The sequence below is a fragment of the Lepisma saccharinum genome, chromosome 13 (assembly GCF_977018435.1).
Source record: "Lepisma saccharinum chromosome 13, izLepSacc3.1, whole genome shotgun sequence".
NCBI classification, from domain to species: Eukaryota; Metazoa; Arthropoda; class Insecta; order Zygentoma; family Lepismatidae; genus Lepisma; species Lepisma saccharinum.
This window is the reverse complement of record NC_139241.1, coordinates 24,403,083-24,534,298: the sequence shown is the minus strand read 5'-3', so window position 1 is coordinate 24,534,298 and position 131,216 is coordinate 24,403,083. Positions and strand designations below refer to the sequence as shown.

At 37.0% G+C, this 131,216-nt stretch overlaps 2 protein-coding genes across 2 annotated transcripts in view; one reads left to right on the top strand and one right to left on the bottom strand.

The window, feature by feature from the left end:
* RpL7 (ribosomal protein L7) overlaps positions 1–21,609 on the top strand; it is a 52,659-nt gene extending 31,050 nt beyond the window's left edge. Inside the window, exons 5-7 of the mRNA XM_083133469.1 lie at positions 1,403–1,559; positions 6,235–6,332; positions 21,427–21,609. Of these exons, the coding sequence (XP_082989595.1) occupies positions 1,403–1,559; positions 6,235–6,332; positions 21,427–21,537 (366 nt within the window). The 3' untranslated portion in view covers positions 21,538–21,609. The remainder of the gene's footprint in view (positions 1–1,402; positions 1,560–6,234; positions 6,333–21,426) is intronic.
* Positions 21,610–41,145: 19,536 nt separating this feature from the next.
* LOC145996903 (phospholipid scramblase 2-like) lies at positions 41,146–121,456 on the bottom strand. The gene is made up of 10 exons (XM_083133468.1): positions 121,315–121,456; positions 113,656–113,736; positions 93,379–93,423; positions 88,265–88,303; positions 80,528–80,566; positions 68,897–69,007; positions 64,289–64,506; positions 58,840–59,007; positions 44,135–44,299; positions 41,146–41,272 (listed from the first exon to the last, which is right to left on the bottom strand). Exons 2-10 carry the CDS (start codon positions 113,726–113,728, stop codon positions 41,231–41,233), a joined length of 900 nt encoding a protein of 299 aa, XP_082989594.1. The 5' UTR covers positions 113,729–113,736; positions 121,315–121,456; the 3' UTR covers positions 41,146–41,230.
* Positions 121,457–131,216: the final 9,760 nt, after the last annotated feature.

The window sequence follows — 131,216 nt, the reverse complement described above, 5'->3', positions numbered from 1 at the left end:
GATATTCTACCAATCCAATTTAAATTAGGAATGCTCCTTGGAGAACCTGAAAGGTCTTTGACGTCCTTAATAAATGTGTGGTTCAAGGTGACTGCTAGGGATGTGCCAAAGCCGATTACAGATGTATGAAAATTGGCAGAAATTGACATATCGGCATTGGCAAAAATCCGATATTTAAACCGGTACAGATTATACTAGAGTTTTACCTTCTAATAAGTTTTATATTCTAGTTTTTGTAAGATTTATTGAAAATTAGGTTCTGATTCTTCGTCATTCTAGAGTTTTTGTAATAAAATTATTGCAAACTCTCATTCAGAGGATCAACCTAACTCAAAATCAGAAATAAAACAGTACATTGCTGAACCAACTAGTCCACGTGAACAGGATCTGCTGTTGTATTGGAAATTCAAAAATGAGTATCCAAACCTGAAGCAAGTGCTCAGAAAATACGTGGGCATACCTGCTGCATCAGTATTCAGTGAATGAGTGTTTGGTGTTGCTGAACAGATTTGCGAAAAGAGAAGAAGTAGGTTACTTCCTGAAGTGCTTCCAAAACTTGTGTTTCTGAAGTTGAATCTTAGAGCAGTAAATTTCCAACATTGAGAACAGGTATTCATTTTGCATTTCAAAGAACTGCTTGTGTACTAATGTTAAATCTCTTGAGAATCTATGTTCTTCTTTAAAGCTCACATAACCACTTTTTGTAGATGCAAATGTACATAGCAAATTTATTTTGGTCATGCTGAAAATAGCATTCCATTTCTGTTTAATAATCTTATGTATCGGAATCAGTTAAATATCGGCATCGGTTCCAAAAATTATCAGTGAGTACATCAGCATCGGTAAAGTTTCAGCTTCGTCACATCCCTAGTGACTGCAGTGCAAAAGAAATTGCATATTTAGTAGGGATGGGCCAATATGAAATTTTGGCCGATACCGATAAAGTACCAATATAAAATTTACCGATAACAGATATTCTACCAATCCGATATAAAATTAGAAATGGTCCTTGGAGAACCTGAAAGGTTCATTGGCCTCAATAAATGTGTGGTTCAAGGTGACTGCAGTGCAAAAGAAATTGCATATTTAGACATTTACTTTTTTAGAAATTAGGGCATGGAGATTATCCATAAAAATTTCAACAAAATGGCAGTATTTTGCACTGAATTATCAGATATTTATCGATATATCGGATTAGTAAAATAATCAGTAATTTTACTGATAAACCGATATGCCTATATCGGCCGATACCGATAGAGTCCATATTAATCGGTCCCATCCCTAATTTAAAAATGTCACTTTTTTTAAACTGACTCTATTGCTTTCATATTCCTATCCCAATATGTATACTGTTGACACTTGAGGTTACAATGCAATTATCTGGAAATGTATTTCATTGCAGGCAACCGCAAGCATGTTGAGACTCTGCGATCCATATATTGCCTGGGGTTATCCAAACCTGAAGACTGTGAGAGATTTGATATACAAGAGAGGACACGCCAAGATCAATAGATGTCGTGTTCCCATCACTTCCAATACCCTTATTGAGAAAAGCCTGGGTAAGTAAAGAATTACTTTATTTCTTTTGTCAACATGAAAGCTGAATTTGCCCAAGTTCATAAACTTGCACGTTGTACATTTTGCGTTGCATCCATATTTTTAAAGATATTTAGGAATGAAATTAGACTGATATCAATATACTACAGTAAAACCTCGTTAATCCGGATCAGAGTAGAATGCAAGGTTTTGAATGTGGCTAGAAGTCAACAAAAGAACTTCCCCCCAAAGAAAAGGCAGTCAACCACTGATGAAATTCTGTTTCCCGCAGACTATGTACTGTACTGTATAGTGTATTTAGACCTATGACCTTTAAATACACCATAATAAACGTGTTTTATAACACTAAAATCACACACAAACAGCACAATAAAAAACACTTCGGAGTTCCTCCAAGCTTTCGACTCCTTCACGGAGTCATCTTCGGGGCTGGTCGAGGACAGGCAGAGTGGTCTTGTTGTGTTTGGAATGTTGGTTGGAGGTTTCCGGCTTTTTTGTGGTTTTTTCTTTTTCTTTCACTTTTAGCAGGTTCTGGTCAATTACATTGGGGCTGTAGCCATTAAGGGAGGCCTGTTGTCTTAGGATGTCCAATTCTTCTTGCAGCACTTGGTTGTTAGAACTTAAGTGCACGGCTCATCTAACAAAGTTGTTCCATATGTTGGCTACAGCCCCAGTGTAATTGACCAGAACCTGCTAAAAGTGAAAGAAGAAAAACAAAAACCACCTTCCCAAAAACGAAGAAGAGGATCCACGACTATGGTTAGAGATACCATTTATATTAGGCCTTTCCACCAAACTCGTACGCATCTTGGAAAAATGTAACTACAGAATAGCACTGACGCGGTACCATCTCTGCTTCAAACGCCGTACCCTTTTGTGAATGAAGACAGTGGATCTTCGAAATTAATATCATGTTTTGTTTGCTATTAGCAGTTTTAATGCACTTTCTACTGTTCTTGTATTTCAGTTAATCTGGACTTTTGTTAAACCAGTCAACTTATCCCTACCATTACTCCGCATTAAAGGTTTTACTGTGGCAATGTGGTTTGTGGCCAGCGTGCTCGTTGGCCACTGCAAAAGGGAAGTGATTGTCCTTTTGCACTAATTTCTTTTATTAAAAAAGTAAAGTAAAGTGTTCCCCTGTGCATAGCACCACGCCATGAAGGCGTATAGGGGGTGTGGGGGTAACGCCCCACACTTTCTTGATCCGGTCATGAGTGGGGGTGATGTGATCAGCATCACGCCCCTGACCGCCTTTACCCCCCAGGGTTTCCCCCAGGTACCCATGTTATTCGACGCTGGGTGGGCGCCGGGGCCGCTTCCACCGATAGAAAAGTTCCCGGATTTGAACCGGTCGGGGATCGAACCCGGGACCTTGAGCATGGTAGTCAGACGCGTTACCGACTGAGCCACCGCGGCCAGATTTCTTTTATTGCTGACATAAATACAAACATGATGTACAGTGTGTAGTTTTTTTATTAAATGAATGGTATTTTGTGCCGTTTTAGTGAAGAAAATGACACTTACTCACATGTAATGTATCTCCATAGACAAATATTAGACCAACTCAAACTGTCGCTTCCCCACAGATGTAATAACTATGTCTACATTTAAGTTCACTAAGAATTGCACAGGAGACTTCACCTCTAGTATATAAAAGCACAATTACATTAGGAACAAAAAAAATATCTGAAATTTCATACAGTGTTGCCAACCTGTAGTAATTTCCTATCTTGGTGCAAATTTCCTCTTAGTTTTAATCACCCTGTGTAAAATGAAAATTAGAGCTAATTTGCAACTTTTCAATATTCACTATCAGTGTCGCTGACAAGAATTGACTACCTTCATTTAATTTAAGTTTTTACTTTTTAACAGTGATATTTATACGTGCATCGGTAAAATTACAATTTACTCTGGTGCGCCTAAAGAGACTCCTTCCAATAGAGTACAGATGAATCTGTCCCATTCCTATAAAATATATAAAGGGCAGTTTCGGAATTGTAGATGCATTATTGTATGTGCTATATATTTATCTTTAGTTTTTTCTTGTAAGTGACTTGTATTAGGTCACGTGCCGGCAACATATTTGTTAAATATCCTTCACGGAGCGGAAAGTTCATCGTGCTGTTTGCTTGTTCAAATAAGTGATTTGTATTTGAATGTGTTCCCTAAAATTTTCGCTACTAGAAGGTGCATTATAACTTCTGAATAAAAGTAAAAGTAGAATCTTGAATAATATTTTTTCACCACTTCTTTCTTGGATGTTTGTTTTCTATTGGTTATTTGCAGAACAACCACTAGCAGTGGCATTTTTCTCTTTATGTTTTGACATGAATCTAATTCTAATCAATAAAGCCTTTTTATTATTATAATTATTTTTTAGGGATTGGCCAAAGTAAAATTTTGACTGATACCTAGAGGCACATATTTTTTGGTGATTAAAAAAGCAAAATTTAGGTACAAAAACAGTCAATTTCGGATTCAAAAGTGGTAAATAAAATGAAATTTCGCTATTATAGCGGTGAAAAAGCAGCATATAAAATAACATTTTGGTTTTAAAAAATCCGGGAACTTTTCTAAGGATGGAAACGACCCCGGCACCCACCCCAGCGTCGAATAACATGGGTACCTGGGGGAAACCCTGGGGGGTAAAGGCAGTCAGGGGCATGGTGCTGATCACATCACCCCCACTCACGACGGGATCAAGAAAGTGTGGGGCGTTACCCCCACACCCCTATACGCCTTCATGGCGTGGTGCTATGCATAGGGGAGCACTTTTTACTTTTTTAAAAAAAATGTGAATATAATCCCGAATTTGATTTTAAAACTGCACTATTACACAAAATAAACATATCCCTTCTAATAGCACATTGAATCATTACTGGAAAATTAAGTTTATTCCTGTATAAAGGAGTCCATTTTTGCTTCTCAAATATTTACAGCAGAATTAATCAATTGCATAACTTACAGTAGACTTCAGACTTCAGAAATTGTCGCGTCAGTATATAAACAGTAAATTTTGTGTTTGAGTCTATTTCACATTTTGCAGTTCTTTTCGCATCATTTCGTTACACAACAGAGTAGGAAAATGCACCTCACACCTTTCAGAATCATGAAAAATTAACATTAGAATGTGTTATTGCACATTTTGTGTTTTCGTCAAAAACTAAACATGCATGCCTCTACCGATACCGATAAAGTACTGATATAAAATTTACAGATAACCGATATTCTACTGATCAGTAGGGGCATGCATACTTAGTTTTTGACGAATAAACGAAATGTCAAAAAACACATTGTAGTGGTAATGTTTCATGTTTTTGAAAGGTGCGAGATGCATTTTGTTACCATGTTTTGTCACAAAATAATGCGAAATTAACTTTTAAACATGAAATTTATGGTTTATTTACCGATGCGACACCTTCTGAGGTCTGAAATTTAGGATTTAAATACCGATGCGACACCTTCTGAGGTCTGAATTATCCTGCGAGTTTTACAATTCACAGAAAATTGATTAATTCTGTTGCTAATAATGGAGAAGCAAAAGTAGACTCCTTTACACAGAAATAAACTTACTAGTCTGATAACTATATAAATGTGCTATTAGAAGGGATAAGTTTATTTTGTGTAATAAGTGCAGTTTTTAAATGAAATTTAGGATTATATTCACAATTTTAAAACCAAAATGTCATCTTATATAGAACTTTTGATGTGATTATTCACCGCTATAACATCGAAATTTCATTTTATTTGCCGCTTTTGAACCCGAAATCGACTTTGTTTTTGTACCGAAATTTTGCTTTATGTTTACCAAAAATATGTGCCTCAACCGATATGCCTATATTGGCCAATACTGATATAGAGTACCGATTAATCGGTCCCATCCCTATTATTTTTATTATCCAACAGTGCAACTCTTATTTTAGGTTTCACTCTATTAGACATTTAATTTTCTTGGTCAAAATGCAAGAGAATTTTATAATTTTTCCCCAGGTTTTACTTCTTGACATCAGATATCCACGTAGCTGCAGGTCCCTAGAAAACATAGTCAAGGTTTCACTGAAATTCGTTGTGCTAAAACTGTTGAGAAGCTTCAGGTGAAATGTCTTATATTTAATTACTGGTACTTCAAGTATGTTTTTCTACTATTTTCAAAATTTTGTCGAGCACTAAATTGTGTCTGTTTGGTCAATGTGGAATTTATTGAAGCCCCTCAATCAGTAGACCTAGAAAAGTGCAATGGTAACAGTGTTAATAAAATACTGACCAAGGCAAAATTTATTGTATAAAATATATATACACTAAAAACTTGTGTCGTTTATTGTGAAGTTTTGTCTGAAGAAGACCCTGTTAGAGGGTGGAAATGTTAAGGTTTTTAGTGTGTATATTTTTTATATATAAGTTATACAATAAGTTTTGCATTGGTCAGCATTTTAATGTTTTAGAAAAGTGTGTGTATATCTGGCAATAATTTCTTGTTGTCATGAGTTTTAGTCCTCTGATTGACAAGGGCAAACGGTTGTCTTGCAGCACATTACTAGTATTATTCACTGTCAAGCTTGACATTTTTGCGCAATTATCAACATGTTGTTTTCACAATAAATTTGACTCCTTGGAGGCACAACATGTCATTAACTTTGTGTGACAATAAAACTGACTACATTTTTTTATTTTTAGGTAAATATGGAATTATCTGCATGGAAGACTTGGTACACGAGATCTACACAGTTGGACACAACTTTACCCGTGCTGCCAATTTCTTATGGCCTTTCAAGGTAAGTGTGAAATACCATATTTACGCGTGTATAATGCGCGTGCGTGTATAATACGCACCCTCGTTTTTGATGGGGAAAAGCAACAAAAAATATATCTCCTATATAATGCGCAGTACAATTCATGTTCCAGAAATGGCTTTCTTAGCGTCGGACTAACATTTACGTATTACATTTAAAATTAATCAGTAGATCATAAAAACGATCTTTTCCTTGCTTTCGTAGCTGATGCATTCACCACGCGACCTTGAACTTCCAGATGTTGGGCTTTTCATAGGAGAGGCGGGAGCAAAGTTATCAACCACCTGTTCAAGGTCGCAGTGCGTGATGCTTACAATAGATGGATGACATCAAGGCAGCATGAACTCGCAACAAGCGGAAGGGTGAAACGTGCGTCGCTGCCGATTGTTTGTGAATGGGTTCGTGAGGCATGGAACTCCATCTCCCTTGAAATGATGATCAAAAGTTTTAAGGTAACGGGAATATCGAACGAGATGGATGGAAGTGAGGACATTTCAGACTACTTGTATTAGTAACTGGGAGTGAATGACGAAATTAAGTGTAAACATTATTTATTTATTTACGTGAGTCAAGCCGCAATAGCGCAGTAAATATACAGGAATTATTTCTATTTGGTAAGTGTTGACGTAATTATTTTAACTTCATATTTGTTACAGTCAACACTCGATACAACGACCTTTCATAGTTCCCAGGAAAAAGGTAGTTATTTCGAAGGGGTTGTTATTGGAATTTGCTCCAAAAACGATTATTAGGAGATAATCGGGCAGAATGAATGTTGGATTTAATACGGGTCTACTAGAGCATTGTCTGTTACAAGATGAACCGGTAAAATAAGATCTCTCGGAAGATCTCAACTTTCTAGGCACAAAAAAAATGGCTGTAAATTTCGTTTTGGTTCGGCTGTGTAAAATACGTCGTAAAAATGTCATTTTCCTTCCTTCGACCAACTTCTAATTCACCCCCTCCCCCATTCCAGGGAGCAGTCCTTCCTCTTCCTCGACTTGCATTGTAAGCCAGCCTGAAAAAGGAAACGGGCAACTTGCGATCTATTTGCACCCAATGCGTATTCTAAGACACATTGAACAGTGTCGCACTCGATAATCATTTTGGTTTGGAATTAGATTTCACTAAAGTGAAACTGTATATTTAGTCCCGATTAGCCCAAAAGCATAAAATGAACTCAAAACAAGCTTTATGAAACCTGCGCATTTTCAGATATCAAAATGTGAGATCTTTATTTACTCTCACGTTAATCGAGGGAGGGTAATCGGTGTCAGCTTATACATTGACCATTTTTTAAATCGTTCGCAGCTTACACATTCAGGTTCTGAAGATAAAGGTGCAGAACATGAAGTTGTTTTAACTCTACTTTTTCTTTCTGAAGATCGAATTTAGTTATCGTCAAATCAAAACAGCTTTGCGAGATACAAAACAATGACTTGCCTTCGCGCTGGATGAGTCATTGCTGTTATCCACAAGCGACAACTTCGCAGACGCTAGACAAAACACTGGCGCCAGTTGCAGCGTAAAAACAATGCGACCGGCTGGAAGTTCGAGCAACAGGTGGTCAGGGAAAATCCTCCGTATTTCAAAGATAACGCAACTGTCGAAGGCTGAACTTTTATCAGCTGTGTGAAGAAGAAAGAATAAACCCTTTCTTTACGTTTTACCTTGCAACAGACAATAATACGGGCAATATTTTAATACAATAGCATTAAAAAAATAAAAAAATAGGACCTGAATTCTGCAATTATTACATTGCCGTGCAGACCAGTGGCGGAGAAAGCTGGGTAGGGAGGCATTTTTTTATATTTTTTTTATACTTGTCCTATGGTTTTTGTTCGTTTTCAAGAATGCATCCAGAACTGGTTGACCATTTTAGAAGTCAAAGGAAAGAAAGAGCGGTCCACTTCCACCCTTGCCTGTAATCAGCTTGTGTGTGCACACACGAGCAAGAAGACAATCGGCATTACCCCCCCCCCCCCCTAAACGTTTGCTGAGAAGAAAAGAGGGAGAAGTCACTCTGCCAACGGAACACTTTTGGCAAATATTAGGACATCGGCACAGTCATGAAAATGTAGAAAGTGGTAAACGGGAGTTATGATGCAAGTAAGATCGAAGTGAACTTTTGCGGAAACCTGGATAAAATGCATTAAGAGTGTTGACGATCTTTAGTTGGTCTATGTGGCTTTGATTATCTATAACAGTTTCACTTCTTTATGAAGTGTTACAGGGAACAAAGAATACGTTTTCAATGAAAGCGATTACCGGAAGTTGTACGCTACAAAGTCGATTTAAAATAACATCCAAGCATATTCGATCTCTTCTCATGTATAAAAGAGCAAACGAAATCACAAAGGCAAAACAAGCCTAGCATGTTGCATAGCAGCCGTCGGCTGCGGGTAACATTGGTACGCTTGGGGGAGGGGAGGGCAGAGGTCAAGTGCTATTGGATATAACTGAAGCGTGGTCTGGTGTTTATTTTTAGATCAGACCCACTTGCGAGCGGTAGAGTGCTTCTGAAGGGAATGAGTGCAAAAAACGTATTTTTCGCCCGATCTCTGATCATGGCCATGTCAAAGGCAAAAACAATTTTTGTGGAAGTTATTTCTCCCGCGAAAAATACCGCTTGATACGTCTCCTGTGTGACGGTAGGCACGTGCTTGAATGCCGCCAGAACGGGTGCTGCTTTTCTCGATGTCGCAAAACTTTCCATTACTAAGTGACAACTCGTGGAAAACTGCCATTTCGCATTTAAAAGTTATTTTTTAAAATTATTATTGCTAAAGAAAGGCAATCTGTAGATATATACATGTTATACGCAGTGACATAGTGTAAAAAAAAAATGCGTGATTTCATTTTGGCTGTCCGAATTATTCCGTGCATAATACGCACCACAGTTTTGAAGGGCAAAAATTTTGGAAAAAAGTGCACATTATACACGCGTAAATACGGTAGTCTTTATTTATTTTGCAAATGAAATGTGAGAAGTTGGGATTATTGCAATAGAAATTAGAATTTATTTATTTTTTATATTAGGATTTTCTGATTGCTGTGGGCAAAAGTTATCCCAGCACTGACACTGTTACAGAAGTTGGCTGTTGTGTGTGTGTTTTTTAAGATGTAGATCATTCAAAATTCCATGATTTAGGGGAAAATAGAAATTCTTAATTTGAAATCATAAATTTCATGTTCATCTACTTGCATGATCACATTAAAGCGTTATTTTGTGTTGGTAGTAGTGTTGCTGTGGATTGAATTTTTTTTTCAGAATGGCTAAAAACTGTATAGTTAATGGAACATGGGAATTTGACCGAGCTAGTAATAATTATTGCCTAGAAAGAGATTTATCACCATGTTGCCATTTGCCACAAATGCAAGTAAAGCAACAGTAAACTAACAAAATAAAATTAGTCAGGAAGGGTTGCAGTGATTTGTAATTTTTACAGTGCACACTTTGTTTTTAACAAAATATTAGATGGTTTACATTGAAATTATTTTTTGTACATTATCTCATTTTTTATACCGTGCGTTCATTTCGATCTTCGGCCGAGAGATCGGGAGAAGCGTGGCGGGCGGCGCTGACGGAGATGCCGACATTTGCGGCCTGTAATGCCCGCTTATTTTTATGGACATATGCAGACATTTATATAAATATTGCAAAACAAGCACTAACCTTTGTTATAAGAGTACGGTTTTAATTTTTGTACCTTAATGGCTGTATGTGCTGATGATTTTGACACGCCCATCTCCTGTGAAACACGGCGTAGAGGTTTGTTTGGAGAACGTTCTAACGCTGCACCAATTTCATCGAGTTTTGCTTCGGTTAGAATCACTCGTTTTTGCTTAGGTGTTTTAAAATTTAACGATCCAGTTTATCGTAATTTAAGGACAAGATGTCTAACCGTATCTCTATGTGGAGGTGAAACGCTTGGCAATTTATGTACAAATTGCCTACACACTTCCCAACACGAGTCTGTTTTCACGTAAGTGTCATACATAAAAATTCTTTGTTCTAAAGTGAAACTTGAGCTGGCATTCCAATCGTCTCACTGACACAACACACACACACACTGCAATAACACAAGTAACGACAAGTAACCAAGAATAACACTCTTACGCACAGTACGAAATTAACACGCTCTTGGTATACATCTGCTCGCCACTATATTCACAGCTGTCTTAATCTAGTCGTGAAGGAACAAAAACTCGAGCTCGGAGATTTCGGATTGCAAGGAAGCTCACGAAAACCATTGACTTTTGACGGTTTCGTCTGCAGCGTAATCTTGATACAGTGTTGCACATTCGAAACCTCCAAACGATCCCCATCGATACAAAACTTTTTCAAGGATATAAACTTAAGCAGGACGTTACTGGTCAAAACTATGATTAAAATGTTTTATTATCTGTGGCTCTTAACATCGTTTCTAAAGCGTATTTATTTGTGTGATGAATTACAGAAGAACTTTTGCGTGTTATAACACAGGTTAGTGCTCGTTTTGCAATATTTATATAAATGTCTGCATTAGTCCATAAAAATAAGCGGGCATTACAGGCTGCAAATATCGGCATCTCCGTGAGCGCCGCCCGCCACGCTTCTCCCGATCTCTCGGCTGCAGATCGAAATGAACGCACGGTATTTACTTGATATATATAAGAATTTCAACTAAAGGTTAAAATATTAAAATCAGTAACTTACGTGTGTGAGCATGATATTGCTGAAACAACGTTTCGGAGGTTATACTACCTCCTCCTTCAGGTCAATGCGATGTTTTCAGACACCTGCCATGGTACCTCGTCGAGAAAGTGTTGGTTGAGGATTTAGGTCAAAAGGTATAGGAAAAAACACTTATTAAAAAGATGATGCAAAATATACATACTTAAAACCATGCAGTACTCTATTAAAACAAAAGAACGTTCAAAGTTGCTGAAGGCAAACTGTTTTTTCCTCATCTTTTTAGTAAGTGTTTTTTTCCTATACCATTTGACCTAAATCCTCAACCAACAATTTCTCGATGAGGCACCATGGCAGGTGTCTGAAAACATCGCTTTGACCTGAAGAAGGAGATAGTATAACCTCCGAAACGTCGTTTGAGCAATCTCATGCTCACACACGTAAGTTACTGATTTTAATCTTTTAACCTTTAGTTGATATTCGATGGTGAGCAATTCGCACATTATCAATATGTTATATATAAGAATTGTTGGCTTTGAAGTATTGGGGGACAACAATTCAGATACGCCAATACCTTTCCTAGATTACAATGAGAGGCCAATCCCTCTCTACTAATGCCACCTGTCAGTGGAGGATGATATTGATGGCAATAAACAATTTTTTAGGCAGAATTAAGTGTATATCTTGAGTGTTAGCAAAAATCCTTCAAGGTGTTTACCAGTCACAAAAGTCAAGGAAAAGTAAAGGAATGAATAGGTAGGTCAAGTAGTGAAGAGAAAGTCAAATTATTATACGTGTGGTCAATAATTTTTGCTGTCACAATGACAGATATTTTACTTCATTTTCCTGCTCCTTGGCTAATCGTGAAGATGAGGATGGATGTTGGTAAGATAAGGGAAGACAGCACAAGCCTCGCACGAGATTACAACAGCAGCGAGTCCAGACGACAGAGCCTCGCTAGTCTGCCAAATGCAGTCCAGTATGTGCTAATAGATGACAGGGTGGCGACAGACCTGGAAAACCTGGAAAACCGGGAAAAGTCAGGGAATTTGAGGTGTCAGAAAAAGTCAGGGAAATGTCAGGGAATTTTGTCTTCTTTGATTTTTTTTATTTTATATTTTTTTTATGTAAAGATATTGTTATGGAACTCTGCACGGGAACAGGAAATCTCGTTCGCAAGTTTCGGCCTCAACTTTTAGGCCCCTTTTATGCGCAACACAACCACGGCGCCAGAAACCAGAGATGGCAGGAGGAGAGAGAGAGAGAAAAAATTCTCTCGCCCGGGCTTCTCGGCGGGAATTTTAAATTCGAACACACTTTGGAGGAAAATTGTTATAACTCTGGCACTATGGGAGCAATCTACTTCGGATAACTTTTGTTTTGCAGCTAAAACATCAGCGCATGTAACCGTGTACAATTCAGAACGCCGGACCGAGGAAGGGGGCTTGGGGGCATGACCCCCGAATTTCAATTTTAAAAAAAAACGTAAAAATCTGTAGTTTGCCCCTTCTTGCCTCGCTATTTTGGGGAGAGGTCGCGAACTTTAGTATTCTTTTCAAAGAATGAACATTTCTCAAGAGAATGAAACATATTTCATGTTCTTGTGTGCAATAGAAGTTGAATAATAAGCCAAAATGTGATTTTTTTTAAAAAAAAAAATGGTAATTTGCATTTTTGGAGGAAAATTGTTATAACTCGGGCACTATGGGAGCAATCTACTTCGGATAAGTTTTGTTTTTCAGCTAAAACATCAGAGCATGCAACCGTGCACAATTTAGAACGCCGGACCGAGGAAGGGGGCTTGGGGGCACGTCCCCGAATTTCAATGAACAAAAATAAAATTTGAATTTGCCCCCTCTTCTCACATTATTTTGGGGATAAGGCGCAAATTTTAGTATTCTTTTCAAAGAATGGACATTTCTCAAGAGAATGAAACATATTTTATGTCCATGGGTGCCATACAAGTCGAATAATCCAAAATGTGATTATTTTTTTTTACGAAAAATAGGTAATTTGCATTTTTGGAGGAAAATTGTTATAACTCGGCCACTATGTGAGCAATCTACTTCGGATAAGTTTTGTCTTGCAGCTAAAACATCATAGCATGGAACCGTGTACAACTCAGAATGCCGAACCGAGGAAGGGGGGTTTGGGGGTGGCGACCTCCAAATTTCAATGGAAAAAAATAAGAATCTGGACTTTGCCCCCTCTTCCCCCACTATTTTGGGGATAAGGCGCGAACTTTGTATTCTTTTCAAAGAATGAACATTTCTCAAGAGAATGAAAGAATGAAACATATTTCATGTTCTCGTGTGCCATACAAGTTCAATAATAAGCCAAAATGTGATTATTATTATTTTTTTTTACGAAAAATAGATAATTTGCATTTTTGGAGGTAAATTGTTATAACTCGGGCACTATGGGAGCAATCTACTTCGGATAAGTTTTGTTTTTCAGCTCAAACATCAGAGCATGCAACCGTGCACAATTCAGAATGCCGGACCGAGGAAGGGGGCTTGTGGGCACTTCCCCCGAATTTCAATGAAAAAAAATAAAATCTGGAATTTGCCCCCTCTTCTCCCACTATTTTGGGGATAAGGTGCAAATTTTAGTATTCTTTTCAAAGAATGGACATTTCTCAAGAGAATGAAATATATTTTATGTTCTTGGGTGCCATACAAGTCGAATAATAAGCCAAAATGTGATTTTTTAAATTATTATTTTTTTACGAAAAATAGGTAATTTGCATTTTTGGAGGAAAATTGTTATAACTCGGCCACTATGTGAGCAATCTACTTCGGATAAGTTTTGTCTTGCAGCTAAAACATCATAGCATGGAACCGTGTACAACTCAGAATGCCGAACCGAGGAAGGGGGGTTTGGGGGTGGCGACCTCCAAATTTCAATGGAAAAAAATAAGAATCTGGACTTTGCCCCCTCTTCCCCCACTATTTTGGGGATAAGGTGCGAACTTTGTATTCTTTTCAAAGAATGAACATTTCTCAAGAGAATGAAAGAATGAAACATATTTCATGTTCTCGTGTGCCATACAAGTTCAATAATAAGCCAAAATGTGATTATTATTATTTTTTTTTACGAAAAATAGATAATTTGCATTTTTGGAGGTAAATTGTTATAACTCGGGCACTATGGGAGCAATCTACTTCGGATAAGTTTTGTTTTTCAGCTCAAACATCAGAGCATGCAACCGTGCACAATTCAGAATGCCGGACCGAGGAAGGGGGCTTGTGGGCACTTCCCCCGAATTTCAATGAAAAAAAATAAAATCTGGAATTTGCCCCCTCTTCTCCCACTATTTTGGGGATAAGGTGCAAATTTTAGTATTCTTTTCAAAGAATGGACATTTCTCAAGAGAATGAAATATATTTTATGTTCTTGGGTGCCATACAAGTCGAATAATAAGCCAAAATGTGATTTTTTAAATTATTATTTTTTTACGAAAAATAGGTAATTTGCATTTTTGGAGGAAAATTGTTACAACTTGGGCACTATCGGAGCAATTTACTTCGGATAAGTTTTGTTTTTCAGCTAAAACATCAGAGCATGTAACCGTGTAAAATTCAGAACGCCGAATCGAGGAAGGGTTTGGGGTGCGCGACCAAAGAATTTCAATGAAAAAAAAAATCTGAAGTTTGCCCCTCTTCTCCCGCTATTTTGGGAGAAGGTGCAAACCTTAGTATTCTCTTCAAGGAATGGACGTTTCCAAAGAGATTGTTTGAAACATGTTTCATGTTCCTGGGTGCCATACAAGTTGAATAATGAGCCAAAATGTTCGGAAATGTGGCATTGATATGTTGCGGAGAGGGGGAGAGGTTGGTCATCAATATGAATTTCCCAGGCTTGCTTCAGACCTGTGTCAGAGTTCGACTCAAATATAAGAGTATTAAGGTCCAAAAAGCCACGATGATACCATATGGTATCATCGGGACAGTACGACCTTACTCTGATGATACCATATGGTATCATTGGGGGAGTAAAGGTTTAGTTTAGCCTCTAAATATTATGTGGAAAATGCATTAAATTATCATTTTTTCTTTTCCGTATGGGAGTAGTAAGGGGACTTGTCAACAGATGGAGGGGATAAGAGCGGGTGGCGTCGTCTGATAGTAAGGCATTTTGTTGGGCAAACTGAAGGAACATGGAGAAAAATAGGTTTTATTGATACATACTATTTTTGTCGAATATCGCCACCCGACAAAGTATCTCACTACAACATGCGACAGAAATTGCATGGACTGCAACATCCAACAAAAAATCGCATGCATAAACAAGAAGAGCTTTAGACTGAAAATATGCTGCTGGAATTTTATTACTCTTCTGGCTCACTTCACCATATTTAATGTAGCAGTGCTTACGAAGGTTTTCTTTCATCATCTTGACGTTACTGGTTTCGCACAAGTTAACATACGTTTACAATGACATTGCACTATTTTTAGATATCAAGAAGAATCCAACCAAACGGGATATATATTGAATACTATCACGAAAAAGTGAAACATAAACCTGTATTGGTGAACGTTATAAAAATTGGCAAGTGCATGCTCCCAACCTCAAATTTACTGCAACACTAGTATTGCAATGAAATTAACACCACTCTCTGTCCTGTCTGTTTGAACTCGTGAGAGATGGTCATTAAATCTCTCACTGAGTGAAGTTAATGTCCAATATTATGAAATAAAATACTAATAATAAATACGTAAATATTTTAATATCATATTTACTCAAATCATTCAATCATAAAAGCAAATCACTTTCTTCAAGAATTGACTTTTGTTTGCCAGCCCTGCTAAATTTTCACTTTCCATCTACTGATTTATACAAGGGGTGGCCAGAAAGTAATTTCCGATTAGTAGGGAACCGTAAACGCCAAAACCGTGAAAACTGGTAATTGTTGCGCAGTTATGTTGAGGAATGTGCAGTGATGTCTGGACACATTTTTCGCCCGTTCGAAATAATGCGAATTTGGCATAAAATGCGAATTGTTGGTGTTTTTGAGCGATTTTTTAAAAATAAATGTCCTAAAACAACGAAAAATTCCATGAAATTCAACATTCTTGATTTTTTCTAGGCGATGTTTGTGTACATAGAACATGCAAGTTTTCCAACATTTTACTCAAGAGTAAACTATAAAGTTATACTTATATGTGCATGAAATAATTCCGACAGCCACATTAAATCATGTATTTCCCACGATTTTTTCAACTTCTATCAAAAACCATTTGCATCACAGAGCAAAGTGGCAGGGTTCTAACAGGAGATCGAGTGCGTATCTACCGTCACACGAGAGCCACATCTTCGTATTTGTCGCACGAGATATGTTTTGAATTACCAAGCTAAGTGCGCACCATCGGCATTTGTCGAGTGAGTAATAATGGAGCTCAGTCGTTAGGGCATCTGACTACTATGCGAGAGACCCGGGGTCGATCCCCTGCAGGGGAGAACCGGTATGTTTTCCACCTATTCAAACTGCTCCGGAACCACCCAGCATCATATGAAGCTAGTACCTTGAGGAAACTTTGAGGGATAAATGTAGCCAGGAGCGTGGTGCTGATCACATCACCCCCACCTTCGACCATGATCAAGAAAGTGTGGGACCCTAACTCCACACCCCTATACTCCTTCATGGAAAAGTGCAAGGGAGCACTTTACTTTTACTTCCTCAAAAATCTGTTCCAACATATCAAACTGTCAAGAAAGTATGTAGACCATGTGACCTACAATTTAAAATAATAGTTTAAAAGCACAATGGAGTATTAAGTTTCGGTATATCTGGCAGATTAATGTTCTAAAACAAAAATGCGAATTTTGGGAAACGTAACACTAACAAGTCAAAAAGATAATGCCAATTTTTGGTGCCATAATATATCGGTATCTGTCACGCGAGAATGATTGATTTTAATTTTTTGGGTGCGTCGCCACTTATGGTCATTATGCACCCTTCAGTATATACGGGGAAAATTCCATTATCCAAAATTCTTACCTTGAAATTAAAAAAGGGGTATGGAAAATAACCTTCCCAAAATAATTTTCAAGATATCAAACTCTCACGAAGAGGCGTAAGCCATGTGACTTACAATTTCAAACAGTAGTTTTAAAACACCATGAAGGTATAATTTTAGATATTTGCCAGAAAATGCGCTAAAATGAAAATTTGACTTTTGGGAAAAATAACACCGTATAGTAAAAAGTAAAAAAAATAAGAAAATACACCAATTTGAAAAGAAAAAAAAATAACAAAATATCAGAGTCTGCCGATTAGGTATAAATAAAACAAGAATATCAGTTGTAATTTATTGCATTAGTAACAGTGAGTCCTAACCTAATTTTCAGCATAATCACCACCGTTGTTCTGGCATTTGTCGTAGCATGGCACTAAATTTTGTATGTCCATGGTATATGTGTCTGACAGCAAAGACTGGAATTATCTCTACCGCAGTGTAGCTGTCAATTCCTTGCCCTGCCAGAAACCTCTTCAGTTAAGCAGAGAGATGAAAGTCAGTACATTCAAGGCCAGGGCTGTTCAGGGAGTGGTCTGAGATCTCTCACCTGAAGTGATGCAAAGGGCCCGTGTGTATTCAGCTGTATGTGGTTGTGCACATTCGATTGGCCTTTCGTGAATTGTCTGCACCATCGTCTGGCCATACTATCACTCACGACGTCTGGTCTGCACACCTCACACGATTGCTGGTGGCTCTGTGCCAAATTCGGAGCGTGCAATGTAGGTTACATCGCAGTCAGTGGGAGACTGTGTGAGAGCTGCAGTCTTTAACCTAGAACTGTCCTAAAACGGCTGCATTGCAACTGTACCAGATTACAGCTACATGCCACTTCTCCTGCCTGCATGTGTGTGTGTGTCGCTCTCCGACCACTAGTGCTGTGTATAGGCACCATTGGAGCTTTTTTCAGGATGCCCCTCGTATATGGACTTTCATAATCTTTTATTATTAGTGTTTTCCTGTTTTAATGTGTGGTTAGCTAAATCAGGTATCTATACAATGCAATTCTATAAATCCCTTACATTTCTAATACCTACATACCCTTTTCGTCAGCATTAATGGTGTAACTGCATGTTGTCAGTTTCACAGTACTTCACTTGGATATACTGTACTCAAGCAGAAATCCCATTGATAATGTAAGGTAATATGACACTTTATTTTGATCGATTCAATTGTTTCACTTATATGCAAGAGTTAGGCTAAATTGTTTGCTTTACAGAGAAAAGAGAAGTAGCTTTATTCATTGAAAAATGAGTCCGCACTCATGGTTTTTGCAACCAGAGGGTTCCAAACCTCAGTGAAAATATCAATATACTATAATACCGAGAATGTATAAGGAGACTGATAAATTACAAATTGTATTTCTTAATCAATCTCTCTTCACTCGTATCTCATTTAGTCGTAACTTTAAAAATAATCAAGTATTTTATTTTAAACTTACTGCGCATGACAAAATACGTAATCCTTCCGTAGCTTCTGAATTGTTTTCCCAAATTCACTATTTTGCAGTTTGAATTCAAATCATAGGGAATAGAGAAATTAAGTCAATTTCATAGAAGATAATATTGGTACTTAACAAAACCATACGTGGATCTGTATGAGTATTATTTCCATTTGCAAAAACATCGATTTTGTTTAGTTTGTAATTGTCAGGGAAAAATGTAAATTTTGTCCTGGAAAACCTGGAAAAGTCAGGGAATTTCATTTCTGCTTGTTTGTAGCCACCCTGATGAAGCAAGTGTAATTCTCTTGTTTAAATACAGCTTCAGTTTTCTTCTTAACTGGCATTTTGGTAGGGGTTTTTCATTAAATAAATATTTATTTTCTTAATTGTTAATTTGCAACTTTACCTAAGTATGGGTAGAATAGATAAAGGTAAGGAAAAATTCATGACAAAGTTAAGAATTTTGGATTTATTATTTTGGTATACACCGTATTCTTCAAATTCTACTCTGAACTTGGCTAGATAAAACTGAAAATATCTCAAACAACCAGTGAGTCTCAATAGTGCCATAGTAACTTGTCACTTTGTATTCAAGGGACCACAGTTTGATCCCTGGTTATCTTGTCTAAAAATAACCCAGAAATTGAGGAATTGCTCTTTCTGGTATTGTGTAATAATCACATGAATAGCATGCACTTGTTGCAACAGTCCAAAACAAAAAATAAATGAATAAGAATAACAGCAGTTGTGCTGCTAACAACCAGACCAAATATGAACTCAAGGAACAACTGTTTACAGCAAAACAAACAGTAAACAATGTACAGTGTACAAGTAAATGAACATTTCTATCAAACCTAGATTTGAAAAGAAAATATACCAATTGTTGGCTTTGAGCCACTACCCTTCTTGTTCCATTTTTTTTTCCTATAGAGTTTCCTAATTTTATTCAGCTTTTGTATTTTTAAATCAAAATCATTACAAGTTAGTAATGTAGATGATTATTTTTTTATTTGTTAAAAATACCACCAAATCAAATTTACATGGGTGTCACAAAAGATGTGGCATTTAAAGGGTGGTGCAGACAATGGCCATCTTTAGTCCGAGGGAGGCTGGAGTCTTCTATTTGGCAACCCTGTAAACCGTGACATCAGCTAGCCAATTACTTGATGAACATTAAGAGAATTGACTTACAGACGTAAAAAAGTAATAATTTTATGTAGCCTATTCATCCAGTTATCACTTCATTCGCTCAAATTGTATTCGCTACTGTATTCAACGTTTTTTTTTTTCATAAGTAAAGCAGTATGTTATTAAGTTGTTAAAAATATAAATTACATTTTTTGAGCCGCATACTAGCATTTCACAGAGCATTCCATACATTTCACATGTGGTGAATCATCAAATATAATAAATATCCAATAATGATGTCATTAATATTCTTAATTATCATGTGCAAAATAAATTAGGGATGTCGAAGAGCTATAACAAAGACCTTAAAACATGTTCACGCAAAAAGCAAATTCCATGCTGAGAAAAGTTGTGTGCATGAGGCACCACACGCTAAGCTTTTACTTTACACTGGTTAAACTACAACACTCAAACAAGAATTTGGGAAACGATAGAAACTCAAACAAACCTCTAGACCATAAAACTGTCTAACCTAACAAATAGTAGAACACAAACACTAATTCCTTCAGGATAACGTATCTCCGCAAGAGAAAAACAATGGAAATGTAACACCTTCTAATTTCTAAACCATCCAAAATTATCCACTTTCTCGCACCAGCACTCGGCATTACTTTAGCCTTGTACATGCAGGGCTTATGTTTATCACATCCACAACTACTATGTAGGTCTTACTTTTAGAACTTTAAGGCCAGTGTGTTATGTCATTTAAATATTTAGTTCTTAAAAAGGTTCGAATGTCATTCCGAAATGCTAGCAAATAAAATAAGGGCAAACTACACATTATTGGAAAGTTCCATACTGTGTATGGAATGCAAAGTTGGCCTTGCGTTTTCTGCTTACTTTCAGTTATTTAACAGCAAATTTCTGTTTTTATTGTTAATGTATGTTTTCCACTTACATCTTAATTTCAATGTGCTGTACAGATTTGGATAAAGAAAAACATTTTACACAGATTCTCTTGTTTTTTAAGTCAACATCAGTTTCGCTATTCACGCCCATGCTATGTAGCTTGATGTTTAGGCTGGCGAGACAGCATTGCCAAATTTCATGATTCCGGCCTGTAATGAAGCAGACACAAAATGTTTGGGAATTCATGGGTCAGGCGAAAAGGAATTTTAAAGAAATCCTCATGAGTCGTTGCTTTCCTTGCTAGTAGGATGTTGTAGACATTTTTTTACAATCAGGCTTCAGCAGGAAGGTGTATGCCAAATAAGCATTTTATTTGTGGCTTGTCACACGAAGGTTTTTTTTTAACTTCCAAGCAAAGACAAATATGTAACAATCGAAACCCTCATGTGCTAGTGTGAGCCGTGGTAGCTCTTTCGTTACGGCATCTGACTACATTTTATCCCCGGTGGGGCAGAGCCGGGATTTTTTCCACCTGCTCAAGTGACTCCGCACCCACCCAGTGTCATATAAAGTGGGTACCTGGAGTAAATTCTGGGGCGTACATCACCCCCACCTTCAGCTGTGATCAAGAAAGTGTGGGGCCCGAACTTCACACCCGCTACATGCCTCCATGGCATGGTGCAAAGCACAGGGGACCACTTTACTTTTTTTACATGTGCTAGTTGTGCTAGTGTTGAAAATAATAATTTCATTTTCAGCGAAAGCTCCTGGTGGCAAGAAAATTGCATTTCGGGAATTTTTTTCTATTGAATCTGTGAATGTTTAACATCTTACATTAATATTTTCATGTTCAGGAGCAGTTTTTGAATTTAGAGTTAACGTTCTGTACTTTTTTTATTCCAGCTGAATACGCCAACAGGTGGTTTCCGTAAGAAGACAAACCATTTTGTGGAGGGAGGTGATTTTGGCAACCGTGAAGACCGAATTAACAAAATGCTAAGGGCAATGATATAAACGCATTTCCAGTGGAACATCTGAGCTGTTTGGAAATTGTTTGTAAATAAAGGTCTTCTGGAAAGGAGAGAATGTGTTGTTTACTTTTCCCTGAAATATTAACAATAGTACCAACATCATACTGTCATCAAAGACCTGTATTTTGGAGATTAATTCTACTACTTGTTTTCTGTATATACAGGGTGGCTACTCACCGTTAATTATGTGCGAATTCTATTAGAATTTTTCTCCCTAAACACGAAAAATTGCAACTTTTTAAAATCCAAATCCCATTGAATTTATACATATTAATTAATGCCCTGCGGCAAATTTTTCACATTTGAGCTTTTATTTTTATACAGGAAGAAAAAGAAAGCTGTGTGAAAATAAAACAGAATTATCTCAATCCGCTTACTTTGTTAGTTGTCCTTAGATAAAAGAATATTGCAAGATATCTGGATCTGGAAGTTACTTAGGTAAATTAGAGTTTGAAATTCTTTTACAATTAACAATTTTTCGTAGATTAATATATTCCATAACATTTGTGACTTGTGTTTGTAGATGTATTTCGAGTCTGAATATGTGAAATGGCAAGTGTAAACCCCGCACCTTAAATTAAATATTATATATATATATATATACAGTTTTAATTGAATTAGAATTGGTGCCAGTGGAAATGGTTGCACATTCTTTTATACTGCTGGCCAAGATTGAAGGCAGATACCAACAATTGAATTCTCTTACAATTGATGTATTTACTCACATGAACATTATGATCCACTAATACAATCAATATTAAAGATTCAATATGCAGTGAAACTTCGATTTTACATTTCTCAGGGGACCAAGCTGAAAAAAACTTAAAATCTGGAAATTTTATAACATTTTGCTGTGTGGGAACATCAAGGTTCAATGTGTATTGCGGGAAAGTGTAAAATTGGGGTTTCACTGTATCTGGTAAAAAGAAAGTTATGGTTGCCTACACTACATAAAATATATCATGGTGACAGATTTATTTCTGCCAATATTGTTTGTTTGTTCATACTGCAACTTAAATTTATATAGAACTTTTTGATACCAGTTTTGTGGTCAATTTTTCCATGTGGAAAATTATAAATATCATATTTACGTTTGTATAATGCACACACTGGTTTTTGATGGGGAAAAGCAACCATTTTTTCTCATATATAATGCGCAGTGCAATTCAGGCTCAATAAATGGCTTTCTTAGCTCTAGGTTGTAAAGCTGTTGCTAGGATGACCAAGAGAATATAGTCTTGTGTATGCAATGAATCCCCAACCCACATCACTTTTCTCTCTGTCTGCCATGTTTATCATTCCAAAGGTTTCACTTCTGTAACCACATTGTTTATTCTGTAGTAGAAGAAAGCGATATCAAAATTACATTATGGATTTGCAATGGTTGGAGGTTATTTTGTATTATTTCTCACCTGACAAATACCGCTGATATGCATCCCATATTGGAGGTGCATGCTCAAATTCAGCCAGAACAACACTGCTTTTCTCGGTGTTGCAAAATGGTCTGTTAAGCACTGAAAAATTGTGGGTTAAGCACTGAAAAATTGTGGGTTGAACCCCTTAATTTTTTTTTTTTTTAAATTATCGTTGCTCAAGAAACCCAACCTGATAATTTACTTTTGCACATGTTAATACTGTGGTACATAGTGAAAATTTATGTGGTTTCATTTTGTCTGTCCGAATCATTCCCACATTTTTGGGGTACAAGAATTTTGGAAAACAGATCATTCAATATTAACTTAACTTATTTGTTCAGTGTTACATTACTTCACTAATTTAATGCATTTTCCCAGTTATTTTCTCTTAAATTATGCCCCAAGTTGTAGCATTGTACGTTTCAATGTTTTTTTGTGGCATTAGACATAACCAAACTGTTTGCATGCACATACTAGACAATTTGCCAAATTTGGATTTTTCTATTGCTTCTAAACACCTACAGTCATTTTCAGTTGATTTGTAAAGATCGATGACTGTTATATAGTGAAATAGAGTATGTTTCCAATATTTTTAAAAATTATATCTGAGCCAGCTTATATTTTATTCTGTATTCTAGCACAATTGATGTTGTCCAGCTAGGGGGGAATCTAGCAAAGGAATTGTATTACACACATTGTAACCAATAAAGTGAATTCGGTTTTCATTTTTAACCACCCAGTAACTTGATGGCCTACTAGCTTTACTTCAATGGAAGCCATGAACTGGCTTCTATACTGACCACACTAAATCCCGGTGCAGGGAATTCCTTTAAGGCAGTTACCTGCTGTTGCAGGGTTTACCTTGGAAGGAACTTGTGGTCAAGCAACAACGGCAACCTTTGAATCCCTCCCCCATGAAGCAGCCACCAGGGAAACAGGATTTTGTCCAAACGTCTCTTCTGCCACAAGGGGGCTGGTTCTTATCACGGCCGTAATATAGGTTTAGGTTTCGATGTAAACATAAGGAGCTATTTAAAAGATCTGAATTTGTAAGTTCATGGGAGAGATCAGATTGTTATTTCATTTTGTGTCAATGTTATAGCTTTTAAATTAAAAGTGAAACTACATAAATCAATTGTTGAAATAATTTGTCATTTCCCAACTTGTCAGGAATGCCAACTGTCAATATGTGAACCTGATTTAAGCCAGTACTCATCCAAATAAATAGCCAACCTCCAGGTAGAGTAATGAGCACAGCAATGTTTACACCAGCTGTCGTGCTTTCAACTTGCAGCTTCAGCATGCAAGCATCTTTGTGAATGTGTCGTCTTCTTTCATATACCATACTGGTTTTATGTTACATAATTATCACTTAAGTTTGTGCATTATAATTCTCATGGACAGCTGTCACAAACTGTATTCCTTGTTTGTTGTTAGTCAATATTAGACATCTTGGAGGATATTTTTATTGACTATTGAAATTTGTTTAATATCCACTTGGTGTACAAATAGGCTAACGGGCAACACACCTACAGTTTAAATTGGTAACTGAACCACAATCTGCTTGCACCGGATATCGAACCCGGGATGGCAGGATGTTTTTAGCTGTTCCTTTCTTTACACATGGCAGGAAGAGTGGGACATGGTCACAGGGAAGAAGTTTCATGCTATTAAGGTTTATGGTGTTCCTCATCCTGTCCCTTGTGTTGAGAAGTCCTAACTCAACTGCGTATTAGACAGCTATCTCACCATGGTCACATGCTATAAGGGCTGGATCCTCCAATGTGTGATGTCATTTAAGTGTTAGGCATATTTTTGTTGACTGTGCCTACTTTGCTTTCTCGTACGTCCGTCCATGCCATGAAATTTCCGTACATGTACAGTCATGACCATATGTTTGGCAACACTGTGCTTTCACCATTCGGCCCCACCTCCTCCTCTGCCACTATGCGGGATCCTGCTCCACAGCTGGGACAGGGTATAAGTGCCAACTTGGGGATGGGGCAGACACACACTACGCCCCAAAATTCCTCAAGTAGTATTCACATTATACATAAAAAAATTGTCTATATCCCCCATCCCCAATATTTACATGAAATTGCTGCCTCGTGATATGTCCGCAGATTATCATATTTAAATAATAATAATAAATTACTGACGAAATCGATATTTAATAAAATTTAATACAAAAGGTAAATTTCTCATATCGGACAAACGGTTGAAATTTGCTAGTTCATTTAATTTGAATATTCGTACTTACGGAAATTTCACGGAAATAAGCTCTATTTGCGACATATTGAATAAGTTTTCTTAGTTTCGTTTTGCCTTCGGTAACATGCAAAATGGCAGTCACAGTTTCACTACCGCGCTCTGCATGCAGTGTTTCCACCCCACTGCACCCAAAAATACCTACGCAGCCCCACGAACCATTTCCAGTTAGGTAGGGTCACATTTAGGTTACAATAGTTAAAAATTGTTTTAGAAAAAATATGTGTAGCCCCACACACCATTCTCGCATATCCCCAGAAACCATTGACACAGCCCCACGGACCATTTGCGGTGACGTACTTCTTCAGTTACAAAAACACATGTTTGGAAACATTGACTGGGATTACATCATCACACACAGGCTACATCCACCTGGAACAAAATGGATGCAAGAGCTTTTGTGCATCAGTCACACATTTATATCGAAAAATAGATGATTTACCGGCAAAATTCAATGAAGGATGCGAGAAAACACTTCCCCGAACTTCCATAAGTATAAAGAAACTACAATCGGTAAGTAATTTCTCCTGTAAATTTGAAGAAATTCGTTCGTCCGATACGAGAAGTTTACACTTGGCAGATGTTCTTCAGGCACTAAGATATAACTGAAATATCCTAACTTTTTTTTTTTAAATCAGAAATGCAAACTAAGAGTCTTTAAATATAAGCTATATTATTGTTAATGAGCTTTTCTTTCTTTTCTAATTTCAAAATTTGAAGGATGTGAATTTCACAAACCATTGCATTGCGTAAGAGGAAAATATGAAAGGACACACACAAAATCTTGGTGCTTGGTAGAGGGGGGGGGGAGGGAGTTGCTAAAACACAATCCTGCCTATTGTGCCAAAATATCTAGCTACTTGCTAGCTCTTCAATACAATCAGTTTCATTATCAACAAATCTTAAAATTGTAGTTATTTGCTATGTGTGTGAAATATTTGGTACAACTATTTTGACTCGTTTAACATAGCAATTTTGACTTTGTTGCACATTAATTGTACAATCACAGACAGTTCTGGGTTATAACAATTCCATTAACTTCCAATGGAATCTTTTCAACCCAGAAGTATCCATGACTGTACCATATAAGTTTAAATTTTATAACTCGCATGATGACTGTGAATCTCATTTTATTTTATACGTCTGAAATGTTGTTGTAGTACCAAATATTTGATGCAGTGGTGTAACAAAATCGTCAGGCACGTGCCCTCAAGAAACAAATTGGGTCCCCTGTGTATAGTCATTTTCTTACAAAAAAAATTAAGTAATTGCTTTGAATGGCTGGTTGGGACTATGTTTACATTAATAATTACACAAATCTAGCCTCTACCTGTAAATTTTCAGAGATTACAACTTATCTTTCTTTGACGTGTGTGTTCAAAAGAAGAAAAGACAATAACTTACTTATCCCCTCCCCCTGTCCCTCTTAACAGAAACCTGACTTCTGGGCTGCGAATGATACTTTTACTTCACATCATCAATACATCTTGCCCTTTCACATGGAACAGTGAGAATACTGACTCCGCTTAGGTTTTAATTAGAGACAGTTCTGTCGTGACTGTTACTGGAAGAGTAAGGAACAAACAGAAGACGGTAGGTACAGAGAACACTGGACACTAGTGTAGAGTTATCCCAGAGAAGAAACTCTTGTCAAAGCACTCATGGATATTGCTGAGGTGATTTCAGATTTAAGCACATTCCTGAAACGAACGTTTTTAGGAAATTCGGAGGATACAATCATCTTCATTCAAAGGGCAATAGTTGCAGGATGGTAGGAAGAACTAATAATATTACCCATACCCCCCTTGAGTTGAAAACAAAGCAAGCATTTAAATACCTTACACCTTGCTCCCTGGTAGTTGGAGGTGCTTTATTGTTAACACATTAAAATCTGTGGGGAAGTGTAGAGTCAATCAAAAAGAAAAGAGAAGACAAATGACTTTGAATTCATGAAAAGAATAAATGGATAAAAATGTCCAGGCAAGTCGTGAATTTTTGCGTGATTGTTTCATATGAGAAATGAAAATATTTTTTACTATTTTTCGGCCCCCCTTGGACTTGGGCCTGTATGTTACAACACTGACTTGACGTATTCATTCTAATTATAACGTTAAACTAGAATTTTAAGCCAGATTAAAAAGAATGTTTTTATTTTATTGTCTACAAAAGTATACCTTTTCCACCTATTTTTCTCTCTTCTGTTTATTACATTTTTCATCTCAACCCCAAGGGATGCAAGGCCCTGGGTGGTCACCCACTTCGCCCACTCTTGCTACGCCACTGATAACAAAGCAACTTGAATAGTGCAGAAACTATTCTTCCCAGAAAAAAAAATGCAATAACTAACTATCCTACAGTGAGACTTTTAATTTTATCAATCAGGTTTCCTACTTTCTTCCCCCTGCAACAATACCCAAATTTAAGCATATTAAAGTATGTTTTTCATAGGGTTACCAGATAACTATGAGGGAAATGTAGGACACAGAGTCAAAATGTAGAACACAAAACATTCACAATAAATAATACACATTACTAGAACATGTTAGCAAATGTAAAATTACACCTTTTCAGTTTAAAGAATAATTAATTTCTAATATCTTAAAAACAAGATTCCAAAACTAAACTGTTAAACAATACACTTCTTACTATATGCGTTTTCAGTCGTATTTCTCTGAGGAGCCAATTTTTCGTAAAATTTCAGGCTTAGTCATAATGTACTTATAAAACTAACAACAATCAAATTCTTTGAAATTATACTGAACATGCACCAACCCCTTCACAGAATCTATAACAAATTGATTCCTCTCATCAGTCCACAAAAATACTCTTTCCTCATTTGCATTATGGCCTGGAATGGCAAACAAATATTCAGCAATTCTGAATGAAATAGCTTATTGCTATTAATATAACTCGCCCACTTTTCATGACTTGCCATTTTTTCAAGACTTGAAAGGTAGTGTCGAATGGTATGATGCAGCCCAAATTTAGCAGAGAAAGGGCAAGATCTAATGTAAAAGTGTCATTCGCTGGCCAGAAGTCAGCTTTCTGTTAAGCAAGGTGGTTTGATTTAAATCAAGATTTAAATTAGGGAATTCTATTTTAAAAAATCACTTATTGAAATCACTATAAATAAAATTACAGAATGATGTACACAAGAAATTTGTAGATATCAGAATCACTTCTTGTTATTTAGATTGATTTGGTGTTTTAAGTCCAGTTTATGCACAGTAAGGCTAATTGGAACTGGACCTACAGTTTAACGTGGAATCCAAACCACTATATGCCTCCACCGAGAATTGAACCAGGGACCCCTTGATTACAAGGCGCTCTCACTTCTCATGAAAGTATATTAATCTCCTAATCATTTAATGGTGTTTATTATGCTCTAAGAAAGGAAACACTATATGTACTGATGGGGTGAAGCTCATATGAAAGTAAATGTAATATGTTTCTCTTGATTTAAAATTCAATAATTTTTATAAGCAAAAATAGCACATTTTTTAAATAGAATAATATACAAAATACTAATCATGTTAAACCGTAAAAAATGTAATTTTCATTAAACTGTAAATAAATATGGCATCTGATATTTAGCTATCATTAAAAACTATAAAATTTGACTACAATGACTGTAAAAATTATTTTAAGTTAAAATTATAAAGTAATCCAGCATTTATTATTTTCACTGTAAGAAAATTTACTGAAATTATAATAGTTTCATTAACACACTCAACAAACATTTTCATATTAGGTTCATTATGTTCAGCTCCAGAAACAGAGAAATGCATATTTACATGTAATTTGTTATTTGCTTTAATCAAACTGTTCAAATATTTTACAGGGCCATTTATCAGAAAAAGCCTTTCTATATAAAAAATATGTCTATTTGAATGGTGCCAAAAAAAGATCAATTTAAATAAAAAATATCAAAAATTATAAATAAAAGTCATTATTTTTATCCACCCAGCTGTTAAGAGGGGCAGGGGAGGGGATAAGTAAGTATTTATATTTTCTTCTTTTGAATACATAAATGTCAAAGAAAGATATGTTGTAATATGTGAAAATTCAGAGGTACAGCATCGATTTGTATAATTATTAATGTAAGTGTAGCCACAACCAGCCATTCTTAAGTAATTACAAAAATTTTCTGGAAGAATCTGACTGTACTTGAGGGACCCAAATTTGTTTCTTGCGGATGCGTACTTTACAATTTTGTTATGCCACTGCGTCAAATATTTAAAATTACAAGAACATTAAGATGTAACAACAAAATGAGATTCATAATTATTATTATCAAATCTAAGTCCTAAAATTCGCAGTTAAGAATATTTCAATTGTCTTACTGCCTAAAGAACATCTTAAAAAATGTACTATTACTACTACTTTGGTTAACGAAAATTCCAGCAGGGTCTTACTGTAGCTCTGACAAGTGTAAATTTCTCTGTCGCGTACTATTAAATATAATTTTCATCATATATTAATTATTATTATTATTAAAGGCTATTATATAAATATGATAATTTGCTGAGGTTTCCTTGATGACTGTGTATCGATTCACATTGATATTTCAAACTTAAAGAATGGATGGGACCTTGCATTCTAATCTCGCGATATGTTGCTACGCCACTGTTCCTAAGATTTTATAACTTCTCATTTTATAACTCATTATTATGTCAAATCAACTACCACATATTTCACAAATTTGTTTCGAAGGTTTGAAATAGGTTTGTGTGTCTTGTTCATGTTATGTCACTTTTCTGGTCTTGAAATCGTAAATCTTCTCTCGGTTTCATTTTTACGTTGTTTGTTTGTTTGTTAAAATGTGAAAGTGTCATTGCCTGCTATTTGCACCCGTATGAAGATACAAGCTAAAAAATATATTTTGCATCGTATTACGAGTTGTGGCGATTGGATTCCAAAACGGGGGGGGGGGGGGCAAGGTGCCAAAACTGGGGGGGGGCATAGACATTATATTTCGCTTTGTAGATAAGGTTTAACATAATGTTGGGGCAAAAGCGGCGAAAAGTGGGGAGGGCAACTGCCCCCCTTCGCCTCCCTTAATTGCTGTCACTGCATATTACTCAATGCGGTCTGTAGAACTAGATAACTAGCAACAACATGAGAGAACGATGATTTGTTGAAAGAGATGACAATATTCAAAAACCTTTTATAATGCAAATTCTGATTTCATGTTCCATTTTATGGAGCATCATGCCTTAGTGTTCAGGGGGCAACTAATTTGGATATTGAATTTGCACAATAAGGCTAATCGGGACTGGACCTATAGTTTAAAGTGGGATCTGAACCACCATGTGCCTCCACCAGGTATCGACCCCAGGACCCCTTGATTACAAGGTGACGACACTACCACTGCACCATAGGGGAGCACCCCCCAAAAAATAATAATAATGTAGAACAACCACCAGTCACACAAATAGCAAAATATTTGTGATGTTACTTTTTGCGAAACTTGGTTCGTATTCCTTTACAGGTGTCAGCAGTGGCGTGGCCGAGAATGTGCAGTCCCCCCCCTCCTTTTTTGCCACTTTTTCACCATCCTAACCTCATGTACCAAGGGAAATTACTCTCCTTGCCCACACCACTTTTGAACCTTGGCCCCCTAGTTTTGGAAGCCAATCGCTGCCACTGGGTGTGAGTGATACAAATGTTTTCTACCAAGGAATAAATGTCTGCAATTTCAAATTGATAGAAGTGATGAACATTTTAAGTGCTCCTTGACCAGTTTAGACTCTAAAAGTTGGCAACGGTGACTGCGTGACTCATGTATCTGGAGTCCGTGCAATACCAGAATGAGAGTTCGCTGAAAATAAGCAAGCTTCGTCTTGCAAGGCCTTCCAGTTACCCGTGGGCTTTCGATGCTTGACAGGTCAAAACTCAGGTCTATAATTTTACTTGCCCACTGGCGGGCCTAGTAAGCGATTCTGGCAGATGTGCAGCTCTCTGTATACATCCTCCAAAATATGTGGCTGCTATGAAAATAGCATTTTCCATGGTCAAAACATTAGTAACCCCCAATTTGGTCCCCAACGCTCCCCAAACATGCACTATATTTCAAAACATTTATTGTCAATTTATAGCTTAAGTGATGCCCTAAAATTATTGAAAGAGTCTCTTTTCTTAATCTCAAAAATGTAGTTTAGGCATTTGAAAGTATCATCAGAATTTGGAATCTACCTCAGCATATGAAAAATCAATTTTTTATCTACAATCTTGAAATGCTTTGAACAAATACATACCGGAGACACCTATCAATGATTTATTTTGCAATTTTTTACATTGCTAACGTACTCTTCTGCATTGCGGAACATTTCTTTAGGTGAAATAATGAATTTATAACGATAATAATTACTATTTCTTACATTAACGAGTACTTACTGTTGTTCCTTATTTCCCACAAACCATCCACGGGTACCCCCAAAAAACATTGACATTAGCCCAAAAATTCCCGATAGCCCCATGAACCATCATGGGGATGAGGTATGCCTACTAGGTTAGGTTAGGCCTGTTAGGTTAGGTTCCATTAGCACTCCTTTCATTAAGTTTAGCATATACGGACAACATCATGGCGGCAGCAGCAATAGTGCATCGGAAATAGATTTTCGTAGAAAACCACAAAATGAATCAAAACTACATTCCCGAACATCAACAACACTACAGAAAATGATTTGCGTAAGTACTTTCTCCTGTAAATTTGAAGAAATCCGTCTCCGGTATAGTAAAGTGTTACCAAACTTAAAGCTCAAGTGATGCCATAACATTGCTGAGACTTGTGTTTCTTAATCTACGAAAATGTAACCTAGTCAAATATGAGCATAATTTAAAGCTCTCAAAAGGCATGTTAAACCAGTCTGTCATCTACTATCTTGAAGCATGATGACTAATTCTTCTCAAATACAATGTGAGACCAATCCTTCATGTTATCTTGCAACTATAAAAATTGTAACTCAATAGCTTTATCGGAAATACAAGGTTTGTGATTTTACCACCACTCCTCTCCTAAGCTATGAAATATTATTTGAAAAGTTTGACTGCAAAATTGCGCACCAATGAAATCTTTAAAATGACTCAGTTTAATTCCGTTTTCTCCGAAAATGTAGGACATAACATAGAGCCTGCAATATGGGGAAAATCAGTTTTCCATCCACCATCTTGAAACACATTGTCCTATTTTGCTCAAGTTTTCTAGCTTCAGAAATAATTTTACCTAAATGATTCTAAATTTACAACAGTTATCATGTCCACTAAATAGATGACTTATTATCGCTCTCTGCCCATCCACCCTAACTTATGTTCCTCCTAAATCATTCATCATATTTTGATAATTTTATTGTCAAATATAGTATAAGTACATAATGCTCCTGTAAGTTGCATGCACAAAGGTCAAAACTATAGCCTATTCAAAGGTTTGAAAACGTCAAAAATTATCAAAATATGTAAGTATACACATACACTGTATTTACTTGAGTACCCTACACCCTGAAAACAAGTAAGAAAAGAACTGGAATTCTGGTAGATCGTAAAGGTGCATGAATTAATGGGTATAAAGCTCCTAACCAGACATAAATCACATTTATCTTGCTTAGGCAAGCAACTCATTATAATGAGAAAAATTATTTAAAGAGTGTTCCCATATAATTATGCCACAATTAACGACATTTTAATAAAATGTACTCAATTCTCCCTTGTAATGTGTAATCATGCAAATTTTTATTGTATAAATTGATCTTCACAGTTGAAACTATGATGTGCCACTATTGTTTCCCCCACATAAGGAAGTGCCTGATAGCCAAGGTGCTACCACATTTCGAAATTATAAGCTTTGTACAATTATGCCGTATCAATCAATGCAAACTTTTATCTGAAAAGTCTGATATTTTTCTTTTTTGTTTCTTGGATACATATTATTTTTATTTCTGTTTAATTTCCATTTCTAGCATGAATTTAGGAAAATAATCTGAAAAAAAAAAAACACTATGACGTGTACTACATCCATTATTTTTAATATTACAAGCTCTGTTAAGCCTTTTCTTTCAAGTTTTCCAAAACATTTTGACAATCGTAGAATCTCACAAGCATTTGAGGCAATAATTTACAACATTTTCAGAAAAAAAGAACACTTTTTGACTACTTTTTTTGGTGGGTTTTCTGAAAAAACCACATGGGGAAAACTGGGCTGGGCCCACCCAGGCCAACCCTTGGCCATGCCCCATTTGAGGATGAAGTCTGAAGCATTAATTTTTACGTCTAAATCTCTTGTTAAAGTACACCTCCAGTTTTCATGGAAACCAGATTTGTGGTAGGAGTTTTCATTTAATAAAAATTGTATTTTCTTAATTTCCAACTATACCTAGTGGGGTCAATTAAATAAAAGTTAAAAAAAAGGAAAGAAGGTCAAGAAAATATTTGTTAGATTCATAGATACCCTGTAAAAAGGGATACAGTATATCAGGGAAAAATCCACACCCTTGTCACATTTTCTGATAATAAAAACTCAACTTCAAGAAGCTCTGTCAAGGATAATATACAGATGGGGGACAGAATAAGACGAACCCCTGTGAAATTAGAGAAAATCTTTATTAATATGGGGTTGGACCACCCTGTGACTGAAGTACACTTTGTATGCGACATGGGATGGATGCATAGAGGGCATGCACAATGTTTAAGGGAATATGGAGCCATTCTTCCTCCAGAGCAGTCTCCAATTCCGAAAGTGTGGCTGGAGGCAGACTTCGAGCATGCAGTTTGGACTCCAAATATCACCCAAATGTTCTATAATGTTCAAGTCAGGAGACTGTGGGGGCCATTCAAGATGTCCTACTTCATCGTCATGTTCTTCGAACCATGTTTGGACAGACCCAGCAGTGTGGATAGAAGCGTTGTCATCTTGAAAAAGCGGCCGCTCCCCAGGAAATAAAGTCTGGACAAGAGGATGGAGATTATCCTCCAGAATACTCCGATAGTGACTGGTGTTGATCTTCCCATGCAGAAAAACAAGTGGTCCCACAACGTGCCAAGATATCGCCCCCATACCATAATGGACTCACCTCCATGCTTCACAGTCGGCAAGAGGCAGTCAGGATGAAACGCATCTCAGGGCGTTCTCCACACAGAAACGTGCCCGGTGGTCTGAAATAACGTGAATGTTGATTCATCAGACCAGATGACTTGTTGCCACTGCTGTGGGGACCAACTTCTGTGAGCTCTGCACTATTGCCGTTGCTTGACAGCATTACGTGATGTCACCAACGGCTTACGAATTGCCACTCTGCCATGAATGTTTGCAGCTTGGAGTTCCCTTTTGACAGTTTTGGTTGAAATGGGGTCCTGGAGATGACTGTTCATTTCAGATGTTATCTCAGATAACGATTGCTTGTGCTTTCAGGCCACTATGCGCTTCAACAGCTTCCTATCCCGAGCAGCAAGCTTTGTCTTTCGTCCACTGTTGTGCTTTGAAGATGCCATCTTACCTTGTATTGTGTACGCTGTCATAACAGCTGATACTGTACTCCTTGTACACCCCACAAAGTTTGCAGTTTCCTTCACCGTAGCTCCACTGAACGTGCTCCAACAATCATGCCTCTTTGGAACTCTGTCAGGTCTGACATTGCAGAGTCTCTTGAGAGCATACGATAGACAAATGCACCACCAATGACTGCTGTTGACAGACTAATACCTTCCCCTTCACGGCCACTAGGTGGCAGACTTCAGTGCCAGGCGGTGCTGCTGTACTGCTGGTGTGAAATGTGGCATACTTTTTCACAGGTGTTCGTATTATTTTGTCTCCCATCTGTATATGAGGATAACCCAGCCCTATAAGCCAAGCCAACAACGGAAATCACTATGCGGATGCGGAACTTGCTATACAACATTTCCGTTGGAGATGGAAGTGCATAGTGCCATCTAACCGATTGGACGAAAACTAACAGCCCTAAAATGATGGACAATTAATGTGATCTGCCCTGTCATGGTTGCCATTAGTCCACGATCAGAGGCTAACTCATAAAACGATCGTATAAATTCAAGCAATGTACATTATAAAGTATATTTGTACGAGGCATATTTTTAAAGTAAGTTCCATTTTGCAATTAGGCCGCTGTAGCGCTGCACTCACCATTTCGCACATGTGTGCTGAGTACCTGCATCTATGCTTGCCACAGACGGCAGTATGCAACTGTTTGCCTGAGTAGACAGTTGTTCAGGTGTGGTTACAATGCCTCAGATGATTGAAAGTCCAGCGGAGTGTGAACTATGCGCTGTCATTCATTTTCTAAGTTCAAGAGACGTGAAAGTGGCCAAAATCCATCGGCAGATTGCAGAAGTGTATGGAGACAATGCTATGAGCGATAGCATAGTTGGTCATAATTTGTTAAATGTTTGTCAATTTTGAGTAAGTCATTATAAAATTTGATTCAATGTTAGCATTTCACGATATATACTTACGGGTTGGAAGTGATTGGTTCATTTAATTGCAAGAATTCACACTAGGTGGCTGGTGACTACGGTTTGGTGCGATCTCCACTCTGAATAGAAGAATGTCATCACTAGATGTCTCTTTAATTATTTTCCAAATTTCAGTTATATAATTTCCTCGATTACTAAATTTTAATCAACTTATTTGATTGTCTAACTCCATATTTACGTTTGTTAATAAGTGTGTTGTAAATCAGTACACTCCTCGTGTTAAATATAGCCTTATTAGCAGATTTCTAATGCTTCTCATTAACGCTCTGGTTCGAGGCTAAGGAAGATTTTGTTTCGCATGCAGCGTGAGTTCAAGATTTTATATGAGAAAAACACACTTTAGGAACATTAGAATTTGCTTAAATCCTTATTGAATAACTATAAGTGGGTAATAGGTTATAGGGTTATTTCAGTAGGTATCACGTGACCAAAATAAAAAAAGAAAGTAAAACACTTATTATAAGGCATGCACGAATGGCATTTAAACTCGTTTACCCAGGGCATGCCAAACCAATGTAAACAAGTCAATTGAATCGTTTCTCAGGGAAATATGTTATACAGAGGTGGTTCGCTTTATATCCGACCATGTTTGACGGTACTCACCTTAAGAGATACCGCATCGCCACCACCGATCATGTTCTATTGGACTCCCAGGAGTGTGGACTATCGTCCGGCATCGCAGTTTCCATTGCAGCAAGCTCCGGTGCAGGACAGGCATGGGAATTCTGTCCCACTCCTCCCTGCAAGCTTTCCATAGACCATCCAGGGTGTCAGGGCTGCGATGTTGAAGACGTCGTTTCAACAGTCCAAATGCGCAAAAATCCATTGGACTGGCATCTTGGCTTTTCACAGCAATGTCTTCAAACTGAATGACACGAATTCCTAATTCACATGCCATTTCCTGATAAAAATGTAGTGATGTTCTGGCTGTATGACTCGAAGCCTTGTCCATATGGATCATCACCTGGTTGGCGTCCATTCCATAGAATTTTGGGATGTCTCTCTGATAGATAGGTGTCAGAATGGAGTCTTGGAAGTATCTGGCATTCACCTTCACGTTTTTGTCCACCTTGCGTATCATCAACTTAGCCTCAGATCCGAATCCTGTCACAACCATAAAGCCACGAGGGAAACTTTCCCTGCACTGACGAACAAAGTTGATGCACCCATTGCCGTCAATGTCACGGTATGTGATCGCCCAAATGTGACCACCAGCAGTGAGATGTACATATGATTCATCCATTGTGACAACTTTCTTCCATTTGGAACCCGCCAGGTACTTTTCAAACAGTTTCACAATGCGTACGTATAAAAACTTAGCATGGAAAATTGCCATTACATAACCCTCCCAATACCAGTTGATTTTCGGTGCCATTTGATAACATTCACTACCAACATTCACGCACCTACAAGGTCAGACACAACACTGCTCCCACCAGCAGACCCATAGTTCCAGCATAATATGCCAGGTGGCAGCACCAAATCGACAATGGTCGGATATAAAGCAAACAACCTCCTGTATATGAAATCCTTCTAATTTTTTGTTTCTGCATATGAGATGCGCGAAATGTTGTGGTGATGGGATGTAAATGAATAAACTGCTGTAATCAGTTTCTGGATACCTCTGTTATTAAAAACAAATCTCTTTAAAAGGTCGTGCCAGAAATAGGAGATTATTCACCTATTTGTTTAAAAATTTTGAGCAGTTCTTGCTTATGACAAAAATATAATTCTGTTTGTTACTTGATATCTTGTTATTTTGAGAACAGAACTGATATAACATGATGTTATTTGTACGATTGAATTATTACTTATTCTGTTGCTTTGAATAAATTTTACATCTTATAAAATATCAACGTGATGCGATTTCACCTGAAACCAAGGTCTCTAGTATATTTAGTGTCAAATATAATTGTATTAATGTGAAGTTCCTTTCCAGCAAGGGGGAAAACTCATGTTCGAGTCAGTTGTTATTAACTGATTGTATATGGGCAGATATTTGCACTTCATCCTGTATAAACTTCTTGGATGAAAGGATATGCAAAGAGAATTGATCTTATGTGGTGATGTCCTATCAATAAGTATCCAAGTGGGCTGTAATTAACCAAATAGTCTATTTGAACTTGTTCGTTTGAATTGACATCAACCAGTATTTATCTTGACATTCAGTGCATCATACATCAGTCAGCTGTTCAGCGTTGGGGAGCATTCATTAAGTGAATATTCAATTGAAAGTCAAATTATTGGTAATTGATAGATATTGGACTTTGATTTATAACTCAACGATCAGTTGCTAGTATCGAGTTGATTGAAATAAATCAGGGTGAATAAATTGGAGAAATGTCAAGACATACACAAGGATTGGTCGAAAAGTAAGCAAACGTCGATAACACAATACTTCAATTGTAATCTTATCTTTGGGTGGTGTTTTTATAGAACTTGATAGTAAGGATTTTATTTCAGTTATCACACTAGTGGGCCGTCAATCCTGCTTCTAGCGCTGTAGGCAAGACACACAAAGACAGTGAAAGTAGAGTGGAAATTAAAGGATTGTATGGGGAAAAGGGGTTTGGCGTTAGAGTTGGTTGTCTTTGTGAAGCGGGTGGTTAGCAGGGTGAACATACCATCAGCTTAACATCTCAAGGGCATTTAAAGATGGCTGTACAAACGTGACCGACGAAGCACGAAGTAGGCAACCGTCCGTCAATAACGATGACCTGGTGCAGCAAGTTGATGAAAAAGTGCACGAAAACAGACACTTTACGATTTCATCTTTATCTACAGAGTTTCCGGAAATGTCATGCAGTGTTCTGTATGATATTGTGACAGTACGCTTAAATTACCGGAAGTTGTGCTCACGGTGGGTTCAACAGTGGTTATCACTAGGGAACGGAACTTTATGTGCTAAAAAACTCAGAAATATTTATTTTCTTATGTGTCATAAATGTTGAAAATATGTGATACAAACAGGAAAACATGTGACAAAAATGAAAAACATTTGGTAACAAAAACAAAATATTACATGCATTTTAACAGCTGAAATCAGTTTCTAAATGCTTACCTCCTAGCGAGCTATTTTTTGGAAGAATTTCATTAAATCACCATAGTTTTTCCAAATTCTCCGCTGTAAATCTGTAATGATTATCTCTAAAAAGCATCTTATATTGTGAGAAAGGCCGCTCCACGTCACAAGAAACAATTCTTGCATATTTGAAGCACGAAATGCCACTAACGCTGAAGTTTTCCAAAGCTTCCTCTTCCTCTACTTCAGCTTCCAAAACACGTGCAATTTGGCACAAAGTTTGAAAACCTTGTTTTTCCCCAAAAAATTTCTGTATATTTTGACATTAGCACTTGTGCGTTAGATCCAGTGGTGGGGGTAATATTTTCCCCCAATAGGATCGTAGGCGAGATGCCAGAAGTCTGCCAGCGAGCGTGTTCAAAGACAAAACAAACCTAGAAATCTTGATATGAAAGAGGTGCGGAGAATAAACATTTTTCCTTCGAGGATTTCGAGGTAGATGAAGCCAATAAGTGATTTTATGTATTTAAAATAAAAATTCGAAAAATATGTATTTACATACGGAAAACTGGAAAATATGTGTTTTTATGTAAAATAAAATTTGCTGTGTTGACATATAAGGCTATGATCAGAATTTTGGCAAAAACGAGGGTCTCTATCTTATCGCAGAAAAAACATTTAATTACCTAAACTTCCGTTCCCTAGTTATCACATCAGGCGGCCGATTTATATGAAGATGGCATTCAGAAGCTGGTCATATGATACGTTAAGTACCTTAATGTACGTGGCAATTATGTTGAAAAGTATATGTAGGCCCAGGCTTTCATGTAAAAATAAAATTATTACAACATGTCTCTTTGTGTTGATGTAATTTCAAAACGGAACTTACTTTAAAAATATGCCTCGTATTACATTTTATGTAGTACTGAGTTACGTTGTATATATTCAAGCACTTGAAATTTTAATAAAGCTGTTGTAAAGATTTTAGACTTTCATGGAAGATTGTGACGCATTTCACTATTCTCAAAGTTTGTTATTGACTAACATGTGGTAACACACCGTGGATCAAGGGCTGATTTTTTTGTTATAAGTACATTGTGATTTAGTGTGGCCATATTTTACTTTCTGAACCAAAATGTAGGTTCATTGTGGATAATTTTAAAGCTTCTGTGATTTCCCTTATGCTATTCCTGGAATGTTTAGGAATTCAGTGGTGATTGGTTTTGTGATTAAGCCTTATGCTGTGAAAGATTTGTTTTATGTCTTATGTCAAGCATAGTATAGACTAGGCTAGGAATTTGGTATTCATGTTTAACGTAGACATCTCATTACAAAACTTTTGCATGCGTCGTGTGTGTGTAATTTAAATTCGTGTAGAATGAAATTTAAATGTAGTTGGAAAATAAATCTTCCTTGTATCCTACAAATGAGTTCTGGCTGCATACGTGAATATTTATTATTTTTAAGGAAAACCTAAACATATTTACAACATTTTGGAACAGTAAATGATTTTTAATGTCAGATAGACAAAGTAAACTTATGATGAATCAAATAAAAAAAAACACGTGTATGGTCAACGTTAAAAATTCTTAGTTTAATATTTTATGGGTATGTTCTTCCTCTGTATTTGCATACGATGAATTTCCATTGTAACTTCACAGTACAATATTTCTTCTGTGATAAATGTACTGCGCTACGGGTAGTTTGTTATTTCATTGCAAGGGGAAGATATTTTGATCCTATTATTGTTAATCTCATTGCATATCACGTGGATTGCAATTAATAAACCCAATGTAATAAACAAATCCAGAATCAATTACAATAATGAAGTATTAAGTAAGATTTTTAGTGTTAGAATTGAAATGTTTCTTGTCTTGAATTTTACGAAAACCAAAAAATGACCCAGTATCATATATATTTAGTAAAAATATAACAAATTAGAATATTTTCCAGGTATTTCCTTTGCACAATCCAAGACAAGATGGAACAATTTTAATTATTCCCTTTTTTAAATTATTACATTCCAATGAAAAAAGTCGATTTGCTTTCCAAGTATCGATCTCAAACATCGATATGCATATTAATTGATAGTTCCTCACTGTTAGAGTTTGTTATCTTCCCCTGCCATATAGATCTGCTTGTACAGGGTATGTATGAACTGAGAAGTTCCACAGGGCTGGACATTCTTCCTTCACTTCAAGAAGCCGGAAATATTTTCTCTTCAATTTTAGGATTGTAGACAAAACTGTTTATTAAATATTGTAGGTGTGGCCAATTCAGTTGCTTATTGTTATATTGGTTAATATTTTAATATTTATGTGGACACATTACCACTTTTCGTAGGTTGAGACAGGAAATAGAGGGATTGTGTGATGTTAAAGAAACATGTGATATATTGATATGGATTATATTTTACATTCTTATTGCTTGTAATACATCAATTACATTGTACTTCTGTTGTTGTTGTACTGAGCTGCCTTAACTGACATTCAAAGTGTTCCTCTCTTAGAAACTTCAAAGAAAGCATATTCCTGAAAATACATTTCTACTGTTAGCAATATTACTCACTACACAAAAAATAGCATGTCCTGGTACAATAACATAATAATTTCCTTGATCATGAAATAAGACTTGAGAAATACACAGTGCCTCCATTTGGTTATTATGCTTCTAGGACATGCCCTATGTAGTGGCTGAAAGTACGGTGCTTGCTGGTGAAATTGGATGTACATAATTCTTCAACTCAAGAACAGAGGTTTATTTTAATTAAGATATTCCACAAGTAAAGTGAATCACATACTTTTGTCTCGGAAGATGTTGGAAATGTTGCCCTTGCACTACCACACATCTTTCAAGAAAAATGTCCATTCACATGCATTAGTTCTTCTGTTGAGTTTGTTTTCATGAAAACAATCATACATAAAAATTCTTTGTTCTGAAGTGTATTTTTGTTGAGACATTATAACAACACTTAACCCGTAACTGGCATGGTCCCTGGAACCCGCAGTCTAGAACAATGCTCTCGTTCTCTGAAGCAAAAATATGTACTTCCCTCTCATTTTCGGTATATTCATATTTTGGAATATCACGTAACGGCGCCACTTTGCTAGCTCCGTTTTAGTTTCAGAGCAAAATACACCTGTGGGTCCCACGTACCACGTGACGCCGCTTGCGTAAGTCTTTCGGCAAGGAACCTTGTTCAAGAATCAGAGTTCACGATATGTTTTTTAGTGAAAATATTCTAGAAGTAAAAAATAAACTTGAATAAGTTACAAGCGGAAGTGATTTATCAGATCTGGAGTCTGATTATAAATGTGATAATGAAGTACTTATCTCCAATGACTATCACTACGATCAATTAGCTTTTGCCCCTCATTTTGACATTGTGCAGAATTTTTCTTGTGAATCTTTTTATGTGATTTTGTTTTCATTGGGTAATTACATGTGTGTTCTGTAATTGAACAACTATGTGATTTTTTGTATCTTACAGTCCCTGAAAATGTATTTAGAGAGCCGTTTACGAAAAGCAAAACAAAAATTGTAATGTTAGAATAATTGAGTAATAAAAGCCGCAATAAAGAAAATAGTGGACAAAATATTATCATAATTCCATAAAGAAGGTCCAAAATAGATGATAAGTTGTGAAAAGTTCTCTACTTTTTCGATAAATTATGGAAATAGTGAATTCTAGTTTGTGGTCCACGGGACTACGCCATGCCACGTCATTTGTGTTACAATCTGGCACAATGCCAGTTACGGGTTAAAAATCATATGAATACTTGACACTTACTGGTTTACCACTTATCACCTTAGCAATCTACACAGAAGTGAACATAATACCATGGACATCTGCAGGATTTTTGCTCAGGTCATGTTTTATCTTCACAATAACCAAATGGAGGCACTATAATGAAATGGTAAAGTCCAATGTGTATTTTAGCAACAAAGTTTTGATTCTTGGATCCATCATTTAGACGACTGTGGAGACTTTATGGGAAATGTAAAAATGCAATTATTTCAGTTGTGCAAGTAGTTTAGTAAAGTTATGGTATGGTATAACTGTCTCCAGTGATACTGGTTGGTACACATTTTACTTTTTAATTTTAAATTGATTAGGGGGCTTCTTATAGTTTTTGTTGTGCTGATTTCAGATTTGTTAACCAAATGAAGGACAAAAACTGTAATGGAGTACTAAACATAAATATAACAATAATACACCAAAAGGAAATACTAGACAGAAAATTCACCAAGATAGTCTGTCCAGACTATGGTTTTTGGTCACTGGGTGTCCCCAGGGATCCATAAGCCCCCCCTACAAATTTTTCATAAAATAAAAATTATGGTCATTCCGGTACTCCCCCTGAAAATGACCTTATCTTTCCAGTTGAAAAATTCTGAATAATCTCCCAAGTTATATTAAAAGCCCTAAAAGAGAAAAACAATTGCAATGCATTTCACATGTAATAATAATAATAATAATAATATATCTTTATTGAGCGGGCGAGGTTCAGCGTATGCTGTTCTCCCACCTAACCCTTGTCAGAATACAGTCTAGAGTTATAAACAGTGTATATATCCAATAAGAAAAGAAAAAAATAATAATAGTAGTAAATAGGTAAGTAAGAAAGATGAAATAAAAACTTATGAACAATTTGAAATAAAATAAGAACTTTAACGATACAATTAATGAGTATATAAACTAAATTTTAAATACACTCATTAAATACAATATTAAGTGTGTGTGTGTGTGTGTGTCTATATATATATAAATCAAAGAAGGTAAAAGAAAACACTCAGCCCTTTTGGCCCTCCTTGCTTTTATCCATTATATATATATATATATATATATATATATATATATATATATATATATATATATATGATAAAAACAAGGAGGGCCAAAAGGGCTCAATAAAAATCAAAGAAGGAGAAAGGAAACACTCACCGGACAGTGGAAAAATTCAGAATTTTCGCTAACTTTGTCGTAGCATCCTTGGTGTGAGAAGAAAGAGATGGAACCAGTGTACATATATATATAGAGGCGTACACGTACAGGTAAATGCATATTTGTGAATGTTGAATGGTGCAAGAAGAAAAATATTTGACATGAAGTAATATCAAGTTCTTACATTGAATAATCCATTGTGGGATGTATTTTTTTATGCATGTGTGCTTCTAGATTCAAACTGTTTACATAGTAGATAGTCCTTTGCTTTGGATTTAAGAACATGCGGTGTTGATTGGTTAGTTATTGTTATGGGCAATTTATTCCAGGTTGAAACTGCATTTACCGAGAATGACGATTTGAAAGAGGCGGTAGCGTAATGATGTGTAAAAAGTTTGTTATGCCCTCGCGTGAAGTACAAACAAGATAAAACAATCATGCTACTTACAATTAGGAAAGCAGCTCCCAAAAGTACACCTTTTAATGTTTCATCTATTTCGGGAGGAAATGTAACACATGCCACGTAAGTTCCTGTTGATGTTCCAGCTACTGTCATTTCATCCCATTGGTGTGAAATAGTTGCCACTTGCATTAGTCCATCTCGACTGAGAACCTAGTCAAGTGAAATAGACCAGTGTTGATATTATCTACAATTTTAAAAAAATAATAAACTAACACACAACTTTCTGTTTTTATGTACAGGGATTGATTCGAGAAATCATTTCCCTGCCTAACCAATATCACTTCAGGAGCTGATTAATAATATGGATAGACAATTTTTAAAAATACATGGATATTTTTACCATGGAAAGAAAGTGATTTAAAAAGGTGTAAGACTTGCAACCATAAACGTGTCTGTGCTTTTAACTCCTTCCCTTGTGAAATAACAATGTTGAGCAAAGATGTTTCGAGAAGTTAATATGAATAATCAGTATTTATTATTTTAATTGTTTGATAATCACAAAAGTTAATTTTATGCAAAAAAAAATGGCCTTATATTATTCACCACATACCACATGAAACGTGAAAACTTTGTATGAAATATTTTATGTTCCTAGGGGACTAATGACAAAAGATCTGGCTCATTTTGACTTGTGTTTTACTATGCCAGCTATATGACAGAAATTCACTGTAATTATTAAAAAAAATCTCAAGTATTAACACAGAGATTTACATATACTGTTACTTGGAGCCATGGTGTTTATTCAGTCCGGCATTAGTTCATCTGACTGCAATGCAGGAGACCTGTTTGATTCCCAGGGTAGGTGTTTACAGGTTGGAATTTTTCTGGTGGTTTGTGTGCATAAAGTGCCTCTGGAGCACACCCAGCCTCTAATCTAAAGGCAGTTGTGGCTGCTTATATATTTTGGAGCAGTGTTGCAGAACAACCAAATAGCTATACATGTTTCTTAAGAGCCCGTATCACCGCTGGTGACGATACCTAAAAAATAGGTTCTTGCGTCGACCTTCTGTGCTCGAACAGTCAAGTGTGTGGCATTTAAATTTTACTGAGTTAAAGATCAAATATGAAATTTGTTATGTCGTTAAGCCTTTTTTTAAATACATTATTTATTACGTAGTTTTCCTTATCTCAATTTCGTAAAATTCACTTGCTCGCCAATTATATGTAATAACTTAAATCAACATTTTAAAGAACAAGAAAGCTTCTACTGTTCTTCTACAGCAAAGAAATGAAACTGATCTTACATAATTTTCTTTAGAATGTCTGTAGTTTGTTGACATACAGAGCAATGTATGTAAATTTTAACTTCGACTTTTCTAAGCTGGTCGTGCTAGCTGTTTCCCCCTCTGTACCGCTCGCACCCCTCATGAACCCCCTTCCTCTCCCGTTCCTTTTTTCTTTCACAATCGGCCAGTCTTCCTCAAGTGGCAAGAAAACCGCATGCTGAGAGCTAGGAAAAGAAAAAAGAAGGCAGGGAAAGGTTTTGGGGGGAGAATCAATGGTTTGGGCGATGCTTGTAAACAGTTCTTCACTACGCGATATCCTCATACTAAATCACGATGGGGTTGTAGTGCAATGACAACAGTGAAGGACGGTGGATTTCCCCAGTATATTGTTCACAAATGGGAAGGGCTGATTGCACAGACTGAAGTACACCTTTACAAAAGATTTGCCCGCGAAAGAAAAATTGTGCCAAATTATAACTTTTTTTTTTGTGAGAACACGAAAGTCCATTACCAAGGGATTTTTTTTTAGGGTGAAGGTGACTTTACCCAAAGTTTTTAGGTAAATATTGTGTAAATTCTATCTGGTGGTGGATTATCATCCAGTCATGCAAATGAATGACTTTTTAGCTGTCGATCATAAATAAGTTCAATGAACGTTCATTGTAAGTTTGAGATATTCCTGAGGGTCAATGGTAAAAAATACTTGATGATCTGTTATGGAAATAGTGCTATTTTTAAAAATTTTGAACGTCCGCTCAATTTAATTTCGAATTTGACTCCTTTCATGATTTGTAAGTAGGGGGATAAAATATATTTACTTAATACTTTACTGCGTTATTTTATCACCAATTACATATATATATTACAGTCAGAAATCACAACATAAGATAGTTCTGTGTCATCATATACAAAAATACTTTTAGGCATAGGTCTTATGTAAAATAAAATACATTAATTATTTGTTGTTTTTTCTTTTCCAAAGACATTATTTAGTGGAATAATATGACAGACTTACTATTGATAATGACCATACAAAACACACCATAAAAATTTCATTCACTTTCAACTTTCTGGGGCCGGCCACCGTGGGGGAGTGGTTAGCACATCGTGCTACGACACCAGGGGTCCCGGGTTCGAATTTCGGCTTGGCCACGGATGTTTGTGAGTGTCCATTCATCAATTTCATCATATCATCACTCATCCCCATCTTCGCAAATTGGCCAAAAGTGGCACAAAAAGCGAAGTAAAATAAAGCAAATCAATCAACTTTCTGGATATACTACAAATAACACTATTTCTGTCTCAGATCCTCCGATTATGGGGAGCAAGGGCCTTGATAAGAGTTCAGCTGACGAAATAAAGCCCTCATTCCATCTCACTGTTTTTATTACATTGGTGGGAACAAAACAGGGTCGTGTGTGTCCCGACCCACCTAAAATCACTTTATTAGATGAATTTCAACTTCAGTGGCACCATTGTTCTCTGCTGGCGCTTTATTTTCCATATCTGTCGTTCAAAGACTAATGTACGTATAAACGTGGTTTAGTACCGCAAATTCAAAAGAACTACACATAATTTATTCATGTGCAATATATGGGCAATTTATTCTGCAGACACATACAGATAATACAACTAAAGAATGAAATATGTGGAGGTGTTAATAAGAAATTTGCTAGTGGGAGAGTCCAATTACATAGAAAGTAATTCACTACCCTTTCCTTACGTAGTTACTTGGAACTTTCGTAGGTTTGAAAATAGTATATACTTTTATTTCTATACAAGCATAATGTTGTTTAAGAACGGTTATTAGATTAATCTGCACTAAATTTCTAAGTGAGACTATTAAGGGGGAACTTCTTCCTTCCCCCACATTTACTCACCGTATGCAAAGAGTGTGAATACTTTTTTGCTGAAATGGGAAAATGAACCACAGCAAGAAACTAATAAAATACGCGTACGTCTGTTTTTATGAACAGCTGCAGAATTATCTACAAACTTGTTGAAATTCACAGTTTTGCTAGCTTGTACTCATTGGACGAAATACATACAGCCAGGGATGGCGCTACAAGGAGGTTAGGGGGGATGAAACCCCAACAACAGATCTAAGCTCCCTGTAGCCCCCAGATTTTTATAGTACGGTAGATGCCTTGCGATCGAAAATTAAAGAAGTAGAAGCTATCTTACGTAATATTTTCCATTATAAAACTTCCCTTAGGGCAAGGCCATTGCAATGTTCAAGTACATTTCCTGCTTTTATAAGATCGCAAGATTATTACAACGTGTTGTACGTAAAATCGTGGTTGGAGGTGGCAGCTGCAGATCTGCATGGATCAACAACGGACCAAAGGCTCCCCTCTACCAACCTACCACACACAAACATAAACACAAACATACCCTCTACGCTCTATTTATAATATGTGTGTGTGTTTGTGTGTCTGTATGTATATTATAATGCATGTGTGTGTGTGTGTGTGAAGTTCTTGATCTCATGTTGACAAAGTCACATCTAAGAGCCTAGAGGGTGATTCAAAAGTCCCTCAACAACTCATATATAAACACATTGGTGTGTTCCAAGTGGACGTCATGGCACGGTGCTATATGCACAGTTAACTTTAACTTTACCTTTACCCAGTGGCGGCGATTGGGTTCCAAAACTGAGGGGGGGGACAGTATATTTCCCATTGTAGATACTGTATGGTTTAGCATAGTGGGGGGACAAAAGTGGCGAAAAGTGGGGGCCGACTGTCCCCCTCGCCGCCACTGCCGTTACATGTATATCTTGTATTCGTTTCTGAACCCCTGAGTAATTAAGTTTAGTTTTTAAATACGCATATACGAACCCTATACTATGTCAATCACTGAGGGCCTTCTAGAGACTTACTTGTCTCTGCCCCCACCCCCACACTGCGGGGTCTTGCGGCTTGTAGATCCGGCAGTGCTCGTTTCTGTGTTCTTCCCCTGTTCTTGTATTCGTGTATTTAAATTATTTTTGTATGAGATCCATATCTCAGTGCCAGTGAGATCCATATCTCAGTGCCAGTGATGATGATGTATTATTGTCCTGTAAACACATTTCCAAATTATCTCATGAAAACTGAAAATTCGGATTTTTTTACCATGCATTTCCATCCGAAGTTAAAAAAAAAGAGCAAATGCTGTCGAAAAGACAACTTTGAGGTTACTAACTCGAGAATTTGTTCTGCACATTTTTCTACCAGAATGTTATGAAGTCTGAATTACTAGGAATTATCGCACTGATAATTCCACTTACACATCAGCAGGTCAGTGTTCGCGCAAGACGTGTGAAGTAGAGATGGCCAAATCCAGATTTTTTTTTTTTACTATTCGGGAATCCGATGGAAAAATAAGAGAATCCGGATTTCGGAGGTAATCTCCCCATTTCGGAGACAATCCGGATTTCGCTACAACCATAACTTACGTAGAATTTTCAGTGAAAAATGCAGGCTCAACGAGGACTCGAACCCAAGGATGAAAGGATGGAGAGAACATCGCTGACAATTATACGATTGCCAGCAGGCAGGGTTTCGGAGCTAGGTCGCGGTGGTATTAAAGGAGCCCTCCGGAGCGGAGTGATTCAGTTCTTTTTCACATGCATGCTCGGATCCGGAGAGATAGTTCGCAACTATGAATAATAGGAGTGAACAGTTAACAGAATCAAGCATATCTGGAAACTAGTAAGCTACGTGAAAACTGACATACATGTATTTCAGGATAACTATGATAGATATGAACAAGAAACTGTATTAGCCTTATCTGTGGATGTTTGAAAAGTCCTGTAGTAAATTCACAAATTCGTCGTTCCGGTTCAATATGAGTAACATAATATGCATTGGCTGTAAATAGTTTTAATTGTATCAAAAATGCTAAAAGTACACATTTTACTAACTACACGACTTTCCCAATGATTCCAAATAACTAACTTGGAGTGATATTCATGTGCATTAGCACTGGCCTCTGTGATGGAGTGGTTAGCACATCCGGGAGTTCGAATCCCGGCATGGATGCTCTTTGTGAGTGTCCGTTCGTCAGTTTCATCATATAATTCATCCTCAGGCGGAGTACAAAGCACGACGCCTTAGGTTGCAAGACACGTTTTTATTACGTTAAGAAAAGAAAGAACATCAAAATCATCTCACCTAGGATAATCCACCAACTGCAGAAAACACAAAAGAATGTCTTCCGCCTGTTCTGCACATGTGTCGCAACAGGCTGAATAGCTATGCACTACTACAAAACATCGTCATTATTTCCCTAGTTTACAACACCATACAGGAGAGATATCCTGCTACTCGATGTTATAAACTATTCCATATATGTTGGTCATAGGCGTGCGCACAGGAGGGGGGAATTGTCCCCTAATCACGGACGTTCGCAGATTTTTCCACAAAGGGACAAGAAAGGTATTTTTTTCATGGGGCATATTACCCCGATACTAGTGCTGTCCCCTTTAAAAACACCACTTGAATTTGAAATTATCGCATTCCTGTGTCCCCATTACATAATAATTAATGTAAATTACTATGACTGAAATATAATTATACTTGTGAAATATATACTTTTAGGTTGACCTTCGTTTTCGAGGTGTGGTCATCCTTGCCCCCCTTCCAGACGTTCCATGCCCCTATATTATTATACTTTCACCTAGAAATTTTGTGGAGAGCAATATTGTCCCTGTTATTAAACAATATTATACTCTAAAAGGAAATGGCGCAACCACAAGGGGACAGGGGGCATTGCCTTTTGCCTTTTTCCAACCTTGGACAGAAATCAATTATACGGGGGGGGGGGGGGGCATACATTGAAGTAAAAAAAAGCAAGACTAGCAGAATCTATACTAGTAGCAGGACAAAAGGATACTCAAGACGGAATTAGTTTTCACGTCCATCTTGCATTATTTCTTCCAGACGGTCAGGATCACTTGCAGGGGGATACAGAGGGACAATTGTCCCCTCGACTTTAAATTTTATACAAATAAAAATATATTTCGTAAAATTTTCTTTCTCGCTTCACTCGCGGTACCTGCTTTTCTTGCAGTCTTGTCAACTTCCGAGCCATAGCTAGGAAGTAGCGGGGGTTGGCCCTGGGCGCCGAACAATCTGATTGAGAAAAATTGTAAAAGAGAATGCCATGCCGTCCCATGAAATTTTTTGCGCCCTATTAAATCAATACTGTTTTCAACTTTCAAAAATTTGGATCGAAAAATTTTCTTGCTCACAGTTTCTTTTCTCCAATACATTGTAAATTACCAGAGAGAAAGTAAGAACAAATAAGTAATGCAGATGATTGCTGCTATAACAGTTTGGTTTGGAGGAAAACGAGTGCTCATATTTCAGAGACAATCTATATAATTTTTGCTGTTGGTTTGTTAAGGGGCGGATGAATAGATTACGTAATGTATTTAAATAATATGTTAATACCTAGGTATATATATATATATATATATATATATATATATAATATACACACGCGCGCGTGAACACACACACATATATATATACATATATCACATCAATGCAAAAAACTAAAACAGTGAGATAAAATGAGGTATTCTTTCCCGATCTGACTGAATTTTCATGGCTTTTGCCCCACCCCCCTTCCCTTATCAGAGAGTCTGCGCACGCCTATGATGTTGGTACCTTCTTCTAATAATAAAAACAAATTAAAATAACTGTAATATTAAATTAATAATTAAAATATTAATTAATATTGTTATTACATGAATGGGAAAAAGACGGCATATGAATAGGAATATAACCGCACATATTCATTATCTAGCTCATGAATAGTTCAGATCGCTTTAATTTGTATAAAAATAACTGCCCTGGCAAGGTGATTGTGAAACAGATAAGGAATTGAATATTGTTTGAATAACGAAAAAGGATGTTAGATCCATTTGATGAAATGAAAAGCTCTTAATTTAATATTTAATCATATTACTTAAGTAGTGGTGTGCATAAATCTTATTTGATACAGTCATCCAAAGTTGTTTGACCCCAATGTAATCCTTCCCTTAGAATATGTTTGACGGAAATACATGTCTCTCGATTATACGACAGATGCTAAACAAAACAAGCATATTTACATTATTTAATTTTAGTACTTTGTAAGTCTCTCGTAGAAGATTCGGACTCCCTGGACACCCCGCGTCCCCTAAACAGTCCTTGGCTCTCAGTTGTATTGCGATGTTCGTCAATGTGTGTTTTTCTCGTCTATGGTTTTTCTTCTTTCAGACACTCGGAAAAAGTTTTGTCTTGTAACAGGAAACCTGTTATGGCCAGACTCTTGAGCGGGGGGAGAGTAGCGGACAGGGAACCTTGTGGTCTGCTTCTTTCGACAGAGCAACCCCTCCCTCCAGCAAAGGTCTCCCATGCAATGGATTTGCCTTCGAAGGGGGAAATGGAATCAATATTGGTAAGACTAGAAAGAATAAATGACATCTGTCCGCTGCTTTTTTCGAGCGACGCTGATACGGGCTCTTAATCCTTTCCTCACATATGCATAAAAACACATTTTGTATTATTTTGTAGATTAGTATTGTGAGAAATCTGATGGAATTATGATCTGCTTAATGAAAGTGAGCAAGATTTTGCAGAATATCAGTGGAGTGGTTGTTGCTATGTCAAGGAACAACTAGTCACATCCAGGCTCAGCTGAGTGTTCTCTATCCCAGTACTACAGGCCACTGGTTGTTTCCAAGCTATTGGTAACAACCACCAGCACAATGTTTTGCCCTGGTTGACTGAAATTTTCTTTAACCCTTAAACAGAAACATCGGTCTGTGAGACCTTTAGTGTTTTGTAGTTCTACAGTGTGCCAACACTGATCGAGCTGTCTCCTCCCTCCACAGTACCTTATTATCAACCACTTGCCTCCACTCTGCACATGTTACTGCTCAGTTTGTGACTGTTTGTTAGGAGACACTTATTGTTTGATAATGTGCAGGTCTAACAGACCGGGTGTTTCGCATTACGTATTCAATGCCAAGGTATGATCAAATGAGTAAAAGTTCCAAATGATTTACATAATACATTTTCTTAGTTTTGTTCCCATGTAATTTTAGTTTTCAATAAGTTTTAGTTATTGATCATGATTTTGCTGTTTTATTGTCTAAAAAAACTTTAAAAATGTAATAACAAATATTAAAAAATTAGGTCTCTCAGACCGACTCTTTCTAATTATGAAGTATCACATGTGCAATATCAAAAGAGAGCTCTTAGAATAATGTACAAACTAGGCTGTAGGGAATCTTGCAAAGAGTTATTCAGGGAAAAACAAATAATGACAATATACTCCCTATACATCTATAAGGCTATAACGTTTGTTTTAAATACTGGAAGCATGACTAAAAATAACCAATTACACAACCACAATACAAGGGGGAAAGATAATTATTACCAGAACCAACACAGACTCAATATCTCATAACAATCACCAATGAATGCCGGAAAAATATTCTACAACCAGCTGCCTCATGACATAAAACATATCTCCAAAAGATAAACAAATACAAACAATAAAAAAATATTTGACAGATAGAGCTCTCTACAATATCGGAGAATTCATGGAACAAGACAATATAAGGCCAATGTACTAAAAAATATGTATTTTAATTGTATTCTTATTTCAATCATGCAACAATGATAATGTGTTTCTTATTTTTATTGTAGTGTAATGAAGTGTATTTTTTTCATTTTTACTTTGGTGTAGTGATGTAATGTACTACACAATGTTTCTTCTTTTTTGTTATGATGTACTTAACTAATTATTATTTCATTATGTATCTTGACGTTTTCCATGCCCTTTTAAACAAGGGTCACCGGAAGAAAAATAAAATTCAAATTCAAATTCAAATGAGTAAAAGTTGGAAGTGATTTACTTAATACATTTTCTTAGTTTTGTTCCCATGTAATTTTAGTTTTCAATAAATTTGAGTTGTTAATCATAATTTTGCTCTTTTATTGTCTAAAAATACTTTAAAAAAATGTAATAACAAATATTAAAAAATAAGGTCTCTCAGACCGGATGTTTCTAATTATGAAGTAAAGACCTATGTTTCTGTTTAAGGGTTAAGATGGCCCCAAAATTCGCTTATGATCCTCATGAGTTGCTGGATAAGTTATTTCAACCTTACCCTCATATGTTTTTTAATCTAAAATGTTTAAATTCAAGTGCACAGCCTTGAAAATTTAACATAGATATACATAAGCAATATTTCAATTTGTAGATTTCCCCATTTCTTGAACATAAGTTTTCCCCCTTTATCCTCAAATTTTTATCCCAAAACTGCACATTCCTTGTAAAGTTGACCTGCCATGGACAATGAAATGCAACTAGAATTCACAGGACCCTCCTCCAATCCCCTTCCCTTATGGACACACTGACAATTCTTTTTTTCATTTTGGATTGGGCAGGAGGAAGGGAGGAACAAACAGCCCTTTTCTTCCTTTAATCGTACTTGTGCTCAAAACCTGTTCCAGCACTTACCAACTTCCGGTTTGGCAGGGACCATTTCATCTCTAAATTGTGCAATTGTGAATGAACTGCAAACTGTATTTTGTAATGTGTTTCGCATTGTGTGTGGATGGTGTTTCTTTCACACAATTAATTAGTGGCGTGCCACTGCAGCCCTAATAGGAGATTTTCTCAACTCTCATATAGATATGCTAAGGTTAAGAAACTTGGGAGGCTAACATTGTCCAGAAAAGATAATTCAGGGCGATTATTAACCTTTCGGGACGTGCACCATTGTAAATTTTACAACAGCATTGTTCTTTGTTAATAACAAAGGCATTTGTTATTGTTGCAGCATTGCACCCATGTCTATTCTTTGCTTTGACTCTCCTCCACCACTTCCATAAGTTCAGTAACTCACCTAACGGTTTGTCAGTGTCAAATAAGGTTTCAAACAATGAGTGTCAGTGAATGTTGTACTTTTTACAACACGTGCCTCCTCGTGTAGTATTTTATTTTTGTTTGCCGTACTGTTTGAGAGTGATTTTTTTATTATTATTAATCAACATGTTACAAGATTAGATACAAGTGAAATAGAACGATTTCTTCAAAAATATTCTTGTAAGGAAGGTGATGTAGGCGTAATTGGTGATTTAGATGAAAGTGACTTGAGTGAAGAAAATGTTGAGCATAATGACCATTCTGATGGGAATGAGAATGAAGGTGATGGTGAAAATTTAGGAGATGGAGGTTGAAAGTTTCAGTAATGTGTTTATACAGAATTTGTGCTAGGTAAGTAATTAGTAACTATTTGGTGCACTACAGAATTTGGTCAGATTTCCAAGACTAGAAAAAAAAAGCATTCTGAAGAAGCAGCATGTCCAGAAACAAAACATTTGTTTACAGTGTGTTGATGGTAAATTCTCTTGTGTTCAAATAATAAAAAAAAATCTTGTCACCAATATAAAATAGTAAAATAATTTGGAATATTAGAATTGGTGTTTTAGATCCACTTTATGCACATATAGTCTAATCGAGACTGGACTTACTGTTCAAAGTGGGAACCGAACCCCTGTGTACTGTGCCTCCAGAATTGATAAAATAATCTCACCCAACAAAAAAAAAAAAAATGAAAACAACTAAAAATTAAAATTGAAATAAAATATGAATGTAAGAACATAAAAAGAAACATAGTCAAGAAGTACAAAATAAATTATACTTTTGAAAACATCTAATTTATATATGTTGTAAAAAGTACAACATGCAACTGCTCACCTAAGTGATATACGTGCATGTCCCGAAAGGTTAAAGGAGACAGTTATAATTAATATTCATTGAAAGAAAGGAGGAGGGGTTTTGTCTTTATGTATGGATGAGTACTGGATTATTGTGTTAGTATTAGGTCTGAGCTGTTATCACTTTGAACCAATATCAGGGTGGCTCTCACCGGGAATTCCTTGCATGAATAATTGGCTGCCGGAATTATGTGTGAATTCTACATGAATTTTTCTCCGTAGATGTGAAAAATTGCAACTTATATTAATCCCAATCCCATTGAATTTATATATATTTATTAATGCCATGTGGCAAGTTTTTCACAGTTGAACCTTTATTTTTATCGAGGAAGGAAAAGAAAATAGCTGGCTGGAAAATAAAACAGAATTCTCTCAATCCGCTTTTTTTGTTAGTGTTCTTTGCAGAACAATCTATGACATGGAATTATTGCAAGATATCTTGAAGTTGATTAGGTAAATTAGAGTGTGAAATTCTTATACAGTGAACAATTTTTCATAGATTAGTACATCCCATTACATTTGTGACTTGTGTTTGTAGATGTATTTCGAGTCTGATTATGTGAAATGACTAATGTAAACTCTGCACCTTAAATTAAATATTTCAAATGCATATACCGTTTTAATTTAATTAAATTAGCCGGTCCCTGTGGCTGAGTGGTTAGCTCATCGTGCTGCGATGCCAAGGGTCCCAGGTTCGAATCCCACTCGGGCTTGGTTGTTTGTGAATATCCATTCATCAATTTCATCATTTCATCACTCATCCCCATCTTCGCAAATTAGCCAAGAGGCACAAAACGCGAAGTAAAATAAACTGAATCAATCAATCAATTGAATTAAATTAGAATTTTTGGATAAATTGGAATCACACAGACCCTTTCATATTGTTAATATATTTGTGTGTGTCTATGTGTGGGTGGTGAGAGGGGGTAATACCTAAAGTTGAAACAGAGAAAATATCTTCTTGTACCATTGAATTTTTGGAAAATTTGCCTTGAAGACCGGGAATTATACTTGAATTTTCTCAAGGTCCTACAGTAGCCATCCTGAATACCTATACTGATACTGATAATGATGCTTGAAAATTGTCATAATTAAAAGTTGTTCAAAATATTGATTAATATTAGTGTGTAAGTATTCCAATCTAATTACATGCATCAATTTGCCAAGAGTTTTGCTCCTCTTGAGACCTGAGACTTTGTTTACAGTAACTAAAAGGTACAAATGTTTTCCCCTCATTGTTTGTAGCTAGTTGAACACAAAAAATTCAATTTTGAATATATTTTTATGTTAGATTAACCAAAAATGGTGCTACACATATATTTCAATTAGTACAAGAAAATAAAAACATTTAAGAGTTGTAAGATTTGTTTATTAACTTATATTCATTTTTATTCTTACAATATTGAGCTGCTGAAGCATTTGTAAAGTTATATTTCTTCATGCACATGGTCGAATGGTTAGTGCTATCATCTCTAGCCTCAAGTGCTCTAGCACAAAGCTAGAACTCCCATGTTCGATCCCAGATGCCAGTACTACAATTTTATTGATCCCGATTTTACAAAAATGTTTGGTGAAATTAGGGGAGAGGTGGTATTTGAAAAATAATATCGGGCACTGGTGCCGAGATCTAGAAATATGATGTTGACTCCATGCCCTTACCACTCACCACTTAGCAGTTGAGAATGTCCAAAATGGCCATACCTAACTGCAGGTTTAGGTTGTTTGTTGACTTTCTTCTGTTTCCTTTTCTGACTTATCTCAATAATAATAGAATCAATTAAGTATAATTTTAGAGGATGATTGTTACGTGATTTGATATTAGAATTAACTGGTTATGTTAGGAATTCGGCCAATTAACATCTTCTGCGCAGCATCATTTTATTATTACTAGTTCAATGAAATCGTTGAACATTGGCACTATTAATTTTTTTATGTGAATGCATTGTTCATCACCATGCGAATGCATTTTTCATCACGTGATGAATTTGGTACTTCACTCATATTGTTCTGATTGATATGGATAATGTCTTCATCAATAAAACCTAGAATGAAGAAGAAGACGATGATTATTATGTTATAAAACACATAAATTGAAGTAGAATGTAACATACAGAGCACGTAATAACTTCTTGCACATTCCTACATTCGGTAATCACGATATTTCAATTATATTAGATTGTGTAGATTTATTTCAAAAGAGTGGATATTAGCCTAGAGAATCAGGAACATGACTTTTTTTATTTTACTAATCTCTTCCAGAATTTTCTATGCATATTTGTTATCCTTATCATCTTTCTGTGTTCCAATTGATAAGAAGTGCTATTTCATGTTCAAGTTGATGAATTCTTATGTACAAGCTAGTGAAGTATATGTGAAACAAGAAATTCCAATATCCGATAAGAATTTCTGGAGGTGGGAGGTTACAAACCACACCATGCTAATTAACATAGGCATACATACACAAATGCGCATCCATTAATAGTTTTCTATTTATGAATACATTTTTATGGCGATTTTTTACGTCAGTATTTACACAGGCAATTCAAAGTTAAACAGTGCATTTGAAAAGATACTTTTTGAACACACTTTAGTACAGTATACCTTAACAATTGAGAACCAAGGTTCAAGTGTGTGTACCTCAAATTCAAATCAATTATTTTATATATATTTATTTTTATTTTGATACGATGCCAATGGGCAATCATCATTGGAGTATTAACCTTGCATTATCACAAAAAACACACAAATAACTCTGTACAAAATGAAATAATATCACTTACCTGCACACAAAGTGTCAGATGATACCATTTTCTTGCAACCATAAAATTGAATCAAACAAACGACGATCAAAATGCAGCTGGAAACTGAAATCTCAGTAGCGGCGTGGAGATTGGAATTGGACGAAACTACAGTACAACTTGGGTCTCAGCTCAAAAAACCGTTACACACAAAAATAAATTGTTCGGAAGGAAGGTACAGATATGTGACTCTGTGAACTGAAGAGGTTAGTTAGTCAAGAATTATATCCAAGTTATATATTTTCACACAAAAGGGGTGCAAAGCAAAAATAAACTTTCAATTTTGCATAGTTCTCAGATAATTGGATTCCATATAAGTGTTGAGTAGCATTTTTGCAGACTCCTTGACAGACCAAAATGCCAGAAAAAGTGTCGGCTGGTATGGGTAAATAATTTGCAACTGGTATCAGATCAGACCTAGTTAGTGTCATTATAAAACTTTAATTTAAATTTTCTTAGTTATTATTTTATTGTTATCGTAGTACCAGTTGGGTTCCAAGTAGGCCTTGGTGCAGATCATACCTCATCCCCTTTGACCCAGCATTCTTAAAACAAAGAGTCAAATGCAGGAAAAGTAAGAAAATTATAGGAGAAACTACAAAAGAAGGGAAAACTTAAAACTACCCCTTAGAAAATTCCCTGCATACCATAGCATCCTTTTAAACTTAGGGTGCTGTAGCCTTTCCTTGTCATGTTTCTTTTAGAAGAATGCAACACCCAAAGTTAAACACCACCACCTGCCACTCCCTGGGAGGAAGGATAAAGGTGGCCAGAGTGTGCTGCTGATTACATCAGCTGAAATTGAGAATATGTTGTGCTCCACCTCTACACCCCCTTATGTACCTTCCAGGTGCAATGCACAGTGGGCAGTTTACCATTTAATTTTACATATTCTTTACCTTAAATTCTGCCTCCCTGTAGGATGAACATAGGCATGCACTTGGTCCTTCTACTGTGAAAATAGTGTCATTATTTGCATTCTTAATGAAAAAAGTTGGAATGAAGAGGGTCCACTGTTGTTGTACGCTGCCTATTTTTCTTCCTGGAGGAGAAAATATGTCTATGCTCTGAAAGAAAATCAATATTTTAGGAAACAGCAGAGTTAATAAGGATTTTAATTATGAATTACAATATGGACGTTTTTTGTCATTTATGAAATGATATTTTATATTTTAGGATCAAAAGTGAATACATCAAACATTTGTATAATCAAGATTGCTTTTACTTAGTTGCAGATACATCCCAATTTACAAAGGAGAAAATAGTGCTAAAACTAAATTTGTATTTATCGACAATCTTCTGCTCTGTACATAAATATAACATTAGATTTTTTATGTATTTCTCTGCACATTGGGGCATTAGAAAGTGATAATGGTGGCAAATATGACCAATAACTTTTATGTTCAATTTTATGTTAGGATACAAGTACTTCAGTGGGTTATAAACTATATATGACTTCGAAGCTGGAGGGGGATTTTTTTTTTTTTTTTTGTGGTGGTGGTGGTGGTGCAGCAGTGTGTCAAGTTTCTCTTCCACTTCCCACCTCATTTGTTTGAGAGTTCAAGTTCCGGTGTGGGGAGTATGGTTGCAAAGCTGAAAGTTACAGGAATTGACGGAAGGTTATCACAAGGTGTGGGACATGCAAGATGCAATGTTTTTTCACTTATGTTTCACATATATATTCAGAATACAAATTTTTGTATACATCTTGTGTGCTTGTATGAAAAGTATACATGCAATATTTTGTTCAAACAGGTGTTCTCAGGTTAGCATCCAGTGATTGCTTCTCTCTGGATCCCAGTATTTTAATTGGCATATATCAGACTTTTACGGAGAAGTGAATTCCAGGATCAACTGAGCTGGAGTCCCACATCTCTGTTGATGTTCATGCTTTCTTAGGCAATGGCTATGGCATCTTTTACTTTTCTGTCCAAGTAACGTGCACATTTGGCAATGATTATATGACCCTCCATGATGCTGGTGGTTCCTGACTTTCCTTGTTGAAGCAGTCCAATGGAACTTTGATGTTCCTTTCATTGCTATTCTATGGAGTGCTTTATATTTCTAGCATTCACTTTCCATATGATATTTGGCTGGGCAGAGTAGGTGATTGGTCTTAAGTGACAGTCAATGGGTGGCCTTTTTTCCCTGCCTGGTGAAAATTCTGCCCGACTTACCAGATGTGCCCAGTGAACAACCCTAGGTGTCATGGAATTTTCCTTTCCCTTGTTGCTTACAATGGAGGATCTGTGCAGAGGTGAATCAGTCCTTTGCAAGTGCTGATGAGATTTGTTTTAAGTCCACTTTTATGCACAATAAGGCTAATTGGGACTGGACTTACAGTTTAAAGTGGGATCCAAACCACTATGTGCCTCCACCGGGTATTGAACGCAACCACTTGACTACAAGGCAATGACGTTACCACTACACCATCAGAGAGGCTTTAAGTAAGTGCTGATGAGAATGTGGTCCAAGAAATGTGGGATATCATAAAGGACCAACCCTAGGTAGGTACAATGCCTGGGGGATACAATACAGAGGCTGATATCCGTCTCCATCTGAACAACATGCAGACAGTGCAAATTGGTAAACCGGTTTGCACAAAGCCTCCAAACTGCATGCATGCGATGAGCAGTGTGTAAGCTGTTGTCTAGCAGAGTGAAGGTGTTGTAGTGGGTAGAATGCCGCAGAAAACAAATCACTATTGGAAAGAGTACGTTATGACACTTTTCGATGCCAAATTTAGCATTTCCTGCATAGCAGAACAGTGTCGGAACAATGGATTGGTGTTAGGATGGGCCACTGTTAGTGATATAATTAAATGAAATGCACAGCAACCGCCTCCACAGCCCACATCACCAACAAAATCGCATCCAAAGAGAACACCTGTGAAACTAACAAGACAGGTGCTAAAGAAGATCCATGTTGATGCAAAAGACCGGTGTCACTTTGTGCGTCAATGCAAGGAAAGTTTCTCGAAAGGTTTCATGATTGTGACTGGATTTTGCTACAGAGGGAAGCTGACGATTCATCGAGTCGAAAAAAAAATGTCAAAATCAATGCTGCGTATTACCAAGAACATGTCCTTCACCAGTGTACACAAAAAAATACCGGTCTAGTATGGAGCAGACACCAATCCTGTGGAACTGCACCAGGATAAACCTTCAAGTCACACGGCCATTAAAGGACATTCCAGTGAAGAGTCCAGATGCCAGTCCGATGGATTTTTGTAAATTTGGACTTCTCAAATGGTACCTACTCAACATGTCAGTGTCGCACCGTGCATGGCCTATGGAAAGCCTGCAAGCAGGAGTGGAACAATTTACACCTGGTACAGCTGCAACAAAGTCTGCTGCAGTGGAAACTGCGATGTCGTGCAATAGTACGCACAGGTGGTCATCACATCGAGCATGATCGATAGTGTCAGGCTGGAATCTCTTAGGTAAGCAATACTTTCATTTTGTTCGGATGGAGATGGATCAGCCTCTGTATAACCAATATTTTTTAGAGGTCTTGAGATTTTTGTTTCTCCATCAGTAGTACAGGTAACAATCATAATATAACCTTTATTACAATTAATAAGCATTTAATTATTATATTTCATATTATTGCATAAGGAAAATAAGCAGAACATGTTGAAAATGAAAACCAAGAATTATGGGAGGCTAATAAAAGTTTCCAAATGAATGTTCCTTTTCATTTCTGCTGTGCAACTGGTGCAATGTTTATTACATTTAATTACAAAACTGAGTGTGTTCATTATTTTTTAACTTTTCATAGAATTTTGATGCTGTAGTCAATTTACATTGTTTCATATAAAATAATATTTTCACTACATGATTTATTTCTCTAATTAAACAAATAGTGCATATTAACTATTTTTTATCCAAATGTTTGAACATAATTTTTTATGTAATAATTTGAATATTATTTCAGTAATTTTGGATATTTTTAATATTTTTTAAGTGTTAAAAAAGATCCACAAAGTTCGGAAAAATCAGATCAGTTGCTTAACACATTCGGGTCTGGCCTCATAATACAGCATTTTTACCTCAGGCTTGCAGTTTTTGGTTGTTTTTCAAAAAAATCATAGAAAAAAATATTTTTGATTTGTTTTTATTTACCACACATTTCTCAAATCTACAAAGCGTCCTCTTTTCAATGAACAAAAATTTGTTAAATTTTCTTTTCATTTTCAGACATTTTTGAATATTTTTTTCAGCAATGTTTTGTGAAAAAAGAAAAAGTACAACATTGTAACAAATGTTAATATAGAGATATTTTAAGTTCGTAATCTGAAAATTTCAATAATTCACAATGCAAAAACTACATAAACTATCAATACATCTTTTGAATCTTGCATAAAAATACTTCTGATGTGCAAATAACAAAAAATAATTACAAATTACAGGTAATTAGCTTTTGTATGAAAAAGTTCGAAACATTCAGGAATGCAGAGACCAACGTCACTGCTGGGGCAGTAAAATGTTGTGTCTTTTTTTGCCCACTTGCCAGTTTCCTTTTTGTGCCTGTCTCCACAAACTTTACATGACCTACAGGGCCTTGACTTTTTCTCTGTAAGGGGGGATTTTCCTTGGAAAATGGCGGCCTGTTAGCCTATCTGCTGTAGTTGACATTGATGTTTGACCTTGAATATCTTCGCCCACTTTGATGAGTAGCACTTCCCCTACTTGGATGATGAACTCTTCCAGAGACATATTATGATTTTCCCTGTTTACTTTCTTATAAATTACGTATGCATTCACCACTGACCTAATGAACAAATGGAATGCAGAATTTCCGCTATATGGTCTGGACCTAAGGATGCCATTCTAAACAATGCAACGTACATCAACCCGACAACAAACAGTCGCAGGTGCGAGATAAAAATAGGACATGAGTCACCTAGCGGTCTGAATTTCAACCAAGACACTTGAAGGAACACGCACATGAGACGAACTCCGAACATAGCCCGTAGTTCAATCGGCAAAGCGATTGCATACCGCAGGATGGGCTATGCCCGTCTTTCGTCCACATTGACTTTAAGTGTACTGTGGGCTATGCCCGTCGTGAGACCCCAATGTGTTAATCGGAAGCACATATGAAAACAGGATACACTGTAGAACAGTAATGAAAAGAACATCAAAGTTACATTGGACTATTCCAAGCAGGAACTAGGAGAACAGAGCATCCTGCTGTGTGGCCATGTGGTCTAACGCGTCATGCTTTGGGTTCTGGCTATGAGACATCTGCAGGTTCAAGTCTCCTGGGGGAAGCGTAACAACTTTTCTCCTGAGATTTCAACCCATGCATGGCCACCCACCATTGTGAGGAAATTGGGGAGCTACAAATGAATAGCATAACCCGGTCATGAAAACCTACAACAACAACAACAACAACTGGGGTTCGTTGCGCTGATCATACGTCACCCCTTAACTGATTGGATGATCTCCCACCTTGGGTGAGTGAGTGAGTAGGATCAGATGGGAGTGAGGCTGGACCCTCAATGGGCTGTTGCACCATGGGTTATTATTATTATAGAACACAGTATTATGGAGGGTCATAATTTTATTCGCAGACACTAAGTCATAGCTAAATGTGTGATACTGGGACCGAAGAGTAAAAGGAGCCATAGCCATTGCCTGAGAAAGAAGGAACCTCAACAGGAATTTGGGACTCCAGCTCAGTTACTCTTGGTATCCCACTTCTACATAAAGGCATGAAATCTGCCAATGACAGGATGCAGACTAAACTCCCCTCAACCATGCATGTATAAACTTACCTTTGGTCTCCACTCAGCATTGAGAGCAATGCATGCCCAGAGCATAATTGCTGACTTAACCTTGTTGTCAACAAAAAAACACCTGCAGTAAGTTGTGAAGCTTTCCTGTCGATGCATGATAAAAGATTCCCTTGGGCTATCAACCAGGTGAGATCTCATCTTTCCATAAAGAAACAAACACCTGTTTGAAATATGTCACCAGGATAACTGCAATTCCTATTTCACAATATTTTGTATTCTGATGGTTCTTTGTTTCTGTGTATGCCCATATTTTGTCCACTGAACTTGTCATTAGAAATCTAAGTTCCAAATATAAGTGTATTTTGAAACAATATGATAATATGTATCTGAATAAAATTTAGTTACATGGTAAGTATTCTATGATGATTGAACTTTTTCTTTCCTAATCATTGCTGAACTTCCTCAAAGAGTGAAAAGGTAAAATGAAGTGGAAAGGAAAATATAGGTTCATTATATGGACTTCTTCCAATCACTGCTTGACTCTCTTCAAATTACAGAGCTATGCTTAAGATTTGTGTATTAAAAATAAAGAATTTTGAACAAACCTCCAAACAACAAAAACAACAACACATGCAACAACCAAGCTGACGGCTGAAGTGAATAGCTTCCCTGCCATGTGGGTCTACAAGGTGCATTTCGAATGGTCTGCTGGAGCCCCACAGTTGGCGTTCGGATGCTGAAGACTTCTCTGCAGCAACATAAATGGTTTCTTTATTCTCGTTTTTTATCAAAAATCTGTTCTCTGATTCTATAGTTGATAACACTGAAATACGTTAAATGAAGAGATTGGGATGTTAAATAGCATTACATTTTAGTAAGATTTATGTTTCAATAATAAATTCAACTTGTTAAGTCCTACTTACACACATCATATTAGGAACTGGATCAAAAATTTTATTTGGAAAAAAAAAACTACTCTTCTCCTTCACAAAGCTAAGGGTAAGAAACATTTTAGAGCTATTTCTTTGCCTTGGGTCAACCAGCCCCATTTACTGTTCCCCATACACTAGGTTTGAATACATGATGGGCATTATATGGACCTTGTACATTGTATCATCATGTCAAAATCACATGCATATATTTTATTTCAAAATAATATGTATAAACTTCATGCAACTCCTACAGAAAAGGTAGATTCCATTGCCAGTGAAGTGAGAAAGAACATTTTTATATCGGTTTCCCTGAAAAATTCACAATAATATTAATTTAATAGAGTGCTAATACTTCCATGGGAACCCATGGTGTTTAGTATTTAATAAAAAAAAGTCAATCAATCAATCCCTCCTCAAAATTTCTGTATGAAGATAACAGAAGTGGTAGCTAAACTGTAAAACTGTACATTATCAAATTGATTATTAGTTATTATATTATCATAGTTCTGTTACTTCTGTCCTCTCCCCAAAAATTTCAATGACTCAGCATGAATCATGAACTCCCTCTCGGGGCACCCCTGTTACATTGGATTGTTGCCGGATTCAATGCTCTAGTTCTGTTAGATAAGTAGAATGTACTGGATAGCCACAATTAAAGTTGCGCTACCCAGAGCCCTATGGAGCCCGTTTGAAGCAAAAAATTATGCTGAAACTTGGGGAGTGTCAAGTATCTGAGTGCTCAGCAAGCAACATGATCGCTCAGCTACTTGACGGTCAAATAGGCATTGCTCCGCAAGATCTGCTCACTTGATCGCTGAGCAAACTTGAACCTTGCTCACCACAGGTTTCAGCCACAGAATATAGCATTTTTGTGTTTCCATCTCATGAAGCAAAGAGAAGAAGATGAAAACTGTATGAGGATGGCAGGGTGGCGAGCCGCTAGTGGTGACCAATGAGGAAATATTTATGATGAACTGAAGAACTTGCGATATAGATAGCGTAATTAGAGAGGAAGTTTAAGTAACAGAAGGTGATGTAATGTTCCAGTTCTAATTGTATTAAAATGAAAGTGTTGTTTATTCCAAATAATACATATTAAATATACACCATCGTTTTTGAAACTTGTGCAAGGGTGTAATGAAAATGAAAATTTTGACAGTTTTGTTCACATCAACTATTCTATTTCCATAATTAACAGATTTTCAAACACTCAAATCTTGTCCCCTCAACGCAGCCACATTGATCAGAGATTATTCAAAGGCAGTGATATTTTGATCAATGTGCAAACTGTGAAAATAGTTACACTTTTCACTGCCAGGTTGAAAAGTAACACTTAAAAGCTTGTGCACAGTAAAACACATCCCAGACACATCACACTGTCGTATGCTTCCAAATGGTCAATCACAGGGGACATATTGAACACTGCTTTACCGATATAAACTCAAATTACTGGTTGTTGTTACTTCAATGCCACATTTGCACCTGGTGGTGAAGATTTGAACTATTTGTTTCTTCTTCAGCATTTGCTACTTCATGATCTCCATAGCTTCTGTACCAAGTTTCAGTGCAATTGCAATCAGTTGTTTCGAATGGGCTCCAGAGGGCTCTGAGTAGGGAAATTTTAATTGTGGCCATCTAGTACCAAGAATTTGCACTATTTGTCAGATATACTACTACTGTATAAATACAAAATATACCTATTGAATTATTTTATTATTAATTATTATTAATAATATTTATTTATTTAATTAAATTGATTAAATATATTTATTTTATTATTAATTATTATTAATTATTAATTATTTTATTAAAATAAAATTAATTTTATTTTGTCTGGTAAGCATTTGGCATGTAAATTTGTATCCATGTGAGAAAAATATATTGCAACTTTAAGTATTCCTGTACAGAAGCATACTCAAGTCGAAGAGGACTGGCAACTGGACATGAGGGGTCAAACCATCAACATTAGATTCCAGTTTAGCATTTGACTCATTAATTTGCCACTGAAGGTTCTGTGCTTATTATTTGACTCATTAATTTGCCACTGAAGGTTCTGTGCTACATCCTGGTCTGATCCTAATGACTTTTGTGTCCATCCCTTCTTTCCTCTTGAATACCTTTCAGTCTTTCCCTTATCACCTTGTTGCGACATATGTTCTATTCCTGGAACCATGGCTACAATAATTTCCTGTTGGTTTTTCATTTTGGATCTTTTCCATGCATGACACCATCCTTGCATAACTTTCTGCATTGAAGCGCTATTTTGTTTTCAAGCTGACTGTCTCAGAAGTTGTCACATAGGTGTTGAACTAATACAGTAGTGCCATATTTGTTATAAAATATGTTTATTATTACAAAATTGTTTGTTTGTTTATTTATTTGTTATAAAATATGTTTTTATTGGCAGAATATTGTTGTATGATTTTTAACACACAGCTGTGAAATTGGAATAACCTGTGTACAAAATTTAGATGTTTGTAAATGCCCTTGCGAAGGTCGCTCCTTGCTCCTTGTAGCCAGGAATTCAAGGTTAGTTCCCCCAACAGTTTTCTTCCTTAAAGCTAACAAAAGGTCCTTCGCCCCAGTGTGTGGGAGCAGGCCAGTTTTCATGGTTATATAAATACCCAGTTCTGACTCGATCGGGAGAGAAGGTTGAGTTGAGTCTACTGTTGCACTGTTGGCATACTGTGTCACTAGTTTTGCTTATGAACGCCAGGTGCAGAGACTCCTGTATGAGAAACTGTGGGAGCAGGTTAGAGTCATGGTAAATAGTACACTCGTACAAGTCCTTTCTTGTTACAGAGCAAAAAAAAAACAACCTAAAGCATTTTGTACTACATCTGTACTGGAACCTTGTAATATGGATAAGGGGAGAAGTTTATAAATAAATTGTATGTAAAACTATCCCCGTGAACTATAATTTGCCTGTCTCCTGAGAAGCATTGTAACATAATGGGGGCTATCAGTAACAATGTAGACTCAGATGTGATTTTCCCATTAAGCTATTCCTTGTTCCCTGATCTCATTCTAATTGAAAAATTGTGACTTTTCAGAACATTTTTTTCTTACTATGCATTCTAACTATCAAAATAATCATTCACATCATATGCTTCTGTTTGGTAAGGTGTTAGAGATTGTCACCCAACTAGTGTGGAAAATTAATTCTAGGGTGAAACCCATGGACAAATCCTCTCTTCTCCCAGTGCTACACTCATATCTCTGTAGAAATAAAATATAGTGAGTTGCTTCAAGGGGATGTAAGATATTGGTATTTTTATCTATTGATAATATCCATAAAACATGTTGTAATTGCATTTCATTACCATAGCCAGCCAACATTTTTTTCTATCTTTTTACTCTTCCTTTTAAGAATAATTGTGCAGGTTTACGTACCTATTCTTGTCTATATTGGTTGTTCAAAGAAACCTTATGTACATGTCATGTAATTTCATTTCATAAGGTATCTTGTAGTGTACTTATTAAACATACTATATTTTGTAATGAGCAATAATAAATAAAGCCAAAATTTTATAATTTTCATCTCCATCTAATACAAGCTCTAATAGTTGAAAATTGGTAAAATTTTATTCAGTTATTTAATGTAATGAAAAAGTACCGTATCATCCGTAGGCATGATTCGAACACAAAACCCCGGGCATCATAAATTGATAAACTAATCACGTCATAAAAGGGGTCCTCCCGCTGAAGCGTTGGAAAAGAGCTTGTTAAAAGCAAATAACTCCAGTGACCTTCAGTGGAGTTGTAAAACTCTGCTGACAATGCTTTCGGCCGGAAGAAAATGAAATAGAGTAAATCAGCATTATTCACAGAAATTGCTGTTGGCTGTGATCTAGTCAACAAATTTAATGACTAAAAGTTAAAATTTCAGTTAAGTAGCTCAAGAGAATATTTCTCGCCCCAGTTGCTATCAGAAATTTATCGTGTGCAACCTATGGTCTCGTTACCGAAAGATCTACTGTGGGGACCGGTGCGCGAATCGAAGTTACAACGCTATTGAAAGCAGTGTTTCATCTATGAATCAGCGAGTTGATCTTCACATCGAGTTCTACAGGTAAACGAACGTTCCTATATCCTTTTCTATCATTCTCTCACACCCCTGCCAGACCAGTCAATTGAAGTGTTTTAAATATAATCGTAAGTGTTGTCCTTATTTCACAGGGGGCTAGCCCCCTTCTACTAGTACAAACGTCCCTCTTGCTTAGCGAGTAGCTCAAGGCTGGATTAGCCTATCCACGATCTTAAGATTTAGATGGTACTTACAGTCTAGAAGCTCAACCGTTTGTTGGATATAGACCTTGTCTGTAGCTTGTAGGTACTGAAGTCCTGATAGTGGAGAAGATGCAGTCAGACCAATTGGAGTCCAGCTGCCAACTACAATGATAAATGCAAACATTCCATGCACATTTGTTATTTCTTGGAAGATACAGTTTAATAATAATAGCCAGTGTTGATAGTTAGTGGGATTCCAGTAAATACACTTGAAACATCAGTAGGTCATATTAAATTATACACACATGGCAAAAATTAGCAACCAGAGGGATGAATTCCCTATCATACTCTATTTGAAATACCACACTGACAATAGTAAAAGAAATTTGACACTGCATTTTCTTTTTGTGTACAGTGAGTTGGAAAACCAGTTCTTAACTTGCAATTTTTTAAAGTAGAAATAATAGTAATAAATGAAATCTATCTTTTGAAAGTTTCTTGCCAAGTGGTTCAGTCAATTGCACATTTTATCATATATATCAATGTTAATAGACAGGCTGACCATATATTTCTACATAAAATAGTGAATGGCAACATCAGAAGTGACCACCTTCTTCAGGAAATTCACTTTCGTGTGCCTGCCCGCTCAACAAGAAGCACTCAACTTTTTGCCTCTCAGAAGCCGAGATTGTGCCTCATCCAGCGCTCTCTGTTCCATAGACTGCCCAGTGAATATAATAATCTAGGAAGCCAAATAGACATTTTTGAAAATCTGGACAGTTTTAGAAGAAAGTTAGCAAAAAATATGTAAGTCTCTTAACCACATGTATTTTTTTTATGTTATTATTTTTGATGTATTATGTTATTATTTTTTTGTCCTTATGTTCTATAAAAACGTTCCAATGTAAAATGGCTAACGCTGTATTTGGAATTTTCTATTAAATAAATAAATAAAATAAATAAATTGGACTGAAGCCTACCAGAATATTAAGCAAGACCATTAGATTCACTAATATTTTTTTATTCACTGTTTTCCCACTGTTTTGCAGTAATGGTTGCTTAATGTAAGTGGTTATGAGATCCTTAAATGTTTACCTTGGCTTAATATAAGAAATGTTTAAAAAGTCTCTCATATTGTTTAACCAAGACAAATTTGCATTAATCCATAATCTGAAACACTTCAAGGGTTGTTGTGTAACTTATTCCAGCTGCTCGTTACTGAGTCATAGGTATCACCCAATTGCAACTTCCAATTCTTGAAAGTGAGAATATGGAAAGTGCAACATGCATCTTCCTTAAGGCCAGCTGCACACTGGATCTGACATGTGATGAGTCAATCTTGTTGCGAACCATCTTGGGGAAGGCTTTACCATAAGTCTCTTGTGGGCAGTTTGCACACCAGACGAAATATTCGAGTTGAGTCATCTTGCAATGTGTTGTAAAATAACAAAGGTCCATGGAACATAAAATGGAAGAAAGCCATTTATCATAATATTGTTCTGAAGCTACCCAGCTGAGTGCTTATTCACACTGAAATTCCACCGAATGAAGAGTCAAGAGGATAAGAAATTCCCACTTGGTTCTGCAGAACCAGCAAGACAATTGCCCTTTGCCAGCAGTCAATGCACCTTCATTGGAATTTTCCACCTCCACCAAGGGATCTTCCAACTGAACATCTGGAGGTGCAAAGCCCACGACATAGGCATCAGAACAGTAGAAACCCCTGGAGATGAGAAATTTGGAGAATGCTCTGAAGAGAATTGCAAAGGAAATTGACACAGTTCACTGAGTTGCACTGAGAGATAAAGTTATATTACAAGGCAGCAGTTATTCTTTGAGACAGTCACAGTGGATCCAGTCTGATGAGAGTGAGAAGCCAATGAACCAAACCTGGGATCCAGAGAATTACGTCCAGCAAGTACAAGCTAGCAGCTGCCTGCCAAATTGTCTGCTGCCTCTGTCACTGTGCACTGCGCATAATCAAAGAGAGCATTCTCTCCAGTGCCTTGTGCCATCGACCAGTTCCAGGGTGCAGTCTGTTCCTGGTACCTCCAACTACTGCACGAAGCACCAGGGACGGCGCCAGAAATTTTCGACTGGGTGGGCAGAAGCTCCTTATTGATAGAATAGGGTGGGCAGTATAAATGTAAGACCATGTATGTGTACGTATGTATCCCCTTCTCTCTTACACTCCCAATTTTCCTCTTACTTCTTTTTCCTTTCCATGTTTTCCTCTTTATTCTTTTCTAATCTATTCTCGTATCTTGTTCCATTTCCTTTCGTTTTGTCTCTGATGGACACAAGGAAGTGTTTACACATGTGCAGCCATACCCCAGCCATACATTCTAATGTATGCATGTTAATACAGTAAAATAAATTTGAATTAGATTTAAGCTTGTGTTGCAAATACAAGGCACATACTTGATTTATGTATTCGGTGACAATGATAGAAAGTGCGATGGTAGACAATCGTGCAGTTTCTCGTAATTTAAATGCATGTTCCTGAGCATAGTATTTTCATCGTATGAGTTTTTAACTGAAAGAGTATTCTTACTCCTTAGGGGTCACTTTTCTTAGCTTACAAGGTTTGTACAACTGAGAAATCTATCTGAATGTTTGTAGTAGCGGCGATTGGGTGCCAACATTTGAGGGGCAAGGACAATATACTTTTTCTTGGTAGAAAAGGCTTAGCATAAAAAGGCCATAGTGCAGGGGCAAAAAAGTGGCAAAATTTGGCGAGGGAACCGCATCCCCCACTTCCCGGTTCTCCTACTCGCTGCCACTGAATGTTTGGATTAAAATGAACGTCTTATTAGGAATGATTTAAAACACACACGGAAATCAAATTCTTTGTTCATTGTCCATGAAATATTCCTAGGCTAATGAAAGGCTATTTTGACAGAATATCACTCACAAACAAGTAAGATCGAAAAATCTGTTCAGAATTGAAGAGATTATTAGCTAAGTTGTTATTCATTTTCTGAACTGTCATGTTACTAATGCGGGAGAAGCAATACACGTATGGTTGGTTACATGAACATATTTTTTGAGGTAACAAAATTATTTAGGACACATGGAATTCATCGAAGTTGATCACCGTGCCAGTAATAATTCATCTATTTTTCATAATGACTTGGGTTGCATAGCGTGACCATTTCAAACACACTAGAATGTCAACCTCTATCCTGTGCAGCACACCCTGAAAACTTGATTTTTCAAGCAACGAGTCTCTGGTGCTTGGAACCACTGTCAAAGTAATAATTTATGAGGGTTTGTATTTTGAGTGTCAGCTTGTGTTTGATTTCGCCCCTTCGTAACTTTAATCTAATCACCATTAAACCTTTTCATTGTCATTATCAAAATTAGCAGAAAAATAACTTAACCTTTAACACATTCGCTGCCACCTAAAAAATTGCATACCTTTGTCAGGAGCCGGTTTGTGCTGTTATGCAATTTTGCTCATATTAATCATAAGTTGTATGGATTTTCATAAAATACATTGTAAATTTACAATGTGCGTCCTCGGCATATAGTATGAGTTTGTGTTGCTCTGTGCCGCATGACGCACAAGTGCGTCATGTTTTATTCATATAGGTTATTTTTATTTTGCAGTCTTCTCATTATTTTCACAATATTCATGTTCCTCATAACAAGAAAAATTATTATATTTCAATTTAATAACATTATTATTATTATACATACATGTTACAAATATTTATATATATTGTATTATTGTATAATGGAGCAAAATACAAAAATGGCTATATTGATTCTTTACTTTATAGATGTAATGTTACAAAATCGGTAATAAAATAAACATCACATTTGTACTTGTTACATGACGTTACTTGTAACGTATCACTAATACATTTCAAAAGGTCACATACTTTCATTTCACTTATGGTGCAGAGCGAAACAAGGTTCGATGCAGAGACCTGGTTTTCCTGGACATTCTAAGCAACAAAAAGAAGTGTTTTTTTCTCATTCCCTTCTCATAGCAAACTTTGCATCTTTTCCTCAGGCACTTTCCCTTTTAATTAGTTGGCAGTTTTGATGGAAGATGGACATTCTCCTTCTTCTTCTTCCTGTTTGTTGGCTCATCATTTGCATCATTTACAGGTAGCAGTTGCCTAATAATGTCCAGCCGAAAATCATAGAGGCTCTTTTTGTCACCTGAGTACTTGTTGTACAACATGTGAGAATTGTGAACCATAATTTGGATCATGTGAATAGCTACTTTTTTGTACCATCTTATTGTTTTCCTTTTGCAGGGATAGTACGACAACATTTGATCTTGAAAATCAATGCCACGCATGTATTGATTGTAGGATACAATAGCTTTAGGTTTACTTATAGTTCCTCCTTTTCCCTTCGGCACTTCAACCATTTCTTCCATAAATTCTGTGAAAATGTACATTACATCTCTTTTGTCTCTCCACTTCCCAATTGCTACACCATCTGAATATTGGCATTTATGCTTATTCTTTTTTAGAGACAGCTGAACCACATTTTTGGGATTTTTTGTGGAACTTGATCGAATTGTTCCAGTGTAGTATGTACCTTCATCGAGAAGCTTTTTTGCCAGATCATAACTATTGTAAAAGTTGTCCATATAGAGAGAGTGACCTACATTTAATTTTCCTTCCATCAAGTTCAGAACAACTTTTCCTGCATGACCTTTCCCACCTGTAGCATCAGCCATCCCAGTGTAGACCAGCACTTTTAGGACAATTCCTGTTGAATCCGTCAGCATATAAATTTTTATACCATATTTATGTATTTTTCCTTTGATGTACTGGCGGAAACAAGGCGGCCTCTCCACAACATCATTGATTCATCCAGTGCCAATTCCTTTTCTGAGTAATATATATTGTCCATGACATGGTTGAAGAAATCAATAAGAGGTCTGACTTTGTATAGACGGTCAGTAGTGTCTGCAGTCTGATTGTGAGCCAGATGAAAGCACCTCAAGATAAGAAGGAAACGATTTCTGCTCATATGGCACCTAAAGAAAGTCATTTCAAACAGGGGGTCAGTCTTCCAGTAATCTTGTAGTCGTGGCATTTTAACATTTCCCATGTGCAGCAGAAGACTTAGAAAAATCTTCATTTCAAAATTAGTCACCGGTTTCCAATCCAAGATGCGTGACTTTGTACCCCGCGATACAATGGTTTCTGCATAAGAATTTGTTTCTTTTACCAATAAACTGAAGAAGTCGTCATTAGCAAATATATAAAAGAAATCAATAGGCTTCATTGAATGTAAATTTATTTGTAGTCCAGGGTTTCCAGTAAATTGGAAATGTTTTCATGTTGGGAGGACCATCTGTCCACTGTGGATGTCCTGTCTTAGAAACTGCTACAGCGTTGTGATGAAGCAAATCGCCAATGATCACATCCTCACTTTCACTCTCACTATTATCACTATTACCACTTTCACTTTCTACTTCCCACTCACTGCAGCTGTCACTTAGTTCACTTAGTTGAAGTTCTTCTAATGACGCCAGAATATCATCTTGATCCGTATATGTTTTTTCTCTTCTTGGCCTTTTAGGGCGAGAAGGGCCAGCATTTATTCCTTCTGAGTCCTCCATTTCCTCTCAGATGAATAAAACGCAACGAAATTGTAGCTCACTTTTCTTCTCTAGCCAATCGTGTCAGACCAAAGCTATTGGTGTAAACAATAACAATTGTGGTGCTGCATTTTAACAATCAAAAATGAAAAAGAAAACAACTTCTTTACCGCCAAACAATGTACCAACACACGAGTAAGAAAATAACAAAAACGAATTATGTTGTATTCCATTCAACAATGCAAAAAGAGAGACGCAAAAAAGAAACCAAGCTAAAGGTTATTTCAAACAATCCTTCAGCAATGTGCCATGAAAGAATTAAAAGCCTTCTTTGCAGTGCCACTGTTGGGCAAGCACTCGAAGAAGGATATGCGAATGACGCACATGTGCGTCAAAGGCACACAGCTGCAGCCCCAAATGACGCACATGTGCATCACCGGCAGCGAACGTGTTAAACAGCCAATGGGTCATATATGACCCATGGTGCGGATTACAACATTCACGTGCTTTTAGGACCTTCATACTTGTATGTGAGGTTGTAAACGCTGACAGATGTTGAGACAAGACATTGAAATGTCATGTGGAAGAAAACCCACCCCCCTCCCCCTTTCTCTAATATGCAAATTAGCTATTTTTAGCCAAAATGCAAATTGTACATATTGCTTCATATTTCAGCTTGTATGAGAACTAGAACTTGAAACAAGTTTCGCTTTGTTGCAAAAGGTCTACTCTTTGAAAACAATGCAAATGTTTGCGCCCTTTTTCCAAAATAACGGGAGAAGAGGGTGCGAACGCCAGATTTTTTTTCCATTGAAATTTTGGGACTTGGCCCCTCCCAACCCCGTTTTTCTCACTTGGGCTTTCTGAATTGTACACGATCGCGTGCTCTAATGATTTTGCTTTCAAAGAAAAGTTATCCAAAGTAGATTGCTCAAATAGTATCCGAGATATAACGTTTTTCTGAAATAAGTGTAAAAATTTAAAAATCGCGTGCAAAGGCCGCGGCGAGAGAGGGGTTACTTTCGAAAACCGGCTCGGCTGTTTAAAGGTTAAATATAACAAATCAACCACAACTTACTGTTCCAAAAATGGAGTTGCATTAGTTCATACCTCTTAGAAAGTTGAGATGGTAGTTTCAATTGCACAGCGTTTCATTAGTGGATCAAGTCAAGGCAGCTAATTCCTTGAACAATGATGTTGTTTTCCGAAAGTGTCAAATATTTGCCTCAGGCAATCACCCGCCTAAAATGGACGCACCTTCTGTGGTGATAAAATGCCACGTTTGGTGCGAGTTCTTTCTGTATATTTTCCCCAAAGGCATAACGCTGTTGCATTATAATGAAGACGTCCTGTGTTCGACTCCCCCCTCCTCTGGTGGAAGCACAATGAACACTGGTTTCACGTTAAACTGTAGGTTTAGTCCCGATTAGCCTATCTGAGCATAAAAGTGGATTTAAAAACAAACTAATAAAATCGTCTTCTAGATACTTCATGACGTAACTTTCTTTCTTTACTTCAGCTGCGTCTACAGATTCTGTTGACATTTTCGGCTGATTCATGTGGCAAAATTTATGTATGGAACGAGGATTTCTAAATAGGATAAGCCACTCATTAGCAATTGAATAATTCTGTAGCTTTTTCCATACATAACTGGTTTATTAAAATTTATTCACTGCAGTATTGTAGTGATTATTGTGATTCCTTCTTATTAGCAAAATGAATATAAAGATGATATTTCGCATACCATATTGATATTTGAAGATAAGAAGTATATAAAAATTGTAATGAAATAAAAAAAATGACACTTCTAGAATTTTAATGCAGAGCTAATTAAAACTATATTATACTCTCTAGGTTTATGGCTTCAGCAACAGAAGCCTTCCATCTGTCCCTATTCGGGGCAAGATCAATCCAATCTTTTCGATCCTTGCCGATTTCTTTTAGGTCCATCTCAACGTTATCCCTCCATCCTCGTCTTGGCCTTCCTACTGGTCTCTTACCATCAGGTTTCCCAACAAGAATCCTGTAAACTATTTTTTTCCTCTGCCATTCGTGTCACATGGCCTGCCCATCTAAGTCTTCTTGATTAAATTATTCTAATAATAATAATTAAAAAGTCAAAATAATGTATTGTGTTGCCGGTGGAAGTAACACTAACATGATGATTTTATTTGTTTATTTAGAGATTATTTTACCCATACCCAGGCCAGGATTTATATACGTATGTGGAGGCCCGGAGCTGCAGTCCTCAAGTTCGACCTAAATTCTGATATAATCTTGATCATACCCTGCATAATTTTGAGCCTCCTAAGCCTACTAACTGCTTTTAATCATGGAAATATTCATTTCATCACAGTTTTTGTTTCAATAGCTCTAGTATTTACTTTCACTTTCTAATGACAAAATTGGCTTTTTATGGGTTGATAATATGTGAATATTTCTAGCATAGATAATATTCACAAGTAAAATATACATGTTATGAACACCAGAATACACTTATTTATCGAATTATTCATATATCTCCAAGTATATGTACTTATTGAATTTGATTGGGTGGGCAATCGGGTGGGCACAGGAATTTTTGGGTGGGTGCTTGCCCACCCATGCCCACCCCTGGCGCCGTCCCTGACAAGCACCCAAGGACACCAGGCAAGGGGTGAGTGACGTTCACACTGACATTGTTCAAAATCTCCTTCATTATTTTCATAAAATCAGGGCAGATAGAACCAGAAAGTCCAAAAAATCGAGTTTCCACATAAATTTTTGAGCTGCGCCTCAGTGTGACTCGAACCCAGTACCAAAACAGATAAATTGATACATTAATTCTATGTACACATCACATGCAATGATACATTGCTTCTGCTGTAAACTGTTATAATATCAATTGTAATATAATTAAGCCTTGTTTCCATATTAAAAAACCCTAAGTTGCTGACCAAAGCAGTTTATTAAGATATAAAAACACTTAACATGTAACGTTTCAACCCTGTATCAGGGTCTTCCTCATACCAAGAACTAAACTAAAATGAAGAAATACACACACAAAGATATATACACATATGTTTTAGTTTAGTTCTTCATCTGAGATAGACCCTGATACAGGGTTGAAAAGTTACATGTTAAGTTTTTTTATATCTTAATAAACTGCCTTGGTCAGCAACTTAGTGTTTGTTATAATACATCTTTACCCACTTCTCCAATTATAAAAGACAGACACGTACCCACTGCGTACATGGATGAAATTTGCAATCACATCTTAGATAACAAACAAAGTGACTTGTCATGCTGCATCATGTTGTGTGCCATCAAATCCTGTTGTGTAGCGTTTCATCTAGGGCTGAGTCGATACCACTTTGAACCGATACCAATACTGATGTCGATACTCTTACCGATTCCCACTGATACTGATACCGATACTTAAAAATTGCAAAAATTAAAATTTGTTCAAAACACTGATCAGTGATCAATATTGGTGTGTAAATATTCTTCTCCAATTATATGCATGAATTTACCAAAAAAAATTGATTTAGAATATTTAAGAATTATATCAGGATATGAAAATAGATATTATGTAATCACAAAACATAGCTTTTCATGCAAAATTGGTGCAAAATAAACAGACAGTTTGAATTTTGTATAATTTCCAGGATAATTAGACTCCGCGAAAGTGTCATGCAACATTTTTGCAGACACTGTGAAAGACCAATATGCCATAAAAGTATCGGCTGGTATCAGTAGAAAAACTCTGATACTGATGGTATCAGCTGATACCGATACATCGGCATCGGTATCGGCTCAGACCTAGTTGCATCGCATTGTGTTTTATCAGATCCGGTGTGTGGCTGGCCTAATTGCTCTTGCAATCTTGGATTAACTCAAAGTTCTGTCACCTATATTGAACCTCTGACTGCAAACACTAAAGACAATGTAGAGCACTACAAGGTTATTCATGACTATTCAAGATTAAGAAATAACTAAGTCTTATGTATTTGTTTTGTTACTTCTCCTTACTGATTGAGAACTTGTTTATAATGTACAGGGTGGTCCAAAAGTGTGGAAACACCTGAATAATGGCATTATATTTCCAAAAACTAACATTGCAGGTTTGTAATAGGGGTGGGGGAAAATGTTATAGGGCATATGACGATGACGGCCGCCATCTTGAAATCCGCCATCTTGAATGCAACTTTAAAAGTTCAAATGGAAACCATGTCGTGTAATACTTCATTTCAATAGGAATTTTTCTCACGAGTTCAACGGTGTGCATAATTTTGCTCTAGAACCAACAGGGACGAAGTTAGTAACGTTTTTATGCTTGCTTTATCATTGCAGGTGACGTAACACAGCATGGGTCTCACGCAGGCAGAACGCATTGAGATCATGTTGATCTCAGGCGAACAAAGCACGAGGGTGATTGCAGACGATTTTAACCACCGTCACCCAGTTAGGGTCCCCATCCATTATGGTACTGTCAGTAAAGTGCTTGCAAAATTTTGTGAAACCGGGACTGTGGCTGATAAACCAAAATTAGGCCGGCACGCATGGCGACGGATGAAGCAATGTCCACAGCTTGTTGGCTGCATTCTGCAAGAGTTCCCAACGCAGTACTCGTCGTGTAGCCCAGGAGAGTGTGTTAGCCGCACGTCCATATGTGGATTTTAGGCCTGAATAAGTGACACCCAAGACGATCCTCATTCCGTGATCGTGATTCCGTGTGGAATTTGCGGAATGGGCCATGGAGCAAATATGGCGTAACACTCGATTCGCCTTCGAAGTGCTATTTACTGATGAGGCAAACTTTTACCTGTCGGGCGAGGTGAACAAGCAGAGCATCCGATATTGGTCGGACAGAGACCCGCATTGGTGTGATACATCTGCAGGTATTCGCGGAAAGGTGATGGTGTGGTGTGGTGTGTGGGGGACCCGTGTTGTTTGCCCTTTCTTCATCAACAGGACATTAACAGCGGTCAAGTATCGTCTCATGTTGGAAGAGGACATCTTGCCAGCTTTGTTGTCTGACGATGGGTCATTCCCTGTGTTTTACCAACATGATGGTGCCCCTCTTCATTACGGAAATTGTGTTTGTCAGTACCTGGATGTGCAGTTTCCTAACACTTGGATTGGACGACGAGGTGCTGTGAAGTAGCCACCACGTTCCCCAGACCTCACTCCGCAGGATTTCTACCTGTGGGGACATGTCAAGGCCATCGTTTACTCCGAGAAAATTCGAGATATTGTTAACCTTAAGCAATGCATCATTGACGCATGTGCCAGCATTACTGCAGACACTTTACGCAGGGTATTGCACGAATTGGTATTAAGAATGGCTTTAACTGTGGATCACGATGGTCATCACATTGAACATGTCATTTAACTGTGAGTGGTCATGGGTTCATTATGAGCCTTGTTTGGGGTGACAGACACAAAAAAAAACACGTTAATAACTTCGTCCCTGTTGGTTCTAGAGCAAAATTATGCACACCGTTGAACTCGTGAGAAAATTTCCTACTGAAATGAGGTATTACACGACATGGTTTCCATTTGAACTCTTAAAGTGCATTCAAGATGGCGGATTTCAAGATGGTGGCCGTCATCGTCATATGCCCTATAACATTTTCCCCACCCCTATTACAAACCTGCAATGTTAGTTTTTGGAAATATAATGCCATTCAATTTTTATTCAGGTGTTTCCACACTTTTGGACCACCCTGTATAACTACAAAAGCAGAGATTTATGGCAAACTTACTATTAAGCTCTGTAGAGCAACAGCACATAACAACACACATATGAAGGATGAAGGTTTATTCGTATTATACAAAGTAACGTTTACTAAATCTTCAAGCATATGCATTGTACAAACTAATATTAAATAAATCGTCAAGCCATAATGAATTCAAAAACAATATAAAATATCCTTTTCTGAAATCATACTATATCCACATTTTACATTAATTAAATAATTAGCTCTACATGTCATAATCTATCAGCGTTATAATTTGGAACTTGACATAATATTTACTGTCAGAGCTACTTTAAAATTATTCAATTCTAGGTACTATGGATTGTAGTTTTCAAAGTACACAATGATTATAGTGTCTTCCACACTTACTTGTTGCAATTGGTGCATTTCTTTGGTCTGAGAGGTTACCTGAAATAATAGAGATATTTTAGAATGGATTTCAATGGATGCACATATAATTCATATTTGCTTAAGTCCCTCTTATGCTTATATAATATATATATGCGTGTGTGTGTGTGTGTGTGTGTGTGTGTGTGTGTGTGTATAAATCAAAGAAGGAGAAAGGAAACACTCACCGGATAGTGGAAAAAATTAAAATTTTCGCTAACTTAGTAGCATCTTCGGTGTGAGACGAAAGATACAGAACTGGAAGTTGGAGCCCTGCAGAGTTGCCAGGTCCCCATCGAAGAAGAAGCAGAGAGTAGAACGAAAAAAAAAACACTGTTTCAAGTCACCAGGCTCATCAAAAACTGTGAATGGGTGGGATGGCCATGTGCACCTGGAGGGTGTGAGAGGTAATGAGGATGGGGCAGGTTTTGCACCTGGGGCGGTTGCATTTGTGGGCAGAGGGGTGTTGGTTGTGAGGTGAAGGAGTGTTGTGGACCAGGATGTTTTGGAGGTTTGGGGGGGGGGGGTTGAAAACCACTCTGGGCTTATCAGGAAATATGTTTTTGGTTTCAGGATCACTGTGGAGAATGGGGAGAAGAGAGTGTAGTGTGTGCCTGATTTTGTTGAGGTGGGGATGATATTGGGTGATGAGTGCAGGTGGGTTGGTGGCAGCAGGTTTCTTGGTGGTAGTGGTGTGTGAGGCAGCTCACGATATTTGTTTCGTGACCAGGATGGAGGGATATCAACGGTTGACCAGAGCTTGGTGTAGGCGGAGGTTATAATTCTGGCGGGAGGTGGGTGAAGTGTTCAGGTGCTGTCCCCTGAGGGCCAGAGAGAATAGAATGTCTGTTTTGGTGTGGAACAGGTGGGAGCTGGAGAAGTGTAGGTATTGCATGTGGTTGGTGGAATTTATGTGGATAGAGGTAGTCAGGTGCCCTCCCTTGATGTGCACGTCCACATCCAGGAAGGTGATCTGATTGGGGGAGTGCATCCAGGTGAATTTTATGGAACGGAAGTGATTAAGTTGGTCCAGGAAAGCTAATAAGGATGGTTCTCCATGTGTCCGGAGCATGAAGATGTCGTCAATGAAGCGGAGCCAGAGGAGGGGTTGGGTATCCAAGAACTCTTGCTCAAGTTTGCCCATGAAGAGGTTTGCATAGGATGGGACCATTCTGGTGCCCATGGCTGTACCTCGGATCTGTAGGAAATGTTGGTTTTCAAAGGTGAAATTGTTACATGTGAGGACAAGGTGGGCTAAGTGGGTCAGGAAGTTAGTGCTGGGGTTGTGAGGTTTAGGTCTGCTATTGAGGTAGAATTCTATGGAGCAGAGGCCATGGGCATGGGGTATGTTGGTGAAGAGGGAAGTGACGTTGATGGTGGCAAGGATGGTGTTTGGGGGCAATGTTGGAAGGCTGCTGATTTTCTGGAGGAAGTGGTTGGTGTTAAGGAGGTAAGAGGGCAGAGCTTTCATAAGAGGCTGGAGATGGGAGTCAACAAAGGCTGAGATTCTTTCTGTGGGTGAGTTGTAGCTGGACACAATGGGTCTACCGGGGTTGCCAGGTTTGTGGATTTTGGGCAATAGATCTTTTCATGTTTTTGCCACTTGCAAATTTACCCTCCATTCCAAAGGGACCTGCCATGCCTCAAACCTGATCTACATCCTCACCTGCAACATCTGTGGTGATTTTTACCTGGGGGAAACGTCAACGGCCCTCAACCTCCGCATCAATAACCACCGCTCCTCCACCCACAACCTGGACTTCACTGTCGCCGTCCACATCAACCACCACAACATCCGTTTCAATGACTGCTTTCGGGTAGCGATATCCATCTCCTACCCCAACCAGCCGACATCTCTGTTCGCAAAAGATGGGAGAGGACCTATATATTGGCCATGAGTGCAACCACTCCACCTGTCCTGAACAAGGCCACCCACTAATGTCCCCACCTCACCCAACCCTCCCTCCCACCCTCCCTCCCAACCCAACCCATCCCACCCACTCACAGTTTTTGACGAGCCTGGTGACTTGATACAGTGTTTTTTTTGTTGTTTTTTTTCTTTCTACGCACCACTTCTTCTTCCTGGCAACTCTTCAGGGCCCCAACTTCTGGTTTCGTATCTTTCGTCTCACACTGAAGATGCTACTAAGTAAGCGAAAATTTTGAATTTTACCACTGTCCGGTGAGTGTTTCCTTTATCCTTCTTTGATTTTTATTTAGCCCTCCTTACTTTTATCCATATATATATATGTATATATATATATCAAGGATATATTTAGGGGGAGTCCAAGGGGTCCAGATGCCCCTCAAAAGACTTACCAAGTACTTAAATAAAATAATGAAAATGTACTTTTTAGCAATTGTTATACTGTAATCGATGGTTATTTGCTATAAACTTGGAAGACAGGGATTATTATATTTGTATCATACTGCCTTGAAGGACAGTACCAAAGAAGATTAATGCACACTACTACTTATGAAATATGCATAAAATATTAATCAGGAATATGCTTTTATATAATTCAATAAATATTAAATTCTTTATCTATTTGATATTAATTAATCCATTACTCTCTTTACATATACGAAGTAATTTTATACATTACAAAGAATAGATATATACCAGTGGTTTCCAACTTCAAAAGGTCCGAGGGCCAAAATTATATCCAGCAGTTGATAGGCGGGCCGCATTTTTTTTTTTTGGGGGGGGGATTAAAAATTACAAAAATTGTAAGTACTGAACTGAAAATGTAGTACTTTCGCATGACCTACATTTCGAAAATGAGGCAATAAAAGAATGGAATTACAAATCAAAATTGTATAATTACAATTTATTTCACAAAAACCCAATACTTATTGATGAATTGAAAGAAATTAAAGACACACCATACAAATAAGAATACTTCATAGTAAGTGTTCAATGTGAAAATTGAGCCCGATCTGCTTCTTTTATTAAAGATGTATTTGAATTTCTGTATTTGAAAGTCTCAGAAGGTGAAGGAGTGAAGAATCTGCCAGTCTGCTTCTGTAGCGGTTCTTGATAAACTTCATTGAAGAAAAAACTCTTTCACACGTGTATGTGCTGCCGAACATTGATGTCATTCTTTACCCAAAACTACGAAGGTTTGGAAAGCGTTCCTTTATAAGGTATTTGAAAAACTCTGGCCCCTTTTCTTGCCTAGTTTGAAGGAACACATCGCCTTGCAAATCAAGCAATTCAGGTTCGAGAGAAGCTATTTTTATTTTCAATCTTACGTTTTTTGGAGATATTGCTCATTTCGATATTTGCACAAACTTTAACAATCAGTCACAGTACAATCCGAGTTGGAACACTGGAAATCTCTTCGTACTTCGTGCGTAGTGAAACAGATCTCTATAGCGCCGCAGTTCGTTTCTAAACACACAGAGTGAAGCCTTCGCGCAAGCGGGCGAGTTCATTCCACATAGCGAAGGGGTGGAATGCATGGTGTAAAGAGAAAGTTACGTCACTTTAGATTCTTCTGATGATCATTATTGACTGCAAAATCAATTCTACCTGTGATATGGTCTTTCTTCACAGAGCTTCCGTTCCTTCAGTAAAAATATAACGTATTTTAATAAAAATAAATAAAATTAACGTATTTTGCAAACTGGCTTCGCGGGCCGCAGAAAAAGGCAACGGGGGCCGCATGCGGCCCGCGGGCCGCCAGTTGGAAACCCCTGATATATACCAAAAACAATTAAATGTATGATCACAATACAAAACACAGGCCCGTAGCCAGGCATGGGCCAGGAGCGAAGCTGAGCCTCCACTGGCTCTGCTGTCAGGCCCCTTAATATTAGGTAAAACTATTTTGTATCATTTATTTGCAATGAAGATTTAAAATGTAGACAGCAGATATTATTTTGCTCACACTTGATGAAGGATAAATTCACAGAACATGAACAGCAACCATTACATTCATTCATCTTGTTGATGAGATAAGGTCTAAGTAGCAGCAAGTATTTAGAAAAGTCTCTAGACTTTAGAAAGTTCTTTCGTAGGGGAGCTTTTTTATTTACTGTCCCTGGTGTGGCCTCTCTTTTTGACAGAAATCTGTGACTTTGACTTCATCATCAACATTTCTTCCACATCTGCATCAAAGGTTAACAGCTCCCAAGTTTATTGGAAGGAAGAGAAGTTGTATGCTATAAATTTTGTTTATCAGAAGAAGACTTTATTACTACCCTGTATAATAGGATATTCTGAATTGGCTATAGTCAAACCTGTCAGATGTAAAGTCAGCTTATGAAGACTGGCCCTTAATGTTGATGGTGCCCAATGCAGAAGTACAGTATCCCCAGGCCCGTAGCCAGGAATTCTTAGTAGGGGGGCGAAGTCAATCCTAGAGGGGGCAAATTTTTAATATATTGTGTTGCATTGGCACATATAGCAGGGTACACAGGGGCACTTGCTTCCTCCTTCAAAAGTGATAAGTGACAAGAAAGGGATGATATCTTGAAACTCCAACAAACAAAACAATTTCGAGCAACATCAAATAACAATATTTCGATAATGACTTTTCGGACTACCAAAGAATACAAAGATAAAGTTTAACATAAATAGACTAATCTGGACTGTATCTACTTTATACGTATTTACAGGTCAATAATGTGACGATTAATATGTACCAACAACTTTTGGCTTCTCTGCAGAACTGATTAAAAAAATCCTTTATAAATCGTGCTTCACAATGTTTCCCTCTAGTTTCCAGTATGCAAGATTTTTACGCACAAAGCAATCTAACGATTATCCAACAACACAATTGTCTTGTGTTATGCAAGAAAAATCGAATTAATTAAATAATAATGGTTACATATTATCTACACTTTGATGAATTGTGTAAAAATTTCTAATACTTTTTTGTAGGCCTACTTGCTAAAACATTAAAACATGGGTTCCTTATACTCCACCACGAATTCTATTTGCTTCAAATGAAACTCTCTTGCATCACTACAGACAATGTTTGCCTACTGGTTACGTTAATCATTTTGCAAGATATTGTGTTGTTGAAATACATGTGTTTGACACCCGACAAACAAATAGGAATCCCTTGATTGATCAATTACTTCTTGGATTACAGTGTCATCAATCATTAATATTTCATATCAAGTTTTATAGAGGGAAATGTTGTATCCTCTTTACATTATGAAAAAAATACATTTCCTAATGACTATGGTACGAAACCGAACGATATAAGGGGCCTCCTTCGCCTTACCCCATTTCCGCGGCACATGGTCTCTGGGCCGCTTATCGCCACCACTTTTTGAGCAGAAGCGTACAAACCCCAAATATCGGGGTTTCTTTTATGCTGATACTGATTTCTGCCAGTCACAGAATGGCTTAAGATATATGAATAAAATTAGTAGAGTCCACTCCAAAGCAGAATAGTTGACATAATTATTTGTCAAATAATTAGGTTGTGCCTGAGGTACTTTAACAGACAACGTCTGCTACAGACACAATGTAATATTATAAATACAATAAAATAAATATTAAAAAAATTAAGAGATTTTCAATTGTATTTATTTCACTGTAGGTTTTTTCTACTTGTCATTTTCTTGAACTTATATTCATAGGGTGCCGCCTGATAACACCGACAACTTTTACAGTGTGTACAGGACATCAACACAAGCAACTTTTCTCAGTCACTATTTGCTCGTCTAATTCTTCTTTCGATGTATGGCATCTTCTGTCCATAATGTATGTATTCCCATTGATAGCTTCGCAGTTGCAAATGTCATTTATTTCTATACTGCCGTTTAAAATTCTGAGAGCAATGGAAACGATATCATGCAAACAGCCAGGGTTAAAACTTAACTTTCTCTTTATAAAATGGATATCATAACACACGCCTATGTTGCTTATCATATTTGATGCGTTTGCGTAGAGAAATGATTCATAAGATTTGAAATTGATATTTACACTCCATAAGATGCTTAGTGTAACCCGTCTCACACTACAAATTTGATCGCTTTCTAACCGAAATAATAATTCTGAAACACTATCACATTTTCATCGTGTTTGATAATAATTTGAGCCAGTAAGCTGTCCTACATCTTTCACTAGCCGACCTACATGGTGGGATGGTTACATAACAGACTACGAAGCCAGGCATTCCAGGTTCGAGCCTGGGCATGAGTGTTCTTTGTGAGCAGAGGCGAAACCACAAATTTTAATCTGTAGATGGAGGTCAAGTACCAGGACAAATGTGCCAATAATAATAATAGTAATATAGTGGTGGTAGTGGTAGTAATAATAGTAGCATTAAAAGATATTATCGTCGTAAATCATGCAGGGGGCAGAAGTTGGTGCTAAAGCATTTGTGTTTGAACAAATTATTTCAAATATTTTTTCAACACGTTCAATTTCATATTAGCTAATAATGGAAAACAAGCACACAAACTGTATTTTTGAAAGACAGAATATGCATGAAGAACATTATTCTTTTTGTACATTTTACACATATGCAACATAGAGCGACGTAAAATAAGAAATACATATGCAACATGTTAACGCTAAATTGTGTTTGCGTACGTATTCAAAGTTTCTTTAAAATATATATGTTATATTATTTAAATACATTACATGATCAATTCATCCACCAAATTGTCTCTCAAATGTTCATGCATTTAAGCAGCAACAATCTGAAGTATATATTATATATCTGGCCTTACTTCTTTCTCGGGTAATTTAAAATGCATTACAGAAAAGAATCATTGGGATCGAGGCGAGCAGGAAAATCTTTAGATCCAAATATTTGCAAACTGAAAACAATATTGATTTAATAGAACGCAGATAATTCCACGGGGTGCCATGGCATTTTCTTTAACATTTCTTTTTCATTTAGATCGTTTTGTCCCGCAGGGCTGACTCCTCCCCCTCCCCCCAGCTATGGCTCTGAACTTACACTATAAGAATAGCAGATATTGAAATTGCGAGCGAAGCGAGCAAGAAAATTTTACGAAATGTACTTTTATTTGTATAAAATTTGAAATCGAGGGGGCAATTGCCCCTCTGTGCCCCCTGAAAGTGCCTTTAGCCGTCTGGAAGAAAAATGCAAGAAACACTAGAAAACTAATTCCATCTTGAGTATCCATTTGTCCTGCTATTCTTAGATTCTGCTAGTCATGTTACTTTGCTTCAATGTTTCCCCCCCCCCTAGATTGGACTTCAGTCCAATGGCTCTGCCCCCCGCCCCTCTGTAGTTGCAGCACTGTTTGTGAGTGTCTCTTCATCAATTTCACGTCATCACTCATTGTGACGATTAGCTAGATGTGGCAGAAAAGCAACGCTAAGTTCTAACTGTTCTAGATACTGAAAATTGCGAAAACATTTCCCGAAGTCTGAATCTGGAAGAGAATTTTTTTCCCCATCCTGATAGGACATTATACAGAATCCCACACACCTTCATAAATCACAAAATCAATAAATGTCTTTGTTATGTTACTAAAGTATACAGTATATGATTGTAAAGATTAGTGAGAATTCCAGGTAGGAACATGTTCTGAATTTTTCACAGGGGGGGCAAAGCAGGCTTTCAGGGGGGGCACTTGCCCCCCCTGCCCCCCTCTAGCTACGGGCCTGAGTATCCCCCTTGGCCCCAACACATAATAGTTTTGAAATTATCAGGTAGTATAATTTATTCAATTAGAAACAAAAGTCTTTTCATTTTGCTGGACAATTTCTTCCATACATACTTGTTGCTATTGGTGCATTTCTTTGGTCTGAGAGGTAACCTGAAAGAAAAAAATATATTTGAGAATGAATTCCAATTAATACATGTATAACGTGTAGTTGTTTATGTACATGGACAGTACTTTCTTTAATTAAACATGGACATTTGTCATATTCTACCAATTATTTTTTACCCCTCTCTCAGTTGAATAGTGCCTTATAGAAAGTGTAAACCCCTTGGAATCAAGTAAGTTGTGCAGTTACCAATTCTTTCCCTTCTTAAATCAAAATGATTAATCCTTCTACCAAACTTTATTGTTTTTTATGCAATAGTAATTCATATCTTATTCAAAAATGTCACTACCTTGTTAGGTGACAGCTTGCCACCTCACAGACTGTTTTCTTTCAAAATACAAATATTTTTTTCCAGAAAAATAATGAATCTCACGTTATGGAACATTCAACCTGCAAAACTCCCACTAGCAACTACTTTTGTGTCCCATTTTTGGCAAAGTGGGTAGTCCTGCCTCACTTGGCAGACAAATAATCTGGTAGCTAATCACAGTTAATCAGAGAGAAATAGTGCTCAAGGAGTGTCTCACAAAACAATAGATTATTCAACTGGTTTTGGTCAGTTAGTTGAAGGAGACAGTGTGTTCAAGGAGTGTATCGAAGTGTGCAGTTGGTGACAAGCTGCAGAAGAGGAGAGAAGTGTGCCGCACAGTCGAATCCTGGCTGATTTAACAGACACTCGCTTGAGTTGGTCAGATGAGCAAGTCGTATGTCAGACAGGAGTACAGCACAATTTGGCTGATGCCGCAGGTAATGGGGATCGACCCTACTGATACATGAATAGAATCAGTATCTCCCTGCAGGTCAACATAAATACTATCAGATATTGAGCAAGAAACAAATAGTGCCCTTCACCTCAAGTACACATATAAAAGACACTTCTGGACTGTAATGATGCCATTTGAAATCAATGTTATTGTTACAATCCAGAAGTGTCTATGACTGTACATAGCTTGTAATCGTTAAAGCGTATGTGTATATGTATACACACATACATAAGAGCTCCAGATTTTGCTCCCCATTTGCTGTAAGGTTTGGTGGTGTTGATTTTTAGACAACTAAGTTGTCAGCATCAGTGCGAATTACTGTATGCTGACAGTCTTGTCAGTCAGTGTGGACTGGCCACATTGTAACCTCCAAGGTGGAATGGCTACATCTTGTGACTTGGTTGCTTACAAACTATATGAAGCTTGTAAGCTCCTTTATAAATTTACTGGTGTTAACCAGCTATCTGGTTTAGAAATTTACGTCATAGGGTGTAAGAATGCTTTTCTTCAATAATTCACAGTAGCGGTCTGTTCCCATCAATTTCCTTGGGAACTCTACTGTAGCTAGCTACAAAATTTGTAGCTGTAGTTGTAGTAGCGCTACATTTTGAAAATTGTAGCTGTAGGAAAGCTACAAAATTCCTGTAGTTGTAGCGATAATTTTGCTACAGCTACATTTCTTCTCAGCATTTTGAGGTAAATTTTGAATGTGGCAACAGCATTAAAAAAATCCACAATAACAGTTACTCTTGCAGAAGGTTCATGAAAACAATGTCTTATTACATGGAAATATGGATAATTTAGATTATAAATATCTTGATATCGCAGATTATAGATATCCATGTAATTAATTTAATTACTATCTGAATAATTCTAATATCCAGATAACTAACTGACATACATGTGAATATATTTCAGCTAACAGATACATTTTTTGAGCTACATCGCTATTTTGAGGAGAAACATGCCTTGTTTGCGACACCCCTGGGGGGAAAAAATGCCTCGTTGTACCACTTCCAGAACAAAGACTGTCGATATCAAAATATCATTAAATATTGTGTAATACAACACTTGCAGTGCCCATTTTCCACTACAACGATAAAGCAATAGTGCCAGCAAACAATGCTCAGTGTTAACAGCTCTGATCATTGTCGGTATATAGGATCTCACCAGAAAGAAATTATTGTTACAAGAACATAAGACATACACTTTCTAAAATTACAATAATTTTCATCATAATGTTTGTTCACAAATTTTAAAATTACAATATGTTTACAATACTAGGGTTTACACATCAGTTTTCTCAATATATTTTATGATATTGTAAAAAGTAAGTATGAATTATTGACTTTCCTGCAGAAAATACCATTTTCTTTAGTTAATATAAAGAATGAGGAAGAATGATGAATGATTAACAGTTTGGGGACTGAAGGAGCAGGAGGATCCCATCCTCCCAACTAGACACCTTTCCTAGTTTTTGTTTTGAGTCCACTTTATGTACAGATAAGCTAATTGAGACTGGATCCAAACCACTATGTGACTCTGCCAGGTATCGAACCTAGGGTTCTTTGATTACAAGTTGACAAAATTTTCACTGTGTCTACAGGGAAGCTTTCACAGCAACAAGAAAACTTTCGTAAGTATCTAAGGTTTGAGCAAACATCCTCACCTGAACTAACATTCTGTTTCAGGACTAAGAAGATCAAATTGATAAATATCACATTTTTATGATATGCACCATTTGCACAACACATTACCATTAATTTTGATACATATGATAAATTCCAATCAATTTTTAAAAAGTAGTCAGTGACAGAAATATTTTTGATATGACTTAATGAGAACATGTATCTCATTTCATTAATCTTCCACGTAGGCAGCAGGAATATTTAATAAGAAAAATTATTACAAAGCAGAGTTTACCCTCCAACTATTGCTCCTTCTTCCATTAACTCAGTATTTAAATCTGCACAGATGGTAAAACTTCCCACACGTTGTCCCTCCATAGGCATAGTAAAATTGACTCTCAGAGAGCAGATGACAAAACAGCCACGGACCAGTGACATATCAACATGGTGGATCATGTTTTGAGTTCCCCACAGGCTTTGCAACTTTGGATGTCTAAGTCTTTTACCCTAATAGAACAGACAGAAACGCAAAACTTGCAGGGGTCATGTTTTTATGGTGTAGTTTTTAAAATTGTTGTACATAAACTTTAAGTGGAAATGTCAGTTGTAGAAGAATTATTTTATCTTAACCCTTAACCACAGTCGTGAATATTTTGGGCACTAACACAGTCGTACGGTCCACAGGACCTCTTGAAAAAAATGGAATATAAATATATCAAAACATATTTTAAATGATGTGAATTTAATCATGTCTTATGCTTTGTTATTCACTGAACACAATTACGTAGTTTTGAGAGCGAAACATTATTTTTTAACTTCCATCAAAAAAATATTTTGTTTATATTGTGAGTTTAAGCAAAACAAATACATCAATCCAAATTATCTCTTAACTGAGTATTTACACACAGCTGATCAATGTGAATTGAGTCCTTAGTTATTGCTTAACATTCATTCTTCAAAACCACGGGTCCCTCTATTCAGTATGTGCCACAAATAAAAATCTGCAATTCTCTTGTCTATTGATCGTAATAAATCATCGATGATTTTAACCCTCAAACACAGTCGTGATGTCCGGGGGACCGCAGTATATAAATAGAACACCACAGAAGCAGATAATGCAACCTTTCCCTTCACGCTTTCACAGCACACTGAAGTTGAGGAAGATACTGAAAGAGAGGTAGCCTCAAAGTCAAATCTACTGGCGGGGTAACAAGCAAAAGGAACACTCCAGTCCGTGGGACTGTAGTTGAGGGTTAATGATGGATATCAATCAAAATTATCTAGATATTCAGAAAATCTAGTTATAGATCATATTCACGACAATTATTATCCTCGAAAGTCAGTGAGATATAATTTTGTTCAAAATACTGCCTTCAAATCAGTCTATTAAAAAAAATATATATTTATTCTGAAGATGAATATTTTGATATGTAAACATAAATAAACCTACCAAATTTTATTTGTGTGCAGTTGTAATCATTAATTTGGGAACACGTGATTTGTAATACTCATATATCAAATTTGAATTAATATGCCACTTACATAGGTATATTATTCTCAAACACTATAGTAAAATTAAGTAATTGAAGTGACACTACTATCAAAATTATCAAATGATGAGATCATGATAATAAATAACAATCTATTTTTCAGTAAGGGTGGCCGCGGTGGCTCAGTCGGTAACGCGTCTGACTACCATGCTCAAGGTCCCGGGTTCGATCCCCGGCCGGTTCAAATCCGGGAACTTTTCTAACGGTGGAAGCGGCCCCGGTGCCCACCCAGCGTCGAGTAACATGGGTACCTGGGGGAAACCCTGGGGGCTAAAAGCGGTCAGGGGCGTGATGCTGATCACATCACTCCCACTCACGACCGGATCAAGAAAGTGTGGGGCGTTACCCCCACACCCCCTATACGCCTTCATGGCGTGGTGCTATGCACAGGGGAGCACTTTACTTTTTTTATTTTTTTATTTTTCAGTAAGTACAACTACCATATTAGGGCCTTCTTTTGAATATCCATGTGGTTGTTTTAAGTTGTTTATGCAGAAGTAGCTCAAAAGTAGCAAAGTAGAGTGTAGCTGACAGGAGTAACATAGCAAGCTACTTTTTGGTAAATGTAGATGTAGCTGTAGCGAAGCTACATTTTTAGAAGAGTAGCTGTATCTGTAGCCAAGCTACTTTTAAAATGTAGTGTTCTGATCACTGTTAAAAGATACGCAACTCTAAGTTTGTTGCTTCTATCATGAAAACTCGGACACATATTTACACAATGTTTTCTGCATTATGAAGCCTCATTTATTGTGATATTGATGTTATGCAACATTGTTGAATACAATTATACTCAATCAAATATTTCAAAAATAAATTACTCCATGGTGGAGTGATTATCACAGCTCCCATAGAACCAAGAGTCCCAGGTTTGAATCACAACCTGGGCATGGGTGTTTTTTGTGAGTGTCCCTTCATCAATTTCATCATCATCCTCATCTTCATGATTAGCCAAAAGTGGCAGATAAGTGAAGTAAAATAAACCAATCAATCAGGAATACGTGACTGAATAATTAGCAATGTTTAGTGTACACACTCAGTTTCAGGTCCCGCTCACATCACTCTAAGCCAGACCTTCTGCTTGTGCACATATAATAAAGCAAAAGTGTATTATTCCTCCTACCTGTAGGTCTGCCTTGCAATAGAATTGACTGATTCTCATTGTAACCTGCAAAGAAGGGGCTCAAGATGATTATCATGTATGTGAAATGATGTTAATGCTGATAAAGCATGCATGCCATGTTCAATAATTCTGCTTTTCCTCATTAACTAGGGATATTAGGGTATTGGTAGAGTATTAAATTACTATTCAGATAGAAAAGAATCATTTTTAAAACTGGATGTGGTATATATGTATCCATTGGCAGTGACAGATGAATGTCTTCATGTAAAGGGGTAGTTTTACCTTTTAATCACCCAACACCTTTTACATCTAATATTAATAATTAATAATCAACTTATCATTAATGGGTCATACTCTCCTTCCTTGAGATGTATAAAACTAGCAGTATGTTGCAAGTCGTGAATATATGATGCACACATTCACACACAAATATGAGGGCTTTGAGGACATGTAGACTCACTGCACAAACCGTTTAATACACCCTTACAGCTAGCTAGTAAAGTTTCTCTCTGACTGTATATGAAAGAAGGGACGTCGAGAAAAATATCTCCAGTCCTTAGTAATCTATATCCTTTGTCAGGTTTGTGTCTCCCGGGACAAAGCATCAACTCCTGAAATTCCGGTCAGTGTATGGGACTGGTGGCCCATGAGGAAATTGGGGAGCTATGAATGAGTAGCGTAACCCAGTTATGAAAACTTGGGTCACAAATGAAATAATACACAAAAAGAATTACCTCAAAGATATTTATCACAAAATGTGCATAACTAAAGAAAACAAACTTTGTGAGTCATATAGAATAAAGAAAAATGAATATAAAAAACTAATAAGATATGAAAAATCCAAACACCTCAAAGATAATATCAAAAATAATAGTAATACATCAAAGGCAATTTGGTTGATTGATTGATTTGTTGTTTTAAGCCCACTTTATGCACAGTAAGGCTAATCGGGACTGGACCTACTGTTTAAAGTGGGATCTGAACCACTTGTGCCTCCACCGGGTATCGAACCTGGGACTCCTTGATTACAAGGCAACAACGCTACCACTGCACCATCGGGAGACCCTAAAGGCAATTTGGAATATCATAAATGAGCAAAGAGGCAAAAAACCCAATAAGCATAATGAAAATACCACATTATTTGAAAATGAAGTAGAAATAACTAACCCTAAACACATTGCGGATACATTCAATACGTATTTCTCAAACTCCTATGTAAACTGTCCCATTGACCCCAAAAGTGCCCAAACAACTAAAATTGAATCAAATACTGTACTGAACTCCATTTATTTAGATGAAATAACCTTAAATGGACTAGAAACCATGATAAAAAAATTAAATAATAAGAAATCAGCAGGTCCAGATGGTTGGTCAAATCATCTAATTAAAAATTGTTCTCAATACATTACATTACCACTACAGTATGCTATAAATGACTCTATCAATAGTGGAATTTTCCAAAAAGTACTGAAGAAAAGTATAATCAAACCAATTCTCAAAAAAGGAATTGGGACAGAAATAAAAAACTATGGACCAATAACAATAACATCATCTTTCTCAAAACTGTTAGAGAAAATCATGTGTAATAAAATATATGAATTCTGTGCCAAATATAACATTATTAGTCCACTACAACATGGTTTCCAAAAGGGTTAATGACTAGTACAACCACTTCTCAATTTATTGAGATAATTATAGATGCATTAGAAGATAATGAGATACCCTGTGCTATTTTCCTGGATCTGTCCAAAGCCTTTGACTGCTTAGACCACTCTATACTCAAGCAAAAAATATACAATCTTGGCATTAGAGGAAATACATAAAACTGATAAAATATTTTCTCACGGATAGACCACAGTACACCCAGATACTACATACTGAAAACTCCGTGGTTCACAAAATTATATCTGACACTGAATATGCAAAAACAGGAGTCCCTCAAGGCTCCATACCAACGACTTACTCACCCCAGAAAATACAAACATTTTAACATACGCAGATGACACAACCATAACATGCAGTGCAAATACACAAGAACAATTAGAAAGACAAACCTACATATCAGTAAATATAACAACTCAACACTTCAATTCATATAACTTGAATGTTAACTATCAAAAAACAATGTATATGGCTTTCAATCCTGGAAATAAACCCAATTTTGATAATATAAACTTACAAATAGATGATAATCAAATCAATTACGAAAATCCAGTTAAATTGTTAGGTTTAGTTATTGATGACAAATTAAGATGGACATATCATATTGACCATGTATGCAAAAAAGTAGGGAGAAACTTATATCTCCTAAAACTCCTAACACAATATCACGTGTCTGAAATAAACACAAATCTATAATATGGACTTCTATATCCATACCTAGAATATTGCATAATAGCATGGGGAGGAGCTGCGCAGGAATACACTCAAAGGTTGCTTACTCTACAGAAAAGAGCAATACGGTATATGTTCAAAATACCAATTATTTATTTATTTATTATTTATTAACGCCTTGTTTTAAATGGCGGAGTTAAGGCTGCACAAAGTCTTTCCTTCCACTCAACCATACACATAAAATTATACATTATTATATTATACACAAAGTACATTAAGTCATTTCACATAAGTCCACACACACACATTATACTCATACACACAAGTCTTAACACCCTGAATATAACACACAAAATACAAAATATAGAATACACAAAATACTATATTGGAATGCAAAATTTAAAATTATATAGAAGTAATTACAAAGTATTTTAAGAATTAATGCACTTGCTTATGCCCTTTAGTCTGCTTGACAGGGGAAGATCTAATGAGAATTCTGAAGATAGTGGCAAACACGTCTGCTAAAGGAAGCGACGGAGCTTACTGTTCTAGTGCTTTCTGGCAACTGATTCCATAGTCTTACAGCCGATACAGAGAAAGAGTTGGAGAAGAAGTTTGATCTGTGGACAGGGATAGAGAGAACTGAGGAGCTGCGTGATCTGGTGTCGCGATCGTGAAATTCGTGAAGAAATTGGAAGCGAGAGAGGATATAGGAAGGTGACTTGAGGTTGAGAACTTTGTAAAGTAAAATCAGTGTGTGTAGCGTTCGTCGAAACTCATGTAGAGAATTATTTAGAGAAAATAAAATTATGACCATATATTCCCTATATATTTACAAAGTAATTGAATATGTACTAAAACACCGTAAATTATATAAAAATTCCATCAGCACAACACACGTCAAAACGAGAACTTCCACATGCAAGCACACAGACTTGTTCTCTCAGACAAATCACCTCATGTTGCAGGAATAAAATACCATAACAAACTTCCCACACACATCAAACAAATTACAGAAACTCACAAGAAACTGAAAGCAATTAAACAGTATTTAACAGATATACCTCTATATAATCTCAATGAATTTCAATAGTTAAACTGGATTAGTAAATTGAAGCATTTAAATTCTTTTGATATTGTATGTCTCCTATTTTTGAATTTTCTCTTTTACAAGTTTAGTATGTGACACTTATAACTGTTTATGTTTAACCCATATGATTTATTTGTATTTTTGTGTTTGCATTTTGTTCTTTTCATTGTAATCCTACTCTTTTGTAATATTTAGTATTGTATGATGTTTTCCACACCCATGGATATGGGTCTACGGAAATAAATAATTTATTATTATTATTATTATTATTATTATTACAACAATGACAAGGGTTCATCATGCATGCTGACCACACATCACCCCGTAACTGCTAACTACGTGCTCATCTCTTGTGAGGCATGTGTGAGTGAGGCTGGTATTCAGTAGGTAGGCCTTGGTCCTCAAGGGCTGTTGGTTATGTTATATTAAAGTTAATTTTGGTGCCCTGAACGTTTGGCACCTGCACCCACAGTTTTCAGTGCCCATGGCATGTGCCCCATGCTCCACCGCAGATATGACCTGCCATGTGTGTCATAAAATGTCACAATGATTACAACTTTTGCAAAAATCTCAGAGGATGCTGATTGCCCCTACACTCCCTTCAATCTACACATGCAGCAAGCCTGTAAGATTGGTCCTTTGGCTAAAATTCTTTTGATCATCCACTTATTTCGACACCCAAAACCCACCTACCTATGGCTTTTCTATAGTGATGGCACAAACAAAAAGTAAGTGAGAATGTAGAGATGGTGGGAATATTTTCTGAAATGGACAGTTAAAGAAGGTTAAGCAAAAAGTAACCTTAATATATTTTTTTATTCACATAATATGTACAATAGGACAAAACACTCCATCACTTTTCAACATAGTCTCCATCACATTCAATACATTTGTGCCAACCTTTTACAAAGGCCTGAATTCCATGAGAAAAATTTATTCTGACTGACTGCATAACCAATCATGCACCAGATCTTTCACCTCATCGTTAATGTGGAAGTTCATGTCACTTATTACATGAGCTAGGTCCAGCAAATATGTAGGATGTGGTAGACACTCCAAATGAAGTTCTGTAATTTTTATGCTGTTAAATGAGCTGTGTGCGGCCTCACATTATCTTGCTGCAACAGCACACCAGAACTGAGCAAACTACAACATTTTGACCTGGCTGCAGGTTTTATGTGGGTCTCAATAAGATCACAATATGACTCGCTTTTAATTTTGAGTCATCTGTTCATATAATGTTCAAGGGTTGAACCTTTACATTCCCAGAAGAACGTGAGCATTATTTTCCAGGTAGACACAGCAGTATGGAATTTCTTTGGTTTTGGCGATGATGAATGCAGCCACTTCTTGCTGGCTTGCTTGGTCTCTGGCTTGAAGTAATGGAACCAGCATTCATCACCATTGACTATATGCTTGAAGAAACCACCTCCAAATGGGCTCTAATTATAAATAAACTTACAAATATAAATTAAATATCAAAACACGATTATAACTTATATATAACTTCATAACGTCGTAGCAGTGTTCCTACAGTTTGGGGGTAACTTGTTTTGGTACAGTCATGTTCAAAAAATTTGTCGCATGGATTTTTTCTAAGTCCAACGTCTTACGAAATTATGTTGGTAGCTCTGAAACAAGGAAGTGTTGTGAAATATACGATCCTCCAATCAGAGTGAAGTTCGATTCAGAGGAACAGGAGGCGTGACTCACGGTCTTGTCCACAGGAAGTTCAACCAATGCAGCATTTCCAAATATGAGATAACGTCCCCATTGGTTAAATATTGTTTCAATAATGCGAATCGGCAGAAAGATTGCGCAAAAGTTTACTTTGTCGTTTTAATTGCCTTTAATCATTTCAAATTAGTATTAAATTGACCCAATTATAGTTCACGAGCTTAATATAATGTATTCATGTATGTGTTTGATAATCATATATCACTCATTAGAACAATTTTCACATTGTTTTCACTACGTGAGATGACATTTCATTTACATTTACGATAAAATAGTGGTTTGGGTGTAATAACAGTTTTCATTAATTAATTTAGAGATGCATTTTTATTTGTTGAGTTAATGATTAGGTTAATTCGTTATTTCTCGCGAAAAGAGGGAACCACAGCTGAAAGAAAATACACAACTTGTATTATTGAGGTCAAGAGTTCGTTTTAACATCACGTTTTGCACACATAGGCTAATCACGACTCGGGATGCATTTAAATTGGAATCTGAAACATTATGCGACCTGACTGGAACTCGGAAAAGGACACACTGATTACAAGACGTCGATACATTACCACTTGGTCTGACGAACGCCAATAATAATGAGGGGTTGTGGGAGTGGGAGAGGGGTGACGGAAAGTAGAAAATAAATAGTATTTTTGGGGGTATTTAATGTTATATTTATACACATACAAACTTAAGAAAATATTTATGTTGATACATGTGTGTGGGGGGTGGGGAAGGGGAAAAAGAGAGGGACAGAAATAAATTTGGAGAGATGGGACGAAGAGGTGATTGTGGAAAATGTTTTATTTGACGTTCAGTAATAAAAACAATCAAATCAATGATGATCATCTTATAAATACCATATTTAATGTAAATTTGTTTTAAAAATGGGGGCGGGGAGCTGTTTGTTTTACGTTCAGTGCAGGATAACAAGTGGAGACACATAGTGGTTCGTATCTCACTTTAAACTGTAGGTCCAGGCCCCATTAGCCTATCTGTGTATAACGTGGATTTAGAATTCAGTAGAAAATAACGTCGATCTAGTATTTTGGATTTTAGATGCGTTGAGACCACTAAAATTTCCAATTCTCATAATAAGAAACCTGTCCTCATATTACCATTTTGAAAGAGAGAGAGAGTTAATTGTATAATCTTTCGTTGTTAGTTTCAAAGAAGACTAATTCAAATAGTAACAATGGGAACGAATAAAGTTTACGAAAAGTTTTTGCCACCTACGACCATTAGACTGACAAGCCAGCGCGATAACCACTACCCCACGAGTTCGTTCCTTTTTATGGAATGATGATGAGTTAAGACCAATTCATTCAATATGCATTAGAAATATAATCCCCACGCGCCTCTTTATAAACAACACACCCAAACGCTCCTTTGTAGCAAATGAAATAAAGGTGGTATGAATGTCACAAAACATTTAAGCAAAATCTACTATATTTACAACGCAATCGTTTTACATGGAGAGGCTACAGCTTCGAGAATTGAGGTTGTGGTTTGACTGTAATTGTAGGATACCTCATGAGTATCGATAAGCCAAGGCTCTAGTGTGCACTAGATTGGTCCATTTGTAGTGACGTGCTCAGGAATTTGTAAAGAGGTATGTGAATATAAAAATGTGTTAATGCTTATTTTTTTAAGCAGTGAACTCATAATTTAATATCTCTCTGTCCATCTCATTATCTCACTTAGGAACTAATTAGTATTGCAGGAGTCATACTGATAATAAATCTCATGTGACAATGACGAGAAATTAGATTTACGGAAGGAATAGTTTTCATATTTTAAAACCTAGAAGGGCCATGGGCTATCTCCCGACTGTCAGTCTCCCTTCCACAATCCTACCTAGAGGTGTGGAGATCTTCAACTGGCAACGAAGTGACGTTGGTCAACACGTCGAACCCTCAGCCGTTATAGAAAATATCTGAAACCAGGTTACACCAGTCACTCGTAGCTCCCCAGTTTCCTCACGATGGTGGGTTGCCACCGGTCCTATACAGATAACAGGCTGAGAACCAAGGACGACTCGAATCCATGCCGTCCCGCTGCAGTCGGAGTCCAAAGCACAGAGTCTTAGACCGCACCGTTACGGAGGAGGAGAGTTTTCATATTTTATTTCTTATAAATGTCGACAATACATTAAATATATTACGCACCAAAAATTAGTGTAAAAAAATAGCCGGTTCTATAAGAGATTCGAACCTTCGATCTTCACTCAACTAGGCTGCTATTTTTAACAATTTCCCATTTTCTCACTCAATAACCTTCTTTGAACGTTTGTCTTAAGAGTCGTTAGCAACCTTGAAACCTTATTAACCTATCTGCTGTCTATCACAAATGTATTTTACTATCTGGAGTAGATTTTGATGTCTGCAATTTAGACTTTGACTTTCGTGGTAAGTAATTCTCTACTGTCTACTATAATAAATCAATCAAAGTCTACATATCTCATATTTTGTAAATACGAAATGTCATTGTTAAATGTTACAAACTATTTCTTATTCCACAGTTAGTTCCAGATTTAGCCACAGCATTCTGGAAACAAGCGTGAAACGTGTTTCCCACACTTCCAAGGTCAGTTGAACCCTTATCAGTTGTATTGGATGCCTGTGAACATGTTACTTCATACGTCATGGTACTGTGGTGGATTTCTTCCCCTTCCTCTTTTACCTTGAAATCCCCAACTGGGCACGACGAATCAATCACAGAAAAGCAGACTGTCTAGTAAATCGCATGCCATGTATTATTTCGAGCTCCTAGGTTTTGGAAAGTGAAATAAAAAAAAAGTATGTAACATTAATTCATAATGGTTGACTTCTTTTGGTATTATTTCATGACTCTTTTCTACTTACTCCAATTAAACTTTTGTCTACTGTTTTCAGTAGATCAATAGGTGTTTTGAAACATCTACTGTGTTCAGATTTTCAAAAAAATATAAATACAAAAAAATAATAAGGGGGTATGAAATTAATATTTACAGCCAAAATATTAAACTTAACATATTATACACTATACTGAATAAATTAATTTCACTTGCAGTTTCTCTACTGTACTGGTTTCAGTAGATCAATAGGTGTTTTGAAACATCTAGGTTAAGATTTTTTAAAATTTTAATTACAATTTGTGTGCCTGAATACTTAGGGTATTTTGCATCCATCACGCTATACGGGGTTCTGCCCCTTATTATGACAAAAATAAAAGCGTGTCTGAAAACTAAAATATCCTTACCTGGGTTAAGGTAAGGTAATATCGCTGAGCCTGTAAAGCGACAGACAGTCAGCACAAACAAGGACAACACACACACAGTCCTACAAAGATTATACTAACAGTAGGTCCAGTCACCAGAGCCTCGTTAGTCTGCAAAATGCAGTTCAGGGTGTACTGCATGGAAGTGAGGTTGGTTTAAATTTTAAATAGATATAAAGACAAATTGTTAGTGAGGAGGAATAAAAAGTTACATTTACAGCTATCATGCTGAGCTAAACACACTACAAGGGTGTAAGGGATGACCTTCCACGAAGTACACCCAATTGTTGCTTCCACGTAGTACACCCGGGACTTCAGTTTGCAGACGAACGAGGTTCTGGCGACTGGCCCCATGGCCAGTATAATTTTCTTTGTTGTCCTGTGTTTGGTCCTTGTGGGTGCTGAGTGCCTCTTTACAGCCTCAGCTTTTAACCGAATTCAGAATATTTTAATATTTTAGTTACAACACGACGTTACAGTTATGTTATTTTAGTTCTGGTAACGGGCTGGACCCCGTATAAAGTGACAGGTGCAAAATAGCCTAAGTGCTGACGCACCCAAAATTTTGAATTCAAATTCAAATTCAAACACACTATCACCGAACCACTTTACCATCATAAAAAAAAAGTGAAGTTTTTTTTCTCGGAAATTACTGCCTAGTGCACGCTGGAACCTTGCCATACGAATATCTACCCTACCACTACAAGAAACCACGTCACAACCTCAATTTTCGAAGCTGTAGCCTCTCCATGTAAAACGATTGCATTGTAAATATAGTAGATTTTGCTTAAATGTTTTGTGACATTCATACCACCTTTATTTCATTTGCTACAAAGGAGCGTTTGGGTGTGTTGTTTATAAAGAGGCGCGTGGGGATTATATTTCTAATGCATATTGAATGAATTGGTCTTAACTCATCATTATTCCATAAAAAGAAACGAACTCGTGGGGTAGTGGTTATCGCGCTGGGTTGTCAGTCTAATGGTCGTAGGTTCAAATCCCCACGGTGGCAAAAACTTTTCGTAAACTTTATTCGTTCCCATTGTTACTATTTGAATTAGTCTTCTTTGAAACTAACAACGAAAGATTATACAATTAACTCTCTCTCTCTTTCAAAATGGTAATATGAGGACAGGTTTCTTATTATGAGAATTGGAAATTTTAGTGGTCTCAACGCATCTAAAATCCAAAATACTAGATCGACGTTATTTTCTACTGAATTCTAAATCCACGTTATACACAGATAGGCTAATGGGGCCTGGACCTACAGTTTAAAGTGAGATACGAACCACTATGTGTCTCCACTTGTTATCCTGCACTGAACGTAAAACAACCAGCTCCCCGCCCCCATTTTTAAAACAAATTTACATTAAATATGGTATTTATAAGATAATCATCATTGATTTGATTGTTTTTATTACTGAACGTCAAATAAAACATTTTCCACAATCACCTCTTCGTCCCATCTCTCCAAATTTATTTCTGTCCCTCTCTTTTTCCCCTTCCCCACCCCCCACACACACATGTATCAACATAAATATTTTCTTAAGTTTGTATGTGTATAAATATAACATTAAATACCCCCAAAAATACTATTTATTTTCTACTTTCCGTCACCCCTCTCCCACTCCCACAACCCCTCATTATTATTGGCGTTCGTCAGACCAAGTGGTAATGTATCGACGTCTTGTAATCAGTGTGTCCTTTTCCGAGTTCCAGTCAGGTCGCATAATGTTTCAGATTCCAATTTAAATGTATCCCGAGTCGTGATTAGCCTATGTGTGCAAAACGTGATGTTAAAACGAACTCTTGACCTCAATAATACAAGTTGTGTATTTTCTTTCAGCTGTGGTTCCCTCTTTTCGCGAGAAATAACGAATTAACCTAATCATTAACTCAACAAATAAAAATGCATCTCTAAATTAATTAATGAAAACTGTTATTACACCCAAACCACTATTTTATCGTAAATGTAAATGAAATGTCATCTCACGTAGTGAAAACAATGTGAAAATTGTTCTAATGAGTGATATATGATTGTCAAACACATACATGAATACATTATATTAAGCTCGTGAACTATAATTGGGTCAATTTAATACTAATTTGAAACGATTAAAGGCAATTAAAACGACAAAGTAAACTTTTGCGCAATCTTTCTGCCGATTCGCATTATTGAAACAATATTTAACCAATGGGGACGTTATCTCATATTTGGAAATGCTGCATTGGTTGAACTTCTTGTAGACAAGACCGTGAGTCACGCCTCCTGTTCCTCTGAATCGAACTTCACTCTGATTGGAGGATCGTATATTTCACAACACTTCCTTGTTTCAGAGCTACCAACATAATTTCGTAAGACGTTGGACTTAGAAAAAATCCATGCGACAGATTTTTTGAACATGACTGTACCATCTAGTGAAGACATTGTGGTACTGCAGCACGTTGTGAATGATATGGGGTGCACAGCCATGACTAATGTGCAACTCTACAGCCACCTTGTCCATTGCTGCCTACTGATTTTCTTGGATGATTCGACCAACTGAAGCAATAATATCTGGCACAGTCACAGTGTGAGGTTGACTGGAGTAAGCTGCATGAATCAGAGTTGACACTCCACTTTTAAACTGTCTGTGCCACTCATACGTGCTAAAGCAACTGCCCCATTACTGTTCCATACTGCCTCTTCATTCTCCAATGAATGTCTGTTGGTTTTGTACCCTCAATATACAAAAAATGGATAACAGCCTGCTGCTCTTCTGTGGTGCGTCTCTCCAAGGGGTTGGCCATCTTAGTGTGGTCCCTGATGCCACAATTCCCATCTGACTGTGCATGCTGATACTTACAACAGAAGAGTATTGATCTGCCATTTGTATGTGATGTACAACTGTCTGCTACAATATTACGATTGTTTATTTATATTAAAGTTACTTTTTGACTCTGCCTCGTACATTCTTAACTTGACTACAGTTATGTAAGAAAATATGTAATCCAGAAAAAAATTGTTTTTACTTTATTGAAACCAGAAAGGTAAAATGTTGTAAATGAGACAACATAAAATTAAGGTTCTATTGTTTTGTTTTGCTCCTTAAGACATTGACTACACACCAGCATTTTCTATCATCTATGTATACAACTACAGAGCAAAAAATCATGGTTGCCAATTACGTTTATTTCTTCTGCACAAAAGTGGCAAACTGGTTATTATACCGCATTTAGGCAAGGGCAAACCTGTGGAGTTTGAGGACTTACAGACAGAATGTTTGAAGCGCCTTTATCATGCACAATCCTAAATGGGATATGCAATGTAATGGATGGATTTTTTGAGCCAGCACATCCAATATGTAGCACTGACATAATTATAATACAAAATATAAAATAATGATATCAAGAATATCCTCAAGCCATTATTTATTTAAACCCATAATAAGCAGATCATTGCCTGTCGAATAGTTAGGTGAAAGATGACTAAAGGTTGGAAACCTTGGAACACTGACACAGGGCTACAGAATAAATAAAAAGTGGCACAAATTTTGACCTCCACCTTAAATGCTACAAGTACTAAATTAATAGTGAAGTGAAGATACAAATTGAAGAAATTCAAATCACATTTAATCTATTTAATACAGAGGGGTTTTTTTCTGATAGAGTGGAGGGATTCTTTGATCTTATTAAGAAAGTTTGGAGATGAATAAACAATGGTAGGTTTATAGGTGGAGAACTTTGATGATGTAAAACTTCAGTCAGGTAACAATGGGGGTTCACAAACAACGTCATTCTATAGAAATGTACCTTTCATAAGGTATTTTTTTAAAATAAAATAAAATATTAATAAAAATCTTCTTTGTAACTGATCAGTGGTGGTTTATTCATGATGATTTGTTTGGACTTTTAATAACTCTACTTCTTTTCCATGTATCTGTGTTTCTGTTTCTGTCTGAGCAAACAGATTAGTGTGGATCAGAGTGCAAAATGAAAGGAATATTGAAATTCAAATTCAATTTGCCTTCCAGTCAAGAGTCTATGCAAGACACTGATGGGGCTGCAGGCCTCAATTTAAAGGACAAAAACATTACATAAAAATAGTATTATACCTTAGAATATTGCATATTGAAAAGTTAAAAATTAATAACTCGTATATTTTCTAGAACAACGATTATGCTTAAATTAATCACTAAATTTACACAATTTCAGGAAGTATACATATTTTTTACTAATTAGTCTGTTATTAACCGTCATGATTTGTCTCAACCCAGTGTGTAACTTTCTTTTGTGGTTTTCTCTAGTTCTGCATAGCTACATGGGTGAATGGTTGATAAATAATCTAGTTGCTGTAAGGTCCGGTCCATCTTCAAGCCCCAACATGGGCAAGGATGTAAATATACTTTACTAATTTCATTTAAACATTATTCATTCTCATAATTGCGATTATCCAAAGATAGATATATTATTCCCTCTTGTACTTTAAACAGCATTATTAAGAGAATCTTCCACCTTTGTCCATTAGATACAATCACAACTTTTCCTGTCTTCTAGAGTGTGAAATCTGGTTCCATTTCTGCACTAATAATTATAATGTGTGATTATCACTATCAAAGACTTTAGATAGGTCTAAGTAAATCACATCCAGCTGACAGTTTGCTGATATTCTCTATCTTAATTCAATGATTAAAAATTTCATTGCAACCAGTTATTTTTTGGATTTCCATTAAAATAACTTTCTTCCAGAATTTGAGAAAGAAGCCAATATTTAAGGATTCATTGAAGATTGAAATCGAAACAGGTTTAAATATATCATGGTGTCTTTAAGTTATAGAAACCTGAATTACTTCCAGGTTTTATCTTTCTAAATGCATCAATAATGTATTTTTCACTAACAACAGGTGGAAGTATAGGATTCTGATAGCAATCCAAAACTTGGAAATCAATGTAATGTGCTTTAGAAAGTTATTCTCAAAATAACTCACAAGTTCATTAAATTTCCTTATCATCCTGCAATATTTTATTGTTGGGTCTGTAAAGAAAATATAGTTGCAGTTTTTCCTCAGCAGTTAAACCCTGCATAAATATTCCTGGTTATGGTTATATTCTATGTCAGACGAATGGAGTTTATTTCAACCAGACCATCTTCTCTTCCTCAAACTTTTATTATTTTTGTTTTAAGCCTTTTATCTGATGCCATTTTCCTTTTATGGGATGAAAATCTGGTCCCATATCTGATTCACTTTCAACAATGAATTCGTCTTTATCCTGATAAAATCATGTTCTAACAGTTTGTAACATGGTTCTTGCCAAAAATATGTTAACTAAATAACATGGATAGGTTATAAGCATAGATGGCCTGTACTCACAGCATCAGAAATTAGGACAAGTAGTAAACTACCTGAAACCACAGATATCTTGCAATATCTAGACATGTAACGTTGGCAACTTGGAATTTGTTTTGATTGAATTTTCACTCATGTTAGTATTCTAAGTTTAAAAAGGAGTAAAATTTCAATTTTCTTCCAAAATGTCTTTTTAACTTTTATTTCTGAAGTATGCCTATAATGTAAGACAGAAAAATACAATTTGAATTTTTGTAAAAATATCTCAGTTTTTTCACATTTACTATGTTTACTGCTTCTTCTATAATATTTCTACAATAAGTAGATAAGCAGAGATAACAATTTCAACATATTTCCACATTTCTGCTTGCTTCAATATCACATGAGATATTCACTGTTGAAAACTGGAATTTTAGAAAGATAAGATAAGACCTTACTGCAAGCAATGATAAATCAATGATACTTCCACAAACAGAAATAAAACGTACACTCAAACATTTTCTGGAGATAAACATACCCTTTAATTCTTGTGTGATTCAAAGTTTTCTAGTTTCATTTTAATGTTGCATTTGCTAATGATTTGTGTTGCTGTAAAGTACATTTTTAAGGATTTAAATAGGAATGTAAAATAATTTAATTCATAATAACATTCTGCTGGATAATGCACTTCTGCAGAAGTGCAACAATTGTCAATTGCCCGTATACAGTATATTTCTGTTTATTTTATTTCATGTAATTGGAGACCATGCATTGTAACTCTTTCACTTATGGCATAGGGATTATCATGCTGGAGAAAGAATATTTGAACTAGTGACAGTGCCAGAAGGGGAGACGGGAGAGGGGGCGATTGCCATCCATCCACCAAAAATCTGTCCAGCCAAAGATCCAACTTGGACAAACCCATACTTTTCGCCTCCTAAATGGGAGAGGTTCGAAGTGCAAAAAGTGGCGATGCTGCATGCCTGATTTTTGCTATCGTAAATGACACCTTCTGCTGTCAATATGCACCCTTTGCTCATAGTTCAGGGGGAGAAAGAGAATAGGAGATCTATTTGTTTGCTACCTGTTGGTGACTATTAGGCTTAGCTGCACCTTGGTCTTGTTGGGGATGCATTTACCACCTGTTTTGCTGTTAGGCATAAGTTTGGAAAAGCCAAATAACTCAAGAATTTCCTCTCTTCATGGCAACTAGATCAAAACCTAATGGTTCAAGGGTTCATGTAACCCTCCCTGTCTTTGGATGGAAATGACAAAAATAGAATTTGAAGTTAGTATTTCGGTTGGACAGGGAATAGTCTGCCCCACAAATAAGAAAATTTGTATAAATAAATTACACTTAGCCTAAATATTCATTTTCTTATATTGCCTTTAGGTGTATGCCAAATGTGATGGCTCTGCATTGGAAACTTCTGCCTCCCCCTTCACCTCCCTACTCACTTTTCCCCCTGGTGCCATTGCTGATTTGAAGATAGTGGGGGGGGGGGGGTTTCAAATATCTGGGAAGCATAATTGGAAGAAGCAGAACAATGGATCAGAAGGGAAAGAGAAGAAATCCAGTCCTGGATATTCATAGGATCTCCATCTCTAGATATCCATTGGATATCCATGGGATATCCAGTCCTCAATATCCATCTTCGATCTTGGACATACATAGTATCTCCAATTCTAGATATTCATGGGATCTTTAATGCTGGATATACAAATTAAAGAACTTTACTAATTTTGTGACCATGTGAACTGCAACAAATTTATAGCTACTGAGCTAGAAATTATTATGGTTGCAAGATATTTTACAGAGCTTGCATGTGGTCAAAAGTCAAAACTCTCATCTTTGATGCAATTAGTCCTAAGGCTTCCAAATGTTTGCATATGTGTGTGTCTGTGTGTAAGATATAAATGAAGTCCTTTACAAATTGGTTTGAAATGTCTATAAATTAAATAATGCTTCAAATGGTTTTATTAGGTATTAGATTGTATTTGTATTTTCTCTTGGCACTTGACATAACTCAGGCTGGAGTTTCCTGTTGTCAGCTTACAATTTCTGTATCTGCTGGATGAAATCATTTTGTGTACTAACCTCACAAGATAGCTTTTTGACAAGGTCTTACAGAGTGGAGCTCTTCTTCACTCGAGTCACATATCTGCATACTGCTAAGACCATTTTCCCCCATTGAGTTCCTTATCTTCCTTTATCTCAGCCTCCAAGCTGTTTCTTTTACTCTTCTTATGCTTCGTTCCTGCCTCTGGCTGCGCCTACACAGAAGTCAAGCCTTCCTAGGTCTTTCTCTTCTTCTACCACTTCTCTATTTCCACTGTTCCAACCCTGTCATCTTCTTCTCATGCTTTCCATCACCTAATCTTTTCACCTATAACTTGTTCTTCACTTTGGGCTTTCCCAGGTTCTTGTGCTCTCACTGGTAGTTCTTCTCTCATCATTTTCTTTGCATGTCTATGCTGACCTGCTCTTTATTACCCTTACTCTCTGTTGAATCTTCTCACTCCTTATTTGTTCATACTATACTATACTTCTTAGCAGTGCCAGCACAAGACTGCCACTAAATGACACTCAAAAATTTGAGTAGGCCAGATCTTCAAATAATAATGTATTCTGATATTCATATTGTTATTACAAGAATTCAAGAAAGGAATATCACTATTATGTTTGTTATTATCTGTACCCTTTCATTGATTTTTATCACGAAATTTGTTCATTCAGCAAGTGAGGTACCCTGTTCTTGGGTGGGTCATTATAGTGCACCCTTGGCACAATCTTTAATCCTTAGTGATTTCATTTCCACTGCCTGCGTTATATTTCTGTCTCTCTTCTTCCTTGTTCAAGCATCTGATCCATATGTAATTTCAGGTATGTAGTAAAGCCGCCATGGGGTAACTTGGGGCCCTATGTGAACTATATATATGAGGTCCTTATATTTTGCAAAGTGGAAGAAAAAGAGACAATTTCTATTTGTAGAAATTTATAACAATGCTATGCCTTCTGGTGACGTTTCCCAGTTATGAGTTAAGGCTGCTTCACAGACTTTTAGTCCAGACATAATTAATAATTTTTTGAGAGATATTCAATGCTTATGTCATTTTTTTTAAATAACACACAGACATATACCATATATCATATACATATACCATATACACACATATGTCTGGATTCATTTCGGCCACTATTAGTGTTGCACACAAGGCTAACTTTGGTCGTCATGTTGTTCAATCTCACATACAGTGATAACAGGCTAAAGTCAAAATTTGTTTGTCAGCTTTAAGCTCAGATTGGCTAACCTGGACTGTCCTATAGTTCATAGCGGGATCTAATCCATTACTTAATGTGCCTGTGTGAGGAACTCAATACGTTAAATAGTATTAATAATTTTAACTACTTACGTGAGTGAGTATGGAGTCTTATTGGACAACGTTCCGGAGGTCAAACTGCCTCCTTCATCAGATTCGTGGATGTTTCTAGGCACAGAGCATAGTGCCACGTAAAAGAAGTGTTGAATGAGGATTCGGTTAAGGGTTGAGGTTAAAAACATTTACAAAAACTCTGCCATACTCCGACTTAAAACCTCAGCATGTTAAAAACTTTGTAAAAACAATCGAAACATATGTTAAAAACACTAAAAAGAAAAAAGATCCCAGGTGGCCGTTACGAGCCCACGCTGGTTGTGAGGTCTACACTAGTGAGCAGCTCCCACCTCAACCCAAAGATGAAAGCTACCTCCCCTCCTATAAACCGTCCCTCCTTTATCTCTTATGTCATCAATCTAAAGTGAATTCTCATTCTTCTTCCCCTGCTCTGATGACTTCCGAAGTAACATGGAAACCTATATTAGCATCAGTTTTCACTGCCTTATCCCATTTTTTTAAGAAAACTAATACAACTGTTCTCTAAATTACCATCGTCTCTGTTGAGTTTATTCCTATTTCCTGTGCAAATATATGCGGCTTCATAGTCATTCCTATTTAATTTATTATTATCTTTCCTAATGACTTCTCTATTTACAATCTTGTGCCCACTTTCAATAATATGCTCAGAGAGACCGGTTTTGGGTACTCCCTCCCTGATATCCTTGGCATACTCGCCCCATCTTATGCGCATGCTTCTTCCAGTTTGTCCTATGTATTCTTTGCCACATTCGCATTCTATCCTATAGACCCCTTTTTGTTCTTCCGGATTTCCTTGCTACCTCCCCCTTTTTATATTCCGTAAAATGTTTTTCGATGTTCTGGGGGGCCTTCATACCATATTTTATACCATATTCTCTTACAGTTTTTTTTCTATTTTTTCCCGATATCCCTTTATAATAAAGGATTCCGAAAAAAAAATCCTTATTTGTCAATTTCCCTACCTCAGCATCTTCCTTTGCATTCTCATTATCGTCGTTAGTGTTCTCCCATTTTATGATCCTTCTTGCTTTTCTAGCAACCTTATTCATTTCTTGATTGGTATACCCATTCCTTAAGCCTACCTCTGTTATCCATGAGATTTCTTTTTCTTTTTCTTTTCTTTCGTTGCATAGCCTTTCCGCCCTGATGAAAAAAAAAAGAAAACCATTGGTCTTAATCCTACTAGAGTTTTAAGATTTTTTGTTAATATACAAGTCACCAGATAGCGGTTTATGGAATACCCTGTTTTTATTCCTGTATCGGTTTTTGTGATGCTTAGGTCTAGAAAATTAATCTTCCCGTCGACGAGGTTTTCCCTTGTAAAATCAATCCTTTTATCCAACTTTCCTAATTCGTCAAAAACAATATGAAGCTCTTTTTCTTTCCCGATTATTATAATATCGTTGACGTACCTCCCATAATATTTTAAACTGCACCCTGTTTGCTCTAAAGCAATTTTTTCCACAAATTGCATGAAAATGCTAGCCACAATGCCCGATACCGGGTTGCCCATTGCCAACCCCTCTTTCTGTCTGAAGATCTTATTGTTGACATAGAAATAATTATAACCTGTTACAAGGAAGAACCATCTAAGATACTCCCAAGCGACGAGAATTTCGACTCCTTTTTCCAACAACCACCTCTGAAGGCAAGGTACACTCAGATACAAATGTATTACGTCAAAACTGTTAATCATATCTTCATTCCCGATTTCTAACTTCTCAATGGATTTCTTAACCTCAACAGAGTTTTTGACGCTATACTGTGTGACTTTGTTAATTTTCATGATTCTACAATACTTACCAATACTTTAGCTAACCCGTACCCTGGGTGTTTGTAGGTCTAAGTGAAACCCCGGTCTTCTGTGTCTTAGGAATACCAAAAGCAGTAGGAATGTTTAACATCTTTTATGAGGTGGTAAAAGAAAAAAGTGAAGTGCTCCCCTGTGCTTAGCACCACGCCATGAAGGCGTATAGGATGTGCGGAGGTAACGACCCACACTCTCTTGATCCGGTCATTAGTGGGGGTGATGTGATCAACATCACACCCCTGACTGCCTTTACCCCCAGGGTTTCCCCCAGGTACCCATGTCATTCGATGCTGGGTGGGCGCCAGGACCGCTTTGATGAGCTTCTTTTTTTTTTCACCACTTCGTAGAGAGATACTGGATTCTATACCTTTTCTTACTTCCTTTCTTATTTTACTTATCGGGTTTCCCTTAACCTCTTCGTAATCGATGTTTGTGAAACATTCTTCTAACTTATTATGATATTCCTCTCTTCCTATTATTACCATTTTATTTTCTTTATCAGACCTGACCAAGTATACACTATTATCTTTAGCCCATTTTTTCACCTTGCGTAGCCTTTCTCTGAGTTTTTTTTTTTTTGTCTTTTTATTCTTTTTGTGTCCTACTTTTACCTTTGGTTTCATAACCATTCCTAATTTCATATTGCATTTGTTCATCAATTATAGTACGTACTTTTTGTCTAATTTCTATCTTGTCCTCTTTTTCATCCAACTTCCCCACGATTTTTCTGTTGCGATAATAAATTCTTCTTTCCCCATATTTTCGCCTTTAATAGCAAACTTATGCCCCATTTTCATGATTTCCCTTAAGTCTTGTGGAGGTTCGTGTGTTGTTAAATTCATAACGTTTTCTCTGTTTTCTCCTTTTCTTTCGTTTATTTCCCCTCCCTCAATTATCGCCTTGCCTGTTCCTAATTTTGCGATTTTCCTCTTAAAGATTTCCATATCTTTAACCTTCGCCTTTTCTACTGTTCTGAACTTCAAGACTTCTTATACGCGGCACTATGCTCTGTGCCTAGAAACATCCACGATCTGATGAAGGAGGCAGTTTGACCTCCGAAACGTTGTCCAATAAAACTCCATACTCACTCACGTAAGTAGTTAAATTTATTAATACTATTTAACGAACAAGTATATATTTCCTTTAATAGTGAGTAATACGCACCAACCTACAATATGTTACTGTGTGAGGAAGGAACCTGGGAAGGAAATTTTTATTTGTGAGTCAAGAAATTGGCAGACTTAAATTTTGTCCATTGACGTCTTTCATGTTTGAAATAAATTATGTTAGAGACATATTGTTTCATTACTGCAAATTATATCATTGAATCTTACCTCGCAAGATGTCTGCTGGTTCCTGGAGGTGCATTGCTTGGCTTCTAAAGTCTTCAGGGGAGTCTGTCATCATTTTGTAGCCTTAACAGAGAGAAGGAGAGAGAGGGATAAAGTGAAGTGTACATATATGAGAGAAAAGTTTTGTTATATTCATTATCATACAAAGCAACAGGGGAAATGTTCTATTGTATGAATGTTTTTCTCCTCATTTTAGAAATTATTGATTGCAAAAGAACATTTCACCCTACTGAGAATAATATTTGAAAAAATCACTTATTAAAGTTAGAATTTCTGATTCTCTCTCTCAGTCACACTTGTGCTTAAAATCAGAGAACAAATATAAATATATAAGGAACCTTTTGATTAAATTGTGCATTATTCAATGTGTTGTGTTTTGTAGAACTGCTGAAGTATCATAGCCAACTAATATCCATATCTTATGTAAAACTTGACAAAACTCCATGTCTTTATTTGTCATTGTTAAAATCCCCTTCATGCTCTGATAGTCTAATTGGGATTGGCCCTACAGTAAAATAAAAACAAAGAAAAACAGAATAATATTTCTCCACTGAAGATGGAAAGTGTGAGCCTTTGGTTACATGGTTATAAAGTGAGTTACAAAAACAAACTCAATTGTGTACCTGTGTGTGTATTAAATAATGACTTCTTCAGAGTTGATTTGTTGTGATCACATTCATACTAATTTATATTTAAAACCCTGCAGTGGTTAACCAACTCAATGGTCTTTTTTTAAATCACAAAATATTCCTAGGGTATGCTTGCAGTTGTTTAATAATAGAGGTCTGGATTTCTATGCACCTAAAATTGTTCAAATAAACAGGCAAAAGAAAAGAGTCATAATAGAAGGGGGATGAGGGAGAATTCCTCTTTTTGGTTATGCATCCATTTCAGTTTGTTAATTTTTTTATGCTTCTAAAGGCACACACACACACACACACACACACACCCACACACACACACACACACACAATTATAATTTAGATAACACCCCAATGCTTCCAGAGTATTTACAGGAAGTTTTTCACAAAGAAAATTACTCAAAAAGCCCTCTTACGGGCAATAAAGTTGGTAAGAAAAGGGTGATATAGACACTAAAAATGAAAGTCGCATAACGGACATCAACTTCTAATATTGTTAATAATTAAAATGTCAAATTCAGATTTTATACCTCTATAATGCTGGTGACTTTGAATAGACTGATATGCTAACACCATGTAAGAAAAAAAATATTTTTTTGTTTAAGTGATTTTTTTTTTGTTTATGGTAAATTAGGTCAAAACTAATATGTATGTGGTATTGCTACCTTCATGTAATTGTTTTTCTGGTAATGGTGGTCAATTATATGAAATGTATTGGTTAACATGAATTAAGCATAGGAAAATTCATGATAAGATAAAACTGTGCAACCTAGTATTTTAAAATCTGTTTTGTTTTTGTTTTGGAGGGTCGCAGTAAGTAAGGATGGCATCTTCCCGTCGTTGTAAGCATGATACAGACAGTTTTTGCTATGTGTGTGGCGTCTTCCTTAGTTCAAAGGCACTAAAGCATAGGATAAAGGAGGGCAACAACTTCTGCTCAGCATTCAAATCTTATTTCAGTATGTCTGTGGGAGACCAAGACAAAAAATGTGCACCACATGTTGTGTGGGGGTGCTGTAGATCCACTCTCGAAGCCTAGTATAGAGGAGAAAACAGGAAAATGAAATTTGCTGTACCTAGAATTTGGCGAGAACCTACGGATCACCTATCAAACTGCTATTTCTGTGTTGTAGACTTGTCCCATCACAAGAGGGGTAAGAAAATCTGTGTTTTTGAATATCCTAACCTGCCATCATCTCTCCATCCCATTCCACACAGTGAGGAGCTTCCTGTTGCTCCTCCTCCCCCAGTACGAGATGCACGTGCAGATACTAGTATTGAATCGGGTACCGACATCTACCACGAAGCAGGCCTCTCAGGGGATGCAAATGATACACCTCACTTCCGCACACAAACTGAGTTAAATGACTTAATCAGGGATCTAGGACTAACAAAATCCAATGCAGAAATTTTAACATCGCGATTAAAGCAGTGGAACCTATTGGATAAAACCTGCAAGATATCCCTCCAGAGGAAGCATCATGAAACTTTCTCACAATACTTCACTCTCACAGAAACAATATGCTATTGCCACAGTGTGGATGGCCTTTTCAAAGAAATGGGGTTTGAATATAACCCAAGGGGTTGGCGGCTCTTCATTGACAGCTCCTGCAGGAGTCTTAAAGCTGTCCTCCTTCACAATGGAAATGAGTGGCCATCAATTCCAATCGCTCATTCGACTCATCTAAAGGAAGATTACTCCAGTGTTCAACATCTTCTGCAGGTGGTAAGATATGCTGAACATCAGTGGGAGGTAATCAGTGACTTTAAAATGATTGCATTCTTTATGGGCTTACAAGGGGGAAACACAAAGTATCCTTGTTTTCTCTGCCTTTGGGATAGCAGGGATACGGGTAGACATTTTGAGACTGTTGAGTGGCCATTAAGGACTGAGTTAGAGTTTGGACAGAAAAAAATGAAGTGGGAACCCCTTCTCAAGCAGGAAAAGATCCTAATGCCTCCCCTGCATATTAAGCCTCGGCTGGATGTTTCTCTCAACAGCTGAAAACTGCTTCTCCTTCTATTGACAAAATCTCCTAACATATGCTTCCAATTTCGGTGATACTCTGCAAGGCTTTTCTAGAAGGATACACGAAGTGATGTAATGAATAAAAAAAATCAATTTGGGATTCTAGTTTGGCGTACAAAAAATTGGAAATGCAGCATTAATTGGATGTGAAAGCAGCTTTAAATGGGGCGTTTGAAGAGTTTTAAAACATTATACCATTTAGGTTCAATATTGTGCATCTTAGTGTCGTGAATTTATATAGATAATTCCAAGCGTTTGCACAATATCTTCAACAGAAATTACATAATTTTATTACAAAAAAAGACAAGTACTGAAAGTTCGAGGATTTTCCGCTTATGGCGCTGCTGTCGCTTCTGGTCAAGCAACCCTCTGAATGTGTATTCTCCCATCTGCCGCACCGGTCATATGCCGCTCGGAGCGGAGGAGGGGTGAGGGGTGGGGAGGGTTTCACACCGCAATTTGTAAACTTATCTTGCTTTGACACCTGGTTTATGTTTTGTCCGCGAAAAGACCTTGGAAACTCAGGGAAGTGCATTAATTCCTTCAGTGGGTGGCTACTTTCAAAATACAAGACAGACAGTCTTGCATGTCGAGGAAGTGAATCGCCATCACTTAGTTTACACAAATTACGTCAGTTTACAAGTCTGATCCGAAATAAATAAGCCAGTTACTTCGTTGACTTACTCTGTGATGCTCTCCGATTTTTTTACATATCTAGGTTATGCATCATAATGGGAATTGAAGAAAATGTAGGATGGAAGAGGGTGGTTCAGGGATTCCCATTTTTGCATTTTGACTTTTTTTTACCCAAGAACTGATTTATTTTAATTTATTGAGGCTCAAAGTAAATAATAAAATAAAAATTTAAATTAACGTTCATCATCATATTATTATTATGATCATCATGCGTATTATTATTATTATTATGAAACGTATAAAGCGCAAAATTTAATAGGACGACAATGCTCTGTGTGAGTTTGGTGTGGAGAAACAAAATTTTAATAAATTTGTTTCCAAACCATGAATTTCATCTGAAATAAATGATCTCTCCGATCGCATAGTGGTAACGTCATCACCTTGTAATCAAGGGTTCCGGGTTAGGATCCCACTTTAAACTGTAGGTCCAATCCCAATTAGCCTATCTGTGCATAACATAGTACTTAATACAAAAATTAATGTAAGATTATGTAAAAATTGACAATTTTGACTGACGTGTCGGCGTTAAATAAACCTTAAAATTAAAAGACAAATTAGGCCTATACAAAAATAACAGAAAATTTACGAAGGGGAAAATTTATGTTACTGGTTGGAAGATGTAGAGGCTGTGGAAAATGAGACAGGATACACTTTCCTGGAATCCCCTTCAATTTGAACAGTGACTTGACATTGGTAACATTAACTAAGGAAGCATTCATTCATTAACTGACATTCAACCCTATAGGACTTATGACTTTGCGGTGCATCACAGTCAGAAATCTGGTGAAATCTTAATATTTAGTTTCAAGTGGGATCCAAACCACTCCTTCGGGAGCGGCGTGCCTTCACCGGCTATTAAACCCGGGGCCCGGTGTTACCATTAAGCCATCTGGTAGGCCCTCCTTGGTAATGGTGCATAATATTTGAATACAATTGAATTGTATTCCTTTTCCAGCAGTTTAGCGAGTAAAATTGTAAAATTTCGCTTACACTCGAAACTAGGGTGACTTTTTCTTCGCCTCATTTGAGCTGGAATGAGACTTGGGAGAGTCTAGAACTTGTAATACAGAAAACTCCCTTTTATTTATGTTGTATAACTCTTTTATCTCTCTCTGTGTGTAAAACCATAGTATAATTTTCACGATTAGGTCATGTTCCATTTCCCCTCCTGCGTTCTTTTCTCTCACTTCCCGGCTCTTCAGATATCGAGCTTCCTTCATTTCTTGCCCTTCTCTTTCTCTCTCTCCCTCCACTTGCTCCTTCTCTATTTCGCTTTCTACCTTTTGCTTCTGTTTCTCATTCTCTCTTTCTATAGATTTCTCTGTAAGCCTCTCTTTTTGTTTCTCTTCCTTCCTTTATCTCTTTATCGTTCTGTACTGTTTCTTTTCTTTGTTCCTTTTCTCACTCCATCGTGAGAAATGTTTATCTTCATTTCTCTCAATCCACCCCTCCCTCTGTTATTATAGTCTGTTTTGGTTGGTTTTCCTCTTCCTTTTCCTCTCTTTCAGTCTGTTTTGCCTCCTTATTTTTACTGGCACAGTGGTTCGGATCCCACTTTAAACTGTAGGTCCACTCCCGATTAGCCTTTCTGTGCATAAAGTGGACTTAAAACCACAAATCAATCAATCAATCTTTATTTTTATTTTCATTCTCTATCCTTTGGTTTTTAAGCATCACGCTCCAGCCTCCTTTAGCCTCCCCCGCCCCTAGGGGTGTCGTCCTCCACTGGTACCTATTTATTTGAGAATGGGTGAACCCCAGAGCCGCTTTATGCAGAGAGAAGGCCGCAAAAATCCGACCTTACAAAACACGCCCAGGAATCTAATCTTAGTCTCCTGCAGGCCAGTGAGACGCCCAGCCGACTTTACAAAGGGAAAACTTCCCTGTTATTGTCCTTCAATACTTTTTTTTTTCAAATCAACTTTAATCTCTATTTTCTCATTCCAAAAAAAATAGTTTCGGAGAACTAGAGATTATAAAAAGGAATTCACCTTGGCTTTTCTGTCACTTTTGAGCCGAGGACTATTTAGTGGAGGGAGATCCCGAGGGCACTGGTATACGCAGAGGGGGTGCTGAAGGAGCTACAGCCCCCCCGAATTTTTTAGAAAATAAAAAATTCAAACGAAGGTAGTAATAAAGTCGAAAAAACTCAAAATGACCCCCAATAACCATTTTTGTGTGTGAATTACTTTTAAAACTTAAAACGAAGGTTTAAAATGGTAATTTGAGCTCATACCAAATGAAAATAAAACACCAACACTGAAATTTATTTACGGCAATGTATTCTATGATTCAACCAAATATTTAATCTCACTCTGTTCAGTAAAGGTTAGATTCATGACACGGAACCCGCATTCACATTCAGTTGTAGATATTGGTACAATATCAATTGAATTCACATAATCCTTGAGTGAGGTGAAAATGTGTCTTGGCTGACATGACATGTTTCCATAAAACACACGTTCTTAATCATCTAAATGCCGTGTGTGTGCATTTAATAGGACTATATGCAAAAATAAATCTGTCTTCAAAGCGGCCATTCATACTGTGCAATTAAGATTGAAAACAATGCTTTCAAACGTTTGGTTTTCCCCGATCGGGGACCACCTCGACTTATTTTTATAAAATACAACAAAATACTACAGATCTCAACAAGCTCTCGAAGAATATTAAATGACCAAGCGACTCAACATACGTCAGAAACCGCCCAGTTTTATGTTCGATACAAGAGTACTTGTGAATCACAAGAAGTCTGAAAAAATACCGAATACTACATGGCATTTAAAAGAGACAGCCAGGGGTGCCAATTTTTCAAAAACACTGGGTGGGCTCAAAAATTTGAATTCACAAATGACATAAATTATTGGGTGGGCTCGGGCCCCACAAACCCGTATAAATTGGTGTCACTGTACACAGTCACCATAAATTGCATAACGAGAATTTTTTGTAGCTATGGTGTGGTAAACTTAATTGAATTCAAATGGAACACCATAAGTACGATATATGTAGTTTACAAGTGGGTTGGAAATAATGATCCCCGGTTGAGATGTGTCACTCATAACTAGAAATTTGATGTTTCAAAACAAGAGGGGGTGAAAATCCCTCCTATTGTCCCTTCAAATGACACCCTGCATTAAAATTAATAGATATTCGCTACTTTCAAATGACAAAATCCTGATTTTCCGTTTCATCCTCTTCCAACCAAATGAGCACAAAACGAGCTTTATATGTTTCGAAATTATCTGTTTTTAAAATAACCATAAATTCTATATAGCTATATATATAAAAAAAGTATTTATTTAAAAAAAACAGGAAATCTGTGTGTGCTCTTCTAAAATGGAATTTTCAATGCCCCAACTTTATGTGCGTGTGTGTATAACACAAACACAAACACAAACACACACACACACACACACACACATATATACAATGCGTGTCCTGGGGGAGGGGGCGGGGGATTCCCTCAACAATCTTGGCCCTAAAAATCGCTCCCACCAAACATTTCCGGGGGGATAGTTTTTGTTAAAATAACAAAAGATAAGCAATTATTTTTGACTTCAAGCACACTTTACTAAGGTTAATATTGAAAACGCACATACCGTAGTATAGTTGTTAGTGTTGAATGTTTTCTCTCTCTCTCAAGAAATCAACAGCAGCTCTAAACCAATAACAATATGACACAAAATAAAAACACTTTCAACTATTTCGTAATTTGTTGACATCTTTAACCAGCTAATAAAGGAATTAGTTTACTACTTTATAAATATATGACATATATCTCAAAGTAACAAAATTATATTCCTTTATATGTATTTAATAATGTTAATAATAATAATAATGTATTTTTAATAATTTAGTAATTTATTTTTGCACCTAATAACATTATAAATATGTATATCAATATTTTATTTGTGTGTGTAGATTAACATCTTCCTCCCCCCACCAGTCTTCAATGATTTCACAGCCTGTGCGTGTATGTGCATTGATGTATGTGTTTGTGGATAATCTTGTATTGCAATGTGCAAACCACAATGTGTGTCCACCGGGTTTCGTACCCGGAACCCCTTAGTTACACGGCGATGACGTTATCGAGGGGGAAGCCTTGGTATTACATACCTAGGTAATATTGTTATGGAGAATAAAATTATGAGAAACCTTTGTTGTCAAGGATATTTGGGTCTAACGAGAGTAAAAACTTGTAACGTCTACGTTAATTTGCATCCTACATACGACCAGACTAATTGCTATATTCTAGGAAACACAAAATTCGCTCACCGGTAGTTCAAGGTCAATGTGTGCCAAATCTTTCTTCGACGTTGTAGCTCAGGGCAGCAAAATCCTTGAAGCCTTCTTTCACCGATTTGACACCTTTCGGGCACCTTCGAAGATCGAAGAACAACTGACTGGTTATCTTATCTCCAAGTTGCCAAGTATGTGGGGTTCCGATAAAACTCAACAGAGTCGACAATGACTTCGGCATGTGCAATTATCCCTGATAACTAATCATTTCCGCCCGCACCGTTGCATTCTGGGAAGGATCCTGAGTTATTTTGCTGCTAGAGACGTATTCACCCTGATTATCATTACTTGCATTGTTTGACTAAAAACACATGGTAGTATTTTAGCTGAACTTCGGTTTATTGTAGAAGAAATACAGTCACTATCACATGATTATAAACTGACGGATAAGAAAGAAGCACGTTTAAGTTCTAAGATAACTTCACTTCATTGCGAATATAATTATACCCTGATTTGTTCGAGATTTAGGCTCCCTTTATGTACAGTATGGCAAATCGGGACTGGACATATATCCGAACCACTATGCGCTTTCACCTGATATCGAACCCGGGATTCCTTGTTTATAAGACAACGCTGTTACCACTACGCCATCGGGAATAGCCTACATACGCTGGTGTAGTACGGTCATTATTGCAATGTAGTAGATATACAGGTGTTTCACTCGCTCTCGGTCCCTGATTTTCGTTTATAAAGATCAAACTATTGGTCATAATGTAATGAAATTTGCTACGAACATACCTTGGTGTATGAGAAGCATGGTGTCGTCATTGGAGATGGCACCACAATCTCTTTAGTCCTTGTGTGGATATGCGCGTCCGTCTGGGCGATTGTGCCGTTAAATACCAATCGCTCGGACGTGTGCTTTCAGTCTGAGTTCTTGGCCAGTTGGATAACTAGGAACTCCGTAAAGGCAGGATTGGCATGTTTAAAACAAAAGCGTTTAAACACAACTTTGTTTTTCTAAAAATGTTTAAAACGATTAAAACAAAGTGATTGAAACTTTTTTTGATGCTTGTTGCTTGATAGTCTGTGGTTATTTGCATATCATATTGTGATGAATACCCGTGGTCCGCTTTAAAACTCCTGGCTATGTTTTTATTATAAGTGTTTCAAACATTTTAGAAATTGAATACTATATGGTTGGATTTAACGATTCCTTATTACGTAATCATTATTCTTAGAAAATTAGTCTTCTTGTCATTATGTTTTAAAAGTTTTATTTGTTTAAAACATGTTTTATTCGGTTGTTGTTTAAAACATTGAAAACATGTTTAAAACAAAAAAATCTTTGTTTTGTTCCTAAAAAAAGACAAACAAATGTTGTCAACCCTGCGTAGTGGCGATTTTCAGCACGATGGCGCCAATTGCCACACTTCCAACGACAGCATGTAAGAAATGTTGTCCTTCTTTGAAGATCGTGTCATTTACAAAGGACTCTGACCTGACTTTACCCTACCTGGATTTCTTCCTGTGGAGCATGCTGAAAGGAACGGTTTCTCGCAACAAGCCACCGACTATCATGGAACTGCAAGACATCATTCGGCGGGTAATTGACGCTGTGACTCCTGTAACATTGGCCGGCCCCCGTGGTGGAGTGGTTCACATCGCGATACGACGCTAGGGGTCCCGTGTTCGAATCCATATCATCACTCATCGCTATCTTCGCCAATTGGCACAAAAGAGAAGTAAAATAAACAGTAGCGTAACTAACACCCCTGCACCCCCCCCCCGCAACTTTCAGTTGGGCGCCCCTACTTGTTGAAAAAAAAATATTTCTGTTCTAAAATATTAATTCACGTCTACATTTATACGTATTAAGTATGCAAATATGAAAAAAAGACATACATGAATTTGAACCAATGTAAACACTGGTACGAAAGGTTAAGACAACAGAAACTAAAAAGATATGTATTATAATTACATATGAAAGTACACTGTTACAACAAAAAATACGATGTTGTTAAATGTCCATTACTAGTTCTATGTGTTTTCTTTTTATGGAAGCAAATTCTTGTGCTAGTTTGGTCGAGTCCAGTTTTCGAGCGAGCTCGCCTTCGAACCTTAAGAGCGCCAGTCCACTCAATCTTACTCTTGTTGTTGTGCTTCTCAAGTAATTTTTGATCAATTTTAGCTTGGAAAATGATTTCCCAACTGATGAAGACGTCACACGTAGGGTCAAATACAATATACTCTATGTGATCGAAAGTATCCGGGTTCGAATCCCGGTCGGGCTTGGTTGTTTGTGAATGTCCATTCATCAATTTCATCATTTCATCACTCATCCCCATCTTCGCAAATTAGCCAAGAGGCACAAAACGCGAAGTAAAATAAACTAATATAAAAAAAAAAAAAAAAAAAAAAGAAAGTATCCGGACACACCGCGAAACGTGTGTTTATCATAGAGGGCGACACAGTACTGCCATCTACCGTGTGGAACACATAGGGTGCGTTCCGAAAGTCTTAACGAAACGAACGCATTCCACGAAAATAACTGGGCTCGTGAATCTGGTGAAACCAGTTATTTTACAGACTTATGGGACACGCTAGGCGAAAGCGCAGGCGCAGCGTTTTGTTTAGAGAAAGTTTCCGCATGGCGTCAGCGGAAGGGATGTCCTTATGGCAAAAATAAACTCTTATTATGGCCACTGTTACTCATTTTAATCACATTCTAAGAACGGTCAAGGCATACTTATCTTGTGCATGTTGCTTCATATCGCTATCTGTTAAAATTATAATACAGTTTCCGAACTAGTACAGTTTGAATCCATCAGCACGCGCTTTGTCTGCAAGGAGCAGACGATTTTCACGGAACAAACCAGCATCCTGGCCCGTGCGTTTGGTGAATCTCGTTCTTGCACGAAACGCACGGAATGCGACTTTTGGGACAGCATAATGAAACTCACGAAACGCACGGAAGCACTTATGGAACGGCCAGTTACCATAACTCGTTTAACGCGTTAAACTCGTGCGACTTTCGGAACGGGCCCAATGTCAGCGAACTCAGTAGCCTGTAGACAGTGTGAGACAGCAGTATGGGATGGTCTGAGGAACTCACAGACTTTCAACGTGGTCAGTTGGTTGGGTGCCACTTGTGTAGGAAGTCTGTGTGAGAGATTTCCACCCTCCTAAACATCCCTCTGTCCACTGTTTCCGATGTTATAGTGAAGGGATGTGTACAACCCAAAAGCATCAGGCCAACCTCCCATGTTGACCTCCAGAGACCATCGAGTGTTGAAGAGGGTCGTAGAGCATTATCGTCAATCATCCATCGCCACCATCACACAGGAATTCCGAACTGCATCAGGATCTACTCCAAGCACCATGACTGTTTGGTGCAAGGTGCGGCAACTTGGTTTCTATGGCCGAGCAGCTGCCCATAAGTCAAACATCACACAGACAATGCTAAATGCCGCCTCGTGTGGTGCAAGGAGCGTCGAAACTGGACCATAGAACAGTGGAAAACCGTTGTGTGGAGTGATGAATCACAGTACACAATGTGGCTATCCGATGGTAGGGTGTGGGTGTGGCGAATGCCTGGTGAACGACATCTACCAGCCTGTATAGTGCCGACAGTGAAATTCGGAGGTGGCGGGGTTACAGTGTGGTCAAATTTCTCCTGGAGGGAGCTTGGCCCCCTTGTTGCTTTACATGGCAATGTCACGATACAAGCTTACGTTGACATTTTAACAGCTTTCATGCTGCCTACCGTCGAAGACCAGTTCGGGGATGACCATTGTGTCTTTCAACACGACCGAGCACCCGTCCATACTGCAGGGATTGTGGGGGAGTGGTTTGACGACAAAAACGTCTCACTAATGGACTGGTCTGCGCAGAGTCCTGATTTGAATTCCATACAACATCTCTGAGATGTTTTGGAATGCCGACTTCGTGCTAGACCACACCGATCCACGTCAATACCTTTTCTCTTTCTGGCGCTCTACGAGGAATGGGCTGCCATTCCTCAGGAAACCTTCCGGCACTTCATTGAAAGTATGCCTGTGAGAGTGAAGGCTGTCATCAAGGCTAAGGGTGGGCCAACACCGTATTGACTGCCAGTGTTCCCGATGGAGGGTTGCCCAAACTTGTATTTTATTTTCAGGTGGGTGTCCGGATACTTCTGATCACATAGAGTATAATACTTCAGGAATACTACCAGCCAGAATTTTGTTTTCTATCAGGAGAAATCCTGCCACTTCGCTGAAGTTCGACATGTTTCTCCTTTTGATTACATTCCGAAAACAAACAATTTCCGTTGCTGTAATATAAGATACATCTTCCTATTCGTTCCAGAAATCAGTAGCTGATTCTACTAGCTGTCTGTCGCTGTGTTCCGTCAGGGCAGTGTGGCTTAAAAAACTAAAAAGGTGAGGCTTTCTTTGATTTGTTTCATGCCCTGAAATCTATTGTTTACTTGATTTACAAGAATATCTAAAGCACGGTAGAAAATCTTTACTTTAAAACAGTCTGTGGGAGTACCTGCAGGCTAAAGTTTACCAAGGAAGGCCGAGGACAGCCAATGATCTGATAGAATTTATTTTTATTTTTCTAAACTTTTCCGTTCGGTAGAAGCGGGAAGAGGAGAAAGTCAGCGTGACCAACGTATTTTCTTGCCTGTTGTCTACCCTTCGGCGACTTAAACTATTCAGCTATTATTTCTAATCTGGTAATTCACTTTCTACTTTTCTAGTGATTAAGATTTTCTGTTTGCAGTTGTAGGAGCATGAACATATAATATGTTCGGTTGAAAACATATTTTAACTCCGAAAAGAAAACTTTTGTGAACTCTTAGTCATTCTTAGCATTCTTATTGCGCCCCCGAAGCTTGTGCGCCCCCACGTACCGCGGGGGTGTTATTTATGTCACTGAAAATAAAGCAAATCAATTAATCAATCCTGTAACATGGAGAGGCGTGTGCAGTAGGGTGGAGTGAAAATTTTTTTTCTTGAATTTCGAAATGCCTGTAGTCAGAAAAGTTGCATTTTGGTATCAGATAGTCAAATAATAAAAAAAAATAGCTCCCTAGGTCAATTTCTTCTGGTGCCCCAAGGCCTCCAAAGTTTTCATATTTCCACTTATTTTAGCGTATTGAAAGATACATGGAGAATTCTGGATGTGATGAAATTATATCTTCATATCCGCCTTTAAAAGCAAAATGAAAAAAACTCAGGAACCTCATGTTTCAGAAATTAGAGAAAGTCTTTCTCACCAAGTGATAGGAATTCTGATGAAGGCTTCATTGCCATCAGTGTCACATCGGCAAGTCGTTGCAAAAGTGAAAAAACTTCACGAACACTATCGAAATCTCTTAAAGCCCTTTAAGCGTAGACAAAATGAAGAAAAAATTACATTGTATTACTCACATGCTAACTCTACATTATTTGATATATCGTGTTGCAAGTGTAAAGACCTTTCAACCTGTGTTTGTTCTAGAGAGAAGAAAGTACCTATTCAAGATAGATAATTTCTTTTGGATCAAAGAACAACGAGAAAAATCTTCATTGGAAAAACTGATTTCAAAAAATCCAAAGAATTGTAGAAGAAGCAAGCAAGAAAAGCTATGGAAGAAGCAAGACTTCAGAAACATTTGTCAAGCTGTAGTGTCAATGCTGCTACTAGTAGTCCTCAATCAAGTCCATCAAGGAGGAAGAAGGTTGAGATACTGACAGCGACACGAGTGAAGCACTTACAACCAAATCGGAAATGCCCTCCACTTCAGCGAATTCCTCATTAACCTCAAACGAAACTCAAATGCGGTTGCCTCTTAAGAATTTTGCTAGAGAGTGTGACAGACATCGCATATCTGACAGAAGTGCAGCTAAAATTGCTAGTGCAGTTCTTCAAGATGTAGGTGTTATTAGTGATGCAGATGTTTCTAAAGTGATAGATGGGAGCAAGGTTAGAAGGGAAAGAAGTAAAGTCAGGAAAACAGCTGCTGATAGTTTGGATACTCTGACTGGATTGTATTTTGATGGCAGGAAGGACCAGAGAAGAATTAATGAGAAGAGAGGAGTGAAGAATTATGGTCGCGTCGTAACAAAAGAGCATGTGACTTTAGTCCAGGAACCAAATTCCAAGTATATAGGACACGTCACTGTATCACTATAAAAAATGAGATCTTGAGCTTCTGTGCTAGGAAGGAAATAAGTATGGACGATATTTTAGCAGTTGGATGTGATGGTACAAATGTGAATACAGGAAACAAAGGACGAGTTATTGTTTTACTCAAAAAAGAACTTGGTAGACCCCTCCAGTGGCTTATTTGTTTTCTGCATATAAATGAACTCCCACTGCGCCATCTCTTTCAGAAAATTGTTGGATTCACAACTGGTCCAAAAGATTTTACTGGGGAAATAGGGAAAAGCTCTACAAACTTGCGAGAAACAACCTCTTGTGCAATTCGATCCGATAAATGTTCCTTCTTCTTGTCAGCTTGTTGGGAATGTTGACTTTGAAGACTTAAGTACTGATCAGAGGTATCTCTATAATTGGTGTATTAGTGTAAAAATGGACACTGCAGTGATGAATTAGCAAATCGCAAACCAGGCCCATTAAACCATTCTAGGTGGCTAACAACAGCTGCAAGACTGCCAAGGTTGTATGCATCGACTGATAAACCTTCAAATAATTTGACAACTCTTTTGACCTTTGTGGTGATGGTATATACTCCAGTGCAAAGATATGGATTTATCTTTTCAACTATCAAGTCAAGAGCATTGATGAAAACATTTCACACTAAGAAAGAATATAAGCTGTAAAAATAATTAGTATTACGATATTGGGCTATATGTAAATGTAAAAGTTTAACATTGTTACATATTTTGGGTACTAATGGGTACTTGGGTAGTTTATTTTATGTATTTCGGTAGCACAACTTTATGGTTGTATTCAAATATCTATTTTTTGCACTTGTTTACTTAGGACACAGGATATTCTGTGTTTCAGTTCAGGAAAATAAATAAAAAGTTATAATTTTCGGTGAGAAAATGCTGATTTTCAATATGAAATCTTCAGTGACCCTGGGGCACCACTAAAAATCAATTATTTTTTTCTGAAATAGTTAGGGTTAATTAACTGTATAAAAACACAGCTTTTCCCACTACAGGCATCTACATTTTTTGAAAAAATTAAAAATTGCCCTATATTTTCACTCCACCTTAGTGTGCAGGCATGCATTGATGCTAATGGCGACCACTTCCAACTTCCTGTTGTGTCATTGTTCTGTCAGTTACAATCCAATGGTCCAAGTAGAGTTTGTGTACAAGCCTAGGCTTATATTTGTAGTAAGGGATCTGCTGATCTACATTGTATAACAAGTTTCTGATGTACGATTTGTGCTACTTGATTATGTCCATGTGCTTGGGGATATTCAGAATAGCTGAAACTTCTGCAAGAACAGAGGCGCAAGAACGTTTCTGGTTTTGGGAGGGAAGGGGGCAATTCTCTACACAAACACAGATTCCCGATGACTTCGTCGTCTTGTAATATGGTGGTCCCGGGTTTGATTCCCGCTGGAGACACATAGTGGTTCGGATTCCACTTTAACTATAGGCAATATTTGTCTTGGGAAAGGACATGATGAAGTTGACATTATGCACACCTGTGTTATGTGGCTACCTAACCTAACCTAACCATTCAAAAACCGGTCTTTCCCTCTCCCCTCCCCTCCCGAGTCGATTAGAAGCGCTTCCTGACTCAGGAAAACGCAACTGAGCTACAGGTACTCATTTTAACAAGTATCTCAGTAACAGTTACTAGTACTGTAAGTTACTTTTACAATTGAAACTGTTTTATTTGATTTTGCTAATAGCGACGATGAGTATGACGGATGATATGATGAAGGAACTTTTAACAAAGGACACCCATGCTCACTTTCGGGATTCGAACCCGGTATGCTGGAAATTTTCTTCCAAGCAAATTACACATCAATATCCATTAATGGTAATGAATTAAATATTATATGAAGACTTGCATGTGTCTTATTTGTTTCTGGTACCCCTGTATACAAGGTGTCATTTTAATGGCGCTCACGGACCACAGAAACGTATAGAGGACATCACAACAAGCAATGTTTCTCGTTGGTGCATAATTTCGGCGCTACAGTCGTTCAAAGAAGCCCGTTTTGCCGCCTGAATGCTGGGAACCACACACAACATTTGATTGCTTTTGAGACGTCATTTCCTGTCGTGAAGCGATGCGTTCCAGAGTTAATCATAATCATCATAATGTGTGTGTTGCCGGGAACACACACATATTCTGTTAAAAATGACATGGCTACAATCAGCCACATTATGTACAAGGGATCAGGGCCGCCGTTAGGGAACGCGAGGTCCTGTGCGAACTATATTCGCGAGGCCTATGTAGGCTATTATGACAAGTGAAAATATCGACATCATCATTTTTTCGTAAAATTCTACGCTAAAGCAAGCACGGTTATTAGTATGATGTAACGCGAACGCGCGTGTTCATAGTATATCCTTTTACCACCAATTAAATCTAGAATTTGACACTCTATAGAGGAAGGTGACCTTAAGGAAAACATGACTTTTGCTGATTGAGACCTTGTTTCTGCACTATAAACCCTAGAAAAATATCATTTGTGTTTGCAGCCATGTACCGCAAATTGATTGTTTAAAACCGAAGGTCACTCCTGAGTCTAGAAGCAGAAGCAAAATTAATCCATCATCCGGTGCAGAAGATGAAATACACTCTTCCTCTCAATTTGTTCCTACATTACCACCTGGCTCACACAAGAGCTAAATTTAAGATCACTCACGGCTGCGAGCTGCGACTATATCACCAACAACACTAACACTAAACACCAGGATTTGGCCATTATTTCCGTTTATCGATCGTGGCGGAATTTGAAGCAAACGGTATTTAGAGGTAGTAACAATTTTTCGAAGGCGCCCTTCTGGCATTTTAAAAAAAGCGCCCCCCTTCTTTCCTTTTTATAGCCTTTTGGAATCCTGATTAAAATGTAGGAAATTTGTCCCGTTCGCTTGACATTTCATTTCCCATAATCGAGATTCCAAAATCCCGCACGCACTATTGTCTCAAACAAGAATGACAAGGAAGGTAGATAATGATTTCATTGACTTGAAACTTGTTGACATCTTTGGGATAGTTGTAGAATCTGGCAAAATCGGCAAACGCCCGCCAATTCTCTGTGAGGGTTTCTCAGGAAATAAAAATAAAATATCTCCAGATCTTTATTTCTATTCATCTGCGGGGAATATGCCGACCCAAGAGCCGTTGACCTGCTCACCGCGTCCCTTGAGAAGTCTGTTTGTGAAGCCCCTCTTTGGAAATGGATAGAGCTGTAAAGTTTGACGTCAGAGGGATGAAAGGTCGCCGCAGAAAACATATGCCTGCTAGTGAAACAGGGCCGTAGCCAGGCAGGGCCCATGGGGGCTCACCCTCCTCTGAAATTTGATAAAAACTGCATTATAAAATTTGTTTGCAGCGACGAGTGAAAGTGTAGACAGCAGTTATTATTTTGCTCAAGACTTGATAAAGGTTAAATTCACAGAATAAAAATAACAAATATCACATTCGCTCATCTGATTTACGACTTAAATCAAAGTAGCGGGAAGTAATTAGAATATTCTCTCGGCTTCAGTTACGAGTGAGAACAAGCGGTATGTGCAAGATATTGATAAAAGAACTTTATCCGTTTGAATGATATTTCTACATTTTCTGTATCCTATATTAACTTAATAACCCCCTCCCTCCACACACATATAATACTGTTAAACTTTTGAAAATGGACTTAAGGGATATAAGAATGCTGATAACGCGTGACCTTCCCCCCACCCTGGAGATAAATTCCGGCAACAGGCCTGAAGTGAAATATGCTTGTGTAGCCTACTTCTTTTTAT

Coding starts and splice junctions, on each gene's coding strand:
- LOC145996903 (XM_083133468.1), bottom strand. CDS start 113,728: ATGATGACAGACTCCCCTGAAGACTTTAGAAGCCAAGCAATGCACCTC. Junction 64,507..68,896: donor AACGGTTGAGCTTCTAGACT/GTAAGTACCATC, acceptor AACGTATTTCAG/TGTTATCAACTATAGAATCA. Junction 44,300..58,839: donor ACAGGGAGGCAGAATTTAAG/GTAAAGAATATG, acceptor TCACTTGACTAG/GTTCTCAGTCGAGATGGACT.